Source organism: Cervus elaphus, chromosome 2 (assembly GCF_910594005.1).
Source record: "Cervus elaphus chromosome 2, mCerEla1.1, whole genome shotgun sequence".
NCBI lineage: Eukaryota > Metazoa > Chordata > Mammalia > Artiodactyla > Cervidae > Cervus > Cervus elaphus.
The window spans coordinates 9,221,269-9,326,609 of record NC_057816.1 but is presented as its reverse complement, the minus strand read 5'-3'; the positions used below and the strand labels follow the sequence as shown (position 1 = coordinate 9,326,609).

Here is a 105,341-nt window from a genome sequence, read left to right as displayed (position 1 = left end):
CCTTTTGTTGGTTTTCAGTCACTAATTTACATCCACACTTTGTGACCCATGGCCCTCCAGGCTTCTCTGTCCATGGAATTCTCCAAGCAAGAATACTGGAGTGGGTAGCCATTTCCTTTTCCAGGGGATCTTCCTGACCAAGGATCAAACCTGTGTCTCCTGCATTGTAGGAGGATTCTTCACCAACTGAGCCACCAGGGAAGTCCATTATGTTGAAGTAGTTTCCCTCTATGCCCATCTTCTGAAGTGTTTTTAATCATAAACCTGTGTTGAATTTTATGAAAAGCTTTTTCTGCATTGTTTGATATTTTAAAAAAAATTAATTTGTTCTTGTGGTGTATCACAGTGATTGACATGTGGATATTGAAAAATTCTGCATACCTTGTATAAATCCCATTTGATCATAGTGTATGATCCCTTTAAATGTTGTTGGATTCAGTTTGCTACTATTTTGTTGTGGATTTTTGCGTCTGTGTTCATCCGTGATATTGGCCTGTGAGTTTTTCTATTGTGTGTGTGTGATGTTTGTCTGGTTTTGGTATCAGAGGGATGGTGGCATCATAGGCAAACTCATATGAGTTTGGGAGTGTTCCTTCCTCTATAATTTTTTATTACTTTTTTTTTTTTTTTTGGTCTACACTGTGTGGCATGTGGGATCTTAGTTCCCTGACCAGGGATGGGACCCAAGCCCTCTTCAGTGGAAGCACAGAGTCTTAACCACTAGATCACCAGGTAAGTCCCTTCCTCTACAATTTTTTGGAGGAGTTTCTAAAGGGCAGGTGTTAATGCTTCTCTAAATATTTGATAGAATTCACCTGTGAAGTTATCTCTCCTGGACTTTTGTTTGTTGGGGGATTATTAATCACAGTTTTACTTTTAGTGCTTGTAATTGTTCTGTTCATCTATTCTGTTTCTCCCTGGTTTTGTCTTGGAAAGCTGTACCTTTATAAGGATTTGTCAGTTTCTTCTAGGTTGTCCATTTCATTGGCATACTGTTGTATTTCTGTGGTGTCCCTTCTAATTTTATTGGTGTGAGTCCACCCCTCCTTTTTTTTTTTTTGAGGAGTCTTGCTAAAGATTTATCAGTTTTGTTTATTTTGTCAAAGAACCAACTTTTAGTTTCATGGATCTTTGCTTTTGTTTTCTTTGTCTATATTTCATTTAATTCTGTTCTGATCTTTATGATTTCTTTCCTTGTACTAACTTTGGGTTTTATTTGTTCTTCTTTCTCTAGTTGGTTTAGGTGTGAGTTTAGGTTGTTTATTTGAGATTTTTCTTGTTTCTCGAGGTTAGATTGCATTGCTATAAACTTCCCTCTTAGAACTGCTTTTGCTGTGTTTCATAGCTTTTGGATCATCATGTTTTCATTGTCAGTTGTCTAGGTATTTTTAAATTTTCTTTTTGATTTTTTTCACTGATCCACGGATTAATAACATTTTGTTTTACGTTTTTGTGTTTGTGTTTTTTACAGTTTTTTTTTCCTGTAATTGATTTCTCGTCTCATAGCATTGTAGTTGGAAAATATTCTTAATACAATTTCAATTTTCTTAAATTTATCAAGGCTTAATTTGTGGCCAAATGTGATCTTTCCTGGAAAATATTCCATGTGCTCATTGGAAGAAAGTGTGTTCTGTTTCCTTGATAAATGCTCTATAAATATCACTGAAGCTATTTGATCTACTGTTTCATTTAAGGCCTATGATTCTTTATTAATTTTCTGTATGGATGTTTATCTCCATTGGTGTAAGTGGGTGTTAAAGTCTTCCATTTTTATTGTGTTACTGTCGATTTCTCTTTTTATGACTGTTAGCATCTGCCTTTAGGCTGAGGGGCTTCTATGCTGGGTGCATATATATTTACAATTGTTCTGTATTCTTCTTGAATGGTCCCTTTATCATTATGCACTGTCCTTCCTTGTCTCTTAATATTATTTATTTATTTGGCAATGCCAGGTCTCATTTGCAGCATGCAGGATCCTCAGTTGTGGCATGCAAACAGTTGTGGCATGCAGGATCTAGTTTCCTTGTCAGGAATCAAACCCAGGCCCCCTGCATTGGGAGCACAGAGTCTTAGCTACTGGACCACGAGGTAATTATTTTTCCTTGTCTCTAGTAACAGTGTTTATTTTTATTTTTTTAATTTTTTTTTGCATGTATCTTTTTTTTTTTATTGGTATACAACATTTATTTTGTACTTTTTTTTTTCTTTTTCAGTGGGTTTTGTCATACATTGATATAAATCAGCCATAGATTTACACGCACTCCCCATCCCGATCCCCCCTCCCACCTCCCTCTCCACCTGATTCCTCTGGGTCTTCCCAGTGCACCAGGCCTGAGCACTTGTCTCATGCATCCCACCTGGGCTGGTGATCTGTTTCACCATAGATAGTATACATGCTGTTCTTTTGAAATATCCCACCCTCACATTCTCCCACAGAGTTCAAAAGTCTGTTCTGTATTTCTGTGTCTCTTTTTCTGTTTTGCATATAGGGTTATTGTTACCATCTTTCTAAATTCCATATATATGTGTTAGTATGCTGTAATGTTCTTTATCTTTCTGGCTTACTTCACTCTGTATAAGGGGCTCCAGTTTCATCATACACACTGAGGAAACCAGATCTGAAAGAGACACATGCACCCCAATGTTCATCGCAGCACTGTTTATAATAGCCAGGACATGGAAGCAACCTAGATGCCCATCAGCAGATGAATGGATAAGGAAGCTGTGGTACATATACACCATGGAATATTACTCAGCCGTTAAAAAGAATTCATTTGAACCAGTGTTTATTTTGTCTATATTGTCTCATATGAGTATTACTATTCCAGCTTTTATTTGACTTCCATTTTCATGGAATATCCTTTCCCATCTCCTCACTTTCAATCTGTATGTGTCCCTAGGTCTGAAGTGGGTCTCTTGTAAACTCTCTCTCTCTCTCTCTCTCTCTCTCTATATATATATATATATATATATATATGGAGATATATATATAGGGATCTTACGTTTATATCCATTAATCCAGTCTACGTCTATGGTTGGAGAATTTTATTCCTTTACATTTAAGATAATTATCAATATGTATGTTCCTATTGCCATTTTCTTTTTTTTCCATTTATTTTTATTAGTTGGAGGCTAATTACTTTACAATATTGTAGTGGTTTTTGCCATGCATTGACATGAATCAGCCATGGATTTACATGTATTCCCCATCCCGATCCCCCCTCCCACCTCCCCCTCCACCCGATCCCTCTGGGTCTTCCCAGTGCACCAGCCCTGAGCACTTGTCTCATGCATCCAACCTGGGCTGGTGATCTGTTTCACCCTTGATAATATACATGTTTCGATGCTGTTCTCTCTAAACATCCCACCCTTGCCTTCTCCCACAGAGTCCAAAAGTCTGTTCTGTACATCTGTGTCTCTTTTTCTGTTTTGCATATAGGGTTATCGTTACCATCTTTCTAAATTCCATATATATGAGTTAGTATTGGTCTTTTTTTTTTTTTTTACTTTATAGTTTTATGTATTCAAAATGCGACCTTGTCTTCCTCTGCATATAAGTTGAGTGGCTTTGAATGTCTCTTCCCCTCTGACTTCTCTAACTAAAAATGCAACATTATAGAAGCAATCTTTGTACGGCTGAGTCCCTTTGCTGTCCACCTGAAACTATCTTGATATTGTTAATCTGCTATACTCTAATGCAAAAAGATTAAAAATATAAAATAAAAGCAATCCTTCATGCTATTTAAAAATACAAATTATAAGATTTTTTTAAAAGATTAAAGGATAAATTAATAAAACACAGTACATGTTGACTAAAAAAAAAAGTATACTGTATTGGTCTTTATCTTTCTGGCTTACTTCACTCTGTATAATGGGCTCCAGTTTCATCCATCTCATTAGAACTGATTCAAATGAATTCTTTTTAACGGCTGAGTAATATTCCATGGTGTATATGTACCACAGCTTCCTTATCCATTCGTCTGCTGATGGGCATCTAGGTTGCTTCCATGTCCTGGCTATTATAAACAGTGCTGCGATGAACATTGGGGTGCACATGTCTCTTTCAGATCTGGTTTCCTTGGTGTGTATGCCCAGAAGTGGGATTGCTGGTTCATATGGCAGTTCTATTTCCAGTTTTTTAAGGAATCTCCACAGTGTTCTCCATAGCGGCTGTACTAGTTTGCATTCCCACCAACAGTGTAAGAGGGTTCCCTTTTCTCCACACCCTCTCCAGCATTTATTGCTTGTAGACTTTTGGATAGCAGCCATCCTGACTGGTGTGTAATGGTATCTCATTGTGGTTTTGATTTGCCTTTCTCTGATAATGAGTGATGTTGAGCATCTTTTCATGTGTTTGTAGCCATCTGTATGTCTTCTTTGGAGAAATGTCTGTTTAGTTCTTTGGCCCATTTTTTGATTGGGTAATTTATTTTTCTGGAGTTGAGCTGCAGGAGTTGCTTGTATATTTTTGAGATTAATCCTTTGTCTGTTGCTTCATTTGCTATTATTTTCTCCCAATCTGAGAGCTGTCTTTTCACCTTGCTTATAGTTTCCTTTGTTGTGCAAAAGCTTTTAAGTCTTAATTGCTTTGGATTCATTTTTGTCCATCTTCTTTCTTCCATTTTTCTTTTGATCTCTTGTGGTTTGATTAATGTTGTGTTTGGTTGCTTTTTATTTTTTTTTCTCATGTATCTATTTTTTGCTTTTGGTTTGCAGTTCCCACGAGGTTTTTAAATTTATTTTATTCCTTTGGCTGTGGTGGATCTTCATTGCCGCATGCGGGCTTTCACTATCTGTGCTGAGTGAGGGCTGCTCTTTGTTACTGTACACAGGCTTGTACTTGCGGTGGCTGTCTTTGCTGTGGAGCAGAGGCTCTGAGTGCCCGAGCTCCAGCAGTTTCAGCCCGTAGACTCAGTAGTTGAGGCTCATGGGCTCTGGAATGCAGGTTCAATAGTTTCGTGTGTGAACATTGCTCAGTTGTGTGTGACTCTTTGTGATCTCATGGACTGTACAGTCCATGGGATTCTCCAGGCCAGAATACTGGACTGGGTTGCCATTTCCTTCCCCAGAGGATCTTCCCAACCCTGGGATCCAACCCACATTTCCTGCATTGTTGGCAGATTCTTTACCAATTGGGCCACCAGGGAAGCCCTCAGTAGTTGTGGTCATGGGCTTTGTTGCACCATGGCATGTGGGGTCTTCCTTGACCAGGGATGGAACTGGTGTCCCCTGCATTGCAAGGCAGATTTTTCTGGACCACTGGAGCACCAGGGAAGTCCACTGCCATGAGGATTTTATATAGTAATCTATATATGTACAAAGTTATTTTAAGTGGCTGGCCTCTTAATTTCAAATGCATTTCCATTCCCTGCATTTGTGTTCTCCTCTTCTCATAATTATTGCTGGTTTTGATATCATATTTGTATGATGATGTCTTATAGTTACTTTATGTTTGCCTTTACTTGTGAGCTTTTCCATTTGTGATTTTCTTATATCTAGTTGCCTCTTCAATACATCCCTTACCTAGAGAAGTTCCTTTAGAATTTTTGTATGGTAGTTTGACAGTGCTGAATTCGCTTAGTTTTTGCTTGCCTGCCAATTTTTATTTCTCTGCTTAATCTGAATGAGAGTCTTGCTGGGTAGAGTATTCTTGGTTGTAGGTTTTCCCCTTTAATCATCTAAAAATTATTGTCCACTATTATTTATTTATTTTTTTAACTAGGGACCATTTTTAAAAAGTCTTTATTGAATTTGTTACAATATTGCTCCTGTTTTATGTTTTGGTTTTCTGGCTGCCAGGCATCTGGGATCTTATCTCCCTGACCAGGGATGGAATCTGCCTCCTCTTGTTTTGGGAGTTGATATCTTAACCACTGGACTGCCACAGAAGTCCCTTTCTGCACTGTATTGATGAGAAAATGAGGCAGTGTATTGTGTTGGACAAAAAGTTTGTTTTTTTCTGTCAAATGTTACTGAAAATCCTGAACAAACTTCTTGACCAGCACAATCAGTGACTCATTCCTGTATTCAGCTACCAAGATCCCTGGAAGTGGCAGAAGTACTTACAACACTTGTTGGTGTTTGAGCTTATAATATTTAGGGACTTCTTTCTATTTTTTTAGAATATGTGCTATAAATATGCACTATGTGCACAAAATTGCCAAGCTTTGGGAGTAAATCGTGCTTGTGAGTGACTCTCAGGTTTAAACTTTGAAGTTTCTTGGAAAATTTCCTGGTGAATAAACAGAGAGCAGTTTGACTCCAAAGTCTGTGATCCCTTATTTATAGTACATGTTTTAAGTATTCATATTTTCCTAGAATTTGTATAACAGAACATGAATTTGTATTTTTGATCCAACAAGTGAAGTGGTGGATTTTAGATAAAAGGCAAAAAAATTTGTTGTCAAGAATCATGTGACAAATAAGCAAGAGATAGTTGACCGCACTTAAGTATAATTCTTTCATCAGGTGGTTAGTAGAATCTGCTGGGTCAGTACTGATAAGTACTGATTATCAGCAATCAACCACTCGAGGGCTTAAAGGAACATAAAAGTTTGCACAGAGACATGGAGTAAAGAATGCTGAAATAACCCAGAATATGGAGGTGAGCAGGAAAAGGAAGTGGTTATTGGGTTTGAGGGAAGACAAATGGTGACCTGCTTTCTCCTTATTGACATAGACAAACTGTTTTTCTATTAAAAACAGGGACATTCAGTTGAGAATATAAACTCAGTTCCTTCTCTGTCATGTCTGTCTCATAGAAAAGAAGTTTTGCATGTTCTGAAAATAGTGCTTCATTTAGCTCAGTTCCTGATGTGAATCTCAAGTAAATGTGCTCTCCTGGATTCCCTGTACCCTTCTTTGGCCTCATTTTCAAAGTATCAGTGTTGCTATATAATTTCCTTGTGTCTCCCTAGCTCCCTACACCATCTTTCATATTATACTCACACCTGTTCTTGCATGCATAATACGTTATACTAGAAAGAAAAGTAATGTATCTCTCTTGTCCTATTGGGTGCCAGCACTCATCACAATACCTGGTGCTATGTTGGAAAATGACACATATTTCTTGTTGTTAAAGGGTTTGACAGTGACCATGCAGGAGGAACTAGACACAGCACAGATCGAAACTACTGTTTGACTTGTTGTGCACACCCAACCTTTATAAAGGCATCTGTCTCCTGTCCTTTGTGAGGTGAGCTTCACAGAGTACATGACAGCTTTCAAAGGGTGGGGACATGAATCTATTTATTTCAAAGGTTATAACAGTGTTGTGAGAGACAGGGACTGACTTTGAGATAAAAGATGAAGAAATAAGACTCCTATGGGAATGATTACATTCTGTAGAGTTGGTTTTGTCATATCACACTGTCTGTCTCTTCACTGGAGATTAATGTTGAGAACTTCCCTCAAAGTACAGATTCTGGGGCAGTCCTAAGATGGTGGAGGAATAGGATGGGGAGACCACTTTCTCCCCCACAAATTCATCAAAATATCATTTGAATGCTGGAAAATTCCACAAAACAACTTCTGAATGCTGGCGGAGGACACCAGGCACCCAAAAAGGCAGCCCATTCTCATCGAAAGGAGGTAGGACAAAATATAAAAGACAAAAAGAGAGACGAAAGAGTTAGGGATGGGGACCCATCCCAGGGAGGGAGTCGTGAAGGAGGAGACATTTCCAAACACCAGGAAACCCTCACACCAGCGGGTCTGTGGGGAGTTTTGGAATTTCAGATGGCAACATAACCAGGAGGAAGAAAAAAAACAAAAACAAAAACACAGATTATGCACCTAACCACAACTCCCAGAGGAGAAGTAGCCCAGATGCTCGCGCCCACTAGCAGTGAGCAGGGGCTGAACAAGGAGGCACGGGTTGCATGCTTAGGGTAAGGACTGGGCCGGAATGCCCTGAGGACAATCTGAGGGAGCTAACATGAGAAAGCAACCCAAACTGTAGGATAGCCAGAGAGAGAAAAAGAGAGAGAGAGAGAACTTTCCCATGAAAAGCTCTAACCTAAGGCACAGCCTGCCCCACTCACAGAACAAAGGATTGAGCGAATACCAGAGGAGAGCTAGCCAACTGCAGACTGACCCTCCCCAAGCTGGAGGCAGGGAGGCAGGCAGGGGACAGCTGGAGCCAGAAGGCAAGGGGCAATCTTGGCTCCAGAGATGGCATCCTCCACCGAACTGCGAGCAGGCTCCCAGTTGCTAACCAAGTCTTCCTGGGGTCCTGGACGGTTGACATCTGCCAGAAGGGTCGCAGCCAGAGATCAGCTACCCAGAGGAGACACACAGCACACCTGAGATGGCGCTCTTGCTGCGCACCCAGGAAACTGAGCAGATGGGACTGGGGAGGTGATAAGAGGCACAGACCACCTGGGACAATGTGCTGGCCAAGCACCTGGTCGCCTGAGCTGCTCGGACCTGGGACAGGCACAAAACGCATGCCCAACCAAGTCTATGCCTTTGTGGAGTTCCTGAGAACCTGAACCTGAGCAGCTTAGACCTGGGAAGTGCACACAACCCAGGGCGTGCTTTGGACAGTTCCCCTGCAGAGAAACCTGGAGCCTGAGCAGTGTAGACCGGGAAAGAACACACACCGTAAGTGGAGGCAAACCCAGTGTGGCCCAGACACTGTGAGCACTCCCCACACATGCCAGTGATATTTGTTCACAGTGTTCCTCCCTCCCACAGCACAACTGAACAAGTGAGCCTAAATAAGTAACCACCTTTGCCCTCTTGTGTCAGGGTGGAAATCACACACTGAAGAGACTTGCAAACAGAAGAAGCCAAAATAAACAAAGAATAGGGAACTGCTTTGGAAGTGACAAGTGCAACAGATTAAAACCCTGTAGTTAGCATTGACTACACTGGAAGGGGCCTATAGACCTTGAGAAGAAGTGTAAACTGGAACAAGGAACTATCTGAAACTGAACTGACCCCACACTGCCTCAACAGCTTCAGAGAAATTCCTAGATATATTTTACTATTATCATTTTTTAATAATTTTTTTAATTTTTAAGCTCTTCATTATTCCTTTAATTTTCATTTTTATAACCTACTATTACCTTGCAAAAGAAACCCCTATTTTAAAGCAAATTTCATATATATATATATTGTATAATTTTTGTGATTTTTTTTTAATATTGTATTTTTGAGAGTCTAACCTCTACTCTAGATTTTTAAGCTTTGCTTTTTGGTATTTGTTATCAGTTTTGTACCTTTAAGAATCTAATCTTCAGTACCCAGTTTTACTTAAGAGTGTGGTCACTGGCTCGATTGCTCTCACCCCTTTTTGACTCTTCTTTATCTCTTCCAGGTCACCTCTATCTCCTCCCTTCCTCTTCTCTTCTCTACCTAACTCTGTGAATCTCTTTGGGTGTTCCAGGCTGTGGAGAACACTTAGGGAACTGATTACTGGTTAGATTTGTCTCTCTCCTTTTGATTCCCCCTCTTCTCCTCCTGGTCACCTCTATCTCCTTCTTCCCTCTTCTCTTTTCTGTGTAACTCCGTGAACCTCTCTGAGTGTTCCAGACTGTGGAGAGCACAAAGGGGATTGATTGCTGGTTAGATTGCTCTCTCTCCTTTTGATTCACCCTCTTGTCCTGCAGGTCACTTCTAGCTCCCTCCTCCCTTTTTTCTTCTCCATGTAACTCTGTGAACCTCTCTGGGTGTCCCTCACTGTGGAGAATCTTTTCACCATTTACCTAGATGTTTTATCATCAGTGCTGTATAGATGGAGAAGTCTTGAGGTTACTGTAAGAATAAGACTGAAAGCCAGAGGCAGGAAGCTTAAATAGAAAACTTGAGAACACCAGAAAACGCCCGACTCCAGGGGACATTAATCTACAAGAACTCATCCAAAGCCTCCATACCTGCACTGAAAGCAAGCTCCACCCAAGAGCCAACAAGTTTCAGAGCAAGACAAGCAAAGCTAATTATCCAAAAATGCAGGGACATAACCCTGAGCATTAAAATACAGGTGGCCAAAAGTCACACCAATCCCATAGACACCTCAAAACTCTTCTGTGTCTACTGGACACTTCATTGCTCTTCAGAGAGAAGAGATCCAGCTCCACCCACCAGAACACTGACACAAGGTTCCCTAACCAGGAAACCTTGATAAGCCACTCTTCCAAACCTCCCCACAGGGAGGAATCTCCACAATAAAGAGGAACCACAAACTTCCAGCATAGAGAAAGTGCAACCCAAATGCAGAAATCTAAACAAAATGAAAAGACAGAGAAATATTCAGCAGGTAAAGGAACATAATAAATGCCACCAAATCAAACAAAAGAGAAGGAGGTAGGGAGTCTATCTGACAAAGAATTCAGAATAATGATAGTAAAAATGATCCAAAATCTTGAAAACAAAATGGAGTTACAGATAAATAGACTGGAGACAAGGATTGAGAGGATGCAAGAAATGTTTAACAAGGACCTAGAAGAAACAAAAAAGAGTCAATCAGTAATGAATAATGGAATATTTGAGATTAAAAGCACTCTGGAGGGAACCAACAGTAGAATAACTGAAGCAGAACATAGAATAAATGAGGTGGAAGATAGAATGGTGGAAATAAATGAAACAGAGAGGAAAAAAGAAAAAAGAATTAAAAGAAATGAGGACAACCTCAGAGACCTCTGGGACAATGTTAAATGCCCCAACATTCGAATCATAGGAGTCCCAGAAGAGGAAGACAAAAAGAAAGGCCATGAGAAAATACTTGAGGAGATAATAGTTGAAAACTTCCCTAAAATGGGGAAGGAAATAGCCACCCAAGTCCAAGAAACCCAGAGAGCCCCAAACAGGATAAACCCAAGGTAAAACACCCCAAGACACATATTAATCAAATTAACAAAGATCAAACACAAAGACCAAATATTAAAAGCAGCAAGGGAAAAGCAACAAAAAACACACAAGGGGATTCCCATAAGGGTAAGAGCAAATCTTTCAATAGAAACTCTTCAGGCCAGAAGGAACAGCAGGACACACTTACAGTGATGAAAGAGAAAAACCTACAACCCAGATTACTATACCCAGCAAGGATCTCATTCAAATATGAAGGAGAAGTCAAAAGCTTTACAGACAACCAAAAGCTCAGAGAATTCACCACCACCAAACCAGCTCTTCAACAGATGCTAAAGGATCTTCTCTAGACAGGAAACACAGGAAAGGTTTATAAACTCGAACCCAAAACAACAAAGTAAGTGGCAACGGGATCATCCTTATCAATAATTACCTTAAATGTAAATGGGTTGAATGCCCCAGCCAAAGACAAAGACTGGCTGAATGGATACAAAACAAGACCCCTATACATGCTGTCCACAAGAGGCCCACCTCAAAACAAGGGACACTTACAGACTGAAAGTAAAGGGCTGAAAAAAGATATTTCATGCAAATGGAGACCAAAAGAAAGCAGGAGAGGCAATACTCATATCAGATAAGATAGACTTTGAAGTAAAGACTGTGAAAAGAGACAAAGAAGGGCACTACATAATGATCAAAGGACAATCCAAGAAGAGGATATAACAATTATAAATATATATGCACCCAACATAGGAGCACTGCAATATGTAAGGCAAATGCTAACAAGTATGAAAGGTGAAATTAACAGTAAAACAATAATAGTGGGAGACTTTAATACCCCACACACACCTCTGGATAGATCAACTAAACAGAAAATTAGCAAGGAAACACAAACTTTAAATGATACAGTGGACAAGTTAGACCTAATTGATATCTATAGGACATTTCACCCCAAAACAATGAATTTCACCTTTTTCTCAAGTGTACATGGAAGCTTCTCCAGGATAGATCACATCCTGGGCCATAAATCTAGCCTTGGTAAATTCAAAAAAATTAAAATCATTCCAAGCATCTTTTCTGATCACAATGTGGTAAGATTAGATGTCAACTACAGGAAGAAAAGCTATTAAAAACAAAAACATATGGAGGATAAACAACACGCTTCTGAATAACCAACAAGCCACAGAAGGAATCAAAATATGCATAGAAACAAATGAAAATGAAAACACAACAACCCAAAACCTATGGGATTCAGTAAAAGCAGTGCTAAGGGGAAAATTCACAGCAATGCAAGCTTACCTCAAGAAACAAGAGAAAAATCAAAGAAATAACCTAGCTCTACACCTAAAGCAACTAGAAAAAGAAGAAATGAAGAACCCCAGGGTTAATAGAAGGAATGAAACCATAAAAATTAGGGCCGAAATAAATGAAAAAGAAACAAAGGAAACTATAGCAAAAATCAACAAAACTAAAAGCTGGTTCTTTGAGAAGATAAATAAAATAGACAAACCATTAGCCAGACGCATAAGAAAAAAGGGGAGAAGAATCAAATCAACAAAATTAGAAATGAAAATGGAGAAATCACAACAGACAACACAGAAATACAAAGGATCTTAAGAGACTATTATCAGCACTATATGCCACTAAAATGGACAATTTGGAAGAAATGGAAAAATTCTTAGAAAAATATAACTTTCCAAAATTGAACCAGGAAGAAATAAACAATCTTAACAGATCCACCACAAGCATGGAAATTGAAACTGTAATCAGAAATCTTCCAACAAACAAAGCCCAGGACCTGATGGCTTCACTGGTGAATTCTACCAAAAATTTAGAGAAGAGCTAACACCTATCCTACTCAAACTCGTCCAGAAAATTGCAGAGGAAGGTAAACTGCCAAAGTCATTCTATGAGGCCACCATCATCCTAACACCAAAACCAGAAAAAGATGCCACAAAAAAAGAAAATTACAGGCCAATATCACTGATGAACATAGATGCAAAAATCCTTAACAAAATTCTAGAAAATGGAATCCAACAGCATATTAAAAAGATCATACGACCAAGTGGGCTTTATCCCAGGGATGCAAGGATTCTTCAATATTTGCAAATCAATGTGATATATCACATTAACAAATTGAAAGATAAAAACCATATGGTTATCTCAATAGATGCAGAAAAAGCCTTTGACAAAATTCAACATCCATTTATGATAAAAACCTTCCAGAAAGCAGGCATAGAAGGAACATACCTGAACATAATAAAAGCCATATATGATAACCCCACAGCAAACATTATCCTCAATGGTGAAAAATTGAAAGCATTTCCCCTAAAGTCAGGAACAAGACAAGGGTGCCCACTCTCACCACTAGTATTTAACATAGTTTTGGAAGTTTTAGCCACAATAAGCAGAGAAGAAAAAGAAATAAAAGGAATTCAGAAGAAAAAGAAAAAGTAAAGCTCTCACTGTTTGCAGATGACATGATCCTCCACATACAAAACCCTAAAGACACCACCAGAAAATTACTAGAGCTAATCAATGAATATAGTAAAGTTTCAGGATATAAAATTAACACACAGAAATCCCTTGCATTCCCATACACTAACAATGAGAAAACAGAAAGAGAAATTAAGGAAACAATTCCATTCACCATTGCAATGAAAAGAATCAAATACTTAGGAATAAATCTAACTAAAGAAACAAAAGACCTATTTATAAAAAACTATAAAACACTGATGAAAGAAATCAAAGATGACACAAATAGATGGAGAAATACACAATGTTCATGGTCAGAATTATCAATATGGTGAAAATGGGTATACTACCCAAAGCAATCTACAGATTTAATGCAATCCCTATCAAGCTACCAACGGCAGCAAACTAGAACAAAACGGTACCAACTAGAACAAATAATTTCACAATTTGTATGGAAATACAAAAGACCTCGAATAGCCAAAGCAATCTCGAGAAAGAATGGAACTGGAGGAATCAACCTACCTGACTTCAGAAGATACTACAAAGCTATAGTCATTAAGACAGTATGGTACTGGCACAAAGACAGACATATAGATCAGTGGAACAAAACAGAAAGCCCAGAGACAAATCCATGCACCTATGGACAACTTATCTTTGACAAAGGAGACAAGAATATACAATGTAGAAAATACAATCTAACAAGTGGTGCTGGGAAAACTGGTCAACCGCTTGTAGAAGAATGTAACTAGAACACTTTCTAACACCATACACAAAAATAAACTAAAAATGGATTAAAGGTCTAAATGAAAGACCAGAAGCTATAAAACTCTTTGAGGAAAACATAGGCAAAACACTCTCTGACATAAACCACAGCAGGATCCTCTATGACCCACCTCCCAGAGTAATGGAAATAAAGGCAAAAATAAACAAATGGGACCTAATTAAACTTAAAAACTTGCACAACGAAGGAAACTATAAGCAAGGTGAAAAGACAGGCTTCAGAATGGGAGAAAATAATAGCAAATGAAGCAAGTTACAGAGAATTAATCTCAAAAATATACAAGCAGCTCCTGTAGTTCAATTCCATAAAAATAAATTACCCAATCAAAAAATGGGCCAAAGAACTAAACAGACACTTCCCCAAAGAAGACATATAGATGGCTAACAAACATGTGAAAAGATGCTCAACATCACTCATTATCAGAGAAATGCAAATCAAAACCACAATGAGGTACCATCTCATGCCGATCAGAATGGCTGCTATCAATAAGTCTACAAACAATAAATGCTGCAGAGGATGTGGAGAAAAGGACACTCTTACACTGTTGGTGGGAATGCAAACTAGTACAGCCACTATGGAGAACACTGTGGAGATTCCTTAAAAAACTGGAGACAGAACTGCCATATGACCCAGCAATCCCACTGCTGGGCATACACAGCAAAGAAACCAAAATTTGAAGAGACATGTGCACCCCAATGTTCATCTCAGCACTGTTTCCAATAGCTAGGACATGGAAGCAACCTAGATGTTCATCAGCAGATGAATGGATAAGAAAGCTGTGGTACATATACACAATGGAATATTACTCAACTATTAAAAAGAATGCATTTGGATTAGTTCTAATGTGGTGGATGAACCTGGAGCCTATTATACAGACTGAAGTGAGTCAGAAAGAAAAATACCAATATAGTATATTAATGCATATATATGGAATTTAGAAACATGGTAACAATAACCCTATATTCGAGATAGCAAAAGAGACACAGATGTAAAGAACAGACTTTTGGACTCTGTGGGATAAGGTGAGGGTAGGATGATTTGAGAGAATAGCATTGAAACATGTATATTACCATAGGTAAAATAGATTGCCAGTCCAGGTTCGATGCATGAGACAGGGTGTTCAGGGCTGGTGCACTGGGATGACCCTGAGGGATGGGATGGGGAGGGAGGTGGGAGAGGGGTTCAGAATGGGGAACACCTGTACACCCATGGCTGATTCATGTCAATGTATGGCAAAAACCACTACGATATTGTAAAGTAATTTGCCTCCAAATAAAATAAATTAATTAATTTTTTAAAAAATATAGATTCTGGCTTTTAATTTTCTATAGTTTTCTTTGAATTTTAGTTGAAGTCATTCTTGCACAGGAAAGCATGAATATATTGAGATTATATACAGATAAATGAGTATTTCAATGGTTAAAATATAATGAAGGTCTTGATCAAGATAGAAAAATCTGAATTCCCCGGAAGATCCCGTAATTTTTATCCTGTACAACACTAATAAACGCCGCCACCACAGCCTCACTCTCATTTCCTCACTTCCCTGTTCTATGCACTGTTCTGATCTTCATTGCTATATCGAAGTTTAGTCTGATTTTGACCTTCAAATAAATGATCAAAGGATTCTATGACAGCCTCCTTTCCTCATGCCCATTCATGAAGAATCATTCATTCTGTTGCCTGTAGCAGTGGGATGTTCTCCTCCTTATTATTTTATTTTCCATTAGATGAATACACTGCGGTTTCTTTAAGTACTTTGATACTGGTGGACTTTTATTTACTTCCAGTTTGTATACAGATTATTTGTGTGCTAGCATAAGAGCTTCTTTAGTAAATCTTGTTCATTATCTCATGAGGGGATACTTTGGTACAGCCAGGTGGAGAAATTTTAAATGCAATTCTACAATTTTTGAAGACTCTAATGCAAAGAACGCACAAGGACAGTATAGATCTACTGCTAAGCTTAAGACAGTAATTATTGAATTGTACATTTTATCTCATCCTAGAAATATCCTAGTAGACTGCTTTTGCTTTTAACTGCATTGTGATTTTCCACCTTTTCAGTATTCACTAAGACAGAGACTTGTGTTTCTGAATCCTACACACTCAAAGTGGAAGGAAAAAACAGAGATAATGTTCAAGAGAGGAAGTGGCTAAAATTGCTGTGATCTGTGATGTTTCTTCTGCTGTAATGTCTAAGTCTCGTTCTCTCTGGGTGTTGTTCAGTCACCAAGTTGTGTCTGACTCTTTGGGACACCGTGGACTGTAGCACCTCAGGCCTCCCTGTCCCTCACCATCTCCTGGAGTTTGCCCAAGATCATGTCCATTGAATTGATGATGCTATCCAGCTGTCTTATTCTCTGTTGCCCACTTCTCCTCCTGCCTTCAATCTTTCCCAGTATCAGGGTCTTTTCCAATGAGCAGCTCTTTGCATTGGGTGGCCAAAGTATTAGAGCTTCAGCTTGAGCATCAGTCCTTCCAATGAGTATTCAAAGTTGTTTTCTTTTAGGATTTATTGGTTGGATGTCCTTGCTGTCTAAGGAACTCTCAAGAGTCTTTGCCAGCACCACAGTTAGAAAAACATCATTTCTTTGGCATTCTGCCCTCCTTATGGTACAACTCTCACATCCATTACTATCTCATGTCTCACACACTCTGGGTGTGGTAGATCATTAAAGTGGACTCCTGTTCCTTAGATGATTTCTGGGTAAAATGTAGACACCTGCCTCCCCCCTGCCCCCACCCGCAGTGGGAAACTTTGATTCCATTTCTGATGGTGCATGTTTGCTTTCCTGAATCCTTATATTTTCTCTTGGTCCTAAGAAATCAGATATGAAATTTAAATTTCCCAGAATTGTGTTAGACTCCAGGAAACTGTGCTCCCAGGTGATGGGGACACAGGTAGTCTCTTTTCCAGCTTCAATCGCGATTTGAGAAAAGAGAAATTCTTCCCAAGATTGGGGTTGTGGGACAAGAGAGAGGACTCCCAACAGAAAAATGAAAGCCCCCTCTTTGATCCCTAACCCATAATGTTGACTTTGTATAAAGATACCACAAAGGAGAGATTTTGAGATATATACACTCAAATAATTTTGGAATCCTTCCAACTTGGAGAGCTTTGAGCCTTCAAGTTAAAATCAGAGACTTGTAGTAAAGCAAAATAGGACACCCAGGCTGCACTTGTGGACTACCTAATAGTTCTGATTTTATGCTTTTTTTCTCTGTGTCCACAGGGAAAAGCCAAGTCCTCTGTGTGTTATATTTGCTTGACAAGTGTGTGCTGATCTAAAAGTTGTTTAAAACTCAACATGTATATGTGTTAATATACTGTATTGGTCTTTATCTTTCTGGCTTACTTCACTCTGTATAATGGGCTCCAGTAACAATAACCCTATAGGCAAAACAGAAAAAGAGACACAGATGTACAGAACAGACTTTTGGACTCTGTGGGAGAAGGCGAGGGTGGGATGTTCTGAGAGAATAGCTTTGAAACAAGTATACTATCAAGGGTGAAACAGATCACAAGCCCAGGTTGGATGCACTTGTCCAAGTGCTCAGGGCTGTTGCACTGGGAAGACCCAGAGGGATGGGATGGAGAGGGAGGCGGGAGGGGGGATCAAGATGGGGAACACATGTAAATCCATGGCTGATTCATGTCAATGTATGGCAAAAACCAGTACAATATTGTAAATAATTAGCTTCCAATTAATAAAAATACATGAAAAAAAAAACAACTAAGATCATAAAAAAAAAGAGATGCAGGTTCAATCTCCAGGTTGGGAAGATCCCCTGGAGAAGGGGCATGGCAACCCACTCCAGCATTCTTGCCTGGAGAATCCTGTGGAGAGAGGAGATTGCTGAGCTACAGTCCATAGGGTCTCAAAGAAACAGAAACGACTGAAGTGCCTATTTGTATATATATATTCCTTCCTTCTCTAGCCTCCCTCCCCCTCCCATCCCACCCCTAGGGTCCTCACAGAGCACCACCCTGGGCTACTTGGGTTATATAGCAGCTTCCCACTATCTCTTTTACACATGTGCTTACACACTCAGTTGTGTCCAACTCTGCAACCCCATGGACTGTAGCCTGCCATGCTCCTCTGTCCATGGGATTCTCCAGGCAAGAATACCAGAGTGGGTTGCCATGCCCTCCTCCAGGGGATCTTCCTAACCTGGGGATCGAACCCAGGTCTCCCACATTGCAGGCAGATTCTTGACCATCTGAGCCACCAGGGAAGCCCATTTGACACATGATGGTGTATATCTGTCCATAGGGTTGCACTGAGTTGGACATGACTGAAGCAACTTGGCATGCATGCATGCATTGGAGGAGGAAATGGCAATCCACTCCAGTATTCCTGCCTGGAGAATCCCAGGGAAAAAGGAGCCTGGTGGGCTGCTGTTTATGGGGTCGCATAGAGTTAGACACGACTGAAGCAACTTAGCAGCAGCAGCAGTGTATGTGTCACAGCTACTTTCTCAATTTGTCCTACTCTCTTCTTCCCCCACTGTGTCCACAGATGAATGGATAAAGAAAATGTTATACATATATCCAATGGACTATTACTCAGTCATAAAAAGGAATGAATTTGAGTCAGTTTTAGTGAGGTGGATGAACCTAGTGCCTGAGTGAAGGAAGTCAGAAAGAGAAAAGCAAATATTGTATGTTAAGGGATACATATGGAATCCCTTACATTTTTAATTTACCTCTTGCCTTCCTAAAGGTGTCATTGGTCAGAGGTCTGAAAAGCTCAAGTGAGAACAGCAAGTTTCAAAACTGCTTTTTCAGGTCTGTATGGTTAGGAAAGCCTTTCTCCAGCATGAGTTTCAATCCCATGGATTTTACTGGATTATAAAAAGGTGATGGTTAGAAGACCAGTTTGTATTTATGCAGCAAGTGCATCCCAAGTTATTTATTATTTTTATTTTTTTCCATTTATTTTTATTAGTTGGAGGCTAATTACTTTACAATATTGTAATGGTTTTTGCCATACATTGGCATGAATCAGCCATGCATTTACATGTGTTCCCCATCCTGAACCCCCCTCCCACCTCCCTCCCCATCCCGTCCCTCTGGATCATCCCAGTGCACCAGCCCTGAGCACTTGTCTCATGCATCCAACCTGGGCTGGTGATCTGTTTCACACTTGATAATATACAGGTTTCGATGCTGTTCTCTCAGATCATCCCACCCTCGCCTTCTCCCACAGAGTCCAAAAGTCTGTTCTGTACATCTGTGTCTCTTTTTCTGTCTTGCATATAGGGTTATCGTTACCATCTTTCTAAATTCCATATATATGCGTTAGTATACTGTATTGGTCTTTATCTTTCTGGCTTACTTCACTCTGTATAATGGGCTCCAGTTTCATCCATCTCATTAGAACTGATTCAAATGAATTCTTTTTAATGGCTGAGTAATATTCCATGGTGTATATGTACCACAGCTTCCTTATCCATTCATCTGCTGATGGGCATCTAGGTTGCTTCCATGTCCTGGCTATTATAAACAGTGCTGCGATGAACATTGGGGTGCACATGTCTCTTTCAGATCTGGTTTCCTTGGTGTGTATGCCCAGAAGTGGGATTGCTGGTTCATATGGCAGTTCTATTTCCAGTTTTTTAAGAAATCTCCACACTGTTCTCCATAGCGGCTGTACTAGTTTGCATTCCCACCAACAGTGTAAGAGGGTTCCCTTTTCTCCACACCCTCTCCAGCATTTATTGCTTGTAGACTTTTGGATAGCAGCCATCCTGACTGGTGTGTAATGGTACCTCATTGTGGTTTTGGTTTGCATTTCTCTGATAATGAGTGATGTTGAGCATCTTTTCATGTGTTTGTAGCCATCTGTATGTCTTCTTTGGAGAAATGTCTGTTTAGTTCTTTGGCCCACTTTTTGATTGGGTCATTTATTTTTCCGGAATTGAGCTTCAGGAGTTGCTTGTATATTTTTGAGATTAATCCTTTGTCTGTTGCTTCATTTGCTATTATTTTCTCCCCTTCTGAGGGCTGTCTTTTCACCTTGCTTATAGTTTCTTTTGTTGTGCAAAAGCTTTTAAGTTTGTTTAGGTCCCATTTGTTTATTTTTGCTTTTATTTCCAATATTCTGGGAGGTGGGTCATAGAGGATCTTGCTGTGAAAACATATGGAATGCTTCACGAATTTGCGTGTCATCCTTGCACAGGGGCCATGCTAATCTCTGTATCGTTCCAATTTTAGTATATGTGCTGCCTAAGCAAGCACTGCTTGCATTTTTAAACAGCAGGTTCAGTCGCGCGCGATCAGCGCTCGGGAAGGTGGATGGGTCTGAGCCTGCCCGGGGTGATCTCGTGGGCCCGCGTGTCCCCGCGCGGCGGGCGGAGGACTCTCCCCAGCCTGCCCTGTCGCGACAGAGCCTGCACTTAGCGTGTGAGCTGTCATCGCCGCTGCGCACCTGCGCCCGCGCCCTCACCCCTCCAGCCGCTGCCCCTGCCGGGAGGGGCAACCGCTGGGGCTAGCGGCCCGGGGGAACAAGTACCGCGTCCCCTCTGCTGCAGCCAAGTAGACGCGGCTCCCCGGGGACTCCGGCGGATACGGTGCCCTCCAAGACTTTCATGTGGTCCAGCTGGTGGCACTTTGGTTTGGAAGATGACACCCAGCGGTGGCAGACTTCTCATTGTTCACTCGCTCAGTTTGCGATCTTTGCGCTCTTTGCGATCTTATGGACTGTTGCATGCCAGGCTTCCTTATTTTTCCGGAGTTTGCTCAAACTCATGTCCATTGTGTACATGATGCCATCTGACCATCTCATCCTCTGTCAGCACTTCTCCTCCTGCTAGTGGCTGGAAAAGTATGGCATAAGTCTCATGTCTGTGTCTGCTTCCCCAAGGTCGAGAAATTATCTCCTTAAAAGGTAACATACTGTGCATGTTATGAATTATATCTGCTTGGTCAGTTATAAAGAAAGTAGGAATAGCACCACAGCAGCTGGATGAATGGCTGGGCAAGCACCACCACCAACTCCTCTCCACCTGCCCACCAGGTTCAAACTCCTTGGAAGGGTTTCTTTTCTCTCCTCCCCCTAACCCCCAAAATTGACTGGAGGGCCTCTGGTCTCCCTCCCCACCCCAGAACTACCCTCAACCTCTCACCGGAACAGCTACAGCCACCTTGGTAAGAAAAAGTGAATGAGAAGCTTTTTTACATTGGAAAACCATTCCAGAGGAACAAGTTTGTAGCAAAACCAACATATGGACCTTGGCACCAGGCAATAGCATCACAACCAAATTGACACAGAGACCACCCAGGAGCTGTTTGGGCAGCAAGAAAATACCACCAAGTCTTCCTCTTTTAGGAGAAGAAGGCTTTAAAATTGTCCTTCAGGAAGGCCAGAGAAGAGATTACTATCTTGGATGCAAAATGGAGCATGAACACTGGGATATTTCTTAAGTTATTTAAGAATTCTCCTTGGTCCATTGAAGAAGACATTCACCAAGGAAAGACTGAGCATGATGGATCAGAGATTTGCAAGAATTTCTTAAGCTTTTGCCAGAGTCAGAAGATATGAAGAAACTAAAAGCATTTAGTGGAAACACAGCCAAGCTGTCCTAGGAAGACCAATTAATTCAGGTGCTGAACTACTCACTGCAGATTGAAATCATGGTGCAAAATTAGAAAGAATTTTTGCCTTCTTCTCTATACACAGACGTGATGAGTCTCAAAACTGCTGCAAAGAGCTGATGTGTGTGAGGAACTACATTTGATATTATTATTATTATATACTTGGTGCTGCAAGAAGGGAATATCATGATTGCACAGGGGACATGCTAGCAATGCAGTGTGATTTAAACTGTCTTCTTTACTCAACTTGGCAGACACGGCAAATAAACCTACCTTGAATCTCCTTCATTGTTGCACGGGAAGCGCAAAAGAAAGATGCCCGTGCTTCTGAACTTTTCTGAAAAGTTTCATCGTGTTCTCGAGGATGCTAGATTATCTCTGGAAAATACGGAGGCAGGCTGCACTCTCTCCCTCTTTTTTTTTAAAATACAATTTTATTTATTTTTGGCTGTGCTGGGTCTTCCTTGCTGCATGCTGGGTTTCTCTCCTTGCAGGAAGGGGGGGCTACTCTTTAGCTTCTCAGTGCCGTGGCTTCTCTTGCTGCGGATCTCTGGGCTCTAGGGCGCTGGGGCTTTGGGATTTGCAGCAAGTGGCCCACGGGCTTAGCTGCTTCCTGGCCTTTGGGATCAGGACGAGATCTCTAAAGAACATCCAGCGGGGTGGTGAGTGGCTGTCAGTGGACGAAAATTTCCCTCAATGTGCCCTGGAAAAGCTGGGGTGCTGGAAGCAAGGACTCGGAGACAAGACGCAGTGTCTTCACGGACTTCTGTGAAGACAAAGACACCGCGTGACTGGACAAATGCCTCCAGATAGTCAGCGACTTTGTGTCGGATTCAGTGACGCGGTGAAGACCAACCGAGACCGTGAGGCGCCGGAGCTGAAGTAGCGTCCTTGGGCGGCTGGGGAGCCGGGGATCCGGCCGGAGCGGCAGTGAGAATGACTCGGGGCTGTTGACGGAGGGGAGCGCGGAGGACCGCCCGCTTTCCTCCAACCCAGGCCCATCAGCCGTTCCTACCAGACCCCCAACGCCCGCCGCTCCAGCCTCTCCCTGGGCGCCTCGGACCCCGAGCTTCTAACCTTCGCGGAGAGAGCTCCACTGGCAGCCCCGAGGAGGAGCTCAAGTTCAACAGCTCTGCCGGGAGCTGCTCCCGGCGGGACCCGCCCGGCGGAGCCTGGAGAGCCTAGGGACCAGGACCCCAGCCTCGGAGAGCCAGGAGGAAGCCCCCGAACCGCCTTGGCTTGGCCGAGCCAGTCCCAGCTCTCCCCGCACCCCCGGCCTGAGGACCCTCCGCCGTCTTACCCGGGGTTCAGGGCAGTGGCTCAGCATCCTCCTAAAGAGGAGCAGCGAGCCCGGGGTCTGGGTCCCGAGCGGTACCCTCTATTCTCGCCTTTGGCTCTAAGGATTAGGGCGCATGAGCTGGTGACGGGACTGGCTCACTTCTACTGCCAGGCTCCCACGGGCCCGGAAGAGCCAGCCACCTGACGGTGAATGACTTCAGCCCAGTAGAGCTGGCGTCTGTGAGGGGATGAGAGACTTAGTCCCCGGGCGCCTGCAAAGACAGCCTGACGCCCGTGCGGGCAGAGGTGCCCAGGGCGGGGGCGGGGAGATGGCGGGGCGGCCCCGAGGAGCCCAAGAGCGCGGCTCTGAGATTTGAGGGCAGCAGCCACCCTGAGAACCAAGATCCTGGCTCTAGGTTCTGTGTCTCAGACACCACTGACTGCTCGCTGCCCCTGGACTGCTAGGAGGAAACTGACTCCAGACCCAAAGCGGGGGACCCGCAGGATCCGGGCGATGGGGGAGGGCTCCGTGTCCTCCGGAGCCAGGGAGACCGGAGGCAGCCAGGTCTCCTCTAACCCCACCTGCATCCCGCCTGGGGAAGCATTGTTTTTGTGTTTTGATTTGTTCCATTATCACTGGGTAGGGAAGATCTCCTGGAGAAGGAAATGGCAATCCACTCCAGTATTCTTGCCTGGAAGATTCCGTGGACAGAGGAGCCTGGTGGGCTACATGGGGTCGCAAAGTGTCGGACACGACTGAGCACACACGTGCGTGTACACACACACACACACACACACACACACACACACACACACACACACACACACCCCTGGTCTTTGGTACTATAGTTTTAAATCCTGAATAAAATCAGATCAACTTTTTAAGGGCTGTTGGGCCACTGGGTTTTTAAAAACAAACCTCCCAAAATGAAATTGCTTTAAGGAGATTTTATATTATCAGGAAATTTTTGGGAAAAAAAATAGTTTTTTTTTTTTTTTCAGAAGAAAGGGGAAAGCATGTACTATTTCTACTCAGTGCCAGTTTCACTATTTCCCGTCAACTAATTGGGAAATGAGGGAATTCTTGAAATCTTTTTTGTTATTTAAAAATTGCCTCCAGCTTTTTCTTCCACTTTTGATCTCTTATTAGTGAAACTTTGTTTTAGATCTGACAGTGTTGGATAGACTTCAGCAAATATGATGTATTGGTGATGAATCCATATGGTTGATGTTACAGTCTCCCTCCCATAGAATGTTGCCTTCCATTTGAATTCATTTGGAAACTTAACTTCCATAAGTCAGATAAATTGAAAAGGCAAACTTTATGGTTGAAGAAGTAAGGCACTTGACCACAAAACCTCTTGTAAAAATAGTCCAAGTATGTATTTCCAGGACTCCACAAAGATGGTTATGAGAAACCTGAGCCATTTTTTCCCATCTCAAAAATTGTAGAAAGCCATGTACTTAACAATACAGGCAATAATGTTCAAAACATATTTGTAAAAGAGGTTAAAGTTTGTGGATTTGAGGGTAGCGCCAAGATCATGACCCTTTGGTGGGAGCCTAGAAACAAGGGCCCGAGTCCCTGTTTTTATCACTGATGCTGTGTGGCTTTAGCCAGTCACTCCCTCTCCTTATTCCTCTGTTTCCCAGTCTGCAGAAGTGGGGACATGGCCTCTCTCATGCCTTCAAGGGTCCTTCTAACTCCAAGAGTCCAAGTCATCATGAACAAACAAGAGCCCATCTCTGCTCTGGGATCAGCTTTCAGAATGAACCCCCAGCATCTTTACAGAAGAGATCTCACATAGAGGGCTGCTCAGATGAAAGCACTTCTTAGTGAATTGTTGCTTTGAAATCTAATAAGCTGAGTTTCCTGAGATGTGGTGTCTTGCTTAGCTCCATGGACAACTTGTATGCATCTTTTGTGGGCACATGATCATTCTATTACATTTTATTGGTAGGAAGCTTGAAAAAATAATTTAAGTATATAATGCAGAAGTGTAAATAAGTTTCTATGTAAATTTAAGATGAATATATTTAAAGGTCCATTTGTATGTTCTTTTATGTAATGTGTAGTTTACCGAAGTTTATGGGAAAAAAAATCAAAACAGCAGTTTTAAAAGTGCTGATAGTTCTCATTGTGGGCAAGGGCATACTGCTGTGGACATTCATAAAGGTTAACAAATGCTATAATAAAATGATAAACATAATATAACTTATTAAAAACAGTTGGTAGCTTTAAGGAGTTTTATTCAATTTTAAGTTCAGCAAACACTTGTTGAGTATGTTTAGCCTACAAAAGACTTGGATTGTTCTGATGAGTACAAAGATTTATGAGACAAACATCATAAAATCAAAGGTATCAGGTAGTCCACAAATGTGGTTCTTCTTCCACATTGTGCTTTTGTAGAAGATTAAGTGATTTTAGCTTGGGGGCTCAAGGCTCTAAGTTGGCAGGTTTCCAGAATTATTTTGGGTTCATATACTTCAAAATCTCCCCACCTGAAGTATCAAGACTCCAGCATCTTTATACAAAGCTAAAATAATGGCTGAGAGAACAAGGAAGGGACCTTTTACATTTCTGCTCAAAAAGAATACCAGGTGTCTGAAAGAGCACCCTTTGTCTGTGTCCACTTTGCAGCTCTGCTACTGTTTGCCCTTTCCAACAGAGTTTGTCAAGTATATTGAGATGAACATTTATTTTTTTTCTTGTTTAGTCTAAATGATGGGTTACACGGATATGTTTTAAAATGTTAAATTAAATTTCCACTAGGATAAGCCTACTTGTTCAGAATGTTGTAACCTTTGAAAAACCACATTGTTTTGATTAAATTTGCTAAATTTTTTAGTGAGAAGTGTTGCATCTACATAAATGAGTGTAATTGGACTGTAGATTACTTTTTCCCTACCTTCCTCTGCTTTTGGTATCATCAGAGTGTTACTTACATGGAATATTAGGAAACCTCCTCTCCTTTTCTACTCCTGGAAGAGTTTGTATGAAATTGAAATGACATCTTCCTTAAATATTTAGTGAAAGTTTATAGTGAAGATACCTGTAGTTTTCTTTGTAGGAGAATGTTCAGTTATCAATTTATTTTATATAATAGACATAAGGCACTTCAGTTTAGCTATTTCTTCTTGAATAATTTTTCTCCTCACCATAGATCTTATTTCTTTGCTTGCCCAGTAATTTTTGATGGAAGTCAGGCATTTTTTACTGACTTTAAAAAGTCAAGACTTTTTACTTGTTGGGTGCTGGATATTTTTGTAATCCAAAAAATGTTATTGAGCTGCATGGGATATGCTTAAGTTACTAGAAACACTGATCTTTTGGGGATCCTCTTTTTAAATAGATTTAGGTGATACAAGAGCAACATTTAGCCTAGGGTTAATTTTTCCCCTACTGATTCAAAACTTTCTGATAATACTACCAAACACTTCATGAAAATTAGGAGGCTTTCTATGGTGGATGATAGGAGTCAACACTATTTCCATTATTTCCACCCTGGTATAAAATTCAGGACACTTTACCTCTAATTATCTAGGATGGGTCTTTCTCTATCTTTGTACTTTTTTTTTCTTTTTAACATGAATGAATGTCTGACTAAACATTTGCTGGGAATCTCTGCCTAATGCTTAATGGAGTCTTGCTGCAGATCTGAGGATCAAAATAATTTCTAAGAAAGTTAATTGTACAAATAGTTCAGAAAAAAAATTCCTAGTGTATACAAGAGAACTTATGATATAAGTCAAGTTATAAACAATGTGAAAAGTGGTATAGTTCTAAAAAAATATTGAAATACTTTGGGGAAATAACATTACAGTTTTATATTACGTTAGAATAAATTCTGATTAATTTAAAAGTTAAAAAATTTTTTAAAAGGCAAGTCACAAAAAGATGATGAGAAAATACAGATGAACATCAAGTGTTCAGAATGTGAAGGGTTTTCACATTATAAATGCAATTTAAGTGATCAGAGATGTAAAGATTCTGCTTAACTCTTCACTTTTAAATGCTTTAACTTTTAAATATTTTAAGGAGAAAACATCTAATTAGAAATTAACTAGAAAAGCGTCCCAGCATGAGGAGACTGACGAGTCAAACTGGTGAGATGAGAGAAGCAAAACACAGCTTTCAAGGTTTGTTTCAAGGAGAAGACATGTGGGACTCTGAGAGATGCTGCTGCCCGTGATGTGTTGGAATTATCTTGATCTACTACCCAGTTTGGATTTCACTCAGTGGTCAAGAGTTTTGCATGGTAGACAGCAAGGGTTGGATTTTTAAGAAGGGTAAACCAGTGATCAAGCCCTAGGTGTTTGGAGTGGGAGCACTGATTCCAAGAGCCTAGACTACCAGAGAACTAACCCTCAGTTCAGTTCAGTTCAGCTCAGTCGCTCAGTTGTGTTCAACTCTTTGTGACCCCATGAATTGCAGCATGCCAGGAACTAACCCTAGGGAGTATCAAATAGTGAGAACTCACTCAAAAGAAACTACTTGAATAAAAGACCTGGCATCACCCAACCACCAGTAGCACCCTGTGCAGGACACCTCATCTAAACAACTAACAAAACAAAAATACAAACCCAATCATCAGCAGACAGAATTACCACCTCACTCAGCCTTGTCCATCAGAGGAAAAACAAACAAAAACTCAGCACAAATCTCACCCTATACAAAGCTTACACAAAACACTGGATCAACCCTAGGGGGACAGAAACCAAAAGTAAGAAAGAATTCAACCTTCTTCAAGGAAAGAATTCAGCTTTCCTTGAAGCCTGGGAAAAGGAGACCTCAAACACAGTAAGTTATAAAAAAAAAAAAAAATGAAAAGGCAGAGAAATACTACACAGATGAAGGAACAAACTAGAAACACAGAAGTCCAAATAAATGAAGAGGAAATAGGCAAACTACCTGAAAAAGAATCAGAATAATGACAGTAAAGATGATAAAAAAAAAAAAACACCTTGAAAACAAAATGGGGAAAATGCAAGGATCAATTAACAAAGACCAAGAAGAATTAAAGAATAAACATACAGAGACAAACAACACAATTACTGAAATCAAAAATACTCTAGAAGGAATCAGAGTATTTTTTTTATTTCAGTAATTGTTTGTTTCTGTAGCAGAATACCTAAAGCAGAAGAATGAATCAGTAAGCTGGAAGATAAAATGATGCAAATAACTTCTGAAGAGCAGAATAAGCAAAAAGAATGGAAAAAGCTGAGGACAGTCTCAGAGACCTTTAGGATCACATCAAATGCACCAACATTCCAATGATAGGGGTCTCAGAAGAAGAAGAGAAAAAGAAAGGGTATGAGAAAATTTTTGAAGAGATTATAGTTGAAAATTTCCCCAACATGGAAAAGGAAATAGTCAATCAAGTCCAAGAGGCACAGAGTCCCATACAGGATAAATCCAAGGAGAAACATGCCAAGACACATACTAATCAAATTAACAAAGACTAAACACAAAGAATATTAAAAGCAGCGAGGGAGAAGCAACAAGTAACATACAAGGGAAACCACATATGCTTAAGAATTGATCTTTCAGCAGAAACTTTGCAGGCCAGAAGGGAATGGCAGGATATATTTACATTACTGAAAGGGAAAAATCTACAACCAAGATTACTGTATCCAGCAAGGATCTCATTCAAAATTGATGGAGAAATAAAAAGCTTTTCAGACAGGCAAAAGTTAAGAGAATTCAGTACCACCAAATCAGCTTTACAGCAAATGTTAAAGGGACTTATATAGTCAGGAAATGCAAGAGAAGAAAAAAGATCTACAAAATCAACTCCAAACAATTAAGAAAAGGGCAATAGGAACATATATATCAATAATTACTTTAAATGTAAATGATTAAATGCTCTAACCAAACGACATAGACTGGCTGAATGGGTACAAAAACAAGACCCATATATATGCTGTCTACAAGAAACTGACTTCAGACCTCAAGACACATATAGACTGAAAGTGAGGGGATGGAAAAATATATTCCTGCAAATGGGAAGCAAAAGAAAGCTGGAGTAGCACTCCTCACAGCAGACAAAATAGACTGTAAAGTCAAGAGGCTTACAAGAGATAAGGAAGGACACTACATAATGATCAAGGGATCAATCCAACAGGAAGACATAACATTTGTAAATATCTATGCACCCAATATAGGAGTGCCTCACTACATAAGACAAACACTATCAGATGTAAAAGGAGAAATTGACAGTAACACAATAATAGTAGGAGACTTTAACACTCCACTCACATCAGTGGACAGATCATCAAAACAGAAAATTAATAAGGAAACAGAAGTCTTAAATGATACATTAGATGAGACGGAACTCATTGGTATCTTCAGGACATTCCATTCAAATTCAGAAGAATACACCTTCTTCTCAAGTGCACATGAAACATTCTACAGGATAGACCACATCTTGAGTCACAAATCAAATTTAAGTGAATTTAAGATAATTGAAATTGTATCAAGCATCTTCTCTGATGACAAAGCTATGAGACTAGATATCAATACAAGAAAAAAAATGGTTAGAAACACAAACACATGGAGATTAAACAATGTGTTTCTAAATAACCAACAGGTTACTGAAGAAATAAAAAATTTTCTAGAAACAAATGACAATGAAAGCATGAAAACTCAAAATCTATGGGATGCAGCAAAAGCACTTCTAAGAGGGAAGTTTATAGCAATACAATCCTACCTCAAGAAACAAGAAAAACATCAAATAGACAACCTGACTTTACAACTAAAACAATGGGAAAAAGAAGAACAAAAGCATCCCAAAATTAGTAGAAGGAAAGAAATCATAAATATCTGAGCAGAAATAAATGAAAATGAAAAAGAAAAAGAAATGAAAGAATAATAAAACTAAAAGCTGGTTCTTTGAGAAGATAAACAAAATTGACAACCCTTTTGCCAGACTCATCAAGAAAAAAAGAGAAAAGAATCAAATCAACAAAATTAGAAATGAAAAAAGGAGATGTTACAACAGACAATGCAGACCAAAAAAAAAAAAAAAAAAAGGCCAGGACCAGATGGCTTCACAGGAGAGAATTCTATCAAACATTTAGAGAAGAGTTAATGCCTATCCTTCTAAAAATCTTTCAAAAAATTGCAGAGGAGGGAACACTTCCAAACTCATTCTATGAGACCACCATTACCCTGGTACCAAAACCAGACAAAGACAACACAAAAAAGGAAAAGTACAGGCCAATATCACTGATGAATGCAGATGTAAAATTCCTCAACAAAATTTTAGCAAGCAGAATTCAGCAACACATCAAAAAAGCTCATACACCATAATGATGAAAAACTGAAAACATTCCCCCTAAGATCAGGAAAAAGAAAAAGTTATCCACTTTCACCACTATTATTCAACATAGTTCTGGAAGACCTAGCTACAGCAATCAGAGAAGAAAAAGTAATAAAAGGAATCCAGATCAGAAAAGAAGAAGTAAAGCTCCGTTTGCAGATGACATGATACTGTACATAGAAAACCCTAAAAATAGTATCAGAAAATTACTAGAGCTAATCAATAAATTTAGCAAAGTTGCAGGATACAAAATCAGTACACAGAAATCACTTGCATTTCTATATATTAACAATGAAAATTCAGAAAGAGAAATTAAGGAATCAATCCCATTCACCATGGCAACAGAAAGAATTAGATATCTAGGAATAAACTTACCTAAGGAGACAAAAGAACTATGCATAGAAAATTATAAGACACTGATGAAAGAAATCAAAGAAGACATAAACAGATGGAGAGATAGTCTATGTTCCTGGGTATAAAGAATCAATATTGTAACAATGACTATACTACCAAATGTCACCTACAGATTCAGTGTGATCCCTATCAAATTACCAATGGAATTTTTCACAGAACTAGAACAAAAAATTTCGCAATTCATATGGAAATACAAAAGACCCCAAATAGCCAAAGCGGTCTTGAGAAAGAAGAATGGAGCTGGAGGAAATCAACCTTCTTGACTTCAGATTATACTACAAAGCTACAGTCATCAAGACAGTATGGTACTGGCACAAAAACAGAAATCTAGACCAATGCGACAGGATAGAAAGCCCAGAAATAAACCCATGCACCTGTGGCTACCTTATTTTTGACAAAGGAGGCAACAATATACAATGGTGCAAAGACAGTCTCTTCAATAAATGGTGCTGGGAAAACTGGACAGCTACATGTAAAAGAATGAAATTAGAACACTTCCTAACACCATACACAAAGATAAACTCAAAATGGATTAAAGACCTAAATGTAGAACTAGAAACTATAAAACTCTTAGAGGACAACATAGGCAGAACACTCGATGACATAAATCAAAGCGAAATCCTCTATGACCCACCTCCTAGAGTAATGGAAATAAAAACAAAAGTAAACAGTGGACCTGATTAAACTTAAAAGCTTTTCCATAGCAAAGGAAACTATAAGCAAGGTGAAAAGGCAACCCTCAGAATGGGAGAAAATGATAGCATATGAAACAACTGATAAAGGATTAATTTCCAAAATATACAAGCAACTCATACAACTCAATGCCAGAAAAACAAACAACCCAATCAAAAACTGGGAAAAAGACCTACACAGACATTTCTTCAAAGAAGACATACAGATGGCTAACAAACACAAGACAAGATGCCCAGCATCACTCATTATTAGTGAAATGCAAATCAAAACTACAGTAAGGTATCACCTCACACCAATCAGAATGGCCCTCATCAAAAAGTCTACAAACAATAAATGCTGCAGAGGGTGTGGAGAAAAGGGAAAGCTCTTGCACTGTTGGTTGAAATTTAATTTGATACAGCTACTATGGAAGATGGTATGGAGATTCTTTAAACCAGGAACTTAAACTAGGAACAAAACTACCATATGACCTAGCAATCCCACTCCTAGGCATATACCCTGAGGAAACCAAAATTGAAAGAGGCACGGGTATCCCATTGTTCATTGTAGCACTATTTACAATAGCCAGAACATGGAAGCAACCCAGATGTCCATCGACAGATGAATGGATAAAGAAGTTGTGGTACATATACACAATGGAATATTATTCAACTATAAAAAAGAATGCATCTGAATCAGTTCTAATGAGGTGGGTGAACCCAGAACCTATTATACAGAATGAAGTAAGTCAGAAAGAGAAAGATAAATATTATATTCTAATGCATGTATACAGAATCTAGAGAAATGGAAGATTCTGAAGGTACTGAAGAATTTATTTACAAGGCAACAATGGGGATGCACATAGAAAATAGACTTATGGACATGAGGACTGGGGAGTAGAGGGTGAGATATACGGAAAGAGTAACATGGAAACTTACACTACCATATGTAAAATAGATAGGCAACAGGAACTTGCTGTGTGGTTCAGGAAACTCAAACAGGGGTTCTGTGTCAACCTGTAGGGGTGGGATGGGGCGGGAGATGGGAGGGAGGTTTAAAAGGGAGGGTATATGTATACCTATGGCTGATTCATGTTGAGGTTTGATAGAAAACAGCAAAATTCTGTAAAGCAATTACCCTTCAATAAAAAATAAATAAAATTTAAAAAAAGAAACAAACTCTTAGGAAAATAAAATAACTCAGAGAGTAAAAAAAAAAAAAAGAAAGAAATCAACTAGGGTACATAAAACATAAAATATTCTATAGTGAGGGGAAATATTTCTCTATAGGAGAAAATTATTTGTGTACATTTGCAAATTTCCTTGTCCTACCAGGAAGGAAGAAGTAGCTTTCCATGGCAACGGCTTTGGGGCAGTGGGACTTACAGGGGCCTCATCTCACCACCCCTTCCTATCTCCATGAAGCTAAAGCTGGGACCCTCTAGGCCCCAGTTTACAGTAAGACCTAGCCAAGCTGGCCAGGTCCATTCCTTCCGAGGGCTCCTCACTTCAGCCTGTGGAAGCCCAGCAGCCCCTCCTAATTCCAGCCCCTCTTCTTTAGGCACTCATCAGAACCCTCCTTGAATCAAGCTCCCACACCTTATCCTGCCATGGAGACCCTCTGGGGACACCAACTCTAAGGCCAAGGATCACTCAAAGGTTTCTTAAATAGCCTTCCTCCAGGAAAAAGTATTCTGAATAGACTGGCCTTTCCTTATGCAAGGTCCTTCTCTGTGAGATTGAAGTGCATGGAGTTGGGCCGGCGGCGGGGGGGAGGGTGCTGAACAAGAGCCAGTCCCATCCTACCTGTGCTCCTGGAAACTGCCATTTGTCACCTACACAAGTCTGTGCACTTAGATGTGTGGTTGGAAGTAACTTCTCCCTGTTTTGCACTTTGGACTCAAGTCACTGAATGTGGTTAGTCACTTTTCCAGAAAATGTGAGACTGTAACTACCAAGCAAATCCTTGGAATTTCCTGGCAGCCCAACTTCATTTAACTCTGACTTCAGAGGGGGATCAGTCTTCCAGTTTATGTACCCTGCACTCTGTTATCAAATTTACAATGCTGCCTCTTCTCTTCCCCCTCCATACCCCCCACTGCATGTTGGAAGGTGTCCAATATGTTACTGGGGAAGAGTGGAGGGCAATTACAAATAGCTGCAGAAAGAATGAAGTGGCTGGGCCAAAGCAGAAACAATGCTCAGCTGTGGATGTGTCTGGGGGTGAAAGTAAAGTCCAAAGCTGTAAAAAACAATACTGTGTAGGAACCTGGAACATTAGGTTCAGGAATCAAGATAAGCTGGATGTAGTCAAGCAGGAAATGGCAAGAGTGAACATCAAAATTTTAGGAATCAGTGAACTAAAATGGATGGGAATGGGTGATTTTTATTTAGATGACCACTGTATCTACTACTATGAACAAGAATCCCTTAGAAGAAATTGAGTAGCCCTCATAGCCAACAAAATAGTCTGAAATGCAGTAACTGGGTGCAATCTCAAAAAACACAGAATGATCTCAGTTCATTTTCAAAGCAAACCACCTCAACATCATAGTAATACAGGTCTATGTCCCAACCATTGATGCCAAGAAAGCTGATGTTGACTGATTCTACAACACCTTCTAAAACTAACACCAAAAAAAGAAAGAAAGAAAGATGTCATTTTCATCATAGGGGATTGGAATGTGAAAGTAGGAAGTCAAGAGAAACCTGGATTAACAGGAAGTTTGGCCTTGGAGTACAAAATGAAGCAGGACAAAGGCTAACAGTTTTGTCAAGAGAACATGCTAGTCATAGCAAACACCTTTTTCCAACAATCCAGGAGATGACTCTACACAAGGACACCACCAGATACTCAATACCAAAATCAGACTGATTATGTTCTTTGCAACCAAAGATGGAGAAGCTGTATACAGTCAGCAAAAACAAGACTGTGGCTCAGATCATGAACGTCTTATTACAAAATTCAGGTTTAAATTGAAAAAAGTAGGGAAAACCACTAGACCAATCAGGTATGACTTAAATCAAATACCTTATGACTATATAGTAGCAGTGATGAACAGATTCAAAGGTTTAGATCTGGGAGACAGAGTGCCTATAGAATTACAGACAGAAATTTGTAACACTATGCAGGAGGCAGACATCCCTAAAGAAAAGCAATGCAAGTAGGCAAAGTGGTTGTCTGAGGAGGCTTTACAAATATCTGAGTAGAGAAGAGAAGTGAAAGGCAAAGGAGAAAGAGAAAGATATACCCAACTGAATGCAGCATTCCAGAGAATAACAAGAAGCAGTAATAGTACAAGTGCTTGGCTACTGAGTGGTGTCTGGCTCTTTGGGACACTTTGGACTGTAGCCTCCCAGGTTCTTCTGTCCATGGAATTTTTCAGGCAAGAATATCGGAATGGGTTGCTATTTTCCTCCTCTAAGGGATCTTCCTGAACTAGGGATTGAAGCCACATCTCACTCACAATGCAAAGAAATGGAGGAAAACAATAGAATGAGAAAGATGAGATCTCTCCAAGAAAATTGTAGATATCAAGGGAACATTTCATGCAAGGATGGGCTTGATAAAGGATAGAAATGGTGAGCACCTAACAGAAGCAGAAGAGATTGAAAAGAGATGGCAAGAATGCACAGAAGAACTATACAAGAAAGGTGTTAATGACCTGGATAACCATGATGGAGCCATCACTCAACTAGAGCTGGACATCCTGGAGTTTGAAGTCAAGTGTGTTTTAGAAAGCATTACTACAAACAAAGCTAGTGGAGGTGATGGAATTCTAGCTGAGCTATTTCAAATCCTAAAAGATAATGCTGTTAATGCTGCACTCAATATGTCAGTAAATTTGGAAAACTCAGCAGTGGCCACAGGGAAAATGTCGATTTTCATTCCGGTTCCATAGAAAGGCATTGCCAAAGAATGCCCAAACACTGTACAATTGCACTCATTTCACATGCTAGCAAGGTAATGTTCAAAATCCTTCAAGTTAGGCTTCAATGGTATGTGAACCAAGAACTTAAAGATGTATGAGCTGGATTTAGAAAAGGCAGAGGAACCAGAGATCAAATTGCCAACATTTGTTTTATTATGGAGAAAGAAGGGAGTTCCAAAAAAAAAAAAAAACCACACCTATTTCTGCTTCACTGACTAAGCTAAAGTCTTTAACTGTGTGGATCACAACAAACTGTAGAAAATTCTTAAAGAGATGATAGTATCAGACCACCTTACCTGTCTCCTGGGAAACCTGTATGCAGGTCCAGAAGCAACAGTTAGAACCTTACATGGAGCAACTGACTGGTTCAAAATTGAGAGAAGAGTATGACAAGGTTGCATATTGTCATCCTGCTTATTTAACTTCTGTGCAGAATACATCATGTGAGCTGCTGGGCTGGATGAATTACAAGCTGGAATCAAGATTGTCAGGAAAAATATCAACCTCAGATATGCGGATGATAGCATTCTAATGGCAGAAAGTAAAGAGCTAAAGAGCAGAACTAAAGAGCTTCTTGATGGTGGTGAAAGAGGAGGGTGAGAAAGCTGGCTTGAAACTCAGCATTCAAAAACTAAGATCATGGCATCTTGTCCCATCACTTCATGGCAAACAGGAGGCAAAAAGTGGAAGCAGTGAGAGATTTTATTTTCTTAGGCTTCAAAATCACTGCAGACAAGAACTGCAACCATGAAATTAAAAGGCATTTGCTCCTGGGAAGGAAAGCCATGACAAATTTAGACAGTGTATTAAAAAGCAGAGACATCACTTTGCTGACAAAGGTCCATTTAGTCAAAGCTATGGTTTTTCCAGTAGTCATGTATGGATGTGATAGTTGGACCATAAAGTAGGCTGAGCACCAAAGAATTTATGCTTTTGAATCATGGTGCTGGTGAAGAGTCATGAGAGTCCCTTGGACAGTAATAGGATCAAACCAGTAAATCTTTATGGAAATCAACCCTGAATATTCATTGGAAGGACGGATGCTGAAACTGAAGCTCCAATATTATGAATACCTGATGGCAAAAGCTGACTCACTGGAAAAGACCCTGATGCTGGGAAAGATTGAAGGCAAAAGCAGCAGGGGGTGGCAGAGGATGGAAGGTTAGATAGCACCACTGACTCAGTGGACATGAGTTTCAGCAAACTCTGGGAATTAGCGGAGGACAGAGGCAGTGTGCTGCAGTCCATGTGGTCACAAAGAGTTGGACATGACTTAGCAAGTGAACAACAACAGCGAAGTACATATAAACAAGTAAAACCCTTCCTTTTTTGTTCTTTCCACAGAAAAATCATAAAGCAGTTCAATTCTGTCCTTTCCATCTTCTGAAAATGACTGAATACTGGTAGCAGGTTTATTTTAACTTGTTTAGAGACCATGTACAGGCCAAAGTTCACTGTTGCTGATACAGAATCCCTGGGGACAAGCACATCAGAGAGTAAATCTTTAAACAGATTTAATGTTCATCAGATACAAGTATCTTTGGTAAATAATTTTCCCTATGACTATTAAAAAGTGAACATCCTATGCTTCCAAAAGGACTAGGGAAACTGTTTCCATTTCTCTGTTGCAGTAGTGAGGTGAGTTGGATCCACTCGATAGTGAGGAGAACCTGATATGAGGTCACATAGATTTAATGTGAATTAATGAAAGGATGCTGTTTTCTCCCTTTGAAGTTGCAGCTTTGAAGTCATTGTGACTCTTCTTGAGGATCCCCTGTTCACAATGGCCTTTGAGGAGCTCCTGGATAAAGCTGGTGGCCTGGGGAAATTCCAGATCCTTCAGATGGTTTTTGTTCTCCCCGTTTACATGGTGGTAGCCTGTCACTCACTGTTGGAGAACTTCACTGCAGCCGTTCCTGGTCATCGCTGCTGGGTCCACATTCTTGATAATGCCACTGTCTCTGGTAATGACACAGGGATCCTCAGCCCTGATGTCCTCCTGAGAATTTCCATCCCACTGGATTCGAACTTGGAGCCAGAGAAGTGTCATCGTTTCCTTCACCCCCAGTGGCAACTCCTTCACCTGAATGGGACTTTCCCCAACATGACTGACCTGGACACGGAGCCCTGTGTGGACGGCTGGGTGTTTGACCACAGCTTGTTCTCCTCCACCGTCGTGACTGAGGTAAAGGCCTCACTTACCTCTTGTGAGTACTTGTTCTCTGTGTTTAGAATAATGTAAAATAAACACAGGTTCAATATTCAGGTAGCCAGCTTTCATTCATTCTTTTAGCAAACAGTGATTGCTGATTTTTTAAAAATTGTCAGTCACTTACAATTTGAGGACACTGAAATTAACAAACTGGTTATGGATTTTACTATCACAAAACTTAAGTTTTGTGTGAAGTTTTATGTTTAGCCAAGTTAGTACTTGATATAAATTGTGGAAAATTATTCTTGGTCACATGCTCTTAGCCTATGTGCAAATCAGAAATATTTATATTAATTTAAAAAATTCCATGACCTGGATTCTTATCAAAGAAACAAACCAAATACACTTTATTCCATGTGTAAAATCCAGGTATCAGTAATGAAAAAAAAAATGCCCTCAATATTTTCAATGTGTGGCAAAGTTTGAGGACCAGTGAGGCACACAATGCTAAGTGAATATGATTTGTCATGATAGAACTCAGAGGATTTAGTCGAGGATTTAGAGGATTCCATGCTTAAGCTGAGACTTGAGTAATGTATGTGAGTAAATGTTCCAAGGAAATCAGAGGGTGTGTTCCTTGAGGGTTGTTAGAGTGAGTGAATGTTCGTTGAGGGATATCAGAAGCTGTGAAGCTCCTCTGTGATGGTTTCCTTCTCTTCCAGTGGGACCTCATTTGTGACCATCAGTCACAGAAATCAGTGGGTCAGTCCCTATTCATGGCTGGAATGCTGGTGGGAGGCCTCATATACGGCCTTCTCTCAGACAGGTGAGTATCTCCACATCACTGCTGCCCTTCCTCTGGGTAGTTTCACAGTTTTCTATTAACTCTTTCATAAAGAATTCTTTATTGAGTTCCCATAGGTAGTTTATACTGTTGGTTTCTAGGGAGCTATAGATGGAAATGGAGAATTAGACTTATTGTTACAAATGCAATTTTTTTTTTTTTGGTCACAGAGCTCATTGTACTGGACACAGAAATAACATCTCTATTAGGTCAGGGGGCATTTCAGAACAGTAGAGGAGGGTTACCATAAACTTCATTTGTAAAAATGAGCAGAAATTACCAATGAGAAGTGAGAGTAAGGTGCTTCAAGACAGGAGGTTCAATCTTTTTGGAGAAACAACATTGCGGGTTTATATGTTATGGCTCTATGTTAATTCACTCCTTGACTCTGTGAGCTAAATGCCTGTGGGTTCTCATATTGGTCCTGCTGTCTTGGTACCCACTGTATTCATTTCTAGAAAACTGTGGTGTTTGGTGGGACGTTTCTGAATCTGAATTAAGAAATAATTATGACTATAACGGGGATGTTTGATTTTGCTTGGTAATGTTTCCAGCCACCTGAGTTAACTAATCTGTAAACCTCAGGTTATATAATTTGTGTTGTAGGACGTTTGGGTTATCTTGTACCTGGTGGTGGTCATCCAAAAGTAAGAGAACAACGGTGGCAGCCACACATCGAGTCCTCTGTAGGGGAAGTGGGAGGCTTAAAACACCCCTTGTCTGTAAGCCTAATATCATTTCCTCTTACATCTGAAAATTGTGAACTCTGACTGTGTCACCTCCGTGTAATTCATAAGAGATTTCACAGCCAAAGTGCTCATATTGGCCAGTCTTCTAACTGAGCCTTTTATGATGATTCACAACCAAAGCTGATTGATCAATTTAGATAATACTGATGTGTGGAGATGCTTATAGATATGTGTGTGTTAGTGTGTGGCAGTATGTTATGAAGATGAGAGAAGAAAATTCAGTGAAGAAGCAGGAAACTTATAGTTCAGTCAAAGATTTTGAACTAAAAATAGATAAAAAGCTCTGGACATTGGTATCAAAAGCAAAAATAGACAAGTGGGGTTATGTCAAACTAGAAACTTCTCCATTGCAAAAGAAATGATCATTGCAAAATGAAATGGAAACCTACAGAGTAAGACAAAATATTTGAAAGGCATATGTCTGATAAAGAGTTAATATCCAAAGAAACTATTACAACAAATAACAAAAGCTCTCAAATACCCTGAGTTTTAAAATGGCATAGAACCTCAGTCGACATTTCTCCAAAGAACATATAGAAATAGTCAATCAGTATATGAGAAGACTCTTAACATCACCAATAACCAGAGAAATAGAAATCAAAATAATGGTGAGATATATCCTCATGCTGGTTCTGATGGCTATTATATCTAAGATATTGTTGCCAAGATCAATGTCAATGAGATTTTCCTTTTGCTTTCTTCCAGGAGTTTTACTATTTGGGGGTAATGTTTATGTCTTTAATCCACTTTTAGTAAATTAAAAAATTTTTTGTAAGTTTTCAGAATTTTCTATATAGAATTTCATATCATATGCAAAGTCAATGTAATTCCTCCTTTCCAGTGGATGCTTTTTGTTTTTTCTTTTTCTTGCCTCATAGCTCTTCCAGGACTCATAGCACTTATAGGACTTCCAGGATTATGTTGATAGGAGGGGTGAGCTGGCACCTCCTTTTCCCTCCTGAACTGAGAGGAAAATCTTTCAACCTGTCCATACTAAGTATGCTGTTGTCTGAAGACTTGTCATATATTACCTTTATTATGTTGATGTGCATTTCTTCTATCCCTAACTAATTGAGTATTTTTTTTTCTAACTGAGTATTTTTATCGTGAAAAGATACTGTATTATGTCAAATGGCTTTTCCTGCATCTTTTGAGATGATCATATTATTTTTATTTTTCATTCTATTAATGTTGTATATTGCATACATGGAATTGTGTATGTTGAACTCCAGGCATCCTAAGGATAAATCCCACTTGATCATAGTGTATAATCTTTTTAGTGTGCTGTTAAATTTGGTTTCTAATATCTTGTTAAGAAATTTTTGCATCTATATTTAGCAGAGATATTGGTCTTTAGTTTTCTTGTAATGTCCTTATCTAGCATGAAAATGGTGGTCTTTTCCTGTGAGTTTGAGAGTGTACTCTCTTCTTTAATTTTTTGGAAATGTTTGAGAAGAATTGGTGTTAATTGTAATTTGAATGTGTGGGAGTATTCACCTGTGAAACCAGCTTGTCCTATCTTTTTTAATTTAAATATAGTTGATTTGTAGCATTATATTATCTTCAGGTACATAAAATTATATTTCAATATTTTATAGATTATGCTCCATTTAAAGTTATTATGAATTAATGGTTACATTTTTCTGTGCTGTACAGTAGATCCTTGTGGTTTATTTATTTTATACATAAAGGCATGTTTATACATAAGAGATACATCTGTATCTTTTAATCCCATACTAGTTTGTTTTCTGTATCTGTGAGGCTGTTTCTTTATTGTTACATCCATTCTTTTCTATTAGTTTTTGATTTCACATATAAGTGATAGAGTACTTGTTTTTCTCTGTCTCCCTCATTTCACTAAGCATACAGGTCCATCCACGTTGTTGCAAATGACAGAATTTCCTTCTTCTCTATAGCTGAATGATATCCCATTGTATATATGCACCATATCTTGTTTGTTCATTCATCTGTTAATGGCCACTTAGATTGCTTCCATATCTTGGCTATTATAAATAATGTTTCAATGAACACTGGGATGCATGTATCTTTTTGAATTATTGCTTTATTTTCCTGGTATGTACCTAGGAGTGGTATTGCTAGATCATGTGGTAGTTCTATTTTAATTTTTTGAGGCACCTCCATATTCTTTTATACAGTTTTTTCACCAATTTACATTCCCATCAATATTTCATGAAGGTTCCCTTTTCTCCACACTTTTTCCAACAGATGTTATTTGTTGTCTTTTCCTTAATAGTGATCCTGATATATATAAGGTGATATTTCAGTGTGCTTTTGATTTTCATTTTTCTAGCAATTAATGATGCTGAGCATTTTGTCATCTGTCCATGGGCTGTCAGTATGTCCTAGCTGGAAAAATGTCTATTTAGGTCTTCTGACCATTTTAAAATTTCAGTTATTTACTTTTTGATACTGAATTACATGATCTGTTTAAATAGTTTTGACAGTAACAATACATTTTGCATGGGGCAAAATTTTAGTCATTGTTGGTAGTTCAGGTTTTCTGTTTTTATGACTTAGATAAATAGGAATTTATTCTAGCTTATCAACTTTATTCTTTATAAATGTCAGTAGCAGTCTCTTGCAATCCTCTGTATTTCTGTGATATTAGCTGAAATGTCTCCTTTTTAAAAAAATTTTGAATCTTCTTTCATTTATTTAGTTTAGATAAAGTTTGTCAATTTTGTTCATTTCTTAAAAAAAATCTCTTGGGATTGTTGATGTTTTTATCGATTTTCTGGTTTCCATTTATTTCATTTTTGGTCTTCTCTTTGTTATTTAATTCTTTCTGCTAACTGTGGGCTTGTTTCTTTCTCTCTCTCTCTCTCTTTTTTTTGTTCCTTGAGGTTAAAGTAATGTGATTTGAGAGGCTTCTTTTTCATAACTGCCCCATCTATTGCTATAAAGTTCATTCTTAGAGCTGATTTTGCAGCATTTCACAAGTTTTGATGTGTTGTATTACCATTTTTGTTTGTTTCAAGATGTTGGGGATTTCTCTTTTGAATTATTTTATGTCCCATTGGTTTTTTAGTTAATTTTTATGTATTTGAAGGTTTCCAACTTTCCATCCATTATTTATTTCTAGCTTCATCTTATTGTAGCTAGTTACAAAGATACTTGACAAAATTTCAATCTTCCTAACTTTACTAAGACTTTTTTTGTGACATAGTATGTAATCTATTTCAGAAAGTATTCACTGTGCACTGAAGCATGTGTATTCTGCTGCTGTTGGATGAAATGTTCTTTGTATCTGTTAGGACTGTTTGCTCTAAAGTGTAATCCAAGTTTATTGTGTTTTTATTGACTTGCAGTCTGGATCATCTCTTTCCATTGTCAAAAACATGGTATAGAATTTCCCTCCTATTGTTGTATTGTCTATTTCTCCCTTCATATATGTTGTTGTTCATTGTATCGTCACTAAGTCATATCTGACTGTGACCCCATGGATTGCAGCATGCCAGGCTTCCGTGTCCTTCACTATTTTCTGGGGTTGCACAAACTTGTGTCCATTATGTCAATGATGCCATCCAACAATCTCATCTTCTGTTGCCCTCTTCTCCTCCTGTCCTCAATCTTTCCCAGCACTGGAGTCTTTTCCAATGAGTTGGCTCTTTGTGTCAGGTGGCCAAAGTATTGGATCTTCAGTTTCAGCATCAGTCCTTCCAATGAATATTCAGGACTGTTTTCCTTTAGGATTGACTGGTTTGATCTCCTTGCTATCCAAGGGACTCTCAAGAGTCTTCTCCAACACCACAATTTGAAAGCATCCATTCTTTGGCTCTCAGTCTTCTTAATGGTCCAAATGTCACATCCACACATGACTACTGCAAAAACCACAGCTTTGACTATATGGACCTTTGTCAGCAAAGTGAAGTTTCTGCCTTTTAATGTGCTCTCTAGGTTTGTCATAACTTTCTTTAAAAGGTGCAACCTTCTTTTAATTTCACGGCCTCAGGGACCGTCTGCTGTGATTTTGGAGCCCAAGATGATACAATCTGTCACTGTTTCTACTTCTTCCCCATCTATTTGCTATGAAGTGATAGGACCAGATGTCATGATCTTGGTTTTGTGAATATTGAGTTTTAAGCCACCTTTTTCACTCTCTTCTTTCACCCTCATCAAGAAGCTCCTTAGTTCCTCTTCACTTTCTGCCATTAGAGTGCTATCATCTGCATATCTGAAGTTGTTGATATTTCTTCCAGCAGTCTTGATTCCAGGTTGTGATTCATCCAGCCTGGCTTTCACATGATGTACCCTGCATAAACTTAAATAGACAGGGTGACAATATACAGCCTTGATGGACTCCTTTCTCAATTTTGAACCAGTTCATTGTTCCATATCTTGTTCTAACTGTTGCTTCTTAACTTGCACATAGGTTTCTCAGGAGACAGGTAGGGTGGTCTGGTGTTCCCATCTCTTTAACATTTTTCCACAGTTTGTTGTGATCCATACAGTCAGAAGCTTTAGAATAGTCAGTAGAGCAGAAGTAGATGTTCTTCTGGAACTGCCTTGCTTTCTCTATGATTCAATGAATGTTGGCAATTTGATCTGATTCCTCTGCCTTTTCTAAACTCAGCTTGTACATCTGGAAGTTCTTGGTTCACATATTGCTGAATCCTAACTTGAAGGATTTTGAACATAGCCTTACTAGCATGAGAAAAGAGCACAACTGTTCAGTAGTCTGAACATTCTTGGGCTTCCCTGGTAGCTCAGTGGTAAAGAATTCACCTGCAAATCAGGAGCCACAGGATATGCAGGTTCGATTTCTGTGTTGGAAAGATTCTCTGGAGGAGGGCATGGCAACTCACTCTAGCATTCTTGCCTGGAGAATCACATGGACAGAGGATCATGGTGGTCTACAGTCCACAGGGTTGCAAAGAGTTGGACATGATTGAAGTGATTTAGCATGCACACTGAACATTCTTTGTCACTGCTCTTCTTTGGGATTGAAATGAAAACTGACCTTTTCCTGTCCTGTGGTCCTACCAAACATTTAAAGTAGAATCAATACCGACCCATCTTAAATTTATCCATATAAATAGAAGATGGGATAATATTTTAAAATTCATTTACTAGGCCAACATCGTACTGATACCATAGCAATGAAAAAACAGGGAACTAAAGCTATAGGACAATATCGATGGTAAACATAGATGCAATGATCCTTATTAAAATACTAGTAAACCAAATTCAGTGACACAGTAAAAGCATTTTATACCATGAACAAGTGGTTTTTACCCCAAGCATGCAAGAAATGGTTCAAAAAATAAAAATAAAAAAGAATGGTTCAAAACATGCAAGTCACTCAACATGATATAGCATATTAACAGAATAAAGGATCATATCAATGGATGGTTAAAAAAATTGAAAATATTCAGCATCTTGCTTGATGAGATATTTGCTATGACCAGTATGTTCTCTCAACCAAACTCTGTTAGCCCTTTACCTGCCTCATTTTGTACTCCAAAGCCAAACTTGCCTGTTACTCCAGGTATCTCTTGACTTCCTACATTTGCATTCCAATCCCCTATAATGGAAAGGACATTTTTTTCTGTGTTTGTTCTACAAGATGCTGTAGGTTTTCATAGAACCAGTCAACTTCAGTTTCTGCAGCATCAGTAGTTAGGGCATAGACTTGGATTACTGTGATGTTGAATGGTTTGTCTTGGCAACAACTGAGGTCATTTCATTGCTTTTGAAATTGCACACACATACTGTATTTTGGACTCTTTAGATATGAGGGCTACTCCATACCTTCTAAGGGATTCTTGTCCACAGTAGTGCATATAATGGCCATCTGAATTAAATTCCCCCATTTCCATCCATTTTAGTTCACTGATGCCATCTTCTGTTTGACCACATCCAATTTACCTTGATTCATGGACCTAACATTCCAGGTTCTTACATTATATTGTTTTTTAGGGTATCGGACTTTGTTTTTACCACCAGACACATCCGCAACTGAGCTTCATTTGAGCTTTGGTCCAGTTATTTCTTTCTGGAGCTCTTTGTTATTGCCTTTCATTCTTTCCTAGTAGCATATTGGACATCTTCTGACCTGGGGGGCTGGTCTTCTGGGGTCATATCATTTTATGTTTTCATAATGCTCATGGGGTTCTTGCCACAAGAATACTAGAGTGGTTTGCCATTTCCTCCTCCAGTGGACCATGTTTTGCCAGAACTCTTTACTATGACCCACCAGTCTTTGGTGGCCCTGCATGATGTGGCTCCTAGTTCCATTGAGTTACACAAACACCTTCACCATAACAAGGCTGTGATTCATTGGAAATCTTCTCAATTGCAGTAACACGAATAAATAAATTATTATACTATGAATGTATTATTATACTACATGAATAAGCTTGACACAAGACACATACTGCATGACTAACTTACATGTGGATTATGAAATACTTGAATCAGAGGAAGATAATGTAGAGAAGTGATTGTCAAGATTTTGGGGGTGAGAGAAATGGGGAGATGTTGGTCAAAGGGTATAAAGTTTCAGTCTTGCAAGATGAATATATCCTGGTCATGTATGGCACAGTTGTTGTTTTTCAGTCCCTAAGTCGTGTCCAACTCTTTGCGACCCCATGGACTGCAACATGCTTGGCTCCCACATCCTTCCTCTCTCCCGGAGTTTGCTCAAATTCATGTCCACTGAGTAGATGATGCTATCTAACCATCTCATCCTTTCCCTCTCCTTTTCCTTCTGCCTTCCATCTTTCTCAGCATCAGGGTCTTTTTCAGTAAGTAGGTATAGTTAATGATAACTTACTGTATGCTCAAAACTTGCACGAGTCTAGATCACAAGTGCTCTCTCACACACAAAAATTGTATCTGTGACATGATGGGTATGTTAATAAGCTTGGTTTAAGTGGTCGCTTCACAATATACATATATCAAATCATCACACTGAACATCTTACATATATGCAATTTATTTGCTTTTGTCAATTATACCTCAATAAAGTGGACAAATTACCAATGGATTTGAATAGATACATTTGTTTACAAAGAAGATATACAACTTGTAAGAAGCACATGAAAAGAAGCACAACAGCATCACTTATTAAGCCATGCCAATCAAAACTATATTGAAACCCCAATATATAAAATAGATAATTAATAAAGACCTACTCATCAAAAAAACAAGAGAGTTCCAGAAAAACATCTATTTCTGCTTTATTGACTATGCCAAAGCCTTTGACTGTGTGGATCACAATAAACTGTGGAAAGTTCTGAAAGAGATGGGAATACCAGACCACCTGACCTGCCTCTTGAGAAACCTGTATGCAGGTCAGGAAGCAACAGCTAGAACTGGACATGGAACAACAGACTGGTTCCCAACAGGAAAAGGAGTACATCAAGGCTGTATATTGTCACCCTACTTATTTAACTTATATGCAGAGTACATCATGAGAAACGCTGGGCTGGATGAAGCACAAGCTGGAATCAAGATTGCCAGGAGAAATGTCAATAACCTCAGATATGCAGATGACACCACCATTATGGCAGGAAGTGAAGAAGAACTAAAGAGCCTCTTGATGAAAGTGAAAGAGGAGAGTGAAAAAGTTGGCTTAAAGCTCAACATTCAGAAAGCTAAGATCATGGCATCTGGTCCCATCACTTCATGGCAAATAGATGGGGAAACAGTGGAAATAGTGGCTGACTTTATTTTTTTGGGCTCCAAAATCACTTCAGATGGTGACCACAGTCATGAAATTAAAAGACACTTACTCCTTGGAAGAAAAGTTATGACCAACCTAGACAGCATATTACAAAGTAGAGACATTACTTTGTCAACAAAGGTCCATCTAGTCAAGGCTATGGTTTTTCCAGTGGTCATGTGTGGATGTGAGAGTTGGACTATAAAGAAGGCTGAGCACTGAAGAATTGATGTTTTTGAACTGTGGTGTTGGAGAAGACTCTTGAGAGTCCCTTGGACTGCAAGGAGATCCAACCAGTCCATCCTGAAGGAGATCAGTCCTGGGTGTTCATTGAAAGGACTGATATTGAAGCTGAAACTCCAATACTTTGCCACCTGATGCGAAGAGCTGACTCATTTGAAAAGACCCTGATGCTGGAAAAGGTTGAAGGCAGGAGGAGAAGGGGATGACAGAGGATGAGATGGTTGGATGGCATCACAGACTCAATGGGCATGAGTTTGAGTAAATTCTGGGAGTTGGTGATGGACAGGGAGGCCTGGCATGCTCTGGTCCATGGGGTCACAAGGAATCAGACATGACCGAGTGACTGAACTGAACTGAACTGAAAGACTTACTGTATAGCAGAGGGAGTTGGATAAGGGAATGGCAACCCATTCCAGTATTCTTGCCTGGAGAATCCCACGGACAGAGGAGCTTGGTGGGCTACAATCCATGGGGTCGAAAAGAATTGGACACAACTGAGTGACTAACACACCTGTACACACATAGCAGAGGGACCTCTACTCCATACTCTGTAATGACCTATGTGGGAAAAGAGTCTAGAAAGAGTAGAGCCCCTTGGACAGCAAGGAGATCAAACCAGTCAATCGTAGAGGAAATATTCATTGGAAGGACTAATGCTGAAGCTGAAGCTCCAACACTGGCCACCTGATGTGAAGAGCTGACTCTTTGGAAAAGACCTTCATGCTAGAAAAGATTGAGGGCAGGAGGAGAAGGGAGTAACAGAGGATGAGATGGTTGGATGGCATCAGTGAAGCAATGGACATGAGTTTGAGCAAATTCTGGGAGATAATGAAAGACAGGAAAACCTGGTGTGCTGCAGTCCATGGGGTCACAGAGTTGAATTAGACTTAGTAACTGAACAACGACAACATATATATGTATAACTGACTCGTGTTGATGTACAGCAGAAACTAGCACAACATTAAGTCAAGTGTACTCCAGCTTAAAAAATCTGAATTGAAACCAGTTCAAACACACTAGGATGACCAGAATAACAAGAAGTAAAAATCAGAAATGAGTGCGATGGCAGTTCAAGAGGATGTGTAGCTCACCCTCCCACCTGAACACATAAAAAACTACATCCATACATGGAATGACCCTCAGTGAGCACCACTGGGAAAGTAGCATAAGGACTTCCCTGGCAGCCCAGTGGTTAAGACGTCATCTTCCAGTTCAGGGCTTGTCAGTTTGATCCCTGGGTCAGGAAATTAAGATCCCATATACTTTGAGGCCTAAAAACCAAAACCTAAAGCAGAAGCAATATTTTAACAAACTCAATTAAAGACTTTAAAAGATGGTCCATATCAAAGAGAACCTCTTTTTAAAAAAAGAGATACGTTTGACATCTTTAGCATTATTATTTCTGGAAATGTATTTTGCTTTGAAATTTATTTTGTTTGATGTTGATATAAATATTCCAGCTTATTATTATTACTATTTGTGTTGTATATCTTTTTTGTCAATTTAGTTTTAACCTATAATAATTTAAGTACTATTGTGGGAAGCATGGTCTTCCCTAGTGGCTCAGATGGTAAAGAATATGCCTGTGATGCAGGAAAAGCAAAAAATTAAGTTTTCAAAGAAATCCATTCTGGTAATTTCTATCAGTTGAAATTAGTTTGATATGATTGCTACAATTTTTGTCTATCAAATCATTTTGTGTTTTCTAAATTATTTTCTTTATGATAATGATTATGTATATGATTATTGATGTGTTTATTCCTATGTTTCTCATTTTCTGTTTTCGGAGGAACTGTATGAATACTTTAAGAATTCCATTTAAGTATTGCAGAGAAATTCCTGATCCCAAACATGTTTATCTGTTTTTATTACTGGTTATATAGATTTGCACATCCTATTAAGTCCTAGATGTCTCCACTAAGACTCTGTTTTCATGACTCTCAATGAAACAGAAAATTTATTTTTCCTTCTTTTGTCCTTCATCTTTTCCTGTTCATTCTCCATCTTACATAGTTTTTTTCTCTGAGAGATTTATATAATATCCTCTATCTGTGTTGTAGTGCTTTTACATTCTGTTCTAGCAAAGCATATTGCTTGAGACCAATAAATCCAGATTCAACATAGAGTGATCCTTACATAAACCTCCTACAACTTTGTTGCATTCCCCACCAATCTTTTGTATCAGTGTAGCCTTAATCTGTCTGATCCTAGAGACCCAAGTACACTTTTAGCTCTTTTGTGGTCTACACACTGGATAGACTATCTAGTTTGTTAAATATGTAAGTTAGTAAAATATGTGCTTACAGTATGTTACAATTTCCAACACTGTAGTTCTCTTTATATGCTAGATGACAGAGTCCATTGGTGATTGGAGTATGAAGTTTTGGTATTGCTAGTGTACATTGTAGACAAGGAATGTTATTTGAGGAGATTTCCATTGTTGATTTAGCTCTTGATTTTTCAAGCGTTCAGGTACAAAGAATCATTTGTTAATGCATTCTTTACATTTCAGTGTATGGTTTTGCTTTCTTAATGTTTTGCCCCAAATTATCATTGCTTTCGTATTCTAACTGCCTTCTGTTTCTTAGGTTTGGGCGGAGGTTGATTCTCAGGTGCTGTTTGCTCCAGCTCGCCATCTCTGGGACCTGTGCAGCCTTTGCCCCCACCTTCCTCATTTACTGCTCCTTACGCTTCTGGTCAGGCTGTTCTGCTGTGGTCATCATATCAAATAACAGTATGCTTGGTAAGTTGACAATTTCGATCTCTTCCACTTTCCAAACCTTAAATTTGATCTTGAAATTTCTTCATCTAACATTACTACCTCAACTGTGTTTCTTTCAGTTACAGAGTGGACCAGATCCCAGTCAAAAGCCATGGTAATAACACTGGTATCCTGTGCCCTTAGTATTGGACAGATGATGCTGGGAGGACTGGCTTTTGTCTTTCGAGAGTGGCGCACCCTGCAGCTGGTGGTGTCTGTACCTTTCTTTGTCTTCTTTCTCTCCTCAAGGTAAAATCTTCTCTCTCACTCTGACTTAAGGGAACTGGGGTGAAAATGCATATTGAATTGCAATATATTGACTTCCTTATTCCCTGGACCCTTTCTTATTGTTTGGCTATAAAACCCATGTTTCTCATCTGTTCATTCTATACACTTTGAGATTCCAGGAGCAGCTTTGTTGTTGTCATTCACTTGCTAAGTCACGGCTGACTCTTTTCAGCCTCAAAGACTGTAGCATGCTAGGATCCTTTGCCTTCCACTGACTTCCAGGGTTTCCTCCAATTCATGTCTATTGACTCAGTGATGCTATCTAACCATCTTATCCTCTGCCTCCCCCTTCTCCTTTTGCCTTCAGTCTTTCTGAGTATCAAGTCTTTTCCAATGAATCATTTCTCCACATCAGGTGGCCAAGGAATTGGAGCTTCAGCTTCAGCATCAGTCCTTTCAGTGAATATGTAAGGTTGACTTCCTTTAGGATTGACTTGTTTGATCTTGCTGTCCAAGGGACTCTCAAGAGTCTTCTCCAGCACCACGGTTCAAAAGCATCAATTCCTTTGGTGCTCAGCCTTCTTTATAGTCCAACTCTCACATGCGCACCTGATTACTGGAAAAACTATAACTTTGACTGTATGGACCTCTGTCAGCAAAGTGATGTCTCTGCTTTTTAATATGCTATCTAGGTTTGTCATAGCTTTCCTTTCAAGTAGCTAGTATCTTTTAATTTCATGGCTGCAGTTAAAAGTCCACAGTGATTTTGGAACCCAGGAAAATAAAATCTGTCACTGCTTCCACTTTTCCCCCTTCTATTTGTCATGAAGTGATGGGACAAGATGCCATGATTTTAGTATTTTTGTAAGATCTAGATAAGATTTATTGATCAGGTTGTTTTAGAAAACCAACATCAAAACACTGACAAGATACGTCAATACAGATTGGACATTTTAGGGTAAATCCATTGTATTTCCTACCTGCTTGTAGGTAACTAGGTAAGGTGGAAAAACTATCCTGATCATAAGACATGCACATCAGACTGCAAAAGGACTTCCACACTATTTAACAGAACTGTGGTAAATAGCTTTAAAGTAAGGCAGGCATCATGTGTCGCCTAAGCAAACCCTATACCAAGAGTTTTTGAAACTTGAGTTTCAAGCCAGGTTTTTCACTTTCCTCTTTCACCCTCAACAAGAGGCTCTTTCGTTCCTCTTCACTTTCTGCCCTTAGTGTGGTATCATCTGCACATGTGAGGTTTTGCTATCTCTCCTGGCAATCTTGATTTCAACTTGTGCTTCACCCACCCTGGCATTTTGCATGATGCACTCAGCATATAAGTTAAATAAGCAGGGTGACAATATACAGCCTTGACATACTCCTTTCCCAATTTTGAATCAGTCCATTGTTCCATGTCCAGTTCTAATTGTTGCTTCTTGATCTGCATACAGGTTCAGGAACAGGTAAGGTGGTCTGGTACTCCTATCTCTTTAAAAAATTTCCACAGTTTGTTGTGATCCACACAGTCAAAGGCTTTAGCATAAATGAAGCAGAAATAGATGTTTTTCTGGAACTCCCTTGCTTTCTCTATGATCCAGTGGATGTTGGCAATTTGATCTCTGCTTCCTCTGCCTTTTCTAAACCCAACTTGTAAATACATTTTGAAGTTTTCAATTCATGTACTGCTGAAGCCTAGGTTGAAGGACTTTGAGCATTACCTTGCTAGCATGTGAAATGAGTGCAATTGTATCATAGTTTGAACATTCTTTGACACTGCCCTCCTTCGGGATTGGAATGAAAACTGACTGGTGGAAAGAATAGGGAATAACAATGAACTTTTGGCTAGGGGGTTTTAGGTATTTTCTTGCCATCCTTCTTCATACGTCTTATTAGTATAGAGCTAATAGAGTTATTTGAAAAGTATTTTCCTTAATATCAAATATTGTCTCAAATATTTTAAAAAGATATACTATCAGTTTTTTGGCTTTGAAATTAATATGGTTACAGTAGATTTTCAGTGATTTTCTATGTTGCAGATGAAATTGAATAAAAAGACAGCAAATATATTCAGAGAGAAGTTTGCCGAAATAGTAGCATGATTTCTCCAGTGTGAAAATGGCATGCATATTTGGTGTTTTACATTACGTGTTGAGCAGTCTCTCTTTCCTTAAGTAATTTTAACAAACATTTTTTTAATGAACAAAACATTTTTAAAAATTTAATTAACTACCTGACCTATTTACAATATTTTTTTTTTTCTATTCTCTTAGAATGGGACTGGTGATGGGACCAGATGCTATGATCTTCACTTTTTAAATGTTGAGTTTTAAGCCAGCTTTTTCACTCTCCTCTTTCACCTTCATCAACAGGCTCTATAGTTCCTCTTCACTTTCTGCCATTAGGGTGGTGGTGTCTGCATATCTGAGGTTATTGATATTTCTCCTGGCAATCTTGATTCCAGCTTGTGATTCATCTAGCCAGGCATTTCACATGATGTCCTTGCTGTGGCTAGGACTTCCAAAATTATGTTGAACAGTAATGTCTAGAGTGGACATCCTTATTTTGTTCCTGGTCTTAGAGGAAAGACTTTCAGTTTTTCACCACTGAAAATAATGTGTGTTGTGGATTTCTCCTATACGGCCTTTATTATGTTGAGGTAGTTTCCTTCTATGCTCATTTTCTGGGAAGTTAATCATAAATGGGTGTTGAATTTTGTCAAAAACTTTTCTGCTTCTATGGAAATTGTCTTATGGCTTTTATCTTTTAATTTGTGACTATGGTGCATCACATTGATTGATTTCTGTATAAGCATTATTGTATCCCCACTTGATCATAGTGTATGATCCTTTTAATGTGCTGTTAGATTCATTTTGCTAGTATTCTATTGAGGATTTTTGCATCTATGTTCACCAGTGATATTTCCCTGTAATTTTCTTTTTTGTGTGTGATATCTTTGTCTGGTTTTGGTATCTGGGTGATGATGGCCTTGTAGAATGAGTTTGGGAGTGTTCCCCTCTCTGCAATTTTTTTGAAAGTGTTTGAGAAGGATAGACAGTTGGCTTTTCTCTAGACATATGTTATAATAGAAATCACCTGTGAAACCATCTGGCCCTGGACTTTGGTTTGTTGGAAGATTTTTGATCACAGTTTCAATTTCAGTGCTTGTGATTGGTCTGTTCATATTTTCTATTTCTTCCTAGTTCAGTCTTGGAAAGTTGTACTTTTCTAAGAGTTTTTCCATGTCTTCCAGGTTGTCCATTTTATTGGCATATAGTTGCTCATAGTAGTCTCTTTTGATCCTTTGTATATTTGTGGTATCTTTTGTAACTTCTCATTTTTCATTTCTAATTTTATTGCTTTGAGTCTTCTTCATGTTTGCTTGATGAGTCTGGATAATGGTTTATCCATTTTGTTTATTTTCTCAAAAAGCAGCTTTTAGTTTTATTGATCATCACTATTATTTTCTTCATTTATTTATGCTCTGATTTTTATGATTTCTTTCCTTCTACTAAATTTGGCCCCTTTTTATTCTTCTTTTTCTAATTGCTTTAGGTGTAAGATTAGGTTCTTTATTTGAGATTTTTCTTGTTTCTTGAGGTAGAATTGTACTGTTATAAACTTCACTCTCAGAACTGTTTTTGCTGCATTCTATCGGTTTTGAATGCAAGACCCAGATTTCCCCACAGCCAGTCCCTCCCATCAGGAAGCTTCCACAAGCCTCTTATCCTCATCCATCAGAGTGCAGACAGAATGAAAGCCACAGTCTCAGAAAACTAACATAAATTGATCACATGGATCACAGCCTTGTCTAACTCAGTGAAACTACGAGTCATGCCATGTAGGGTCGCTTACGGTGGGCAAGTCATGGTGGAGAGTTCTGACAAAATGTGGTCCACTGAGAAGGGAGTGGCAAAGCACTTCAGCATTCTTGCCTTGAGAACCCCATGAACAGCATGAAAAGGCAAAAGATACAACACTGAAAGTTGAACTCCCCAACTCGGTAGGTGAACAATATGCTGCTGGAGAAGAGTGGAGAAATAGCTCCAGAAGGAATGAAGAGGTTGAGCCAAAGTGGAAACAGTGCCTGGTTGTGGATGTGTCTGGTGGTGAAAGTAAAGTCTTATGTTATAAAGAACAATATTGCATAGGAACCTGGAATGCTAGGTCCATGAGTCAAGGTAAATTGGAAGTGGTTAAACAGGAGACGGCAAGAGTGAACATCAAAATTTTAGGAATCAGTGAACCAAAATGGACCAGAATGGGCAAATTTAACTCAGATGACCATTATATCTCCTACTGTGGGCAATAATTCCTTAGAAAAAATGGAGTAACCCTCATAGTCAACGAAAGAGTCCAAAATGCAGTACTTGGGTGCAATCTCAAAAATGACAGAATGATCTCTGTTCGTTTCTAAGGCAAACCATTCAATATCACAGTAATCCAAGTCTATGTCTCAACCACTAGTGCTGAAGAAGCTGAGGTTGAACAATTCTATGAAGAGCTACAAGACCTTCCAGAACTAATACCAAAAAAGATTTCCTTTTCATCATAGGGGACTAGAATGCAAAAATAGGAAGTTAAGAGATACCTGGAGTAACATGTAAGTTTGGCCTTGGAGTACAAAATGAAGCAGGGCAAAGGCTAACAGAGTTTGGCCAAGAGAATGAACTGGTCATAGCAAACACCCTCTTCCAACAACACAAGAGATGACTCTACACATGGACATCACAATGGTTAATACCAAAATCAGATTGATTATATTCTTTGCAGGCAAAGATGGAGAAGCTCTATACAATCAGCAAAAACAAGACTGGGAGCTGACTGTGACTCAGATCATGAACTTATTGCAAAATTCAGACTTAAATAGAAGAAAGTAGGGAAAACCCCTAGGCCATTTATGTATGAACTAAATCAAATCCCTTTCAATTATACAGTGGAAGTGACAAATAGATTACAGGGATTAGATCTGATAGACAGAGTTCCAGAAGATCTATGGATGGAGGTTTGTAACACTGTAGGGAGGCAATGATCAAAATCATCCCCAAGAAAAAGAAATGCAATAATGCAAAATGGTTATCTGAGGAGGCCTTACAAATAACTGAGAAAAGAAGAGAAGCAAAGGCAAAGGAGAAAAGGAAAGATATATCCATCTGAATGCAGAGTACCAAAGAATAGCAAGGAGAGGTGAGAAAGCCTTTCTAAGTGATCAGTGCAAAGAAATAGAGGAAAACAATAGAATGGGAAAAACTAGAGACACTTCAAGAAAATTAGAGACATCAGGGGAACATTTCATGGAAAGATGAGCACAAAAAAGGACAGAAAGAGTATGGACCTAAAAGAAGCAGAAGATATTAAAAGGAGGTAGCAAGAATACACAGAAGAACTATACAAAAAAGATCTTATTGACCCAGATAACCATGAGGGTGTGATCACCCACCTGCTGGAATGAGTGTCTGTCCAGTCAGACATCCTGGAGCCCAAAGTCAAGCAGGCCTTACAAAGCATGACTATGAACAAAGTTAGTGGGGGTGATGGAATTCCAGTTGAGCTGTTTCAAATCCTAAAAGATGATGCTGTGAATGTGTTGCACTCAATATGCTAGCAAGTTTGGAAAACTCTGCAGTGGCCACAGGACTGGAAAAGATCAGCTTTCATTCCAATCCCAAAGAAAGGCAATGCCAAAGAATGTTCAAACTACTGCACAATTGCACTCATCTCACACAGTAGCAAAGTAATGCTCAAAATTCTCCAAGTTAGGCTACAGCAGTACATGAACCAAGAACTTCCAGATGTTCAAGTTGGATTTAGAAAAGGCAGAGGAACCAGAGATCAAATTGAAAACATCCATTGGATCATAGAAAAAGCAATAGAATTCCAGAAAAGCATCTACTTCATTGACTTCAGAGGCTAAACCCTTTGACTGTGTGGATCACAACATACTGCGGAAAATTCTTAAAGACCACCTTACTACCTCCTGAGAAACCTGTTTGAAGGTCAAGAAGCAACAGTTAGGACCAGACCAGACTGGTTCCAAATTGTGAAAGGAATACATCAAGACTATATATTGTCACACTACTTATTTTACTTATATGCAGAGGACATCATTCAAAATGCTGGACTGGATGAAGCTCAAGCTAGAATCAAGATTGCCAGGAGAAATATCAAGTACCTTAGATATTCAGAAGACACCACTCTAATGGCAGAAAGTGAAGAGGAACTAAAGAACCTCTTGAAAGGGAAGAGTTAAAAGCTGGTTTAAAACTCAACATTCTTAGGGCCTACACTATAGCTGACAAGTTAGATTAAGAGCGATGAGCCCAGAAATCTGCATTTTTAACAAGCTTGCATTATGAAATGTCTGCTCACTATAATTTGAGAATTGCTAGACTTGGCCCTTAATTTGACATTGCTGAAATGGTGCTTGTTTTTCCATCTGGAACCCTCCCTAAAAACTCTCAACAGTATTAAACATCCTTCCACCCCACCCCCAAAGAAACATAGTACCTCAACATACAAAAACTAAGATCATGGCATCTGATCCCATCACTTCATGGCAAATAGATGGGGAAAAAATGGAAACAGTGACAAACTTTACTTTCTTGGGCTCCAAAATCACTGTGGATGGTGACTGCAGCCATAAAATTAAAAGAGGCTTGCTCCTTGGAAGAAAAGCTATGACAAACCTGGACAGTGTATTAAAAAGCAGAGATAGCACTTTACCGACAAAGGTCCATCTAATCAAAGCTATGGTTTTTCCAGCAGTCATGTATAGGTGTGAGAGTTGGACCATAAAAGGCTGCGCACCAAAGAATTGATGCCTTTAAATTGTGGTGCTGGAGAAGACTCTTGAGAGTCCCTTGGACTGCAAGGAGATCAAACCAGTCAATCCTAAAGGAAATCAGTGCTGAATATCCAGTGGAAGGAGTGATGCTGACGCTGAAGCTCTAATACTTTGGCAACCTGATACAAAGAGTTGACTCATTAGAAAAGGCCCTGATGCCGGGAAAGATTGAAAGTGGAAGACAGAAGATGAGATGATTGGATAGCATCACTGACTTAATGGACATGAGTTTGAGCAAGCTCTGGGAGACAGAGAAGGACAGGGAAGCCTGGCATGCTGCAGTCCATGGGGTTGCAAAGAGTCAGACATGACTGAGCAACTGAACAAAACCACCCAATAGGTTTTGGGTGGCCCAATAGGTTTTGGATCACTGTGTTTTTGCTGTCATTTGTTTCCAGGTATTTTTTATTTTCTCTTTGGTTCCTTTAGTGATCTTTTGGTTGTTTAGAAGCGTATTGCTTAGTTTCCATGTGTTTGTGTTTTTTGCAGTTTTTCCCTGTAATTGATATCTAATCTCAGCATTGTGGTCAGAAAACATGCTTGATATGATTTCAATTTTCTTAAATTTATGGAAGCTTGGTTTGTGACCCAAGATCTGATCTATCCTGGAGAGCCATATGCTATTAAGAAGAAAGTGTATTCTGCTGATTTTGGATGGAATATCATGTAAATATCAATTAAGTCATTTGTTCTCATATGTCACCTAAGGCTTGCATTTTCTTATAAATTTTTTTTCTGTGTAATTTGTTCATTGGTGTAAGTAGGGTGTTAAAATCCCCCACTGTTATTGTGTTATTGTTGATTTCCCCTTTCATGGCTGTTAGCATTTACTTTATATATTGAGGTGCTCCTTTGTTGGGTGCATAAATATTTACAATTCTTATATCTTCTTGGATTGATCCCTTGGTCATTATGTACTGTCCTTCCTTGCCTCTTATAACAGTCCTTATTCTAAAGTCTATTTTGTCTGTTATGAGTATTGCTACTCCAGCTTCCCTGTGATTTTTGTTTGCATTATCTTTTTCCATCCCCTCACTTTCAGGCTATACACGTCTCTAGGTCTAAAGTAGGTCTCTTGTAGATAGCTTATATATGGGTCTTGTTTTTTTATTCATTCAGTCAATCTGTATTTTTTGGTTGGAGCTTTTAATCTAAGTACATTTAAGGTAATTATTAATATTTATATCCTTATTACCATTTTCTTAATTGTTTTGGGTATGTTTTTGTAGGTCTTTTCCTTCTCTTAGATTTCCTGCCTAGAGGAGTTCCTTTATCATATGTTGTAAAGCTGGTTTGGTGTTGCTGAATTCTCTTAACTTTTGCGTGTCTGTAAAATTTTTGTTTTCTCCATTGAATTTGAATGAGATCCTTGCTGGGTAGAGTATTTTTGGTTGTAGTTTTTTTTTTCCTTTCATTACTTTAATTATATTCTGGCCTGCAGAGTTTCTGCAAAAAGATCAGATTTAACCTTACGGGGATTCCTTTGTATAGTATTTGTTGCTTTACCCTTGCTGCTTTTAATATTTTTCTGTGTGTTTAATTTTTTTCAAATTTGATTAATATGTGTCTGTCATGTTTCTCCACTGAGTTTATCCTGTATCAGATTCTCTGTGCTTCTTGGACTTGATTGGCTATTTCCTTTCTCGTTAGGGTAGTTTTCAACTATAATCTCTTCAAATATTTTCTTACCCCTTTCTCTTTCTCTTTTTTTTTCTTTTCTGGGATCCCTATAATTTGAATGTGTGCATTTAATATTGTCTGAGAGGTGTCTGAGATTGTCCTCAATTATTTTAACTCTCTTTTTTATTCTAGTCTGCTTCAGTTATTTCCAGCAAACTATCTTCCAGCTCACTTATTCATTCTTCTGATTCGGTTATTCTGCTGTTAATTCCTTCTAGAGTATTTTAAATTCAGTTTTTGTGTTGTTCATCACTGTTTTTTTTTTTAATTCTTTATTTCTTCTAGGTCCTTACTAAGTGTTTCTTGCATTTGCTCCATTCCATTTCTGAGATTTTGTATCATCTTTACTATCACTGGGCTTCCCTGGTAGCTCAGCTGGTAAAGAATCTGCCTGCAATGCAGGAGACCCTGGTTCAATTCTTGGGTTGGGAAGTTCCCCTGGAGAAGAGACAGGCTACCCACTCCAGTATCCTTAGGCTTACTCTGAATTCTTTTTCTTGTAGATTTTCTATTTCCTGTTTGTTTATTTGGTCTTGTGGGTTTTTACCTTCTCCTTCATCTGCACAATATTTCTCTGTCTTTTTTATTTTGTCTGACTTTCTGTGTTTAAGTTTTCCTTTCCCCAGGCTGCAGGGTTATAATTCTTCTTGCTTCTGGTCTTTCCCCTAAGTGGGTGAGGTTGGTCTAGTGCCTTGTGTAGAGAGGGACAAGTGTCTGCATTCTGATGGGTGGAGCTGAATCTTTTCCCTCTGATGGGAGGGTTGTGTAAAGTGGTGTGTTTTGGGGTGTCTGTGGGCTTAGTATGACTTTAGGTAGCTTGTCTGCTGATGACTTGGTTTGTGTTCCTATCTTGCTTGCTGTTTGGCATGAGGCATGCAGCGCTAGGTACTACAGGCAGTTGGGTGGAACTAGGTCTTGGATTTGGATAGAGGCCTTTATGGGAGTTCTCACTGATTAATAGTCCCTGGGGCAAGGAATCCTTTGTTCAGTGTCCTGGACTCGGTGCTTCCACCCTAGAGGCTCAGGCCAGACTTCCAGTCAGGGAATCAATACCCCACAAGCCATTCATCATGGTAATAAAAGATAAAAAAGAAAAAAAGAAAAAAAAAAAAAAAACCACGATGCACAAAAAAGAAACCCTGAAAAATATTAAAGCAAAATCTAAAAAGCAGAAACGAGAGCAGAGGAAATATAAGCATGTGCATGCACGTGCATCAGCACATGCACACACATGCATGCACACGCACACACACACACACACCAGAAACCAAAACAAAACCAAGAAAGCAAAGTACAAGAGAGCAACCAGACAAACAAGGGAAACCCGAAATGAGATCAACTAATTAAAAACAAAACTAACAAAAATACAGAACAGAAAATAAAACCAAAGCAGAGCGCCAGCTGAGGAATAAAGCAAAGAAAACAAAACAAGCATGGAAAAATGATTTTAAAAAAAGAACAACAGAAAAGCAAAGTTAATATAGAAGTATATAAAAGATATATATGTATGTATATATATATATTTAAAAAATAAAAAGAAATCCCCACAAAATGAAAAGAACCAACCCCCCAAGACAGAACAGAAAACCAAAGTAAATCCATGGCTGATTCATGTCAATGTATGACAAAAACCACTACAATATTGTAAAGTAATTAGCCTCCAACTAATAAAAATAAATGGAAAAAAATAAATAAATAAAAGGAGAAAAAAGTGACAAAAAACAAAAACCCAAAGTAAAAGTAGAGATAGATTTTAAAAATTAAAAGTATGGTTAAAAAAGAATCCAAAAAAATAAATAATAATAATAAAGACAGCAACCACTACAGCAGAGAACAAAGAAATTTCAAAAATAGCCAAAGTGAAAGTGAAAGTGAAGTTGCTCAGTCGTGTCTGACTCTTTGTGACCCCGTGGACTGTAGCCTACCAGGCTCCTCTGTCCATGGGATTTTCCAGGCAAGAATATTGGAGTGGGTTGCCATTTCCTTCTCCAGGAGATCTTCCTGACCCAGTGATAATGGAACAAATCAAAACACAAAAACAATAATAAATGTTTTCCTAGGGTCTCAGCCATTGGTGTCCTTTGCCCCACCATGAGGCATAGCCCACCACCGCTTTCCCAAAAGACCCCCCCAATGCTGGGAGGGCTAATCTCTAGACTTGCTGTGGACCCTGTGAGGACAGCTGAGACTCTAATTTGGCCCTCCTCCCATGTATGCTTGCCATCAGTATCCACAGCTGCCAGAGCTAGAGCATTTTCTTTTGTGGGAGCATTCCTTATACTCTCATATATTCCATAGATGCAGAGTCTTTAGTTGATGTTGGGTATTTAATCTGCAGCTTGAGCAGCTGGTGAAAAAGTTTTTGATCCTCTTCCTTAATTGCCCTGCCCCTGGTGCTCACTTGTGGTTTTATCACCAACTCTGCATGTGGTCCACTCACAGAAGTCTGCTCCTAAGGTTGCCCTGGAGGACTCAGGTCTGCTGCAGTGGGGACTAGGCATGGAGGTGCCATAGCTGCTTGAGTTGAGGGAGGCTGGTGGTGCCCGGGGTACAGGGAAGCCAGCGGCCATGGATGCAAGAGATAAGACTCTATTGGTTGCTTTCCCTAACCTCCAGAGGCAGGCAGGCAATGGGCAGCCATGGCTGGTTCTTCTCTATTGCTAGGTAGCCCAGGCTGGTGTGTGGGGAGAGAGACGCTCCAGTGGTGACTCTACTCCGTGCATTTGACTCAGCAGTAGCACCCTGCTTCCACGGCAGTCCAATTTTCCTCCAAAGGCATTCCCTGTTGTGGATTTTCTCCCTTCTATTCCCTTAAGACATCTCCCCTAGCCAATAGCAGTCCTTGACTGGGTTTGCTCTCCAATCCCTAGGCTCCAGCTCTCAGACTCCCTGCATACCCATGGACGTGCCTTCCAGTCTAGGGTATGTAGGACTGTGGCACAGATTGTCTGTGTGGTTCTAACTCTATCCAGACTGTCACAGATCAGCTGGTTCATCCTTTTCTGATAGCCTCAAGTTCTTCCCTTCTGTCCCAACTGATTTCCCTGGATGTGGGAATCTCTCTTTCCACTACCCCACCATGGGGTGTAGATCTGGTCCTCCTTGCTCTCCTTCTCCTTCTCCCTTCTTTCTTTCATCTTAACCAGTTATGTGTGGCTCCGTATGGTCCTTTCTGGTGACTAAGGTCTCCTGCTAGTAGTGTTCAGCCAGTGTTCTGTGAGAACTTTTGCATCTGCAGAGGTATTCCTGATGCATCCGTGAAGAGAGATGCACTCCATATCCACCCACTCCCCTACCATCTTGGAAAGCCCCAACAAACAGTTTTTAAATGGACAAATTCATTCCTACACTTAAAACCATTCTAGGAAGAATCAGATTTAATAGATCACAGAAAGATGACTATAGATTTAACAGTGAGATGAGTTCAGAGAGAGGGGGACAGTGTAATCCATGTCAGAATCACATGCTCAGTCATTCTATCCTCTTAAAAACCATAAAAGGAAGCTGGGCCTCCGGTTCCCATTTTACTGATGAGAAAATTGAGGCACATGTAATACGTGACTCACATGTGTAGTTAGATATCAACACTGTTGGTAGTGGCAGAAGTATTTATTTATTTTTTTGGAGGAGGTAGTTATTTTATTTTATTTATTTTAATTGGAGGCTAATTACTTTACAATATTGTCGTGGTTTTTGCCATACATTCACATGAATCAGCCATGGGTGTACATGTGTTTAAAATATTTTTTGACCTCTACCATACATAACTGGGGCTTCTTCTTTTTTTTAACTTATTTGTTTATTTATTTTTGTTATGCTGCCTCCTCATTGCTATGTGGGCTTTTCTCTAGTTGCGGCCAGCAGGGGCTACTCTTCATTGTAGGGCATGGGTTCTCACTGAGGTGGTTTCTCTTGTTGTGGAGCAGGCGATCTGGAGCACACAGACTTCAGTAGTTGTGGCACATGGGCTAAGCAGTTGTGGTTTCTAGGGTCTAGAGCAAAAGCTCAATAGTTTTGGTGCATGGGCTTAGTTGCTCCCTGGCATGTAGGATCTTCCCAGAACAGGGATTAAACCCAGGTCTCCTGCATTGGCAGGTGGATTATTTACCACTGAGATACTAGGGAAGCCTGGGGCATTTTTTTTTAAAGAATACACATTATGTGCACAAAGTTGCTAGATCCTATGTCAGGCTTTGAGAGGGAATTATGTATGTGAGGCACTCTCTAGTTTAACTTTCATCAACTTCTAGGAAAAACTCCTGCTGAATAAGCATAAAGGCAATTTGTCTCCAAGTCTGTCATCCTGGCATGGAGTATCACTCATATTTTCCCAGAATTAGTTTAACACAACATGAACATCTAGTTGATGTTGTGGATAGTAGGTGGGAGACATAAAACATGTTGTCAATAATCATATAGCAAATAAGCAAAGAAGGGTTGACTATACCTGTCTGCTCTTCTTTCATCAGGTGGCTGGTGGAATCTTCACGGTGGCTGATTGTCACCAATAAACCAGATGAGGGCTTAAAGGAACTTAAAAAAGTTGCACACAGAAATGGAATAAAGAACGCTGAAGAAATCCTGAGTATGGAGGTAAGCTGGAAAGGCAAGGTGGTTACTGGGTTGGAAGGAAGTTGTGAACTAATACCTGCCTCCTCCTTATTGAGATAGACAAACTGCTTTTCTAACAAGGCCATCTAATTGAGAATGCAAGCTCAATTTCCTGGTCTTTCATGCCCATTTCTTATAAAAGGAGCTTTGAACACTGGACAAGACTTCTTCTTTTAGTTCATCTCCTGATTTGAACATGCAGCCTACGTGCTCTCATGGATACCCTGCCCACTTCCCTCTGCCATGGCCTCATTTTAAAAAATCTTTGTTGCTGTGTAATTTCCTGGAGTCACCCTTAACTCCCTAGATCCTCCTTCATATCACGTTCACATATGTGATTGCATGTGTCATCTGTTGTACGACAAAGAAAGAGAATGTATCTCTCCTATCCTATTGGGTGCCAGTGTTCATCACAATACCTGGCACTATGTCAGCAAGTGATATGTATTTGTTGTTGTTGAAGGGCTTGAAAGCGACCATGCAGGAGGAGCTGGAGGCAGCACAGACCAAACCTACTGTGTTTGACTTGTTCCGCACACCCAACCTGCGTAAAAACATCTGTATTCTCTACTTTGTGAGGTGAGCTTTACAGAATGCATGTGGTTGTTGCTATTGTTCAGTTGCTAAGTCGTGTCCAACTCTTTGTGACCCCAGGGACTATAGCATGCCAGGTTCCTCTGTCCTCCACTATCTCCTGGAGTTTGCTTAAACTCATGTCCACTGAGTCGGTGATGTTATCTAACCATCTCATCCTCTGCACCCTCCTTGTCCTTTTGCTTTCAATCTTTTCCAACAAACATCGGAGTCTTTTCAAACAAGCTGGCTCTTCACATCAGCTGGCCAAAATATTGGAGCTTCAGCTTCAGCAGTAGTCCTTCCAGTGAATATTTGGGACTGACTTCCTTTATTATCAACTGATTTGATCTCCTTGCTATCCAAGGAACTCTCAAAAGTCTTCTCCAGCACCACAGTTTGAAAGCATCAATTCTTTGGCAGTCAGTCTTCTTTATGATCCAACTCTCACATCCATACACGACTACTGGATAAAACATAGCTTTACATAGCAACATTCAAAGAGTGGGGACATGAAGCTATTTCATTAATTACAACAGTGTTGTAAGAGGGAGGCACTGATTTGAAGATAAAAGATGAGGAAAACACACCAAATAATACTGCCACGGAAATTAGCATATGAAGTAGAGTTGGTTATATCATTCTGTAAGTCTCTTCAGTGAAGGTTTACATTGAGAATTTCTGTCACAGTGTAGATTTGGGGGCTTATTTTTTCTTTAAATTTTAATTGAAGCAATTTTTGCCAATAGATACCTGAAGATATTATGAATATCTACAGATCAATGAATATTTCAATATGTAAAAATGTAGCAACCTCCAGATCAAAGCAGGAAAATCCTGATACCCCAGGATTCCCCTCACTTATCCAGTACAATAATAAACACCACCACCTCCGCCACTGCCTCATTCTTGTTCTCTCCTCACGGCCCTCACCTGTCCAACTGCTCTGATCTCTTTCATTGCAGAAGAGTCTTGCCTGATCCTGACCTTCACATAATGTAAATGATGCGAGGATTCTGTGACAGGCCCCCTTTTCTCATGCTCATTCCTGAAGATTCACCCATTCTGCTGCATGTAACATTGGGTGGTTCTCCTCCCTAGTGCTTCAGTTTTCATTAGATGAATACACTACAATTTCTTTATGTACTTCAATGTTGGTGGACTTTTATTGGTTTCCAATTTGGATACATTTTATTTGTGTGTTAGCACAAGGGCTTCTGTAAGGAGATCTTGGTCATTGTCTCTTGAGGGGATATAAGTACTTACTTTGGTAGAGTCAGGAGGAGAAATTTTAAATTTAATTCTTAATTTTTGAATACTGAATGCTCATGCACAAGAAGCATACAGGACAACAAAGACTCACTGACAAGCTTAGGTAAGTGACTATTGCATTTCATAATTGATCTCTTCCCAGGCATATCCTAGCAGACCATTTCTGCATTTAACTTCATTATGCTTTTTCATAATGAAGAAGCACTGAGGCACTAAATGGGAGATAGAAGATGAGGAAAACACACCAAATAATACTCACATGGAAATTAGTGCCTCCCGTTTTTGGGGGGCTTCCCTGGTGGCTCAGATGGTAAAGAATCTGCCTGCAATATGGGAGACCTGGGTTGGGAAGATCCCCTGGAATAGGGCATGGCAACCCTCTCCAGTGTTCTTGCCTGGAGAATCCCCATGACAGAGGAGCCTGGTGGGCTACAGTCCATGGGGTCACACAGAGTCTGACATGACTGAGCAACTAAGTTCACAACACATGCATTTTCTACTTTTCCATATTCACTAGGACATAGACTTGTGTTTCTAAATCCTAGAAAATCAGAGTGGAAGGAAAAAGTAAAGATGACAGTCATCAGACACCTTTCTTGGAATACTGTGATCTGTGATGTTTCTTCTATTTTAGTGTCTAAGTCTAGGAGAAGGCAATGGCAACCCACTCCAGTTGCCTGGAAATGGCAACCCACTCTTGCCTGGAAAATCCCATAGATGGAGGAGTCTGGTAGGCTGTGGTCCATGGGGTCACTAAGAGTTGGACATGACTGAGCGACATCACTTTCACTTTTCACTTTCATGCATTGGAGAAGGAAATGGCAACCCACTCCAGTGTTTTTGCCTGGAGAATCCCAGGGACAGGGGAGCCTGGTGGGCTGCCGTCTGTGGGATCGCACAGAGTTGGACACAGTTGAACTGGCTTAGCAGCAGCAGCAGTTGTACTAAGTCTAGCTCTCTCTAGGTATAGTAGATAATTAAAGTGGGCTTCTTTCCTTTAAATGTTTTCTGGGTAAAATCTGAAGTGAGATACTTTGATTCCATTTCTGATGTTACTGTTGGTGTATGTTTGCTTTCCTGTATTCTTACACTGTCTCTTAGCCCTAAAAAATCAGGATGAACTTTAAGTTTCATAGAACTGTGTTAATCCCCAGGACACTATGCTGTCAAGTCAAGGGGACACAGACAGTATTTTCCAGTTTCAACCACTAGTTGAGAAAATAGAAATTCTTTGCAGTATTGGGATTGGGCGAGGAGAGGGAGGACTCACAGAATATAGACAACCCTCAAAAAAAAATTATTTCCCTCATTTCTAAGTTTTACTATTAATGCTTCTATTGTCAAATATTATATACCATCCTGTTTGGAGACTGAGTCACATTATGTTTCCTGTTGCTGTCATATTTGTGTTTAATAAATCAGACAAAAGAATGTCAGAAAAAGTGTTATTTTCATATACAGCCATGTAATTTATATGGTGACTTTTCACCTTAAAATGAAGAATTACACAAGTCAGATAGGGCCTTTATTGTTTAACGTTGATCATTGGCTGCCTGGGTGAATATAATCACCAATTATAGTACCTTTGCTGTAAGTCTTATGGCTTATGTCTTTCTTTCTTTTTTTTTTTTCACTACAGATTTGCAACCACAATACCCTATTTTGGCATCTTTATGAATTTACAGCACTTTGGGAGCAATATTTTCCTGTTCCAGGTAATCTTTGGAGTTCTCACTGTCTCAGTCCGAAGTCTTGCTGTTTTACCCCTGAATCACATGGGCCGTCGACCAACCCAGATGTTTCTCACGTTCATGGTGGGGATTTCCATTTTGGTCAACACATTTGTGCCCCAAGGTGAGAGAAGACTGGACTTTGGGAAAAGGAAGGGTCTTTTTCTCATTCTTCAAGGTTTGTTTGGTCATACTTGTCTGAAGCCAGGAGTAAAAAGAGGTCCTAATGAAAGGTTAAGTATTCCCCCAAATCAAACTGATGAAAAACTCTGCTAATAAGTTTTTGAGAAAAGAGCTAAAGGTCAGTAACGGGCAGCTCAAACATATATTTACTTTCATCACATAGTGGAAACGTCTGGAAAATGGTCCCATTCATTCCAGGTAGTCTCTCTAGGACAGCAATCATTCACTTGTGGTTTTCCCATTCACACATTAAATAACAAGTAGAGAGGGATGAGGCCTTGCAGTTATATCCCACATGAGAGCATACTATGGCCACGCCCTCTGTTTGGGCTCTTCATTACCATCTTTGATGACTGGTCTACTTCCCCATTTCTATGTATCCGCATATGACTGTGAGCTTGAGTCACTATGACTATAGTTCTTGCTGAAGAGAGTCTCCCAGGAAATGAAAAAAGAATCCTCTTTTTCAAGTAGGGAAAGAGGGTGAAGTAGAAACAAGAATTGAAGCTGAGAAAAATCCTTGTCCATTCCCTATCAGATTACTTTATAAGTTAATAGAATAATGATATGTAATAATTCGGAGAAACTTAGTAGGCGATTTGCTTCACTGTCTCCAATGCACAAATGTGACTCACAGCATTACAGATAGGTATTTTTATTGCTCCTCAGAAGATCATCAATAATGCATTAATAATACTGCTTTACCAAGGAGTTCTTTCCAATATTATCCAGTTATAATTACATTTCTTTTTATCCTGTGCAGAAAACTGATTCCCCTAAATTTTCTTAATTGTTCCCTAATTTTGACAATTTTTCCCAACTAGAGGCTTCGATTTTAGGTTCTTCATGTCTAACATTGATGTAGATCTAGCTTCTCCTCAGTCTGTCCACTAGTAGAGCAGTACTGTCTTGTTACTCTCTGGTGTCATACTTACCCCAAGGCAATGCTGTATCTACACTAGGTTGATTGACTTATTTGGGTTTACCTGGGACTTTTCTGATTTTATCAATGAAAACCTCACATTATCAAAATCTTCAAATTCCCAGAAAAACCAGGATGACTGGTCACTTTAAAACCTGCACTTTAACTGTAAACTTCTCAAGATTGGAGCTAAACATTAGACTCAGTAATCATCCATGTCACAGTCTTAACTTCAACAATAAGGATATTGCAAATACTGGACCAAATTAGTGAAAGCAAATTTCTGCTACACTCTTTCCTTTTTTTTTTTTCCTTGCAAATCTCAGGTATGCAGATGGATTTGTTGCAGTTAATCTGGATAGTTTTGTGTAATTTTACCACATATATTGATGATTTTACATTTCTCAGTTTATCAACATATATAGATATATATATTCTATGGTATATTTCAAACTTATCAATAAGCCATAGTTTTCTTTTTTTCCTGAGTAAATTTGGTGGATGCCAATTCCTCCAGCCCAGATTTCTTAGTGTTGCTGGTCTTCCTGTCTCCAGAAATGCAGACCCTGCGTGTGGCCTTGGCAAGTGTGGGAATTGGCTGTGTTGCTGCGTCTGGGTCTGCTCTTTCTGTCCACTCTGCTGAACTCATCCCCACTCTCCTCAGGTAAGAGTTTATGGATGCTCTGCCAGGATCCAAAGTATGACTTTCCAGTCTAACTGATGCTTATTTCAGGAATGAACACAATAAGATCTTTAATTTATAAATTAATCATTTGTAATAGTAATAATATATCAATAGCAACTATAGCCAAAGTTAATTGAAAAACCTGACTTTGCTCTGTGTATTGTTCTTAGCAGTAATTCAATGTATCTTCTCATTAATCTTTTGGATCTCTTATTATTATAGGGGCAATGTGTAACATTCCATACAAAATGATGAAAATGTATCAATACACTTTGACAAAGACAGCTAGAAAACCAGGGAGCAAATCTCAATAACAAGGGTTTATCATCAAGCTCATGACTATGAATATAGTAATTGTGTTTTGTTGCATTTCATAACCCAGTCAGAATAATATCTCACAAATTTTATGTGCAGGCATTTACTGAATTGCTACATCATGTCATTTACTCCTTCAGGGCAAAAGCTGTAGGATTAGATATGCTAGTTAGTAGGTGTGGGGCAACCCTGGCTCCCCTCTTGATGACCCTAGTGGTGTATCTACCCACCCTGCCCTGGATCTTCTATGGAGCCTTTCCCATCGTTGCTGGCCTTCTCATTCTTCTCCTACCTGAAACCAAAACTCTGCCCATTCCTGACACCATCCAAGATGTGGAAAATAAGTGAGTAAACCTTCTACCATCCCCTGGGAGGGACTGCGTGCTTTGGATCTGTGGGTGAGAAAGGCAACACACCACATGAGTCCCTCAGATCACTCGGGAGGCAGATCCTTGCCTGGGATACTCCCATCTTGGGCCATTATCTTCATGACAGGCAAGGTCATTTCCATCCATTGTGAATTCTAGTCTGGACTGCAGAGATCCCCTCTGCCCTGTTCTCAATGGTAGTTTTAGTGCTGACGTGACGGTAATTAGCTCTGTTATGATTTTACGTACTACCTGTCCTCATGAAAAACACACATTCATATTGGGATCATGATCCTCAGATCCATAAGAGCTTGGGATAGAGGGGAAAGAAATGGGATGACCAGTGAAGGAGCATTGTTAGGAAAATCACATTTAGTTAAGGACTTTCTGTGGAAAGGTAGTAAAAAAAAAAGTTATTTGTTTGCATGTGGCTATAAGATTCAGTCAGTTTTGCTGCCACAAATTATGCAAAGATTGAGGATAATAAGAAACTGAAAAGGGCATTTTAAAACTATAACATTGTGTCAGTTTCATAGGGCTTCTACAGTAGAATCTGACAAACTGAGTGACTTAAGCAAAATAAATTTACTGTCTCAAATTTCAGGTGGCTGAAAGTCTGAGCTCAAGTTGTTGGCAGGACTCTACATCCTCTGAAGGCTCTAGAGAAGGGTCTGTTCCAGGTCTCTCCTGGATTCTGGTAGTTCCTTGGCTAGTGGAAAATAGCTCCAATCTTCACATCACATCCCCCTGGCATGTCTCTATGTCTCAAGTTCCCCCTTTTTATAAGAACATCATCATACTGGATAAGGGGCTCTTTCTACTCCAGTTTGATCTCATCTTAATTAATCAGCAACAACCCTGTTCTCAAATATGATAATTGCATATTCTGAGGTAGATGGTTAAGACTTCAATATATATACTTTGGAAGGTACACAATTGAACCTATAACAAGTCGGGAATTCCTTTAGATTTTTAACCCAGTTCTTGACTTATCAGAGGTGTCATTGGCCAGAGATCCAAATGACAAGGTGAGAATCCAAAAAGACCAAATGTGAGCAGCACTTTCAAGTGCTTCTTTGTGCCTGCACAGTTGGTGTCATTCAGTCACCAAGTCATGTTTGATTCTTTTGAGACCCCATGGACTGTAGCCCACAAGGCTCCTCTGTTCATGGAACTTCTCAGGCAAGAGTATTGGAGTGGACTGCCATTCCCTTCTCCAGGGGATCCTTCTGACCCTGGGATCAAACCCGTGTCTCTTGCATTGGCAGGAGAGTTCTTTACCACTGAGTCACCACTGAGACACCCTGATTCAGCAGTAAGGAATCTGCAACTTAGTGACTCAACAGCAACAATGAAAGGAGCTGATGCTTAGGGATCAGTTTGCACTTGTACAAGGAGAGCATCCAAACTTATTTTTTCTCTTTCATAATGTCTATTCTTATTTTCTGATCAGTTGGTTAATTTGTTGTTTCTCCTTTGGTTTTTCAGGCAAAGATTCTCAAGAAAAATAAATGAAAAAGATTCTTACATAAAAGTGACAAAATTTTAAGGCTCTTCATGGCCTTGCTGGTGAGGAAGAAAAAAACATGAAGAAAAAATGTCTCCAGGAGTAGATCTCTCCTTTATATCTACAAAATGGCAAGAAAATACACTTGAGAAATATATCTCATTTACTATTATTGCATTAATTGGTAATTAAACATATAATAAATGAGAATATGTAATTCCATGAACAATCCCATTTTGGGGGGAAGGAGTCAAAAAAGTTTCAAATTTATCAATAAATTATTAATAGACAAGATGATTCAGAAACAGAGGAATACCATGGCAGGTTAATGTAAGGAGCACCATGTGATGAACTCTAAATAAATTTTCAAAAGTCAGAGCATTATAGCATAAGCAACTGGACATCAAAAGAAATCCAGAAGCAGACACCAATATATCTGTAAACTTAGTGCATGATACTTTTGATGTCATAAATCACTGGCAAATAGAAAATTATGTTCTTTTTGGAAATACATTCATTGAAATGGTAACAATGGTGAACTTTAAGTGGTCAAATTTCAAGTGATTACTTTTTCTTTGTGATTTTTTATGTTCATGTTTTTAAAAAGTAAGCATACATAATTTAAAATACTATAAGGGGATGACCAAGTGACTGCTTGATAAGGAAATTGTTATGGATCAGCCATCTCAACAGAAGCAAAGCTATTCTTCAAGGTCATGGAAGAATGACCGTGAAGTCAATTCAGAGATCTTCAGAGCTGCCACTCCAATCACAAGCCCGGAGGGCAAGGGGCTGAGAGGGCGTGTTGTTATTGTTATTTGTTCGCTAAGTTGTGTCTGACTCTGCGACCCCGTGTGAGCTCTGCTTGGTGCTGTCTTATCTTGCTGTTGTCTATGGTTCCCTTATTTTTGGTATAATTTACACAGGGTAAAAAGTACAACTCCCACGGCCAAAATTCAGTGTATTTGCATAAATTCATATACCAGGATCAAACGCAATCCGATCAACAGGGAGATTAATTCCATCACCCAGAAATTACTTTTGTGCTCATTCCTCAGTCAGAATTGCCCCTTAGCCTTCAATCTTCTTCCACTATGTATTTCACTAGGTGTTAACTATGTTTCTCCTAGAACATCACATAAGTTTATTACAGATTTATGCTTTTTTTTGTATTGACATTTGCTTGGTATATTGTACTTGAAATTTATACCTGTTTTTGTTTGTATCGGTATTTCATTCCTTTTTATTGCCGTAAAGTATTACATAGTATGGATTTGAAAATACCTTCAAGTTAGATATCTGAAAAAGGGTTAATATCCAAAATTTATAAGTAACTCTTACAATTCAATAACAAAATACCAAGTAACCCAATTTAAAAATAGACAAAGAACCCTAATAGACATTTTCCTGAAGAAGACATACAAATGGGCATCAGATTTTGGACAGTTGCTCAACATCACTGATCATCATGGAAAGGAAAATCAAAACTACAATGGAGAATCGCCTCACACCTCTTAGAATGGCTATGATGGAATAAAATTTGTACTTTAAGGCAGGACAAGAAACTTTAAGTATGACATATTCCCTGCTCATACCGATCCCTCCTTCATGTGCAATGTGTATCTGCATTATACGTTAATCAGAGCTCCTAAAGGATGAGACTGTTGGCTCAACTGTAACAAGTAATGGCGACCTGCTGCTTGCTTGGTGTGCGCAGACCTGGACTATGTGTCTTTGGTGAACTTGATGCAAAATGCCAGTGTGTCATTTGTGACGAAAGTGTCTTTGTCTCAAAAATATGTATGACTGTGTCTTCAACTTCTAACAAATAGAACAGTCCTCAGAGTTTTCTGAAAGGCTGTCTCCTGGATTACAATCCTCAGCCTGGTTCAAATAAAATTCTCTATTTCTCCTTTGGATTGACTATTGATTAATTTTTCATTGACAGCTAGCATCAAGAAGACAAGAGATAATAAGTGTTGGTGAGTATGTGGTTATGGTTGTTATTTAGTTGCTGAGTCTTGTCCGACACTTTTGTGATGCCATGGGCTACATCTTGCCAGGATCCTCTGTCCTTGGAATTTTCCAGGCAAGAATACTGGAGTGGGTTGCCATTTCCTTCTCCAGGGGATCTTCTTGACCTAAGGATCAAGCCTCCCTCTCCTGCATTGCAGGCGGATTCTTTACCACTGAGCCACCAGGGACGTTAATATGTGGAGTAAAGGCAATACTTGGTGATAATATGAATTGGTGCAGTCACTATGGAAAACAGCGTAAAAATTCCACAAAAATTTTTTTAAATAGCATATAATCCAGCAATCCTATTTCTTATTTTATATGCAAAAGGAATGAAAACAGGAAAATGAAAAGATATTTACAGTCCCATGATTATTTTTTACAATAACCAAGAAGCAACATAAGTGTCCATCTGAAAGTGAATGATTAAGTTTAAACAATGGGATATTATTCAGTCATGAGAAAAATAGAAGTGTTATTTGTGAAAACATGAATAGACCTTGACAGCACTGTGCTAAGTAAGATAAATCAGACAGAGAATAATAGATACTGTAAATAAGCTAGACGTCAAATGTAAAAAAGTCAAATTTGTGTAAGATGGTATAAGTAGGATGGTGGTTATCAGGAGCTGGGAGATTGGGGAATTGGGGAAATGTTTAATGGTACAAATTTGCAACTAGTAGATAAGATGTAATGCATAATTTGTGATTATAGTCAACAACATAGGTGTGTGTATGTGTGTGTGTGTGTGTATGTGTGTATGTGTGTGTGTGTTAGTTGCTCAGTCGTGTCTGGCACTTTGCAATCCCATGGACTGTAGCTTGCCAGGCTCCTCTGTCTATGGAAGTCTCCTGGCAAGAACGCTGGAGTGGGTTGCCATTTCCTTCTCCACGTGATCTTCCCAAACCAGGGATCAATCCTGGGTCTCCCGCATTGCAGGCAGATTCTTTCCCATCTGAGCTACCAGGAAAGTCCATAGTCAACAATACTATATTGCAAATTTCAAAAGTTGTTAGTCTGGATCTTAATTATTCTCCACACAAAAAAGAAATGACAATTTTGTGGCATGATTAGAGTGTTAGCTTGTAGTTAACACTATGATAATAATCATACTGAAGTATTTAAATGTATCAAATCAGCACTGCTGTTTATCTTGTTGTTGTTTAGTTGCTCAGTCATGTCCAACTCTTTGCAACCTCATGGACTATAGCCCACCAGGCCACTCTGTCATGGATTTCCCAGGCAAGAATACTGGAGTTGGTTGCCATTTTCTTCGCCAGAGGGTCTTCCCTACCCAGGGATCGAACCCACCGGTCTCCTGCATTGGCAGCAGATTCTTTACCGCTAAGCCACCAGGGAAGCCCCCACTGTATATCTTTTGTGTATGAGCTAAGTCACTTCAGTCATGTCTGATTTTTGCGACCACATGGAATATAGCCCGCCAGGCTTCTCTGTCCATGGGATTTCCCAACCAAGAATACTGGAGTGGGTTGTCTTGCCCTTCTCTAGGGGATCTTTCCATCCTAGGGACCAAATCTGCATCTCCTCCATCTCCTGCAGTGGCCGGGGGTTCTTTACCACTAGCACCACCTGGGAAGCCCCTTATCTTAACCTTATACAATCTTTTATGTCCATCATATTTCAATAAAGAACAAACAGACAAATAAAAACTTGAAACAATCTTGTTGGGTTTCACCAGTTAAACTAACAATGTATATACAGTTCATGTATTCAATAGTGAAAAGAAATAAGCTATAGAAACACATAGAATGGGGCTTCCCTGGTAGCTCAGCAGGCAGAGAATCCACCTGCAATGCAGGAGACCCCGGTTTGATTCCTGGGTCGGGAAGATCTGCTGGGGAAGAAATAGGCTACCCACTTCAGCATTCTTGGGCTTCCCTGGCAGCTCAGCTGGTAAAGAATTCACCTGCAATGCAGGAAACCTTGGTTCAATCCCTGGGTTGGGAAGATGCCCTATAGAAGGGAATGGCTACCCACTCCAATATTCTGGCCTGGAGAATTCCATAGACTATTCCATGGGGTGGCAAAGTGTTGGACAGGACTGAGTGACTTTCACACATAGAATAGGCTTCCCAGATGACTCACTGGATAAAGAATCAGCCTGCCATGTATGAGAGCTGGATTTGATCCCTGGGTTGGGAAGATCCCCTAGAGGAGGGCATGGCAATCCACTCCAGTACTCTTACCTGGAGAATCCCATGGACAGAGGAGCCTGGCAGGCTACAGTCCATGGGGTGGCAAAGGATCGGAGGTGACTGAGTGACTAACACTTCCACTTTTCATTTTATTTACATCTCGATACAATTTTTAACACGATAGTTTTTTTTTTTTTATCTTTTCTTTCAGATATTCCATTATAAGTGCATAGAAATGCAATAGGTCTCTGTATTAATCTTGTGTCCTATAGCCTTGCTAACTTCATTCATTACCTCTAACAGTTTGTTGGTGGTGACTTTAGGATTTTCTGTAGAGTATCATGTCATCTACAAATAGTGATAGTTTTATCTCTTCCCTTCTCATTTGGATACATTTTAGTTCTTTTCCTTGTCTGACTGCTACACACAGGACTTTCAGTATTTTATTAAATAGAAGTGGTGAAAGCAGGCATCCTTTTCTTGTTCCTGAATTTACCAGAAGTCTTTCAACATTTTACCTTTGAGTGTTACATTGGCCGTAGGTGGTTTTGTTAAGAAGCCTGTATTATGTTGAGTTATGTTCCTGCTATAACTACTTTGATGAAAGTTTTTATAATGAATGAATGTTGAATTTTGTCAAATGTGTCTTCTTGGTCCATTGAGGTAATTATGTGATTTTTTTTTGGTCTTTCTTGTGACCCTGAAATAAATCCAATTTGATCATGGTAAATGATCCTTTTTATATACTGTTGGATTTAGCTTGGTAATATTTTTTGTTGAGGATTGTTGCATCTATATTCATCAAAGATGTGAGCATGCGATTTTCTTTCGTCTCTTGTGTTGTCTGCTTTTGGTATCAGGGTAATAAGAGCAGTCTTGTAGAATGAAGTTGGGAGTGTTACTTCATCTTCATTTTCTGGTAAAGTTTTGAGGAAAAAAGGTTTAATTTCTTCTTTATATGTTTGGTAGAATTCCTCAGTGAAGCTGTTCAGTCCTGGACCTTTTTTGTCAGGGATTAAAAAAAAAAAATACAGACCCTACTTCACACATAGTGATTGGTCTGTTCAAATTGTCTGTTTCATCTTGACTTATTTTTGGCAGGCAGTATGTTTCTAGAACTTTGTTTATTTTTTCTAAGTTGTCCAATTTGTTGGCATGTATTTGTTCATAGTATTCAATTCTGGTTGGGTTTTTTTTTTTCCGTCTGTATTTCTATGGCATCGGTTATTATTATTTCTCTCCTTTCTCATTTTGCTTATTTGAGACCTCTGTCATTTACTTTTGGTGAGTCTGAAAGTTTGTCAAACCTCTGAGTCTAGAGGTTTATCAATTTTGTTTATCTTTTCAAAATATTAGCTCTTGGTTCCTTTGATCTTTACCACTGATTTTTAAAGCTCTCATTTATTTATCTCCTCACTGATCTTTATTATTTCCTTCTTCTGCTGACTTTGGGCTTCTTTTTTGTGATTATTTTAGATAGTACATTAGGTCTTTTATCTAAGATTTTTCTTGTTCCTCGGTGAAGGTATGTACAGCTCCAAACTTCCATCTTAGAATTGGCTTTTTTGCATCATTAGCTCATTGGGTCTCCTCTTTGATTTGATCATTAACTCATTGGGTTTTTAGTAGTATGTTGTATAGTCTTCACGTATTCATTCATTTCTGTTTTTTTCTTTTCTGAAATTGATTTCTAGCTTCATAACATCGTGGTCAGAAAATATGCTTGATATAATTTCTATCTTCTTAAATTTGTTGACACTCATTTGGTTACCTAGTATGTAGTCTGTTCTGGAGAACGTTCTATGCACAATTTAAAGAATGTGTATTTTGTTTCATTTGTTTGTTTTTGTTTTGGATGTAGCATCCATTAGATATCAAGTAAGTCCAACATTGTGTCATTTAGGACCTCTTTTGCTTTATTGCTTTTCTTTCTGAATATTCTCTCCACTGATGTCAGAGGGGTTTACAGTATCCCACAATTTCTGTATTATTGTCACTTTCTCCCTTTATGTCTATTAGTATTTATATATGTAAGTGCTCCTATATTGGGTGTGTATATTTTATTTTATTTTATATTTGCTTCTGTTCTGCTATAAGCACCACCCCCATTCCCTGAGGCCATGTTCTCTACTGTATGTATTTTATTTTATTTTATAATAACTTTATTTTTTTTAGTGTATTCTTTTTTCCTTTTATTTTATTTTTTCATTTATTTATATTAGTTGGAGGTTAATTGCTTTACCATATTGTAGTGGTTTTTGCCATACATTGATATGAATCAGCCATGTATTTATGTGTGTTCCCCATCCTGAAACCCCCTCCCACCTCCCTCTGGGTGCGTGTATTTTAATGAATGTAATACCCTCTTCTTGTACTGATCTCTTTATTATTTATGCCCTTCTCTGTCTTTCTTTATCTCTTTGTTTTACAGTCTGTTTTGTCTGGCATGATTGCTACTCCTGATCTCTTGTTTCCATTTGAATGAGATATCTTTTTCCACACCTTCAGTCTGTGTCTTCTGTCTTGATGTGAATCTCTGGTGGACAGCATACTGCAGGTTCTTATTTTTTTTAATCCAATTAACCACTCTGACTTTTTTTAAAGATTAATTTATTTATTTTAATTGGAGGCTAATTACTTTACAATATTGTGGAGGTTTTTGCCATACATTGACATGAATCAGCCACAGATGTACATGTGTTCCCCCATTCAGAACCCCCTTCCCACCTCCCTCCCCATCCCATCCCTCTGAGTTGTCCCAGTGCACCAGCTTTGCCACTTTGACTTTTGATCTGACTATTTAGTATGTTGACATTTTAAGTAATTATTGATAGCATGTACTTATGACCATCTTAATTTTTGTTTTCTGATTGTTTTTGTAGTTCTTCCTTTTCATTTCTTCTTTTTGTTTTTCCTTTTATAGTTTGATGATTTTCTTTTTTAGTATGCTTTCTCTCTTTCTAGTTTTTGTGGATCTGTTGTTTATTTTTGATTTGTGGTTACCAAGAAGTTCATAAAGTTCATCACTATATTTTCTTTCTGTAACCTAGATTCATTTAAGTTAACATTCTAAAAGATCTACATTTTTGTACTTCCCCCTACATTTTTTGATGTCTTATTTATATCTTCACGCTTATCCTTTTTACTGTGTATTGTGTTTACAATTGTCTTTATAAGTTTATATCTCTTTAAATCTACATACTGGCTTATTTTATTAATCTTCAATCATTTCTATATATTTGTCTTTCCTATTTTGCTTCTCTCTTTTCTTTATATTCTTGCTTCTTCTCTATTTAGAGAAGACCCTTCAGCATTTCATTTAATTTAGGCTTAGTATTGTTGAATTCTTTTAGCTCTTGCTTGTCTGAGAAGTTCTTTTTATTTTTTATATTATTATGGAGGTAGGTGAGATTCATGTCCTCTTACACACCATCTTGATCCCTCACCTCAATACTGTAAAGTAACTAGCCTCCAACTAATAAAAATAAATGGAAAAAAAAAATAAAACAGCTGTAAGCGACAGAGTTTAAAAAATGGAAAATTGACTAATACTTGCCAAAATTGGAAAGGGAATAATAAGAGCAAGGGCAGATGGTATATTTATATCAGTACAACAAGAAGAATACTTCAGTTAGGAATTCTTTAGTATTTTGACTGTGGTGATGGGCACAGGAAGCTACACAGCTGATAAATCTATATGGTACTAAGTGTGACACACCACACACAAATACAGGTAAAACTGATTGGGAAATCTGGATAAGATCAGTATATTGTATCACTCTCAAAAAACTAATAGTAACATTATACTATAATTTTACAAGTATTATAAATGGGGGAAGCTGGGTGAAGTGCATGCAGTTTCTCATATTATTTCCTGCAGTTGCATGTGAATCTATAATAATTTCCTAAAACACATCAATTAAAAATGTTTATGAATGTTATAGCATGTAAATTGTAAGAAATCTGGAATGGTTATATTAATATAAGAAAATACACAGTTGAAATTGAGGACCATTACTAGAGATAAAGAGGCCAAGTTCATAATGAGAAAATGATCATCAGGATTCTGAGCATCCCCACATAAAAGATCCTTAATATAATCTGTTAAATAAATAAATAAACCTGAGAAAATAAACCCTTACATAGCTTATCTATCACTACTTTTCTCCTGTATCTTTATTTGGAAGAATTTAAAGTTATTGTGAAGTCCTGGTGTGATTTAAATTGATGCAGAATGTCAGTTACCAAAATGTAGTAATTGTGCCACTACCATACTATCTTGATGACTGTAGCTTTGTAGTATAATCTGAAGTCAGGAAGGTTGATTCCTCCAGCTCCACCCTTCTTTCTCAAGACTGCTTTGGCAGTTTGGTGTCTTCTCCATTTCCATATGAATTGTGACATTTTTTTTGTTCTAGTTCTGTGAAAAATGCCATTGGTAATTTGATAGGGATCACATTGAATCTGTAGATTGCATTTGGTAGTATAGTCATTTTCACGATATTGGTTCTTCCTTCCCAGGAACATGGAATAGCTCTCCATCTGTTTATGTCATCTTTGATTTCTTTAATCAGTGTCTTATAATTTTATGTATACAGTTCTTTCATCTCCTTAGGTAGGTTTATTCCTAGATATTTTATTCTTTTTGTTGCAATGGTGAATGGGATTGATTCCTTGATTTATCTTTTTGATTTTTCATTGTTAGTATATAGGAATGCAAGTGATTTCTGGATATTGATTTTGTATCCTGCGACTTTGCCACACTCACTGATTAGCTCTAGCAATTTTCTGATAGTATCTGTAGGGTTTTTTATGTAAAGTATCATGTCATCTGCAAGCAGTGAGAGGTTTATTTCTTCTTTTCCAATCTGGATTACTTTTCTTTCTTTTTCTTTTTCTCTGATTGCTGTAGCTAGGACTTCCAAAACTATGTTGAATAATAGTGGTGTGAGTGGACACACTTGTCTTGTTCCTGGCACAAAAACAGAAATCTAGACCAATGGAACAAGATAGAAAGCCCGGAAATAAACCCATGCACCTTTGGGTAACTTATTTTTTTAAAAAGAAGGCAAGAATATACAATGGGGCAAAGACAGCCTCTTCAATAAGTGATACTGGGAAAACTGGACAGCTACGTGCAAAAGAATGAAATTAGAATACTTCCTAATACCATACACAATGATAAACTCAAAATGGATTAAAGACCTAAATGTAAGACCAGAAACTATAAAACTCTTAGAGGAAAACATAAGCAGAACACTCGATGACATAAATCAAAGCAAGATCCTCTATGACCCACCTTCTAGAGTAATGGAAATAAAAACAAAAGTAAACAAGTGGGACCTGATTAAACTTAAAAGCTTTTGCACAGCAAAGGAAACTATAGGCAAGGTGAAAAGACAATCATCAGAATGGGAGAAAATAATAGCCCATGAATCAACTGACAAATGATTAATTTTCAAAATATTGCAAGCAGCTCATACAACTGAATACCAGAAAAGCAAACAACCCAATAAAAGAGTGGGAAAAAGACCTAAACAGGCATTTCTCCAAAGAAGACATACAGATGGCTAACAAACACATGGAAAGATACTCAATATCGCTCATTATTAGAGAAATGCAAATCAAAATGACAATGAGACATCAACTCACACCGGTCAGAATGGCTATCATCAAAAAGTGTACAAACAGTAAATGCTGTAGAGAGTGTGGAGAAAGGGAACCCTCTTGCTCTGTTGGTGGGAATGTAAATTGATACAGCCACTATGGAAGATGGTATGGAGATTCCTTAAAAAACTAGGAACAAAATCAGCATATGACCTAGCAATCCCACTCCTAGGCATATACCCCAAGGAAACCAAAACTGAAAAAGACACAAGTACTCCAATGCTCATTGCAGCACTATTTCCAATAGCTAGAACATGGAAGCAACCTAGATGTCCATCGACAGATGAATGGATAAAGACGTTGTGGTACATATACACAATGGAATATTACTCAGCCATTAAAAGGAACGCATCTGAGTCAGCTCTAATGAGGTGGATGAACCTAGAACCTATTATACAGACTGAAGTGAGTCAGAAAGAGAAAGATAAATATCATATTCTAACACACATATACAGAATCTAGAAGAACTTATTGACAGGGCAGCAATGGAGAAACAGACATACAGAATAGACTTATGGACACAAAGAGAGGAGAGGAGAGGGTGAAATGTATGGAGAGAGTAACATGGAAACTTATGTTACCATATGTAAAGTAGAGAGCCAATGGGAATTTGCTGTATGTCTCAGGGAACTCAAGCAGGGGCTTGTGTCACCCTAGAGGGGTGGGATGGGGAGGGAGATGGGAAGGAGGTTCAAGAGGGAGGGAACATAAGTATACCTATGACTGGTTCATGTTGAGGTGTGACAGAAAACAACAAAATTCTGTAAAGCAATTATTCTTCAGTTAAAATATAAATAAATTTTTTAAAAATGTGGTTATTGCACCACATTCCACCTTGCTTTAATTAAAAGCAAAGGATTATATTTTCTTAATTATTTTACTCTAAATTCAATGAAAAAAAAAACAAGAAAAAACACTTGTTTTATCTTCTTTCCCCAGGAAAATCATAAAGCAGTTCACTTCTATGCGTCTCAAATTGTGTTTTCTGGAAATGACTGAAGACTGTGAGGCAGTCTTATATTAACACATTTAGAGAATATGTACATGTTGAAGTCCAATATTGATTTTACAGAGTAACCAAGGGGAAGTGTTTTCAGAGAGTAAATCTTTAAACAGATTAAATGGTAATCACACAGAAGTGTCTTTGGTAAATAATTTTCTTTATAACTTTACTAAAACAGTGATACCTCCTGATTCCAGAACGACTGAGGAAACTGCTCCCATTGTTCTGTTGCAGTAGAGAAGGGATGGGACACATTGATGAGATACTGTTGTGATTCACACAGATCTAACATGAATTAATGAAAGGAAAGCTTTTTCTCCCTTTGAAGCTAGAACTGAGGTCATCCTGACTCTTCTTGAAGATTGCCTTTACGCAATGGCCTTTGAGGAGTTCCTGGATGAAGTCGGTGGCCTGGGAAAATTCCAGATCCTTCAGATTGTTTTAATTCTTCCTTCCCTCATGATAATAGTTTGTCAAATACTTTTGGAGAACTTCACTGTGGCCGTTCCTCATCATCGTTGCTGGGTCCACATTCTTGATAATGCCACTGTCTCTGATAATGACACTGGACTCCTCAGTCATGATGTTCTCCTGAGAATCTCCATCCCACTGGATTCAAACTTGAAGCCAGAGAAATGTCATCGTTTCCTCCACCCCCAATGGCAGCTCCTTCACCTGAATGGGACCTTCCCCAACATGACTGACCTGGACACGGAGCCCTGTGTGGACGGCTGGGTGTATGACCACAGCTTGTTCTCCTCAACCATCGTGACTGAGGTAAGGCCCCATTTACCTCTTCTAAGTATATGGTCTGGGTGTTTAGGATAACACAAAGTTATATCTGAAGATTCATGTCTTCACTCACTGAGTAGATAGTGTAGCCAGCTCTCTTTCATTCTTTTAAGAAAACTGATTACTTATTTATTTAATTGTCAAGCACAATTGATGACAGTGAAATCAATAACTGGATGTGAATTTTAGTATCACAAAGCTTTGAGTTTAATTTCCTAACCATCAGTTCTCACATAATGTGAGAAGTATTTGAAATAAATTGTGGAAGATTATTCTTGGTCATTTGCTCTCAGTCTAGTTGCAAATTATAGATATTTGTATTAATATATTTTTAAGTCCTTTCCTGGATACTTGTCATACAAGCAAATCAGAGTGCATTTCACTCTAGGTGTGAAATCTAGCGCTGTTGAAAAATCTAAGTTGTTGAAAAAGCAACCTTAAAGTTTTCAGTGTGTGGAAATGATTGAGAACCACTGAGGTATGCAGTCCTAAGTGAATATGAAGATTGGCCCTAATATAACCTAGAAGATTTAGTTGATGATTATTAGAAAAAAACAATGCATAAGCTGAGACATGAATGATATAGATCAGTAAATGTGGTAAAGAGAAGCCAGTAGACATGAATTTCACTGATGGCTTTTTGACTGAGTGAGCGTTGAGGGCTATAAGACGACGAGATGCTGTGAAGCTCCTCTGTGCTGGTTTCCTTCTCTTCCAGTGGGACTTCGTATGTGATCATCAGTCACAGAAACCAGTGGCTCAATTCATATTCATGGCTGGAATGCTGGTGGGAGGCTTCATATATGGCCATCTCTCAGACAGGTATGTCTCCAGGTCATTGCTGCCCTACTCTGTGTTGTTTTCAGAGTTTATGATTAATTCCTTCATAAATAAGTCTTTATTGAGTTCTGATAGACCGTTTATACTGTTGGGGGTCTCCTTAGTTCCCAAGGAGCTACAGATGGAAATGTGGGATTGGACTCATTGTGAAGAATGCAATTTTGTTGCCACGGAGATCTCTGTACTGGGCACAGAAATGATATCACCATAAGACCTAGGAGCATTTCAGAATAGCTTATTATTATTATGAAACTGCTTTATTGGAACTGAAAGAGTTGCTATAGAAGGAATGTTCAATTTGAAATTATTTTTTAAATTAATTTTTATTGGAGTATAGTTACTTTATTAGTTTCTGTTGTACCGCAAAGTGAATAAGCTGTTTGTATACATTTATCCCTTCTTTTTTGAATTTCCTTCCCATGCAGCTCACCACAGAGGGCTGAGTAGAGTTCCCCGTGCTACACAGTAGGTTCTCCTTAGTTATCCATAGTCGTGTGTTTATGTCAAGCCCAGTCCCCCAGTTCATCCCACTCCTCCTCCTCCCACTGGTATCCATATGTCTATTCTTCTGTGTGTGTCTATAGTTCTGCTTTGCAAATAAGTTCACCTACATCATTTTCTACATTCCACATATAAAAGTTATTATATGACTTTTTTTCCTCTTTTGGACTTTCTTCACTCTGTATGAGTCTCTAGGCCCAGCTGCATCTCTGCAGATTGCAGTTTTGCTCCTTTTTCTGGCTGAGTAACGTTCCATTGCATATAGGTACCACATCTTCTTTAACCATCCCTCTGTTGATGGACTTTTAGGCTGCTTCCACGTCCTGGTTATTGTAAATAGTGCTACAAGAACACTGAAAGCATCTTTCTGAATTATGGTTTTCTCTGGGTATATGCCCAGAAATGAGATTGCTGAGTCATATGGTAGTTCCATTTTTAGTTTTCTAAGGAATCTCCATACTGTTCTTCACAGTGGCTATATCAATTTACATTCATTCTGGAATTTCCTTTTTTTCCCCTATGATCCAATAGATACTGGCAATTTGGTCTCTGATTCCTCTGCCTTTTCTAAATCCAGTTTGCACATCTGGGAGTTCTTGGTTCCTGTACTTGTGAAGCCAGCTTGAAGGATTTTAAGCATTATCTTGCTAGCATGTGAAATGATCTCAATTGTATGGTAGTTTGAACGTTCTTTGGCATTGCCCTTCTTTGAGATTGGAATTAAAACTGACTTTTTCCAGTCCTATAACCATTGCTGAGTGACCTAGGTGAGTGATCACACCGTGGTCATTATCTTGGTCATTAGGACCTTTTAAAAAATAGTTCTTCTGTGTATTCTTGCCACCTCTTCTTAATCTCTTCTGCTTCTGTTAGGTTCTTGCTGTTTCTGTCCTTTATTGTGCCCATCTTTCCAAAACATGACAGAACCTCAAAAGATTATGCTAAGTGAAATAAGCCAGGCACAAAAGGAAATTGTAGGCAACCAATTATATGAAATATCCAGAATAAGCAAATGAATGAAGAGAGAGTTTAAAATTTTCAAAAGGATAAAGGTCAGGGATGGAGAGTTATTGCTTAATTGTGAGAATTTGTCTTGGATTGATGAAAATGTTTTAGAAAAAGACAATGTTGATGGTTCCACAATATGATGAGTATAATTAATTACTGACTTGTACTTCTAAAAAGATTAAAATGAAAAGTATATATAGTGTCAGTTGTATCAAAATTAAAGGTATCAATGAATATATCTCAATGAATATATATCAATGAATATATCTCCAACTATCATAAATTCTGCTATCTAATTCTGTCAGTTTTGCTTCATGTTGTTCACCTTTGCTGAGTAAAGATACATTTGATGTTTTCAGCATTATTGTGTCTGTAAACAAATTTTGTTTTGAAATTTTTTCCTTTGATGATGATATAAAGACTCTAGTCATCTTATTATTACTACCTTAATTGTATTTTTTCCTGTCAATTTACTTTCAATCTATAATATTTTAAGTACTATAGTGGGCAGCATAAAATTCTGTCTCTTTTTAAACCCATATGGTAATCTCTATCATTTGATAGAGATAGCAATTAGTTCATGCAGTTGTTGTTGTTGTTGTTTTCTTTTTAATATATTTTTTTTATTGAAGGATAATTGCTTTACAGAATTTTGTTGTTTTCTGTCAAACTCAAGATGACATAGGTATACATATATCCCCTCCTTTTTGAACTTCCCTCCTATCTCTCTCCCCACTCCACCCCTCTAGGTTGATACAAGGCCTCTGTTTGAGTTTCCTGAGCCATACAGCAAATTCCTGTTGGCTATCTATTTTACATATGGTAATGTAAATTTCCACATTACTCTCTCCATACATCTCACCCTTTCCTCCCTTCTCCTTGTGTCCATAAGTCTATTCTCCATGTCTGTTTCTCCAACACTGACCTGTAAATAGTTCTTCAGTACCATTCTTCTAGATTCTGTATATGTGTGTTAGAATATGATATTTATCTTTCTCTTTCTGACTCACTTCAGTCTGTATAATAGATTCTAGGTTCATCCACCTCATCAGAACTGACTCAAATGCACTTCTTAATATTCCATTGTGTATGTGTACCACAACTTCTTTATCCATTCATCTGTCGATGGACATCTAGGTTGCTTCCATGTTTTAGCTATTGTACAGTGTTGCAGTGAGCACTGGGGTACATGTGTCTCTTTCAATTTTGGTTTCCTCAGGGTATATGCCTAGGAGTGGGATTGCTAGGTCATATGCTGGTTTTATTCCTAGTTTTTTAAGGAATCTCCATACCATCTTCCATAGTGGCTGTATCAATTTACATTCCCACCAACAGAGCAAGAGGGTTCCCTTTCTCCACACTCTCTACAGCATTTACTGTTTGTACACTTTTTGATGATGGCCATTCTGGCCAGTGTGAGATGATATCTCATTGTAGTTTTGATTTGCATTTCTCTAATAATGAATGATGTTGAGCATCTTGTCATGTGTTTGTTAGCCATCTGTATGTCTTCTTTGGAGAAATGTTTGTTCAGGTCTTTTTCCCTCTTTTTGATTGGGTTGTTTGCTTTTCTGGCATTGAGTTGTATGAGCTGCTTGCATATTTAGGAAATTAATCCTTTGTCAGTTGATTCACGGGCTATTGTTTTCTCCCATTCTGAGGGTTGTCTTTCACCTTGCTTATAGTTTCCTTTGCTGTGCAAAAGCTTTTAAGTTTAATCAGGTCCCACTTGTATACTTTTGTTTTTATTTCCATTACTCTAGGAGGTGGGTCATAGAGGATCTTGCTTTGATTTATGTCATCGAGTGTTCTGCTTATGTTTTCCTCTAAAAGTTTTATAGTTTCTGGTCTTACATTTAGGTCTTTAATCCATTTTGAGTTTACCTCTGTGTATGGTATTAGGAAGTGTTCTAATTTCATTCTTTTGCATGTAGCTGTCCAGTTTTCCCAGCACCATTTATTGAAGAGGCTGTCTTTGCCCCATTGTATATTCTTGCCTTCTTTTTAAAAAATAAGTTACCCAAAGGTGCATGGGTTTATTTCTGGGCTTTCTATCTTGTTCCGTTGGTCTAGATTTCTGTTTCTGTTCCAGACCATACTGTCTTGATGACTGTAGCTTTGTAGTATAATCTGAATTCAGGAAGGTTGATTTCCTCCAGCTCCGTTCTTCTTTCTCTGAGGGTGGGATGTTTTGAAAGAACAGCATCGAAACATGTATATTATCTATAGTGAAACAGATCACCAGCCCAGGTTGGATGCATGAGACAAGTGCTCAGGCCTGGTGCACTGGGAAGACCCAGAGGAATTGGGTGGAGAGGGAGGTGGGAGGGGGGATCGGGATGGATGGGGAATACATGTAACTCCATGGCTGATTCATGTCAATGTATGACAAAACCCACTACAATATTGTAAAGTAATTAGCCTCCAACTAATAAAAATAAATGGAAAAAAAAAAGACCAATGGGAAGACTGCTTTGGTTATTTGGGGTCTTTTGTGTTTACATATGAATTGTGAAATTTTTTGTTCTAGTTCTTAAAAAAATGCCATTGGCAATTTGATAGGGATCACATTGAATCTATAGATTGTGTTTGATAGTAAGTCATTTTCACAATATTGATTCTTTCTACCCAGGAACATGGACTATCTCTCCATCTGTTTATGTCATCTTTGATTTCTTTCATCAGTATCTTATAATTTTCTGTATACAGTTCTTTTGTCCCCTCAGGTAAGTTTATTCCTAGATATTTAATTCTTTGTATTGCAATGGTGAGTGGGATTGATTTCTTAATTTCTCTTTCTGATTTCTCATTGTTATATAGAAATGCAAGTAATTTCTGTGTTTTGATTTCATATCCTAAAACTTTACTAAATTCACTGATTAGCTCTAGTAGTTTTCTGATAGTATCTTTAGGGTTTTCTTTGTACAGTATCATGTTATCTGCAAACAGTGAGAGCTTTACTTCTTCTTTTCCAATTTGGATTCCTTTTCTTTCTCTTTCTTCTCTGATTGCTGTAGCTAGGACTTCCAGAACTACATTGAATAATAGTGGTGAAAGTGGACATCCTTGTCTTCTTCCTGATCTTGGGGGGAATGTTTGCAGTTTTTCACCATTGACCATAGTGTTTGCTGTAGACCTATCATATATGGCCTTTACTATGTTGAGACAGGTTCCTCAACATAAGCAGGTTGGGTTGGAACATCGGAACCTTGGGTAAGTTCCAATGCCCATGTTTTGAATAGTTTTAATCATAAATGGGTGCTGAATTTTGTCAAAGGCTTTTTCTTCATCTATGGAGATTATTGTATGTTTTTATCTTTCAATTTGTTAATATAGTGTATGACACTGATTGATTTGCATATATTGAAGAATCCTTGCATTCCTGGAATAAACCCAACCTGATCATCGTGTATGAGCTTTCTGATATATTGCTGAATTGTTTGCTAAAATTTTGTTGAGGATTTTTGCATCTATGTTCATCGGTGATATTGGCCTGTAGTTTTCTTTTTTTGTATGTGTTGTCTTTGTCTGGTTTTGGTATCAGGGTGATGGTGGCCTCTTAGAGTAAGTTTGGAAGTGTTCCTTCCTCTGCAATTTTTTGAAAGAGTTTTAGAAGGATAGGTGTTAGCTCTTCTCTAAATGTTTGATAGTTTTCTCCTGTGACATCATCTGGTCCTGCACTTTTGTTTTTTTGGGAGATTTTTTATCACAGCTTCAATTTCAATGCTTGTAATTGGGTTGTTCATAATTTCTATTACTTCCTGGTTAGTCTTGGAAGATTGAATTTTTCCAAGAATCTGTCCACTTCTTCCAGGTCATCCATTTTATTGCCATATAGTTGTTCATAATAATCTCTTATAATCCTTTGTATTTCTGCACTGTCTGTTGCAGCCTCTCCTTTTTCATTTCTAATTTTGTTGATTTGATTCTTCCCTATTTTCTTCCTTATGAGTCTGGCTAAAGGCTTGTCAATTTTGTTTATCTTCTCAAAGAACCAGCTTTTAGTTTTATTAATCTTACTATTGTTTCTTTCATTTATTTCTTCTTGGATCTTTATGATTTCTTTCCTTCCACTAATTTTGGGGCTTTTTGTTCTTTTTCTAGTTTTTTTAGGTGTAAAGTTTGGTTGTCTATTCGATGTTTTTCTTGTTTCTCAAGGTAGGATTGTACTGCTATAAATTTCCCTCTTAGAACTGCTTTTGCTGCATCCCATAGGTTTTGAGTTGTGTTTGCATTGTCATTTATTTCTAGAAATTCTTTGATTTCCATTTTGATTTCTTTAGTAACCTGTTGGTTATTTAAAAACGTGTTATTTATCTCCATGTGTTTGAGTTTCTTACCGTTTTTTTTTTTTTTTTTTGTAATTGATATCTAGTCTCACAGCATTGTTATCAGAGAAGATGCTTGATATGATTTCAATTTTCTCTAACTTACTGAGGTTTGATTTGTGACACAAGATGTGGTTCATCCTGGAGAATGTTCCATGTGCACTTGAGAAGAAGGTGTATTCTTCTGCATTTGGATGGAATGCCCTGAAGATATCAATGAGATCCATCTCTTCTAATGCATTATTTAAGACTTGTGTTTCCTCATTAATTTTCTGTTTTGATGATCTCTCCATTGATGTGAGTGGGGGTGTGAAAGTCTCCTACTATTATTGTGTTTCTGTCAATTTCTCCATTTATGTCTGTTAGTGTTTGTCTTTTGTATTGAGGTGCTCCTATGTTGGGTGCATAGATATTTACAATTGTTATGTCTTCCTCTTGGATTGAGCCCTTGATCATTATGTAGTGTCCTTCTGTAGTATTCTTTAAGGTCCATTTTGTCTGATATGAGGATTGCTACTCCAGCTTTCTTTTGCTTCCCATTTGCATGGAATATATTTTTCCATCCCCTGACTTTCAGTCTATATGTGTCTTGAGGTCTGAAGTCAGTTTCTTGTAGACAGCATATATATATGGGTCTTGTTTTTGTATTCATTCAGCCAGCCTGTCTTTTGGTTGGAGAATTTAATCCATTTACATTTAAAGTAATTATTGATATGTATGTTCCTATTGTCATTTCCTTGTTTGGGGTTGATTTTGTAGATCTTTTTTCTTCTCTTGTATTTCTTGACTATATAGGTCCCTCTAACATTTGCTGTAAAGCTGGTTTGGAGGTACTGAATTCTCTTAACTTTTGCTTGTCTGAAAAGCTTTTTATTTCTCCATTAATTTTGAATGAGATCCTTGCAGGTACTGTAATCTTGGTTGTAGGTTTTCCCCTTTCAGTACTGTAAATATATCCTGCCATTCCCTTCTGGCCTGCAGAGTTTCTGCTGAAAGATCAGCTGTTAGGTGTATGGGGTTTGTCTTGTATGTTACTTGTTACATCTCCCTTGCTGCTTTTAATATTCTTTCTTTGTGTTTAGTCTTTGTTGGTTTGTTTAGTATGTGTCTTGGTGTGTTTCTCCTTGAGTTTATTCTATATGGGACTCTTTGTGCCTCTTGGACTTGATTGACTATTTCCTTTTCCATGTTGGGGAAATTTTCAACTATAATCACTTCAAAAATTTTCTCATACCCTTTCTTTTTCTCTTCTACTTCTGGGAGCCCTATAATTGGAATGCTAGTGCATTTGCTCTGGTCCCAGAGGTCTCTGAGACTGTCCTCAGCTCTTTTCATTCCTGTACTTTATTCTGCTCTTCAGAAGTTATTTCCACCATTTTATCTTCCAGCTCCCTGATTCGTTCTTCTGCTTCAGATAGTCTGTTATTGATTCCTTCTAGAGTATTTTTAATTTCAGTAATTGTGCTGTTTGTCTCTGTATGTTTATTCTTTAATTCTTCTAGGTCTTTGTTAACTGATTCTTGCATTTTCTCCATTTTGTTTTCAAGGTTTTTGATTATCTTTACTATCTTTATTCTGAATTCTTTTTCAGGTAGTTTGCCTGTTTCCTCTTCATTTATTTGGACTTCTGTGTTTCTAGTTTGTTCCTTCATTTGTGTAGCACTTCTCTGCCTTTACATTATTATTATTTTTAAATCATTGTGTTTGAGGTCTCCTTTTCCCAGAATTCAAGATTGAATTCTTTCTTCATTTTGGTTTCTTCCCTCCTATGGTTGGTCCAGTGCTTTGTGTGAGCTTCATATACAGTGAAATTCATGCTGAGTTTTTGTTTGTTTGCTTGATTTTCCCCTGATGGGCAAGGCTGAGTGAGGTGGTAATCCTGTCTTCTGATGATTGGGTTTGTATTTTTGTTTTGTTTGTTGTTTGGATGAGACGGTTTGCACAAGGTGCTGCTGGTGGTTGGATGATGCTGGGTCTTGTATTCAAGTGGTTTCCTTTGTGTGAGTTCTCACTATTTGATACTCCCTAGGGTTAATTCTCTGGTAGTGTAGGGTCTTGGAGTCAGTGTTCCCACTCCAAAGGCTCAGGGCTGATCTGCTGGGAAGAGGATACCTGGAAGGGATGGAGCTGGGAGGCTGTGGCTGAGCAACGAATTTTTACCCAGGTTCTAAGGGCAGCACTATGTGTGGCCTTCTGATGAACAAAGGCCTCATAGAACTGGGTCTAGGCAACTGTCCATGGGAAGATTACAATTCAAAATCAATCATCTATTGCTCTTGTCAGCATCCCAGAAATCTCTCTTCACTAGCTTCCCAGATTTGACATGGTGTCACCAGGATTTGAACTGTTGTCTCTTCTAACTCCAGCTCTTAGGCTCTGACAATGCCCAGAAGAGCATGTGGTGGGGATTACCAAGGCTTCTGCTGTGGTTCTGTCTACCACCTTGAGAACTTGGACCAATACTCAACATCTCCAGCCTCTGGTATCTTTGGATCCCCCCCCACCCTTTTCCTTTGTGCTTCATCTCATTTCACTTGCTCATAACATGCTGCATGCAGTGACCTCCACCCTGCACTCAGACCAGAGTTACAAGTATGAAGGGCCGAGACTGCCCCATGCAGTTAGGGCGTGTGCCAAAGCACTGTGCATGGCACTGAAACTCAAGGTGTGGTGGTTGTTTTATTTTTCTCATTCTAACATTTCATTTTTGTTTCTGCATTATTTTCTTGATGGTGATGATAATTATTATTTTTTGGTGGTGCTTATTCCTATGGTTCACATTTTCTATTTTTAGGGTGAATTATTTGAGCATTTTAAGAATTCTGTTTTATTTTTTTTATTTTTATTTTTATTTATTTTTTTTTAATTTATTTTTTTTTAATTTTTTTATTAGTTGGAGGCTAATTACTTCACAACATTTCAGTGGGTTTTGTCATACATTGATATGAATCAGCCATAGATTTACACTTATTCCCCATCCCGATCCCCCCTCCCACCTCCCTCTCCACCCGATTCCTCTGGGTCTTCCCAGTGTACCAGGCCCGAGCACTTGTCTCATGCATCCCACCTGGGCTGGTGATCTGTTTCACCATAGATAGTATACATGCTGTTCTTTTGAAACATCCCACCCTCACCTTCTCCCACAGAGTTCAAAAGTCTGTTCTGTATTTCTGTGTCTCTTTTTCTGTTTTGCATATAGGGTTATCGTTACCATCTTTCTAAATTCCATATATATGTGTTAGTATGCTGTAATGTTCTTTATCTTTCTGGCTTACTTCACTCTGTATAAGGGGCTCCAGTTTCATCCATCTCATTAGGACTGGTTCAAATGAATTCTTTTTGACGGCTGAGTAATATTCCATGGTGTATATGTACCACAGCTTCCTTATCCATTCATCTGCTGATGGGCATCTAGGTTGCTTCCATGTCCTGGCTATTATAAACAGCGCTGCGATGAACATTGGGGTGCATGTGTCTCTTTCAGATCTGGTTTCCTCAGTGTGTATGCCCAGGAGTGGTATTGCTGGGTCATATGGCAGTTCTATTTCCAGTTTTTTAAGAAATCTCCACACTGTTTTCCATAGTGGCTGTACTAGTTTGCATTCCCACCAACAGTGTAAGAGGGTTCCCTTTTCTCCACACCCTCTCCAGCATTTATTGCTTGTAGACTTTTGGATAGCAGCCATCCTGACTGGTGTGTAATGGTACCTCATTGTGGTTTTGATTTGCATTTCTCTAATAATGAGTGATGTTGAGCACCTTTTCATGTGTTTGTTAGCCATCTGTATGTCTTCTTTGGAGAAATGTCTGTTTAGTTCTCTAGCCCAGAGATAAATCCACGAACCTATGGACACCTTATCTTTGACAAAGGAGGCAAGGATATACAATGGAAAAAAGACAACCTCTTTAACAAGCGGTGCTGGGAAAACTAGTCAACCACTTGCAAAAGAATGAAACTAGAACACTTTCTAACACCATACACAAAAATAAACTCAAAATGGATTAAAGATCTAAATGTAAGACCAGAAACTATAAAACTCCTAGAGGAGAACATAGGCAAAACTCTCTCCGACATAAATCACAGCAAGATCCTCTATGACCCACCTCCCAGAATATTGGAAATAAAAGCAAAACTAAACAAATGGGATCTAATGAAACTTAAAAGCTTTTGCACTACAAAGGAAACTATAAGTAAGGTGAAAAGACAGCCGTCAGATTGGGAGAAAATAATAGCAAATGAAGAAACAGACAAAGGATTAATCTCAAAAATATACAAGCAACTCCTGCAGCTCAATTCCAGAAAAATAAATGACCCAATCAAAAAATGGGCCAGAGAACTAAAAAGAATTCTGTTTTAAATACGTGTAAATCTATGGCTGATTCATATCAATGTATGACAAAACCCACTGAAATGTTGTGAAGTAATTAGCCTCCAACTAATAAAAAAATTTTTTTTAATAAATAAATATTGCAGAGGAATTTTTAATTCCAGATTGTATATCTGTTTTTATTACTGGCATATATGTTAGCAGATCCTGTTTAATCCAGGTTGCCTCCACTAAGGCCCTATTTTCTTGATGCTCATGGAACACAAAATTCACTTTTTCTTATTTGTCCTTCACCTTACTTTTCACTTCATTCTTCATCTTACATAATTCTTTCCTCTGAGAAATTTATATAATGTCTGCTGTCTGGGTTATGATACTTTTATATTCTCTTCTAGAAAAGCACACTGCTTGAAGCCTATAAATCCAGATTTATCAAAGAGTGGCTCTTACATAAACCTTCAACAACTCTGATGCATTGATCCACTGATCTTTTGCATCAGTTTAACCTTAACCTGTCTTGTCCTAGAGACCCAAGTACACTTTTAGCTCTCTTGTGTTTTGGACACTGTACAGACTCTCTACTTTGCTAAATACCTATGTTAGTATGGTGAGTTCTTATGGTATTTTCCAAGTTCCAACATTATAGTTTATTTTGTATGGTGTCACTTGGTGTCAGAGGCCACCTGGTGATTGGAGGATGAGGTTTTGGTCTTGTTAGTCTATAGAAAAAGAGTGTTATTTAAGGAGATTCCTAGTGTTGATTTAGCCCTTCTTCTTCTTCTTCTTTTTAAAGCTTTCATGTACAAAGAATCACTTGTTAAAACATTCTCTAAATTTCAGAGTATTCTTTTGGTTTCTTAGGTTTTTACCACAAATTATCATTAGTCCCATCATCTAAGCAGATTCTGTTTCTTAGGTTTGGGCGGAAGTTGATTCTCAGGTGCTGTTTGCTACAGCTCGCCATCTCTGGGACCTGTGCAGCCTTTGCCCCCACCTTCCTCATTTACTGCTCCCTACGCTTCTGGTCAGGCTGTTCTGCTGTGGCCATCGTGACAAACAACAGTATGCTGAGTAAGTCAACAATTTTTGTCTCCTCCCATTTCACAAGCCTTAAAAATCACATTGAAATTTCATCTTTATGTGACATTAATATCCCACTTGGATTTTCTTCCAGTTATAGAGTGGACAAGATCCCAGTCAAAAGCTGTGATATTAACACTGATAGCCTGTACCTTTAGTATGGGACAGATGATGCTGGGAGGACTGGCTTTTGTCTTTCGAGAGTGGCGCACCCTGCAGCTGGTGGTGTCTGTACCTTTCTTTGTCTTCTTTCTCTCCTCAAGGTATGAGCATCTCTCTCACTCGGTCTTATGGGAACCTGGGATGAAAATGCATATTGAATTGAGATATATTGATTTTCTTATTCCACAGACCATTTTTTATTATTTGGACCTAAAACCCATGTCTCTCATCTGTTCATTCTGTGGGATTCGAGATCTGAGAAGCAGAATGCAGAGTAACAATGACCTTTCTGTCTGGGGATTTCTAGATATTTTCTGCCATCTTTATAAGTTTTACCCAGTATAGTGGTCAGAGTTAGGCTAATATTTTCCTTAGTATAAAATATAGGCACAGACGTATTTTAAAAATACTGTTTTTGGAGCTCTGGAGTGAATCCAATATGGTAAAAACTCAGCGATTTTCTATGTTGTTGTTGATTTTGGATAAAGGAAGAGGCAGCAAATTTGCTCATATAGCCAGTTGACAAAGTAGTGGCATAATTTCTCCATTACTAAAAATGGCATGTAGATAGAGTGATTTCTGTTATGTGTTCAGCACTTCCTTTTCTCTTAAATAGTTTTAACAAACATTTGCTTATGGGTAGTTCCACCCTTACTCTTAAAACCAGTCTAGGGAGAATCAGCCTAAGTGATCACAGAAGGATGACTATAGATTTAATACACTGAGATGAGTTCAAAGAAGGAGCAGAGTGTAGTCCTTGTCAGAATCATCTCCCAAGTTATTTTATCCTCTTTTCAGTTCTACAAGGAAGATGGCACTACAGTCCCCATTTTATTGATGAGAAAACTGAGGCAGATGTAGACAGGTGACTCACTTGTGTAGCTAGGTACCAACATTGTTGGTAGCAGCAAGAGTATTTGCAATATTTGCTGGGTTATAAGCTTACATCATTTAGGGGCTTCTTTTTTTAAGAATATGTATTATAAATATATACTATATTCACAAAGTTGTTAGATCCCATGCAAAGCTTCCAAAGAGAATATGCATATGAAGGACTCTCCACCTTAAACTTCATAAGCTTCTTGGAAATTCTCTTCCTGAGTAAGCAGAGAGGAAATTTGACTCTAAGATCTGTGAATCCAACAAGTGAAACAGTGGATATAGATGGAAGGCAAAAAGTATCTGCTGTCAAGAATCATACAACACATAAAAAAGAGAGCTGACTGCACTTGTGTGCCTTTCTTCAGGTGGCTGGTGGAATCTGCTCGGTGGCTGATTATCACCAATAAACCAGATGAGGGCTTAAAGGAACTTAAGAAAGTTGCACACAGAAATGGAATGAAGAATGCTGAAGCAACCCTGAACATGGAGGTGAGCAGGAAAGGGAAGGTGGTTACGGGTTGTAGAGAAGAAATAAACTGACACCTGCCTTCTTCTTGAGATAGACAAGCTGATTTTCTAACAGGGGCAGTTAATTGAGAAGACAAGCTCAGTTCTCTCATCTTTCATGTCTATTTCAGAGAAAAGAAGCTTTGCTTGCTGTGCAACTACTTCCTTTAGTTCATTTCCTGAATTGAATCTATAGGCTCTGTACTCCCTTGAATACCATGACCTCATTTTCAAAATTTTGTTGTTGCCATTTAATTTCCTGGAGTTTCCCTTAACTCCTTACATACTCCTTCATATCACATTCACACTTGTGGTTTTATGTATAATATGTTACACTAGAAGGAAGGAGGGGCTTTCCGGGTGGTGCTAGTGGTAAAGAACCTGCCTGTCAATGGAGGTAGACGTAAAAGACGTGGGTTTGATACCTGGGTTGGGAAGATCCCCTGGAGGAGGGCACGGCAACCCACTCCAGTATTCCTGTCTGGAGAATCCCATGAACAGAGGAGCCTGGTGGGGAATTGTCCAGAGGGTCGCAAAGAATCGCACACAACTGAAATGATTTAGCACACACACGCAGAAAGAAAGGCAATACATCATTTCTGTCCTTTTGGGATCCAATGCTAACCACTATGCCTCGAACTATGTTGGCAAATGATATGTGTTTGTTTTTGAAGGGTTTGAGAGTGATCATGCAGGAGGAGCTGGAGACAGCACAGATGAAAACTACTGTGTTTGACTTGTTCCGCACACCCAACCTGCGAAAAAGGATCTGTCTTCTGTTCTTTGTGAGGTGAGCTTCCTCACAGTGCATGGCAACATTCAAAGAGTTGGGGCATAAAACTATTTATTTCAAAGATTGCAAAAGTGTTGTGAGAGGGAGATGGTGATTTGAAAATAAAAGATGAGGGAAACACCAACTAAGACTCACAGGAAACTGATTATATGATGAAGAGTTAGGAAAAAAAAAAAGAGTTAGTTAGATTTTATCACTCTATCTGTCTCTTCACTGGAGACTGATTTTGAGAACTTCCATTAAGAGCAGATCTTAGCACTTATTTTTTATATTTATCTTTCAATTTAATTGAAGCAAATTTTTAAAACAGAAACACAAAGAAATCAAGAATATATCTGAATCAATGAATATGTCAATATGTAAAAATTTAACCAGCCTCCAGATCAAGATAGAAAATTCTAATCTGCTAATAGAAAACTAATTTATAATTTGTAGTATATTTGTACAATGTAATTTGTACAAATTTGTATATTTGTACAAATGTAATATCTTACAGCTGTTAAAATGATTGAACTAGGGCTAACTGCACCAACATAGATGCAACTGTAAAAACGTAATGAAAAAGAAAACTTCAGAATGATTTGTGATTTATCAGCATGATGCCAATTGTTTTACATTGAAAAAAGGTAAAACAACCTTATATACAATACTATACAAGTGTGCATAGGATATACACATATGTAACAAGAGTAGAAGAGCAAGTATGTCAATGGTAAGTATCAGCCCCTTTGGGAAGATTGAAGGAGAATGAGATCAAGAAGGAACATACAGGGAGCTTCAATTGTATCTATAAAACTTTAATGCTATTAAGTGAGTAAATAAGTAAAGCAATTAGACAACGTATTGAAATGGTGGACACATATTATTCTCTTTATTTTTCCTGTGTGCAAGAAATACTTTTATAATAAAATATTTTTAATTAAAAAATAAAACATAAACCTGAAGAGATTAAGAATATATACAAATCAATGAATATGTCAATATGTAAAAATATAACCAACCTCCAGATCAAGACAGAAAATTCAAATTTCCCAGGAGTTCCTGTCAACTATCCAGTTGCACAACCACCACAAGCACCACTTCCTGACTCTTCTCTCCTCACTACCCTCTCCTGTGAAAAATAAAAATTAACAACTGTTCTCATCTTCTTCACTACAGATGAGTGTTGTCTGATTCTTTTACCTAATGTAAATGACAGATGGGTTCAGAGACAGCCCCCTTTCCTTATGCTCATTCACGAAGATTCACCCATTCTGTTGCGTATAACAGTAGGCTGTTCTCCTCCCTAGGGCTTTAGTTTCCGCTAGATGATTAAGCTACAATGTCTACATGTACTCCAGTGCTGGTGAACTGTTACTTGTTTTCAATTTGGATTCAGCTTATTTGAGTGTTGGGGCTTCCCAGGTGACTCAGATGGTGAAGTATCTGTCTGCAATGCAGGAGACCTGGGTTGGATCCCTGGGTCGGGAAGATCCCCTGGAAGAGGGCATGTCAACCCACTCCAGTATTCTTGCCTGGAGAATCCCATGGACAGAGGAGCCTGGTGGGCTACAGTCCATGGGATAACAAAGAGTTGGACACAACTGAGTGACTAACACTTTATTTGAGTGTTAGCACAATGGTTCCTGTGAAAATCTCATTCATTATGTCATGAGAGTATATAAGTACTTGTATTTTGGTAGAGTCAAGAGGAGAAATTTTAAATATAATTCTAAATTTTTGAAGATTTAACAAAGAATGTCAGGGTCTGCAACTGATCACACTTGTTGGAAGCCAGGATTAAAGAGAGATCCTAACTAAGGGCTAAGTATTCCCCCAAACCAATATGACTGTTAATGGGAAATTCTGCAAATAAGTTGTTGAGAAATGAGTCACATGTCGGCGAGGGACAAATCAGGCACATGTTTATATTTGCTCCATTATGGAAATGTTGGAAACTAGTGCCATTTATTTCAGACAATTTCTCCAGAACAGCATTCGTTCACTTTCTCTTCACCCCTTCACTCTTTTGGGCTTCCCTGGTGGCTCAGTGGTAAAGAATCTGTCTCACAAAGCAGGAGCCACAGGAGATACAGGTTCAATCCCTGGGTTGGGAAGATCCCCTGGAGGAGGAAATGGCAACCCATTCCAATATTCTTTCCTGGGAAATCCCATGTACAGAGGAGCCCAGCAGTCTACAGATCTGTGGGGTCACAAGGAGTCAGACATAACTGAGCACACATACACTCATTCACTCTTTTAATAACAAACATGGAGGAGCAAGGTCTTGCAATTATATTCCAGGAGAGGACACGATATGGTCACCCCCTCTGGGCTCCTCATTGCCAGCTTTGATGACTGGTCTACTTCCCCATATCTATGTATTCATATGTGACTGTGGGGTTAAGTCACCATAACTACATCTCTTGCTTATGGAAGTCTTTCAGGAAATGAAAAAAAAAAGTTTCCAGTTCTTCAAATAGTGAAAGAGTGTACAGCAGGAAGAAGAGTTTAAGTATGTTAAAACCCTTGTCAATTCCCTGTTAGATTACTTCATATGTTAATAGAATGATGTTATATAATGACTAGGAGAAACTTAGTGGGCACAATGTTTTGCCATCTCCCAATGCAGAAATGTGCTTTACACACTCATAGACTGGTGAACTCTGCTCCTCAGAATATCATTAATGATGCAGGCTTACTGCCTTACAGTAAAGTTTGTTTCCAATATTAAATAGCTATAATTAGGTTTCTTTTTATATTGCTCAGAAAATTGATTCTTTGAACATTTGAACATAGGGAACAATTGTTTCCCTAATTTTGAATTGGGACTTCTCTGATGGCTCAGTGGTAAAGAACCCACTTGCCAATGCAGAAGATGTGGGTTCTATCCCTGGATCAGGAACATCCCCTGGAGAAGCAGATGGCAACTCACTCCAGTATTCTTGCGTGGAAAATCCCATGGATGGAGGAACCTGGGCGGGGCGGGGAGGGGGTGCAGGGGGAGCTACAGTTCTTGGGGTTACAAAAGAGTCAGACATGACGTTGCAACTAAACAACAACAGCAACAAATTTTGACTTATTTTTTTTTCCTAGTAGCTGTCCATTCTTCCATTTTTCCTAGTAGCTTTCCTTCCATTCAAAACTAAATTTGATCTAGATCTAGATCTTCTGCCTGTCCTTTCAGAGATTAATCCTGTCTTTCTAGTACTTTCTGGTGTCATGCTTACTGGCAATGCTGAATCTGCTCTAGGTTGCCTGACTCATTTGGGTTTACCTGGGACTTTTCTGATTTTATCAATGAAAGTCTCAACTTATTAAAATCTGCTAATTCCCAGGTACACCAGAATGACTGATAACTTTAAGTTCTGCACTTTAATCATAAAGTCCTCAAGGTTAGAGATGAGCCTTAGATTCAGGAATTGACTGCATGATGGTCCTACCTTCTACCATAAGGATATAACAAGTACTGGACTGAATAAATAAAAGCAAATTTCTGCCAGATTCATTTTTTCTTCTGTTTCTCCAGTAAATCTCACCTATGTGAAGAGATTTGCTGCAATTAATCCAGATACCTTTATGTACTTTTTACCACCTATATTTATGATTTTACATTTTTCATTTGTTCAGCCACTCCATGATCACTGCCACTGTACAATTTTCTACAATATATTTCAAATATACAGGTAAAGCAGTAGGGTTTTTTTTTAACCCCCTGACTAAATTTGGTTGATGCTGATTTCTTCCACATAGTTATTTTAATCTCTCTGATCTTGTCTCCAGAAATGCAGACTGTGCGTGTGACTTTGGCAAGTGTGGAAATCGGCTGTGTTGCTGCCTCTAACACCAGTATTTCTGTCCACTTTGCTGAACTCCTACCCACTCTTGTCAGGTATATGAGTTTATGAATGTTCTGCCACCACCCCCCAAAATACTTTCCCAGCTAACTGATGGTTGTTGCAGGAATAAGCATAATAGGAAATGTTAACTATAAAGCAATTGTTTTTAACTGTACTAATGATAAGCTAACAGCAATTATAACCACAGTTTATTGAAAAAGCTGATTTGGGGTCATGCACTGTCCTAAGCAATACTTCAGGGCTTCATTTCATTAACCTTTTGGGCCATTTGTTAGAATAGGTCTAGTGTGTACCATTCTGTTTAGTTATGACAATGGGTCTTTCATACTTTGACCCTGACAAAGACAGCTGAAAAAATCACAGAGCAAATTGTAAAAATAAGTGTTTGTCATCGAACCCAAGTATTTAATAATTGTCTTTTATTGTCTTCCATAATCATGTCAAAATAATAGATCATAAATTACAAGTGCAGATTTTTACTGAATTATTACAAAAATTATTCCTTATCATTATTTAGAGCAAAAGCTTCAGGTGTAGATACGATGGCTAGTAGGTGTGGGTCAACACTGGCTCCCCTGCTGATGACCTTAGCGGTGTACCTACCCGCCCTGCCCTGGATCATCTATGGAGTGTGTCCCATCATTGCTGGTCTCCTCGTCCTCCTCCAGCCTGAAACCAGACATCTGCCTCTGCCTGACACGATCCAGGATGTGGAAGATAAGTGAGTAACCTGCTACCAACCCCTGGGAGGGACTGTGTGCTTTGAATCCATAGGTGAGAAAGGCAACACACTGCGTGGGTCCTTCAGATCACTGAGCCTTGCCAGGGATACTTCCTTGTTGGGTTATTGCCTTCATGAGAGGCAGGGTCATTGCTACCCACTGTGTGTCCCAGTCTAGACTGCAGAGATTCCCTCTGCCCTGTTCTTATGGGTAGTTTTGGTGCTGACGTGATGGTAATTATCTCTGTTGTGAGGGCACATCCTACCTGCCCTCATGAGGGACACACATTCCTGATGGTGTTTCATGGTCCTCAGATCCACAAAAGCCTAGTATAGGAAAGGGAAACAAACATGAAAGGATAATGTTAGGAAGATCACATAGAGTTAATGATTCTCTTTGAAAAGATAATTAATATTATGTATGTGCCTGTAAGAGTCAGACAATTTGCTGCCACAAGTAATGGAAAGATTGGTACAAGGAAAATAGAAATTGACAAAATATATTTTAAAATAAGAAAAATGGTGTATTAGTGACCTGGCACCCATAACCATGGTTCACAAAGTCGGTGACTTAACAGAAGTGATTGCCTCACAGTTATCTAGCTTGTAAGTCTGAGTTCAAGTTGTTAGCATGGTCATGCCCCATCTGTAGACTCTAGGGAAGGGTCTATTCCAGGTCTCTCCTGGTTTCTGGTAGCTCCTTTGCTTGTGGCAGCATAACTCCAATCTATACATGACACCTTCCTGGCACACTTCTGTGCCCAAATGTTCCCTTTGAATAAAGACACCAATAAAATTGGATTAGGGGCCCATTCTAGTCCAATAAAACCTCATCTTAATTAATTTTATATGCAACATTCTTGTTTCCAAATGTGGCAATCTCACATTCTGAGATACTGAGAGTTATGACTTCAGTGTATGAATTTTGGGAAAGACATAATTCAACCCACAACAGATGGGGAGTGCCCTTAGATTTTCAGTTCACCTCTTGGCTTTCCAAAGGTGGTGTTGGTCAGAGGTCTAAAGAGACCCAAGTGAGAGTAGCAATTTTCAAACTGCTTTCTTGGGTCTGCACAGTCTGCAGAGCTTTTTCCATCATGAGTGTCAACCCTATGGATTTTATTGGATTATAAGAAGTTGATGGTTAGAAGTTCAGTTTGTACTTGTGCAGGGAGGGCAACTGAACTTATTTTCATGTTTTTCTCTTTTTTAATGTTTATTGTTATTTGCTAATTGGCTGGTTGATTTGTTGTTTCCATTTTGTTTCTCCAGGAAACAATTCTCAAGAAAAGTAAATGAGAAAGATTTCTTCATGAAAGTGACAAAATTTTAAGGAGATTATATGACTGACCAGAGAGGAAAGGAAAAATATGAAGAACAAAACTTGGAGATTTCCTTTATGTCTACAAAGTAGCAAGTAAATATACTGGAAAGTTGAATCTAATTTATAGTTATTGCCTTAGTATTCACTTAAACATATAATTTCTTGGTACACAGTCCATGAACAGTTCAATATTTAGGGAAGGTAGTTGAAAAAGTTTAAGATCTAGCAATACATTATTAATAGACAAGATAATTCAGAAGCAGAGGAATGTCATGGAATTACTATGTGACTGCTTGATGTGTGGGACAGCATATGGTGAACTGTTCATAAATGTACAGAAAAATATAGGATATGAAACCAAACATCAAAAGAAATCCAGAAACAGATACTAATATATATATATATATATATATATATATATATATATATATACTTAAGACATGATACATTTGACATCATAAATCTCTGCAAATAGAAGGATTATGTGATATGTGGAAATACATTCATTGAAATAAGAATGTTGACCTTCTAATGGTGAAATTTTAAATGATTATTACTTTCTTTTTGCAATTTTCTCTCTTCATATTTTCAATAGTTAGCATATATAATTTAAAATTCTTTTAAGTTATCAACATTGAATGACAAATATAGTATAAGCAATTTTTTTAAATGTATATGTATTAAATATAATCATTGCAAATTAAAAATTAGATTCTTAGTGTCATGGCTAATTAATAAGAAAAGCTTTTCTATTTAATAGTAATTACTAAAAGACAAATAGTAATTAATAAAAGACAAACCAGTTTGAAATATAAGTTTTCATTTTAAAAACAGCAGATTTAACTAATTATAGTATCATTTTGGGTGAGGGCACACTGTGGTGGGCATTCATAAATGTGAAAACATGCTATAATTTAAGAAATCAAACATTTTATAGGCTGTTGAAGACAATTGGCATTTTATTAAGAGTTTTATTCCAAAACTGAACCAGGAAGAAATAGAAAATCTTAACAGACCCATCACAAGCACAGAAATCAAAACTGTAATAAAAAATCTTCCAACAAACAAAAGCCCAGAACCAGATGGCTTCACAGGTGAATTCTACCAAAAATTTAGAGAAGAGCTAACACCTATCCTACTCAAACTCTTCCAGAAAATTGCAGAGGAACATAAACTGCCAAACTCATTCTATGAGGCCACCATCATCGTAATACCAAAACCAGACAAAGATGCCACAAAAAAAGAAAATTACAGGCCAATATCACTGATGAACATAGATGCAAAAATCCTTAACAAAATTCTAGCAAACGGAATCCAACAACATATTAAAAAGATCATACATCATGACCAAGTGGGCTTTATCCCAGGGTGCAAGGATTCTCCAATATTCACAAATCAATCAGTGTGATACATCACATTAACAAATTTAAAATTAAAAACCATATGATTATCTCAATAGATGCAGAGAAAGTCTTTGACAAATTCAATATCCATTTATGGTTAAAAAAAAACCTCCAGAAAGCAGGCATAGAAAGAACATACCTGAACATAATAAAAGCCATATATGATAAACTCACAGCAAACATTATCCTCAATGGTGAAACATTGAAAGCATTTCCCCTGAAGTCAGGAACAAGACAAGGGTGCCCACTCTCACCACTACTATTCAACATAGTTTTGGAAGTTTTAGCCACAACAATCAGAGAAGAAAAAGAAATAAAAGGAATCCAGATTGGAAAAGAAGAAGTAAAACTCTCACTGTTTGCAGATGACATGATCCTCTACATAGAAAACCCTAAAGACACCACCAGAAAATTGCTAGAGCTAATCAATGAATATAGTAAAGTTGCAGGACATAAAATTAACACACAGAAACCCCTTGCACACCCATATACCAACAATGAGAAAAGAGAAAGAGAAATTAAGGAAACAATTCCATTCACCATTGCAATGAAAAGAATAAAATATTTAGGAGTAAATCTACCTAAAGAAACAAAATACCTATTTATAAAAACAACTATAAAACACTGATGAAAGAAATCAAAGATGACACAAATACATGGAGAAATATACCATGTTCATGGATCAGAAGAATCAATACAGTGAAAATGTGTATAGTGCCCAAAGCAATCTATAGATTCAGTGCAATCCCTATTAAACTATCAACAGTATTTTTCAAAGAACTAGAACAAATAATTTCACAATTTGTATGGAAATACAAAAGACCTTGAATAGCCAATGCAATCTTGAGAAAGAAGAATGGAACTGGAGGAATCAACCTGCCTGACTTTAGACTATACTACAAAGCTGCAGTCATCAAGACTGTATGGTACTGGCACAAAGACAGAAATATAGATCAGTGGAACAAAATAGAAAGCCCAGAGACAAATCCACACACCTATGGACACCTTATCTTTGACAAAGGAGGCAAGAATATACAATGGAGAAAAGACAATTTCTTTAACAAGTGGTGCTGGGAAAACTGGTCAACCACTTGTAAAAGAATGAAACTAGAACACTTTCTAACACCATACACACAAATAAACTCAAAATGGATTAAAGGTCTAAACGTAAGACCAGAAACTATAAAACTCCTAGAGGAGAACATAGGCAAAACACTCTCTGACATAAACCACAGCAGGATCCTCTATGACCCACCTCCAAGAGTAATGGAAATAAAAGCAAAACTAAACAAATGGGACCTAATTAAACTTAAAAGCTTTTGCACAATGAAGGAGACTACAAACAAGGTGAAAAGACA

The 105,341-nt window shown here is 38.6% G+C and overlaps 2 protein-coding genes, 1 non-coding gene and 1 pseudogene across 8 annotated transcripts; 3 read left to right on the top strand and 1 right to left on the bottom strand.

Moving 5' to 3' along the window:
* Positions 1–20,205: 20,205 nt before the first annotated feature.
* On the bottom strand, positions 20,206–20,309 carry LOC122677661. The gene has a single exon (XR_006335882.1). It is a non-coding gene; the product is annotated as a U6 spliceosomal RNA (small nuclear RNA).
* A 668-nt stretch (positions 20,310–20,977) lies between these two features.
* LOC122706039 lies at positions 20,978–24,780 on the top strand (annotated as a pseudogene).
* A 12,084-nt stretch (positions 24,781–36,864) lies between these two features.
* LOC122673380 (solute carrier family 22 member 10-like) lies at positions 36,865–72,552 on the top strand. 6 transcript variants are annotated; one of them, XM_043871122.1, is made up of 11 exons: positions 36,865–36,920; positions 37,017–37,467; positions 38,157–38,260; positions 49,546–49,700; positions 49,799–49,967; positions 62,937–63,060; positions 63,542–63,657; positions 66,563–66,777; positions 68,314–68,422; positions 68,899–69,102; positions 70,615–72,552. In XM_043871122.1, exons 2-11 carry the CDS (start codon positions 37,066–37,068, stop codon positions 70,673–70,675), a joined length of 1,659 nt encoding a protein of 552 aa, XP_043727057.1. In that variant the 5' UTR covers positions 36,865–36,920; positions 37,017–37,065; the 3' UTR covers positions 70,676–72,552. The 6 variants fall into 6 exon arrangements, with proteins under 6 accessions (XP_043727057.1, XP_043727090.1, XP_043727048.1 ...); XM_043871113.1 differs by having other exon boundaries at positions 36,888–37,467; XM_043871131.1 differs by lacking the exon at positions 68,899–69,102 and having other exon boundaries at positions 36,888–37,467.
* An 8,899-nt stretch (positions 72,553–81,451) lies between these two features.
* Positions 81,452–102,589, top strand: LOC122706023 (steroid transmembrane transporter SLC22A24-like). The gene is made up of 10 exons (XM_043921222.1): positions 81,452–82,252; positions 82,986–83,089; positions 94,189–94,343; positions 94,447–94,615; positions 95,762–95,885; positions 96,578–96,693; positions 100,306–100,361; positions 100,459–100,567; positions 101,053–101,256; positions 102,529–102,589. The coding sequence occupies exons 1-10, from the start codon at positions 81,851–81,853 to the stop codon at positions 102,587–102,589; spliced, it is 1,500 nt and encodes a 499-aa protein (XP_043777157.1). The 5' UTR covers positions 81,452–81,850.
* The last annotated feature ends 2,752 nt before the right edge of the window (positions 102,590–105,341 follow it).

What these genes read in the sequence shown, in the direction of transcription:
- LOC122673380 (XM_043871122.1), top strand. Translation starts at nt 37,066, where the DNA reads ATGGCCTTTGAGGAGCTCCTGGATAAAGCTGGTGGCCTGGGGAAATTC. An exon ending in GTCTTCTTTCTCTCCTCAAG is followed by an intron (nt 49,968 to 62,936) that starts GTAAAATCTTCT and finishes TTCTTTCATCAG; the next exon opens with GTGGCTGGTGGAATCTTCAC. An exon ending in AAGAAATCCTGAGTATGGAG is followed by an intron (nt 63,061 to 63,541) that starts GTAAGCTGGAAA and finishes TTGTTGTTGAAG; the next exon opens with GGCTTGAAAGCGACCATGCA.
- LOC122706023 (XM_043921222.1), top strand. Translation starts at nt 81,851, where the DNA reads ATGGCCTTTGAGGAGTTCCTGGATGAAGTCGGTGGCCTGGGAAAATTC. An exon ending in AAGCAACCCTGAACATGGAG is followed by an intron (nt 95,886 to 96,577) that starts GTGAGCAGGAAA and finishes TTGTTTTTGAAG; the next exon opens with GGTTTGAGAGTGATCATGCA. An exon ending in CTCCTACCCACTCTTGTCAG is followed by an intron (nt 100,568 to 101,052) that starts GTATATGAGTTT and finishes ATCATTATTTAG; the next exon opens with AGCAAAAGCTTCAGGTGTAG.